The sequence below is a fragment of the Panthera pardus genome, unplaced genomic scaffold, assembly GCF_024362965.1.
Source record: "Panthera pardus isolate Hobbes unplaced genomic scaffold, ASM2436296v1 HiC_scaffold_12, whole genome shotgun sequence".
Taxonomy (NCBI): Eukaryota; Metazoa; Chordata; class Mammalia; order Carnivora; family Felidae; genus Panthera; species Panthera pardus.
Window position 1 is genome coordinate 96,618,252 of NW_026526677.1, and position 121,896 is coordinate 96,740,147.

The following is a 121,896-nucleotide window of genomic DNA, read 5'->3' on the forward strand; positions in this document are numbered from 1 at the left end:
TTTGTGTATGGTGTAAGAAGAATGGTCCAGGTTCATTTTTCTGCATGTCACTGTCCAGTTTTCCCAGCACCACTTGCTGAAAAGACTGTCTTTATTCCATTGGATATTCTTTCCTGCTCTTCAAAGATTGTTGGCCATATGTTTGTGGGTCCATTTCTGGGTTCTCTATTCTGTTCCATTGATCCGAGTGTCTGTTCTTGTGCCAGTACCATACTGTCTTGATGATTACAGCTTTGTAATACAGCTTGAAGTCCGACCTCATGCTTTTCTCCTTCACATTTTAGACTTCAGCTATACGTACTTTCCATGCATCATATTCTCTCATCTCCTGGGCTCTGCCCCTGCTCATCATTCTAACACATTTTTATTCTTTTTCTTCTCCATTCCCTCTCTCCACTTCTCCTACTCTTTTTTTCTAATTAACACCTATTAATCTTTGATGAAGGGAGGGTGTGTAGATAGAAAAATAGAGGGAGGCCTAGGATGAAGTCCTGGATAACTCATTTATAAAAGCAGAAAACCAGGAGAAGGATGTTTAAAAAAAAAATGAGAACTGGCCAAAGAGGAAACCCAGGAGAATATAGCATCACAGAAAGTAAGCAAGGAAATGTCAAAATTTAGAGACCAACAGAACAGAGTCCATAAATAGACCCATGCGTATACTGTCAATTGATTTTGACAAAAGAAATAAGGTAACTGAAGGAGAAAAAAAACCTCTTTTCAACAAAGGGGGCTGGAACAACCACATATCCATTAGAAAGGAAGAACTTTAACTTTGACCTCACACCACATATAAATATTAAAATAAATCGTGGACCAAAATGTAAGCATTAAACTACAAAACTTCTAGATGAAAACAAGGAATATAATCTTTTGAGATTCTGGAGTGGGCAAATAATTCTTAGGACACAAAAGCATGAATCATAAGAAAACATTTCATAAAATGAGCTTCATCAAAATTAAAACTTCTTGAACTCCATTAAGAAAATGAAAAGACAGTGGGGCACCTGGGTAGCTCAGTCTGTTAAGCATCTGATTTCAGCTCAGATCATGATCTCATGGTTTGTGAGTTCGAGCCCCACATTGGGCTCTGTGCTGCCAGCTTGGAGCCTGGAGCCTGCTTTGGATTCTGTGTCTCCCTTTCTCTCTGCCCCTTCCTCCCTCTCTCTCTCTCTCTCTCTCTCTCTCTCTCTCTCTGTCTCTGTCTCTCTCTGTCTCTCTCTCTCAAAAATAAACAAATATTTTAAAAATTAAAAAAAAAAGAAAATGAAAACACAAGCCCACATAAAGTGGGGAAAAAAACATATGATACATATATGCAACCCAGGATTTATCTGGAATGTAGAGAACGCTTGCATCTCAATAAGACAACCAGCCCATAAAAAATAAGCAAAAGATTTGAACACTTTATTAAAAAGATATGCAGTTTGTTAATGAGAACACAAGATATTCAGTATCATTAGTCATCAGGGAAATGCAAGCTATAACCACAAGATGTCAGAAAACATCTATTAGACTAAAATTAAAAAGACTGACAATGACAAGCATGGGTGAGGTGTGGACTAACTAGAACTCTCATCATTGCTACTAAGAATGTAAAATGGTACATCCACTTTGGAAACAGGTTGATATTTCTTATAAATTTAAACATATACTTTATGATCCAGCAGTTCCATTCTAAGCATTGATCTAAGTGAAACGAAAACATATGTCCACACCAAGATGAATGTTTATAGCAGCTTTATTTATAAAAGCTCCAGACCAGAAACATACCAAATGTCTATCAACAGGTAGATGGATAAACAAATTGTAGCTTGTCTATACAATTTCCATACTACTCACTAATAAAAAGGAATGAATCACTGATAGATGCAATAACAGATAAATCTCAAAAACTGCCGAGCAAAATAAGTCAAAAGAAGAATACATCATATATGATTCCATTAATCTGAAACTCTAAGAAAAATCTAAATATATAGTGACAGCATGTCCGTTGTTGTCTAGGGTCAGGATGATTGTGGGGTTAGATTGGAAGGGGAATCAAGGTACCTTTTGGGGTGATGGAGAGGTTCTAGATGTTGTGGTAGTGATGGGTACAGAGATGTATATACACTTAATATGTGTACATTTTATTGGAAATTATTGTGGGGTTAGATTGGAAGGGGAATCAAGGTACCTTTTGGGGTGATGGAGAGGTTCTAGATGTTGTGGTAGTGATGGGTACAGAGATGATTATACACTTAATATGTGTACATTTTATTGGAAATTATACATCAGCAAACTTGATTTTCAAAAATTGTTTCAATTGCTACTGAGACTTTAGGTAAGTCAAGAACAAAGAAGGGACTTTGGACATGGCAATATTAGAAGTCATGGGTGACTGCATTAAGAATACTTTCAATTATGGAGGGGTGAAGACCAAAACCTGATTGAAATGGATTTATTTTAATATTGTTTCTTTTTATTAAGCTTTTAAGTATAGTTAACATACAGTGTTATATTGGTTTCAGGTGTACAATATAGTCATTCAACAACTGTACATTTCTCAGTGCTCCTCATGATAAATGTACTATTTAATCCCATCACCTAGTTCACCCATTCCCCCCCCTCCCCCCCCCCCCCAGTAACCATCAGTTCTCTATAGTTAAGTCTGTTTCTTGGTTTGTCTCTTCTTTCTCCTTTGCTTGTTTTGTTTCTTACATTCCACATATGCATGAAATCATATGGTATTTGTCTTTCCTGATTGACTTATTTCACTTAACATTATACTCTCCAGGTCCATGTTGTTTCAAATGGCAAAATTTCATTCTTTTTTATGACTGAGTAATATTCCATTGTATATGTGTACCACATCTTCTTTATCCATTCATCTGTGAATGGACACTTGGACTGCTGCCATAATTCAGCTATTCTAAATAATGCTGCCAAAAACATAGGGGTGCACATATCCCTTTGAAATAGTTTTTTGGTATTCTTTGGGTAAATATGCAGTAGTGCAATTACTAGATTGTAGGGTAGTTCTGTTTTTAACTTTTTGAGGAAACTCCATACAGTTTTCTAGAGTGGCTGCACCAGTTTGAATTACAACCAACAATGCACAAGAGTTCCTTTTTCTCCACATCCTTACCAGCACTTATTTCTTGTGTTTATATTGCCATTCTGACAGGTGTGAGGTGATATCTCATTGTACTTTCTTTTTTTAATGTTTATTTAGAGAGAGATCGCACGCAAGTGGGGAGGGACAGAGGTTGGTACAGAGGATCCAAAGCAGGCTCTGTGCTGACAGCAGTGAGCCCAATGTGGGGCTCAAACTCACCAACCGCAAGACCATGACCTGAGCTGAAGTTGTATGCTCAACCAATTGAGCCACCCAGGTGCCCTGATCTCATTGTACTTTTGATTTTAAATTCCTTGATAGTTGAGCATCTTTTAATGTGTCTGTTGGCCATCTGTAGGTCTTCTTTGGAGAAATGTCTGTTCATGTCTTCTGACCATTTTTAATTGGATTATTTGTTTTTTGAGTGTTGCATAAATTCCCTATATATTTTGGATACTAAGCCTTTATCAGACATGTCATTTGCAAATATCTTCTCCCTTTCATTAGGTTGCCTTTCAAGTTTGTTTCCTTTGGTGTGCAGCTTTTTACTTTGATGTAATCCCAATAGTTTGTTTTTGCTTTTATTTTTCTTGCCTCAGAGACATATATAGAAAAATGTTGCTAAAGCTGATGGCAGAGAAATTACTGCTTATGTTCTTTTCCAGGATTTTTGTAGTTTCAGGTTTCACATTAATCCATTTTGAGCTTATTTTGGGGTTTGGTGTAAGAAAGTGGTCCAGTTTCATTCCTTTGCATGTCGCTGTCCAGTTTTCCCAGCACCATTTGCTGAAGAGACTTTTTCACATTGCATATTCTTGCCTCCTTTGTTGTAGATTAATTGACCACATAATTGTGGGTTTATTTCTGGTCTTTCTGTTCTGTTCTATTGATCTAGGTGTCTATTTTTATGCCAGTACCATACTGTTTTGATTACAACAGCTTTGTAATATAATTTGAAGTCTGGGATTGTGATACCTCCAATTTGGTTTTAATTTTTCAAGATTGCTTTGACTATTCAAGGTCTTTTGTGGTTCCATACAAATTTTAGGATTATTTGTTCCAGTTCTGTGAAAAATGCTGTTGGTATTTTGATAGAGATTGCATTAATCCTGTAGATTACTTTGGGTAGTATGGACAGTTTAACAGTGTTTTTTCTCTCAACCATGAGCACGGAATATTTTTCCATTTTTTTGTGTTGTCTCAATTTCTTTCATCTTTATAGTTGTCAGAGTACAGGTCTTTCACCTCTTAAGCTTAGTCCTAAGTATTTTACTGCTTTTGGAACAATTGCAAATGGGATTGTTTTCTTAATTTCACTTTCCCCTGCTTCATTATTAGTTACAGGAAATCAGTAGATTTCTATACATTGATTTTGTGTCTTGCAACTTTACTAGAACTGACAAGTAAATTCAATAGTTTTTTGGTGGAGTCTTTAGGGTTTTTTATATATGGTATCATGTGAAAGTTTTACTTCTTCCTTATCAACTTGGATGCCTTTTCTCTCTTTTTGTTGTCTTATTGCAGTGGCTAGCACTTCCAGCACTATGTTGAATAAAAGTAGGGAGAATGCACATCCCTGTCTTGTTCCTAACCTTAGAGGAAAAGCTCTCAGTTTTTCCCCATGGTTAGATGTGAGTTTTTCATTTAAGGCCTTTATTATGTTGAGGTATGTTCCCTCTAGACCTACTTTGTTGAGGGTTTTTATCATGAATGGATGTTGTATTTTATCAAATCCTTTTTCTACAACTACCAAAAGGATCATATGGTTTTTATCCTTTCTCTTATTGATGTGATGTAGGACGTTGATGGATTTGTGAATATTGAACCACCCTTGCATGCTGGAAATAAATCCCACTTGATTGTGGTGAGTGACTTTTTTAAATGTATTGTCGGATTCAGTTTTTTAGTATTTTGTTGAGGGTTTTTGCATCTGTGTTCATCAGAGATATTGGCTTGTAGTTGTCTCTGTGGGTGTGAGTGTGGTGTCTTTATCTGGTTTTGGTAGCAGGGTATTGGCCTATAGAATGTATTTGGAAGTGTTTTTTTCCTCTTCTACTTTTTGGAATAGTTTGAGAAGAATAGATGTTGATTCTTCTTTAAATATTTGGTAGAATTTGCCTATGAAGCCACCTGGTCCTGGACTTTTGTTTGTTGGGAGTTTTTTGATTACTGATTCCATTTTATTGCTTGTAATTGGTCTGTTCAAATTTTCTATTTCTTCCTGTTTTAGTAGGCTGTGTTCTAGGAGTTTACCCGTTTCTTCTAGGTTGTCCAGTTTGTTGGCATATAGTTTTTTATAATATTCTCTTACGATTGTTTGTATTTCTTTATTAATTATTACCTTTCTCATTTGTGATATTATTTGGGTCTTTTTTATTTTGATGCATCTGGCTAGAGATTTATCCATTTTGTTGATCTTTTCAAAGAACCAGCTCCTGTTTCATGGATCTGTTGTATTTTTATTTTCTATATCCTTTATTTCAGCTCTAATCTTTTATTATTTCCTTCCTTCTACTGGTTTTGGGCTTTGTTATTTTTCTACCTCCTTTTGGTGTAAGGTTAGGTTATTGGAGATTTTTCTTCTTGAGGTAGGACTATGTTACTATAAAATTCCTATAGAACAGCTTTTTCTGCATCCCAGAGATTTTGGACTATTGTCTTTTCATTTGTCTCTATGTATTTTTTGATTCCACTCTGATTTCTTGGTTGGCCCATTCATTGTTTAGTAGCATATTATTTAACATACATGTATTTGTGCTCTTTGCAGATTTTTTCTTGTGGTTGATTTCTAGTTTTATACCATTGTGATCAGAAAAGATGCATGGTATGACTTCAGTCTTTTCAAATTTGTGGAGACTTGTCTTGTGGTCTGACCTATGATCTCTTCTGGAGAGTGTAGGTTGGGTTTTTTTTTTTTTTTAATGTTTATTTTTGAGAGAGCAAGTGCACAGGAGGGGCAGAGAGAGAAGGAGACAGAATCCCAAGCAGGCCCCACGCTGCCAGTGCAGAGCCCGGTGCAGGGCTCAAACCCACAAAGTCACAAGCTCATGACCTGAGCTGAAACCAAGAGTAGGATGCTTACCTGACTGAAACACACAGGTGCCCCTAAATTTTTATAATGTCTATTTTTGAGAGGGAGAGAGAGTGTGCGTGCGTGTTGGGAAAGGGCAGAGAGAGAGAGGGAGACAGAGGATCTGAAGTGGACTCTGTGCTAATAGCAGAGAGCCCAACGTGGGGGCCATGAGATCATGGCCTGAGCCAAAGTGGGACCCTTAACCAACTGAGCCACCCAGGTGCCCCCATCCCTTCACTCTCAACCTGCCTGTGTCTTTAGGTCTGAAATTATAGATGGGTCTTGCTTTTTTATCCATCCCATCATCATATGTCTTGATTAGAGCATTTAGTCCATTTACAGAAAAATGGGCATTTTAAATAACATAATGTTGCGATTCTGGAAAGCAGATTCTCTTCACTCTCAGGATTTGTTGTTGCTCTTTGTCTAGGGTTTTTCTGAACTAAATGTGTGGTCTGTAGTGTCTTGTGTGGCTGAAGTCTCTGCTTGATTAGCTTAGTGGTGAGCCAATGATTGGACACAGATTTTCTTAGATGTCTAGAATCATTAAGTCTTCCAGTCTTTGCAAAAGGGCCGTGTGTGTGTATTGGCCATGCCTTCAACATTCAGCCAGGCATTTACAACTCTGTTTTCCCTTTAACCTTGAGGCTCTACTCAAACAGAATGTAGCCAGAAGGGAGGACTTAGGACCTTTTTAGCTCTTTCCTGAGCACGTGAATGGCACTGGCCTTGCATACAACCTTATGCATCTGCATGGACTTCTACATTCCCAGGAATAAGTCAAAGCATGTCAAAGCTCCATAGAGATATCTTATTCCTCAGTTTTTTCTTTTAACCCAGAGCTTTTTGGTTATCCTATTGTGTTTTGTTGTTTTTTTTGTTTTTGTGTTTTTTTTTTTTAACAACCGGCTCCTTTCTGCTACTTCCAGTGGTTGCCAGGCTACTTGATTTTAGCTATGATTGTGGGCTGTTGGTTTTCATGGCCAGCATAGGTGTTGGATGGGAATAGGGCAAGTTAAAATGTCAAAAGTCTCATTGTTCTTGCCATTTCCTCTTGAAATGTTTCCGAATTGCTTAAATCTTTGATTGTTTTTCAGAGTTGATGACAAGTTTTGCCAGTGTCCTCATTGCTTTTATAGAGTTTTCAGAGGTCCTTACTCTGTCATTTTCACTGATATCACCCATATCTTCTTAAACTTAGATTTTTAAACTGAAAATATATTGTCAAGTGCATTTTAAGAGGCCTATTTATAAACAACATTGATGTAGATCTTCTAATAGCCAAATATTTTATTGTGTAATGAGATGTTGAGAAAAGAAAGGCAATGAGGGAATGATGAATTTAATTTATATCCTAATTCTATAAGTGCTCTGACTAGGAGGTGTGTGTAAATATCAGCTTGGAAGAGGCTAATGTATTAAATAAAGTAGAAATAAATAGCCATATTCTTCACGATTCATTAAGAAAAAATTGGGAATGTTATTAGGAATTAAGGTGGCCTCTGGCTATGTTAAACATAGAAGAATATGTTGCTCTGGAAAATTCAACCTCCCTAGCTTCCTTTTATTTTCCAACAAATCGCTTCACAATTTAGAACAAAAGCTCTCATACATTGTCTCTTTAACATTAAATTCCCAAAAGCGTAGTCTTGAAAAAAATGTGTACTGGGTCATACCATCATCTGGCTAGTAGACAATGAAACGCAGAACTGCAATGTCTACCCTCTAAAGCAACAATCAGTTCTGAGCCTTTGGCTGCCATGACATGCTTGATAGATGATTCTCTCAGGTGGGAAACACTCTGAAGGGCACATTCATATTTTGACAAACATCTCCCAAATTTGGAAGTCATGCGCTGTGATAATTTGTAATCATCAGAACAGTTTAACTGCCCATCTGTAATGGTGGCTCTTTGTGATATATTGCAGAGATGAACTTGGGCTGTAGGGCAGGACAGTTCTCAGCATTCTGGCTATAATGCCATTCTGTTATGTCCCAGAATTCATAGCTATGTATATATTTATAATTTCAGCATATTGGGCTCAGAAACTTCAAGAAGACATCTACTGAAAAACACACTCTCACCTAGAAGACAATCTGGAAATATTTGGTAGGTTTTAGCTTATTTAGATATATGAAAGCCACAGCAAATATAGTTTTGTTATTGAGACTAAAATTTGGTTTTGTATTTACTATTCAAGAACTAAGACAAGTTTCTGGTGAAGCATGACCCTTAGTATAAGCAGATGTGGAAGGGGGAATTCTTGTTTTCCATGCTTGAGCAGCAAGAACAGTAATAGAAGTTCCTGTCGATGGTTTTCATTTCTGTTCCTTTTAAAGCGTAATTAGAATGACTGGTCTATCATGTAGGTTACAGTATTTGCTAGTAAACAACTTATTCATATGTTCCTTCTGAAATGATAAGAGTGATGAAAATGCATGAGACTTTTCTGGAATGAATCATTCAAGCATCATTTTTGATGATGAGAACTGAATCAGAAAAGTGAATACTTATACAAGTTAAATACATTTAAATGAAAGGACGTATTTCCCTATTGGGGGATGATGTCCTACTATTATCCATGGATGAGAATTACTGCTGCAAATGAGTGGTCCCCAAATTCACTGGGGTGGGCAGAAAATGTTAAACTTGTATTTATATTAATATTTTTAGCTAACAAGGGAAACAAGTTAGACATTACTAATAAGGAAAATTAGGTAACACTGATACTCCTACTTGATTTGTAAGTCAAACACTTACCTGTGATATATTGAAGCTGAGTATTTTGAGGAAAGAAAATTATATATGCCATAATTGATATGGAACAGCAAATGCCAAAGGATAGCCAAGACATTCTGATAGAAGCTATCAGGGAACAAGAAGTCCTGTCCCCTTGACGGTCCTAGGTGGACTAAGAATCAAACTGACAAAAAAAAAAAAAAAGATTAACCAGAGAAAATCTAATTTAATAGCAACACATGGGGAACCTACCCAGACCTGGAAATTCCAGAGACAGGCAAAATGAGGTATATAGGTCATCCTGAACTAAGGAGAAAAGGGTAGGGGTCTGGGATTTCAGAGGAAAGGATTGCACTTCACAAGATAGGGCAGTTTGGTAATTAGATGTTTGCCCTGCCATATAGATGGCTCACTCAGATAAAATTCATCTCTGCTAATCACCCTTGTTCTGGAGAAGACTGCCAATTTAGACTCATGTAGTCAAGGGAGGAGCAAAGATTTCTCTTGAGCCCACAGGGTCTTGATTGGCCTGAAAGGTTATTCTGAGGGAAAGGCAAAGTGGTTCATCTTCGGACAGCCTGCCTCGGGCCTGTTACCTCCTCTGAAACTTCCCTGAAGTTGCACACTTTAAAATTTGAGCTGGTAGCAGATACACCTAGGTAAAAGCCACATCAGTGTAACCAACCCAGAAAATCATAAAGAGGCTACACTGAAAATGGTAGAAAGGGTGGAGGTGCGGGAACCAAACCAGTCTGCGAGACTGACCACAGATGGAAGGGACACCACGAGCATGGGGCAGACCCCACACCAGGCACCGCAGCCACAGGGGTACCTGCACTGGAAAGACAAGTCCTCCCTCGGCTGTAAAAACCAGAGGGACTTAACTTCATGAATGTTTAACATAAGTGGGGCTTAATATCAGGAACTTTAAAAAATCAATGGGCTCGACTCAGAGAGCTGGAGAGCAATAGGAAACTGAGTCTCCACCCTTAGAGAGACTGCGTAATAACCCTGCCCAAGTACTGCACAGAAGCAGCAGTTTGAAAGGAGCCTGAGGCATATGAGACGGAGGCATATTCACTGATCTCAGAACTTGTGGTGGAAGTGGGGGGATCTTGAGGAGACTTCTTCAAGAACAAAAGAGCTGACAGGGTCTTTTCTCTCCCCTGCCCCCCAGTCTAGATACATTGACACCTACGGGAACCAGTGCGGAATGCTCAGCACCTACCTTGCTAACAGCTTGCCTTGCCCCTTGCATTCTGCTGTACTGCCTCCCTCCACAGGAGTTCCTCCAAAGTGGATCCACAAGGGTCTCATTGCACAAACAGCCTCAACAGGGGCCAATACCACTCCAAAGTGACTCTTGCCCTGGGGAAAGGAGAAGATAACCACACACAGCAGTTCAAGGGCAGCCCCAGCAGGGTGCTGTGGGCAGACATCCAATCTGACTGCCCCACCAACCAACAGAAACCTCATAGGGGCAGCACAAAGAGAGTCTAGCAGTTCCGGGTCACTGCAGCCCCAGCAGAAGGCTGGAGTAGACATCTCTCACTGCTGACCCTGCCCACCAACGAAAGCCTCTTGGGGACAACATAGGGAGAGCCCTGTGGTTCAGCATAACCACGGTTCCAGCAAATGGGCTAAGGCAAGGATCCAGCTGACCCAACTCAAGCCCAGACTGGCTCCTTAACAGCACAGGGACCAAACCCCGATGACCATGGGCAAAGAGGGCCATTGCAGCCAACTGGACTGAAGGCACATGTGGCTCAACCGCAGCAGTGGGGCACAGGCAACACACGTAGGAGACCCCTCTGAAGCACCAGGTTCTAGTGAAGAGAAAACCAAAAACCCAGGGAGAAGAATCTTGAAATTAAAAATACACTAGAGTAAATAAATAGTAGACCGGAGGAAGCAGAAGAACAGAGAAGCAAGCTAGAAGACAGTAATGGAGAGCAACCAACCTGAACAGGAAAAAGAAAGAAAAAATGAGAATAGGCCAAGAGAACTCAGCAACACCATCAAGTGTAACAACATTCACATTTAGGGATCCCAGAAGGAGAAGAGAGAAAAAAGGGGGCAATAACTTTCAATAAGTATCTGAAAACTTCCCTAATCTGGGGAAGGAATTGGAAATCTAGATTCAGGAGGCACAGAGAGCCACCAAATACCAACCCAAGGAGATCCTCCCCAAGACAATTAAAATGGCAAAAAAGTAGTGATAATTTTAAAAGCAGCAAGGGAAAAAACAATTACATACAAGGGAAATATCGGGGTACCTGCGTGGCTCAGTTGGTGGAGCATCCGACTCTTCATCTCAGGGTTGTTAGTTCAAGCCCCTCATTGAGCATGGAGCCTACTTACACACACACAGGAAACTCCATAAAGCTGTCAGATTTTTCAGCAGAAACTTTGCAGGTCAGAAGGGAGTGGCAGGATATATTCAAAGTGCTGAAAGAAAAAACCTGCAGCCAAGAATACTCTAGCTAGCAAAACTATCATTCAGAATAGAAGGAGAGATAAAGAGTGTCTCAAGTAAAAGCTAAAAGGAGTTCTTGACTGCTAAATCAGCCCTACAGGAAACACTAAAGGGAATTCTTTGAGTGGAAAGGCAGGCCATAATCCTTTTCTTAGGAAAGGAAAAGATTTCTCAGGTACATGCAAACATAATAGAAGTAGATCAGTCCCTTATAAAACCAGTACAGGGGTTAAAGCACAAAAACAGTAAAATCAATTAGATCTATTTAAAAAGTCAATAAAGGGATTCACAAAGAATGTAAAGTATGACATACATAAAGCATGCAGGGGATAAGGGGAGTAAAAACGTAGTGCTTTTAGAATGGGTTCAAACTTAAACAACCATCAACCTAACATGCATAGGATGTTATATACAAACCTAATGGTAACCACAGTTCAAAAACCTATAATAGATGTGCTTGGATTCTTTTGTTTTTTTGCAGATCAAAGGCATCAAAGAAAGGCATCAAACCACCGCCAGATAGCAAGAGGAGGAAAGAACAGAGAAGAACTGCAAAACAACCATAAAACAACAAAATGGCAATAAGTACATACCTATCAATGATTACTTTGACTGTAAATGGGCTAATTAATCAAAAGACATAGGGTGACTGAATGGATAAAAAAGGCCCATCTATATGCTGTCTATGAGACTCCTTTCAGATCTAAACACACAGATTAAAAGAGATGGAAAAGAATTTATGATGCAGATGGAAGTGAAAAGAAAACTGGGGTAGCAATACTTAGATAAAATAGACTTTAAAACAAAGACTGTAACAAGAGACAAAGAAGGACACTATATAATAAGAGGGACAATCCAACAAGAAAATGTAACAATTGTAAATATTTATGCACCCAACATGAGAGTACCCAAATACATAAGGCAACTATTAACAAAATAGTAATACAATAATATTAGAGGACTCTAACACCCTACTTACATCAATGGACAGATCATCCAGACAGGAAAATCAACAAGGAATCAGTAGCTCTTAATGATTGGACCAGGTGGATCTAACAGATATATTCAGAACATTCCATCCTAAAACAGTGGAATACACATTCTTTTCAAGTGCACATGGGACATTCTCCAGAATAGATCACATGTTAGGCCATAAGTCTCCCCAAATTTAAGAAGACTAAAGTCATACAGTGCGTCTTTTCCAGCTACAGTGGTATCAAACCAGAAATCATCACAAGAGAAAACCTGGAAAGAACACAAATATATGGAGGTTAAATAACATGTTACTAAGAAATCAAAAATGCATGGAGACAAGTGAAAATGAAAACACAACAGTCCAAAATCTTTGGGATGCAGCAGAAAGAGGGAAGATTATAGCAATTCAGGCCTACCCTCAAGAAGCAAGAAAAATCTCAAGCAACCTAACCTCAGACCTAAAAGGAGCTAGAAGAACAAAGTCTAAGGCCAGTGGAAAGAAGGAAATAAAGATTAGAGCAGAAATGAAATAGACTTAAACAATAGAACAGATCAACAAAACCAGGAGCTTTTTCTTTGAAAAGATCAACAAAATTGATAAACCTTTAGACAGTTTCATTAAAAAAAAAAAAACCAAAAAGGACTCATATTCAGAAATGAAAGAACTATCAACACCACAGAAATACAAAGGATTTTAGTTATTATGAAAAAGTGTATGCCAAATTGGACAACCTAGAAGAAATGGATAAATTCCTAGAAACATAGCCTCTCAAAACTAAATCAGGCATAGGAAATTTACTAGTTACGGACAATGATTGAATCAGTAAACAAAAAGCTCCCAAAAGTTTGGCACCATATATCTTCTCAGGTGAATTCTACCAAACATTTAAAGAAGAGTTAATATCTATTCTTCTTAAACTATTCCAAAAAATAGAAGAGGAAGGATAACTTCTAAATTCATTCTATAAGGCCAGCATTATTCTGATACCAAAACCAGATAAAGACACCACAAGAAAAGAACTATAGGCCAATATCTCTGATGAACATAAATACAAAAACTCTCAACCAACTATTAGCAAACCAAATCCCACAGCCAAAAACTAAACCACGATCAAGTGGGATTTAAAAAATTCACCACGATCAAGTGGGATTTATTCCAGAGATGGAATGTGGTCCATTATTCACAATTCAATGTGATATATCACATCAACAAGAGAAAAGATAAAAGCCATGTGATTGTTTCAATATATGTAGAAGAAGCATTTGACAAAGTACAACATCCATTAAAAAATTCAAAGGTTTAGAGGGAATATACCTCAACATAATAAAGGCCATCTGTGGAAAACCCAAAGCTAGCATCCTACTCACTAGTGTGAGTTTTCCCTCTAAGAAAGAAGGATGTCCATTCACCACTTTTATTCAACATAGTACTGGAAGTCCTAGCCACAGGAATCAGACAAGAGAATAAAAGGAATCAAAATCAGTATAGAAGTAAAACTTTCACTAGAATTTTCTATATATAGTATAATGTCTTCTGCAACTAAAGAATCCAACAACAACCTGCTAGAACTGATAATTCGGTCAGGTCACAGGATACAAAAATCAATATACAGAAATCTGTTGCATTTCTGTACACTAATAAGCAGAAGAAAAATTAAAATGGTCCTATTTACTGTTGCACCAAAAGTAGAATACATAGTAAACTTAACCAAAGAGGTGAAAGACCTGTACTCTGAAAACTATAAAATATTTATGAAACAAATTGAAGACAATACAAACAAAAGGAAATACGTTCAGTGCTCATGAATGAGAATCTTGTTTAAATGTCCATGATACCCATAGCAATGTACAGATTTAATACAATCCCTATCAAAATACCAAAAGCATTTTCCATAGAACTAGAACAAATAATCCTCAAATTTGTACAGAACCACAAAAGACCCTGAATAGCCAAAGCAATCTTGAAAAAGAGAAACAAAACTGGAGGTATCACAATTCCAAATTTCAAGATACACTACAAAGCTACAGTACTCGAAACAGTATGGTACTTACACAAAAATAGATACATAGATCAATGGAACAGAATAGCCCCTAAATCCACAATTATATGGTCAATTAATCTACAACAAAGACAAGAATGTATAATGGGAAAAGTCTCTTCAACAAATGATATTGGGAAAACTGGACAGCTACATATGGAAGAATGGAACTGGACCTCTTTATTATAACCATACACAAAAACCCAAGATGAATTAAGGATCGAAATGTGAGACCTGAAACCATAAATATCCTAGAAGAGAGCATAGGCAGTAATTTCTCTGCTGTAGTCTATAACAACATTTTTCTAGATAGGTCTCCTGAGGCAAGGGAAACCAAAGCAAAAATAAATTATTGGGATTACATTAAAAAAAAAAAAAGAACAAAAAAAAAAAAACTTCTGCACAGCAAAGGAAATAATCAACAAAACTAAAAGGCAACCCATTGAAAGGCAGAAGATACTTGCAAGTGACATATCCCTTAAAGAGTTGGTATCCAAAATATATAAAAGAGCTGATACAACTCAACACCCAAAAAACAACTAATCCAATTCAAAAATGTCCAAAATGGGCAGAAGACATGAAGAGACATTTCTCCAAAGAAGACATCCAGATGCCCACAGACATATGAAAAGATGCTCAAAATCAATCATCAGGGAAATACAAATCAAAACCACAATGAGATATCACCTCCCACCTGTAAAAATGGCTAAAATCAACAATACAAGAAACACCAAGTGTTGGCAAGGATATGGAGAAAAAATAACCCTCTTGTACTATCGGTGGGAATACAACTGGTGCAGCCACTGTGGATAACAGGATGAAGATTATTCAAAACAATTAAAAATAGTAGCAGAATTACTGGATTATATGATAATTCTGAGTACCCACAGAAAACTAAAACACTAAATTGAAAAGATGTATGCATCCCTATGTTTAATGCAACATTATTTACAAGAGCCAAGATATAGAAGCAATCCAAGGGTCCATCCATAGATAAGTGGATAAAGAAGATGTGGTATATATACAGTGGAATATTACTCTGCCATAAAAAAGAATGAGACCTTGCCATTTGCAACATGGATGGATCTAGAGGGTATAATTCTAAGTGAAGTCAGAGAAAGATCCTATGATTTCACTGATGTGTGGAATTTCAGAAACAGAAGGGAAAAAACAAAAAACAAAAAGCATACTCTTAACTGTGGAGAACAAATGGATGGTTACCAGAGGGGAGATGAGGGAGTGAAATAGGTGATAGGGATTAAGAGTACACTTCTCATGACGAGCACTGAGTAATGTATAGAATTTTTGAATCGTATTGTACACTTGAAATATTATGTTACTTACATTTAGATTAAAAAATTAAAGATACAACTTAAAAAAATGAGCTGGTAAGTGGTTTCATCTCATTGAGTTAGTCTCTTGGTCCTGACAATAAGCCAAACCCATTTCATGAGGCAGTAAAGCAAGTATATTCTGGTTCAAGTAATTAGGTATTAAATACAAGGCATTTCTATTTTCTATATATGAGGTACTGTGGTGATTTCTCTGAAGTTTGCATCAAGTCCTTTATACTTAATTCACAGGGCTTCAGGACAAAGGGTGGCTTTAGTTTTCAAATGATTTGAAGTCAGGTGGGAGGAAAAAAATGGTAACTTGGAGAGTTGTAGCCAGACATTGGAGGATATTAGAATAAATCAGGATCTAGTCCAGTTTACAATGAGTAGCATTAAAATCTAATATCTACAAAGATGTGTTAATTGAAGTATTTATTTTCTCTAACTGCCCCCTCCCTTTTCTTTTACACAAAAGATAGCCAAGTTAACACTAGTTTGTTTGCAAAATAAGTCTGGTTTAAAACAAACAAACAAGGGCACTTGGCTCAGTCAGTAGACACAATGACTTTTTTTTTTCTTTTTTTTTGGTAAGTTTATTTATTTGAGGGGCAGGGAGAGGAAGAGGGAGAATCCCAAGCAGGCTCCATGCTTGGTACAGAGCCTGATGCGGCAGCTGATCTCACTACTGCAAGATCATGACCTGAGCCAGTATCAAGAGTCAGGTGCTTAACTGACTGAGCCATCCAGACACCCTGAGCGTACGACTCTTGATCTCAAGGTTATGTGTTTCTATGCCCAATATGGGGCTCAGATTTCTTAAAAATAAAATCTTAACAATAACAACCTAGGTCTGAATGTCAACGTAAACGTAGCAAGAATAGTGGTTGGCCATACAGACTTTTTAAACCTGCTTTGGAACTTTTCATAAGGAATCTCTAGACTGAACTTTTAAAATAATCTCATTGCTAGAAACCAAGCCAAATACTTCCCATCAGAATTTGCCTACAGTACCTGTGGATTTGGGTGAATTCATGTCTTAGAGGACCCTCAAATATCTTGAGGTTTTTGCACCTGCCAGGAGGGGACCTTTATTCAACCAGTTAAACTGCTAGAGACTCTGTAACGAAAGGTGCCAGGCTAATATGTCCAAGGGGCCCATTGGCTCCATAAATCTTAGTTTTTTAAAGCTGTCTGGTGATATATAAATCTATGCATGTCTCTCTTAAATATGATATGCCAGTCAAAGCCTTCTTTCCAATAATGTCCTGTCATAAGAAGAATATACTCTTACTGAATTTATGCAGATAAATATATTGCTATAAAAATATAGGAGTACTTACTTGAGAGTCTGAAGTTTTGAGAGTTCAGTTAGGGAGAAAAGATGTTTCTCTTTGAACACTCTTTGAAAAGAGTGTTCAAAGGTGTTTACCAGTTATAAGTCAGCAGATAGCTTAAGAGAAACAGTTCACTTAAATCTGGAGAAAAAGATTGCTGGGAAGATGGCAGAGTAGGAGGACCTGAAGCTCACCTTGTTCCATGGATACAAGTACATAACACCCACATTAGTGTATATAACGCAGAAAATGACATGAATACTAGGAGAACAAACTCCACCACTAAATATAGAGACACCATATTTAAGCAGGAACAAAGGGCAGAGTCATGGTAGAAAGCTAAAAGGACCATGGGCCATCTATGGGAGGGAGGGACTCATGGGTGCAGAGAGTGGAGAGAAACTGTTACACTGGGGGAGCCCACAATGAGAAGACAAGTTGCCATAACATTTGGCTTTTGAAAACCAGAGAGGCTGAATTTCCTCAATTCTTACAACCAACATGACTTAAGACCTGAGATTTTAAAAATAAGCAGGGTGTTCTGGAAGAGCCCAGAGGGTGATAGGAACCTGAGTCCCCACCCTTGAAAAGATAATACAACAAACAAGCTTGGAGATATAGCATAGAAGCAGTTTTGAAAATGCCTGGGATATTCAGGGGGGAGTGCACTCATTTTGGAGCATGTCCCAGAGGAGCAGAGATTCCTGAGAGAATTCACCAGGAACAAAGGAGCTGGTAGACTCTCTCCCTTGACCACCAGCATAAACATGCTGCCAACTATGGGAACCAGAGCAGTGTTGACAGTTACTATACCTAAGTTGCTTACACCAAGGCCTGCACCCTGCAATTTGGCAGATCTGCCCTTTCCAGTCACATTTGCCTCAGTTCCAGCACTGTGGGTCCCCTCCCCCAGGACACTGGTACAATCCTTGCCAACACCCCATGCATTGTGTGGGGCCTCGATCCTGACCTGACAGCAGGCCCTGCAGAAGTTGGAGGTATACCTTGTGAAAATTGCATGCCACACCCATGCACGCTTTGTAGATTTGCCCAGGCTGGCCCTAGCCCTGGCTGTGGTAATAGGCCTCATTTCACAAGCAGGACTGGCACACACCTTGATAAAATTATATACTACACCCTTGCTGGGAACCAACCATAGCCCACAACAGGCAAAGAGCACTTCTGCAAATTAGCAGACTGAAGGGAAAAGGCCAGGACATAACAGCAGGGCACAAACACAAATAGCAGACAACCTCTGAAGTGCCAAATTCTCAGGAACAGGGGCACTGCACTGCAGGGCACTGCAGGACCTCTTTTTCATAAAGCCTTTATTTCAAGAGCAGGAAAAGTAGCAGGCTTTCCTAAGAGAAACAGACACAGAGTTAGACAAGAGGAGGAGACAGAGGACTATGTCCCAAATGAAAGAACACGACCAAATCACCAGAGGCAAAATGGACAAAAGTAATAGGCCTGATAGGGAATTTAAAGTAATGATCATAACGATACTCACTGGACTTGAGAATATAAGATATCAGGAACTCTTAAAAGAGATTTAAAAAAAAAAAAAAAGTACTGGGGAGACTTGTCGGCTCAGTCACTTAAGTGTCTGACTTCTGCTCGGGTCATGATCTTGCAGTTTATAACTTTGAGCCCTGAGTTGGGCTATGTGCTGACAGAGCCTAGAGCCTGCTTCATATTCGGTGTCTCCCTCTCTCTCTGCCCCTCCTGTTTGTCCTCTCTCTCTCTCTCAAAAATAAACATTAAAAAAATTTTTTTTAAATCAATCAGAGGTGAAGAACACAATAAATTAAAACACAATAGATTGAATAAATAGCAGGGTAGAGGAAGCAGGGGAATGAATTAGCACCCTGGAGGACAGAGTAATGGAAAGTAATAAAGCTGAGCAGGTGAGAGGGGAAAAATTATGCAAATTGAGAACAGACTTAGGGAACTCTGTGACTCCATCAAGTGTAATGACATTCACATTATAGGGATCCCAGAAGGAGGAGAGAGAAAAGGGAAAGGGGTCAGAAAATTTAATTGAAATGATAGCTGAAATCTTCCTTAATCCAGGGAAGCAAACGAGATCCAAGAGGCACAGAGATCGCCCAACAAAATCAACCTAAAGAGGTCTACACCAACACGCATAGTAATTAAAATGGCAAAAAGTAGTGATAGAGATAATTAAAACAAATTTTTTTAATGTTTATGTTTGAGAGAAACAGTACAAGTGGGGGAGGGGCAGAGAGAAAGAGACACAGAATATGAAGTAGGCTCCAGGCTCTGAGCTGTCAGCAGCACAGAGCCTGATGCAGGTCTGGAACTCACGAACTGTAAGATCATGACTTGAGCCAAATTTGGACACTTAACTGACTGAGCCACCCCAGCTCCCTGATATAAAGAGAGAATCTTGAAAGCAGCAAGAGAAAAGATGACTGTTACATATAAGGGGAAGCCCCTAAGGCTGTGAGCAGACTTTTCAGCAGAACATTTGCAGGCCAGAAGGGAGTGGCATGATATATTCAAATTGTTGAAATAAAAAACAAAACAAAAAACAAACCTTTAGACAAGAATACCCAATAACGCTATCATTCAGAATGGAGGGAGAAATAAAGAGTTACTCAAATAAAAATAAAGGAGTTCATGATCACTAAACCAGCCCTACAAGAAAGGTTAAAGGGGACTCGTGGAATGGACAGGAAAGACCACAAATGAAAACAAGAAAAGTAGGAAACACAAAAGCAGTAAAAATAAGTATATGTATAGAAATCAGTCAAGGGACTCACAAAATAAAAGGATGTAAAGTATGGTACCATATACCTAAAATGTGGGGTTGGCAGTGGAGAGAAAGAATGGATTCAGACTTAAGCAACCAACTAAATATAGACTGCTATATGCAGATGTTACAGACAAGCCTAATGGTGGCCAAAAAAATCAAAAAACCAATAATAGATATGTCAAGAATAAAGACAAAGATTTCCAAATACATCACTAAGGACAGCCAACACACCATGAGAGAGGAGAGCAAGAAAAGAAAGGATCATAGGAAAACTATAGAAACCACAAAACAAGAAAATGGCAATACATACATACATATTATATATGTAATATATGTATGTATGGGCATATATAATTACCGTGAATATAAATCCACTAAATGCATCAAAAGACATCCAGTGATGGAATGGATTAAAAAAACAAGTTCCATATATATTCTGCCACCAAGAGACTCATTTCAGACTGAAGACCCCTCGAGACTGAAAGTGAGGGGATAGAGAAACATCTAGCATGCAAATGAATGTCAAAAGAAAGCTGAGGCAGCAATACTTGTATTGAACAAAATAGACTAACACCAAGACTATAACAAGAGATAAAGAAGGACACTATGTAATAATAAAGGGGACAATTGAACAAGATCTAACAGTTGTAAATATTTATTCACCCAGACCTGGAAGCACCCAAATACATAAACCAGTAACATAAAGGAACTAATCAATAGTAACATGATAATGGAAGGGAACTTGAACACCCCATGTACAGATATCCAAGCAGAAAAATCAACAAGGAAACAGAGGCTTTGAATGACACACTGGATCAGATGGACTTAATGGGTACATTCAGAATTTTCATACTAAAAGAGTGGCATACACATTCTTCTCAAGAACACACGGAATATTCTCCAGAATTGAGCACATGTTAGGCCACAAAACAAGTCTCAACAAATTCAAGAACACTGAAGTCCTGCCATGCAACTTTTCCAACCACAGTGGTATGAAACTAGAAATCAACCACAAGAAAAAATCTGGAAAGAGCACAAATACAGGGAAGTTAAGTAACATGTTGTGAAACAATGAATGGGTCAACCAAGAAATCAAAGAAGAAATAAAAAATTACATGCAAATGAAAATGAAAACGAAACACAATAGTCCAAAATCTTTGGGATGCTGCAAAGGTGGTTCTAAGAAGGACATTTATAGTAATATAGGCCTACCTCAAGTGTTACAGCAAATACTCGGTGCCCAGGAAAGACAAGCCACAAGCACTCAGGGAATCAGAAAAGACTGTTTATTGTGCACTGGTGCTGGCCCAGCAGAGTCACCTCCAAAGGCTGAACACCAAACTGTGGCATCAGCTTCCTTTCATGGCTGGGATGGTAGGGAGTTGAGAGACAAAAGGAAAAGGGGAGGGGGCCCTTATCAGTGGCGCTCTGGGCAGTTGGTGGATGCAGGAGGCAAACAAGTTTACCGAAGCCAAAAGTATGCAAGGGGAGTATCCAGCCTCAGGGCATCTGGCTGGCCCCTTTTATCTTGTTTCTATTAGCTTTTCTCCTCACAAGAAGCAAGAAAAATCTCAAACCACCTAACCTTACATCTAAAGGAGCTAGAAAAAGAACAAACAAAACCCAAGACCAGCAGAAGGAAGGAAATAATAAAGATTGGAGCAGAAATAAATGATATAGAAGCTAGAAAAAAAAACAATAACAACAGATTAATGAAACCAGGATTAACACCACAGAAATAAAAACAATTATTAGAGAATATTATGAAAATTATATGCCAACAAACTGGACAACCTAGAAGAAATGGATAAATTCCTAGAAATATACAACCTACCAAAACTGAATCAGAAATAGAAAATTTGACCAGACTGATTATCAGCAATGAAGCTGAATCTGTAAAAAACAAAAAACAAACAACAAACAAACAAAAAACAACAACTCTCAACAAACAAAAGTCTAGGACCAGATGGTTTCACAGGCAAATTCAACCAAACATTAAAGAAGAGTTAATACTTATTCTCAAACTATTCCAAAAAAAAAAAAAAAAAAAATAGAAGGGGAAGGAACACTTCCAAATTCATTTTATCAGTCCAGTAACACCCTGATACCAAAACCAGATACCAAAACCGACACCACACCTATACCCACACACAAAGACAGCTACAGGCCAATATCTCTGATGAACGTAGATGCAAAAATCCTCAACACAATACTAGCAAACTGAATCCAAGAATACATTAAAAAAAAAAAAATCACCACAATCACATGGGATTTTATTTCCTGTATGTAAGAGTGGTTCAATATTTACAAGTCAATCAATATATATCACGTCAATAAGAGAAAGGATAAAAACCATACGATCCTTTTAGTAGATGTAGAAAAAGCATTTGACAAAGAACAGCATTCATTCATGAAAAATACCCTCAACAAAGTAGGCCTAGAAGCAACGTACTTCAACATAATAAAGGCCTTATATGAAAGACCCGTAACAAGCATCATACTCAATGAGGAAAAACTGATAGCTTTTCCTCTAAGGTTAGGAACAAGACAGGGATGTCCACTCTCCCTACTTTTATTCAGCATGGTACTGGAAGTCCTAGCCACAGCAACGACACAACAAAAAACAAAGGCATTCAAATTGGTAAGGAAGGAAGAAGTAAAACTTTCACCACTTGCAGATGATATGATACTATATATATAGAAAACCCTAAGACCCCGTAAAAAACTATTAGAATTGATAAATGAATTCAATAAAGTTGCAGGATACAAAACTCAATGTATAGAGAAATCTGTTGCATTCCTATACACTAATAATGAAGCAGCCAAAATTAAGAAAACAGTCCCATTTGCAGTTGTTCCCAAAACAATGAAATACCTAGGAATAAACTTAAAGAGGTGAAAGACCTGTACTCTGAAAAATATAAACATTTATGAAACAAATTGAAGACAATACAGACAAATGGAAACAGATCCCATGCTCATGAATTGGGAAAACAAATATTGTTAAGGTGTCTATACTGGTCAAAGCGATCTACAGACTTGGTGCAATTCCTGTCAAAATACCAACACCATTTTTCACAGACCTGGAACAAATAATCACAGACCTGGAACAAATAATCCTAAAACTTATATGGAGCCAGAAAAGACCCGAATAGTCAAAGTGATCTTGAAAAATTAAAACAAAACTGGAGGTATCACCATTCAAGACTTCAAGCTATATTACAAAGTTGTAGTAATCAAAACAGTATGGTGTTGGCACAAAAATATAGAACAGAATAGAAAGCCCAGAAATAAACTCATTATATAGTCAGTCTTCGACCAAAGAGGTAAAAATATGCAATGGGAAAAAGTCTCTTCAGCATATGGTGTTGGAAAAACTGGACAGCAACATGCAAAGGAATGAAACTGGACCACTTTCTTACACCATACACAAAACTAAACAAAATGGATTAAGGACCTCAATGTTAGACCTGAAAAAATGAAATTCCTAGAAGAGAGTACAGGCAGTAATTTCTCTGATATTGGTCTAAGCAACACTTTCCTAGATATGTTTCCTGAGGCAAAGGAAACAAGAGCAAAAATAAACTATCGGGACTACATCAAAGTAAACACCTTCTGCACAGCAAAGAGAACAAAACTGAAAGGCAACCTACTGAATGGGAGAAGATATTTGCAATAACATATCTGATAAAGGCTTAGTATCCAAAATATATAGGGAATTCATTCATACAACACCCAAAAAACAAATATCCAATTAAAAATGGGCAGAAGACACGAACAGACATTTTTCCAAAGACGACCTACAGATGGCCTACAGACATACGAAAAGATGCTCAATATCACTCATCAACAGGGAAATGCAAATCAGAAGTACAATGATCTATCACCTCACACCTGTAAGAATGGCAAAATAAACACAAGAAACAAGTATCGGTAAGGATGTGGTGAAAAAAGGAACTCTTGTGCATCGTTGGTGGTAATGCAAACTGGTGCAGCCACTGTGGAAAACAGTAGGATGGTGCCTCAAAAAGTTAAAAATAGAGCTACCTTATGATCCAGTACATTGCATTACTGGATATTTACCCAAAGAATACAAAAACACTAATTCCAAGGGATATGTGCACCTTTATGTGTATTGCAACTTTGCAATAGCCCAGTTATGGAAGCAGCCCTGGTGTCCATCAATAGCTGAATGGATAAAGAAGATGTGGAATATATAAACAATGGAATATTATTCAGCCAGAAGAATGAAATCCTGCCACTTGCATGGATGGATCTGGAGAGTATCTAAAGCAAAATAAGCAAATAGGTCAAAATAAGTAAATAACCAAAATAAGCAAATAAGTAAAATAAGTCAGAGAAAGAGAAATACCGTATGATCACTCATATGTGGAATTTGACAAACGAATGAACAAATGGGAAAAAAACACCAAAAAACCTAAAAAATATATATATATATTAGGGGCAACTGGGTGTCTCAGTAGGTTAAGTGTCCAACTTTGTCTCAGGTCATGATCTCGCAGTTCGTGAGTTCAAGCCCCGCGTTGGGCTCTGTGCTGACAGCTCAGAGCCTGGAGCATGCTTCGGATTCTGTGTCTCCTTTTCTTTCTGCCCCTCCCTGCTTATGCTCTATTTCTCTCTCTCTCAATAATAAATAGACATTAAAAAATAACTAAAATATTACATTTTTTTAAAATTTAAATTTATTAACATACAACATAGTATTCTCAGGAATAGAACCCAATGATTCATCACTTACATAGAACACCCAGTGCTCATCCCAACAAGTGCCCTCCAATGCCCATTACCCATTTAGCCCATTATTGCACCCACCTCCCCGCTAGCAACCCCCAGTTTGTTTTTTGTATTTATCTCATATGGTTTCCCTCCCTGATTTTATCTTATTTTTCCTTTTCTTCCCCTATGTTCATCTGTTTTGTTTCTTAAATTCCACATGAGTGAAATCATATGATATTGGTCTTTCTCTGACGGACTTATTTTGCTTGGCATAAGACACTCTAGTTCCATCCTTGTTGCAAATAGCAAGATTTCATTCTTTTTGACTGCCGAATAGTATTCCATTGTATATATATGCCACGTCTTCCTTATCTATTCATCAGTCAATATGGAAAGATTTGGGTTCTTTCTGTAATTTGGCGATTGTTGATAGCGCTGCCCCTTTGAATCAGCATCTTTGTATCTTTGGATAAATGCCTACTACTGCAATTGCTGGGTCATAGGGTAGTTCTGTTTTTAATTTTTTGAGGACCCTCCATACTGTTTTCCAGAGAAGCTACACTAGTTTGCATTCCCACCAACAGTGCAAAAGGTTTCCTCTTCCTCCAAATCCTCACCAACATCTGTTGTTTCCTGAGTTGTTAATTTTAGCCATTCTGACAGGTGTGAGGTATTTCATTGTAGTTTAAAAAAAATTTTTTAATGTTTATTTATTTTTCAGAGACAGAGTGTGAGCGGGGGAGGAGCGGTGGGGGGACACAGAATCTGAAGCAGGCTCTGGGCTCTAAGCTGTCAGCACAGAGCCCGATGCAGGGCTCGAACCCACAAACTGCAAGATCATGACCTGAGCCCAAGTCGGACACTTAACTGACTGAGCGACCCAGTCATTGTGGTTTTGACTTGCATTTCCCTGATGAGGAGTGATGTCTTTTCATGTGTTTGTTAGCCATCAGGATGTCTTCTTTGGAGAAATGTCTCTTCGTGTCTTCTGCCCATTTTTAATCGGATTATTTGTTTTTTTGGGTGTTGATAAGTTCTTTATAGATTTTAGATGCTAACCCTTTATCCAATATATCGTTTGCAAATATCTTCTCCCATTCTGTCAGTTGCCTTTAGTTTTGTTGATTGTTTACTTCACTGTGCAGAAGCTTTTTATCTTGATAAGATCCCAATAGTTCATTTTTACTTTTGTTTCCCTTGTCTCCTGAGACATGTCTAGTAAGAAGTTGCTGAAGCTGAGGTCAAAGAGGTCATTGCCTATCTTCTCTAGGATTTTGATGATTTCCTGTCTCACATTTTGAGTTTATTTTTGTGTAGTGTATAAGAAAGTTGTCCATTTTCATTCTCTTGCATGTTGCTGTCCAGTTTTCCTAGTACTATTTCCTGAAAAGACGCTTTTTTCCATTGGATACTCTTTCCTGCTTTGTCGAAAATTAGTTGGCCATATATTTGTGGGTCCATTTCTGGGTTCCCTATTCTGTTCCATTGATCTATGTGTCCTTTTTTGTTCCTGTACCATACTGTCTTGATTATAGCTTTGTAATACAGCTTAAAATCTGGAATTGTGATGTGTTCAGCCTTGGTTTTCTTTTTCAACATTACTTTGGCTATTCGAGGTCTTTTCTGGTTCTACACAAATTTTAGGATTGTTTGTTCCAGCTCTGTGAAGAAAGCTGGTGTTATTTTGATAGGGATTGCATTGAATGTGTAGAGTTCTCAAAAAGAAAACAGAGGACCCAAATGGATAAAACCACGAATGAAAGAATAGAGATCGCAGCCAACAGCACAGAAATAAAAACAATTATAAGAGAATACTATGAATAATTACCTGCCAACAAACAGGATAATCTAGAAGAAATGGACAAATTCCTAGGCACTCACACACTACCAGTACTCAAACAGGAAGAAATGTTTGAGAGACAGCGAGAGAGTGTGAACAGGGGAGGGGCAGAGACACAGGGAGACAGAGAATCTGAAGCAGGCTCAAACCCGTGAACTGTGAGATTATAACCTGAACCAAAGTCTGACGTTCAACCAACTGAGCCAACCAGGGACCCCTAGCTATTTTACTCGTAAGACTCAGTTTTCTTACGTAATCAAAGTTCTGATAAATATAGCAAATTATTATGGCAAACAGAATCATTGTCTTTTAGGCAGATAAAAAGGTAAAGAAAAACTTGTTTATGGTTTCTTAAGAGCAGACAGACAGTAGTTCAAGAAAACTTTGTATTTTAACAAAGAGAAAACCAAAACTTTGTGTCAGTGTGCTTTAGATATTAAAATACATTTATTTAAATTTACTCTAATCTTAGTCAATACTGACCACACACAAAATTTCTTCCCAAACATTCATGCTATATAAATCATTTCAATTTTTTTTAATATTCAGATTTTGTCCTAAATTTTCCCTCTTTCAATAACCAGTCTCCCTTTAGGACAAAATTTTCTTTTCCTAACAAATACATATTTTTATTCTTCAGACTTGCTCTCAAAAAGCAAACAAAGAACATCTTACTTTCCAGAATTGTTTCCCTTATTATTTGTAGTAGTCTCAGTTACATTTTTTAGAATTCATTTTTTTAATGTTTATTTATTAATTTTTGAGAGAGAGAGTACGAGCTGTGGAAGGGCAGAGAGAGAGAGGGAAACAGAATTAGAAGCAGGCTCCAGGCTCTGAGCTCTCAGCACAGAGCCCGATGTGGGGCTCGAACTCACAAATGGTGAGATCATGACCTGAGCTGAAGTTGGACACTTAACTGACTAAGCCACCCAGGCACCCCAATTTTTTAGAATTCTTAATGCTTAGAAACTTTAATCTCTAGTGGAAACTAAATAGTAAGCAATTGTGAATGGTTACACCAGAACTCTTTACACTGGCAAATTTATGAATATATTTCACAGTTTTTTGAAATATTTTTTTCATCTTTCAGTAAAGTGTATGTTTACTAACAGACCCAATTTAGATCCTCTATAGCTTTAGATTCTCTATAGTAAGAGAAAAGTAGATACAATAATGCAACGTTAAGTACTGAACATGATTCCTTATTTAGAAAGGACCTCCATGATCTATGAAATTTACTCATCATCTAACTTAGCAAAACTTTAAAATCTAAGGTTACCAAAGGCTATCTAAAAGTTTATACAAAGATTTTTATTTGATTTACATCTATTTAATTCTCTTGGTTTTTTAAATTTTTTAAAATTGAAGTTAGTTAACATAGAGTGTTGTCTTGGCTTCAGGAATAAGGGGTCATATGTAAGAAATCAATCACTGGGTTCTACTCCTGAAGTTTTTAGCTTTAATACCAAATATTTCCCCAAATCACATACAACTGAGAAACATTTGGGTTAGTTTCTATCCTTCGGGGTTTTAGAATGCGCAATCCTTACAAGTGCTTGCCTTTAAACCAACTGAATAAAGCTCGTTTACAAATTTTAGCAATACCATCTGGAGGTAGAGAAAATCTCATCTGTAACATCCACGGACACACAAAAATATAAGATGCAAACAAAACCTTAATTTCGTTTTTACTGATATTTATGAAGAGGACATTACAGGTGCAATTTTTAAATACTTCCCTCTTTTTCTTCAGCCTCAGGAGACTGTGGGCTGTGTTTGCATTCCAAAGACATAAGATTTATCATTTCAATGGACAAAGAAGGTAAAAAAAAAAGAATTTCTAGAGTTTCAGGGTAATTGTTATTTGAAATTTACTTTTCAGAAGTAATTTTCGAAAGCCATAGTGTAATGGTTAGCACTTTGGACTCTGAAATTTACTTTTAAGTACAATTTTGTTCCCATATCCTGATGTTTTACAACATTTATAAACATTCTGAGAGGAATATTCAAGGTTTGGAGGTTGGTAGGGATCGGTGGGCTCTAACTTGTTTCTAGAGCTGTAGTTCTAGTTTTATAGATATTTGTAAAATAAAGACAGCTGTTCCTAACTCCCCAGTGACTGGCTTATAGCCTGAATATGAAAGGATTGGTCCCTCTTTTAAACTAAACTTGCCTCTTTTATTATCGGGAAGAAATTTAAAATAGGAGCCAAGTGATTTATGCCTTTATGAAGTCTGTATAAAGCATTTTAACAAAAGCTTTTTTTTTTCTGGGTACATAACTTAATTCTGGTTTCTATTAGCTGCTGAATATTGGTCTTTTGCACATCATCTATAGGAGGGCTTCAGAGGAATTTTGGTCATTTGTTTCCTCTGCAAAGGGAAGGTTGTAAAAATAATCAAATACTTTTTCTAGTTACTCTCTAAATTCGGTAGGATCTTTTGAAAGTAGAGGCTTTATAGAATTTAAAAGCTCTGCTGCTGTCTAGGGATGCAAATTCTTTTGCAGTGTGTGGGGGTGGGGTGGGGTGGGTAGGATACATTCCTACCCATTCTTGTAAGGAATGTTGTCTAGAAATGCCTAAGGTTGACAGAGCCTGATAACAGAGCCCTGGAAGGTCCAGCACTTTAACTTCATTTCCTGGCTTTCAGCAGTTAACACGTGCAACCTAGTACTTTGAACCTAGATATTAGGCCAGAGTGATCTCCGTTAATCTAGTAGGGAAAGGGAAGTTAAAACAGGCAGATGAGACCAGATTTTAAGGGGAATTTACATTGGATGGAGATGTTTCTTTCTGTCTTAGATCTAATTTGTTCTTTTATCTGGCCAAGAGAGTCCCCAAGGCTAGCTGTTACACTAAGACAATGGAGAACTCTTTATTTTATTTAAAAAAAAAATTTTGGGGGGGCCCCTGGGTGGCTCAGTCGGTTAAGCCTCTGACTTTGGCTCAGGTCATGATCCCGCGGTCCGTGAGTTCGAGCCCCGCGTTGGGCTCTGTGCTGACAGCTCAGAGCCTGGAGCCTGCCTCAGATTCTGTGTGTTTCCCTCTCTGTCTGACCCTCCCCCATTCATGCTCTGTCCCTCTCTGTCTCAAAAATAAATAAACGTTAAAAAAAAAAAAATTAAAAAAAATTTTTTTAACGTTTATTTATTTTTGAGACAGAGAGAGACAGAGCATGAACGGGGGAGGGTCAGAGAGAGGGAGACACAGAATCCGAAACAGGCTCCAGGCTCCGAGCTGTCAGCACAGAGCCCGACGCGGGGCTCGAACTCACGGACCGCAAGATCATGACCTGAGCCGAAGTTGGCCGCTCAACCGACTGAGCCACCCAGGCGCCCCATGAGAACTCTTTATTTTAAATATAGCCAGTTTAGGGGTGCCTAGGTGGCTCAGTCAGTTGAGCATCGACTCTTGATTTTAGCTCAGGTCATGATCCCAGGGTCGTGGGATCAAGCCCCATATCCAGCTCCATACTTAACATGGAGCCTGTTTAAGATTCTCTCTCTCTCTCACCCTTTTCATGCACTCTCATGCTCTAAAATAAAAAATAAAGCCAAATTAAAGGATTCATCATCTGATCATTGATACGTAGGATCTGTTAATAGCAACTCAAGCCAATAAGCCTTTTAATGGCTTAACCAAAGAAGCAAGAGGCATCCAGACAAGGCATAAATGATGCAGCCCTGTGATCCAAAAGTTTACTCCTGAAATTAGCCTAAGAAAGCCAAGAACTTTGTTGCACCGGCTATAAGGATGACGTAGTAAAAATGAGGTCTCTGGTCTCCCTTGAAAACGTAAGACACCTCTAGTCACAGACTGGAGGGTATTCAGTTTTATTCAGACCCACTAACTTGTGACACAGGCAGCTGCTTCTGCAGTGGAAGTTTCCTTGCACTAACAAGCAATGAAGGCTGAGATGACAAAGGTTCCTATAGGCTGACACCTCTCATGGTAAACATCCCTGAGAGTTGGCACAACCAGACAGGGAGACAGACTCTGATCCATAGTCTATATGAGCACCAAGGTGCTCCCCAGTAATTGCAGCGGTGGAGACCAAAGAGAATATTGTCATTGTCAAAAAGCCAAGCTCTCGGGTCATAGATCTTTTGCTTTCATCTTGTTCTAACAGCTTTATTTAAACTGTCGGGCTCTCGGAGCCACAGCAGGGATGTGCAGCAGGGTTGAGGACCGTGTGTTCTTTCACAATGTATCCCATTGCACACATGTTTTTTTCATGTTGGCAGGTGACCTAGAGTCACTCTAACCCCTTTTGTGACCAACTTTCTCCATCACTGGGGTCTTCTTGAGGTGGTGAGCACTCTTACAGTTGTTAAGTGTTTGACCCGTGCCTACCAAGATGTCCCCTTAGCAACAGATGCAAACAACCTGAGACACAGAGGAAACAAGACCATCTCCAGGAAGACATGAATCGGTAACCAAAGGGCACTCTACCAAATTTAACCAAAGAGTTACTAAGCCCAAGGAACTAGTTCCACAAATATTTTCTCCTGCTAATCTAAATATGGAAAGAGAAAAAGGACTCTCAACACTCGTGCTCTATCAGACTCTGCAGACAGAGATGGTGGGAGGATAACGTGGTAAAAAAAAAAACAAACCTTAGCTTCTGCTGGCTGTGGGTCCGATTTCCCAAGGACCTCTCAGCTGCAACAGTGTTGGGTGAGTGGCATCCAGCAAGTTCAAGTGTTCTGCTGACTATGCCAGCTGTCAGGGGCCAAGAATTCCTGCCTCCCTCAGAGGGCCTTCTAGCTGGACTAAGCAATTGACACGAAACAGATTCACAGGGGAAAGCCAAAGTAAATAGCATACATATGGTGAATTCACACAGACATGAAAATTCCAAAGACAGTCAAGCAAAGTTAGGTCATCCTGAACTAAAGAGGAGGAGGTAGGGGCATGGGACCTCAGGGGAAAGGAATCTAATTCTCAGGGTGTTAAAAAGAGCCACTGCTCTGCCATTCAGATGGGTCACTCAGATAAAATTTATCTCTGCTAATAACACTTATTTAGAGGAAACCTGCCAATTTAGATTCTTCTGTGTGGTTAAAGGCAAAAGTTTCTCTTGAGCCTAGAAGGTCTCAATTGCCTACAGCTCGAAATAACCTTCGTGCCAAAGTGGTTCCTCTTGGGGTGGCCTGCCTTCAGCCCCTACAAAATAGAAGAAGCTTTCCTTCTAAGTATCAAGATTATAAAGCCACAGTAATTAAGACTATGTGGTTTTAAGGCAGGGATAAAGAAATAGACCAATAGATCAAATGGAGCTCATAGAAAGCAAACATCACCAAAAAATTGTTTTAGAAGGTGGAGGTGGGTCAGTGAAGTATCCCCCAACCTGAGAAGTCACCTTAAGACTGAAAAACCAAGCAAGCTACTCCATACCACTTACAGAGTTTTATTCAGGGTAAGTTACTGACAGGTGGGTTCAGGCAGATGGACAATCCAGGCGGTACGCAAATATTCTCTGCCCAGCCCAGACCTGAATCCCCAGCATTTATGGAGCGTGGGGCACGGTGGTCTGTGCACCAGTCAGCTCTACCAGTTACCAAAAGTGAAGCCTTCTGTGCGCCACTTTAGGGAAGATCAGAACAAGCCTTCTCCCATTCTGATTACGGCATTCACGAACCTCCACGGGGCCTGGAACACGTAACCCCAAGGGAAATTCTCTCATTGGCATGAACAAGATGGAGGGCCAACGATGGGGTCGGTGTTATCGGCACTCCCACACCCCACTCATGACATCTTTATGGCCATGCAATCTTTTGCGTACCGTCCTTCCATGAGCCAAATACTGGGAGGTCACTCGCATCCTTATGCCACAGCAGCAGTAGAAACAGCAACAGATTAACCAGTAGCACCCCTGGGTTTTCACCATTCATCATTCTTGAGAAGTAAGGACAACGTTCACTCTAGCTACTTCTTGCTAAAAAGGGACGTAGATCAGCATTTGAGGAATGAAACTGCCTTGTATCCCATTACAGATAGTCCCTAGTGCAAAGTTGAGACCCCATCCTTCGTGGACCCATTATTTTGGCACTCCCATGTATAGTCTTAGCGTCTTATTCCACATTTCATCATGAGCTTGATTAGGTCGTTTCAGTTAAACAGTGGCCTCGTTTCAGGAGGTGGTCCTGCCAGTGAGCTGTCAAAGTCAGGCCTATTCACATGAAAAGATGTTCAACGTCGCTCCTTATCAGGGAAATACAAATCAAAACCACACTCAGATACCACCTCACGCCAGTCAGAGTGGCCAAAATGAAGAAATCAGGAGACTATAGATGCTGGAGAGGATGTGGAGAAACAGGAACCCTCTTGCACTGTTGGTGGGAATGCAAATTGGTGCAGCCGCTCTGGAAAGCAGTGTGGAGGTTCCTCAGAAAATTAAAAATAGATCTACCCTATGACCCAGCAATAGCACTGCTAGGAATTTACCCAAGGGATACAGGAGTACTGATGCATAGGGGCACTTGTACCCCAATGTTTATAGCAGCACTCTCAACAATAGCCAGATTATGGAAAGAGCCTAAATGTCCATCAACGGATGAATGGATAAAGAAATTGTGGTTTGTATACACAATGGAATACTACGTGGCAATGAGAAAAAATGAAATATGGCCTTTTGTAGCAACGTGGATGGAACTGGAGAGTGTGATGCTAAGTGAAATAAGCCTTACAGAGAAAGACAGATACCATATGGTTTCACTCTTATGTGGATCCTGAGAAACGTAACAGAAACCCATGGGGGAGGGGAAGGAAAAAAAAAAAAGAAAAAAGATTAGAGTGGGAGAGAGCCAAAGCATAAGAGACTGTTAAAAACTGAGAACAAACTGAGGGTTGATGGGGGGTGGGAGGGAGGGCAGGGTGGGTGATGGGGTGGGTGATGGGTATTGAGGAGGGCACCTTTTGGGATGAGCACTGGGTGTTGTATGGAAACCAATTTGACAGTAAATTTCATATATTAAAAAAAAAAAAAACAAAGTCAGACCTATTGTGTGCAAGCAATCAGGTAAAAAGTTAGCTAGCTATGCAAGGGATCCAGAAGAACTCAGGATCCAGCCTGGTTTTATGAGTAAACAATGAACATACAAGGATAATTACTCAGAATCTAACTATAAAGGTGTGTTGCTGAAATAATTTTTTCACTCTATAATCACCCTCACTTCTAGTTGTTTGTAAAACAAGTCCAGTTTTAACATACTTGGCCTATGTATATAAGGGCAGCAAGAACATTGACTGGTGGTTCAGGTTCTTCTAAATCTCATAAGAAATTTGGGAAACACAAAGCAAAGCCACACCGAGATATCACCTCACGCCGGTCAGAGTGGCTAAAATGAACAAATCAGGAGACTACAGATGCTGGAGAGGATGTGGAGAAACGGGAACCCTCTTGCACTGCTGGTGGGAATGCAAACTGGTGCAGCCGCTCTGGAAAGCAGTGTGGAGGTTCCTCAGAAAATTAAAACTAGATCTACCCTATGACCCAGCAGTAGCACTGCTGGGAATTTGCCCAAGGGATACAGGAGTGCTGATGCATAGGGGCACTTGTACCCAATGTTTATAGCAGCACTTTCAACAATAGCCACATTATGGAAAGAGCCTAAATGTCCACCAAGTGATGAATGGATAAAGAAGATGTGGTTTATATGTACAATGGAATACTACTTGGCAATGAGAAAGAATGAAATCCTGCCATTTGCAGCAACATGGATGGAACTGGAGGGTATTATGCTAAGTGGAATAAGTCAGAGAAAGACGGATATCATAAGTTTTCACTCATATGTGGATCTTGAGAAACTTAACAGAAGACCGTGGGGGAAGGGAAGAGAAAAAAGAAAAGTTACAAACCGAGAGGGAGGGAGGCAAACCATAAGAGACTCTTAAATACAGAGAACAAACTGAGGGTTGATGGGGGGTGGGGGACAGGGGAAAGTGGGTGATGAACATTAAGGAGGGCACTTGTTGGGATGAGCACTGGGTGTTGTATGGAAGCCAATTTGACAATAAATTATATTTTAAAAATTCGTAAGAAATTTCAAATCGAGCCTCTGACAGCCTTTCAAGGCCAAGAGCCAAGCCAAACACCTGCCATCAGACATGCCTTCAATACCTATAGATACGGGTTACTTCCTCTCCCTAAAATATTCTGAGGTCCCTGAGCCTGCCAGGACCTGGCCTTCCTTACTTATCTGGAAAGCCTCCTGGGAACTCTGTAAACAAGGGACTAGGGTGATTTTTTTTTCCCAAGGGGCTTCATTGCCTCCGTAAAAATCAACCTTAGTTCCTTCAAGCCATCTGGTCATATCTGAGCTGATGCATCTCTCTCAAATAGGACATTCCAGTCAAACCTGGGTAATATAACCAATGCTTCCAATGGTGTCCTATTATAAGAACACGTTCTTATTGAACTTATGCAAATAACCAGAATTTATTTCCCATTTAGCCATTGCCACAAACCCCAGCCAAACACTCCTGGATATGAACTTATATCCAGTTCACAACTCATATCTGGCATTAATACCCCCAAGGCCTATGCTTGATTTACTACCATTTTGCCTTTAAGAGAGCTTCTTTCTGGCTAGCACCGCAATCCCATTGGCTTCCTTTCTTAACCAAGTTTTTTTTTTTTTTTTAATGTTTATTCATTTGAGAGAGAAAGAGAATCCCAAGTAGGCTCTGCACCACCAACACAGAGCCTGATGTGGGGCTCGAATTCACAATCTGCAAGATTATAACCTGAGCTGAAACCAAGAGTGGGATGCTTAACTGACTGAGCCACCCAGGCACCCCTCTTAACCAAGGTTTATAAAGGTCTTGCCGTCTGTGCTAGGTGGTGAATAAAAGGTCTCCAGTAGCCCAATAAACAGAAGCTTGTAAATCCTTTGCCATTTTAGGGATTGGGAAGGCTTATATTTTATCAGTGACTGCCCTGGCATCACTTTTATCTTACCCACCCATATGACACCCAGGATCTTTACCTATTGACCCAATCCTTGGACAGTGTTGTATATACCTCCCATCCTCATGGCTGAGCACGCCTGTAATGATACAGCTGCTTGAGACAGGGAGGAGAAGTTACAAGTTAACATAACATCACCTATACCATCCTGTGACAAATTGTGGGACTATGGAGATACCATGGGGCGGAGCCTGGAAGGTCCATTTTTTTCCCATTCCACATAAAGGTGAATTGATCTTGGGATTCAAGTCCTAATGGAATGCTGAAAAAGGCATTACATAGATAGATCCAGTACAAAATGACCCAGTCTTAGTGGATGCTGTGGTGTTTTTCTAACAATAAGGCCATATTAGTTGGCTTGGACGGGTGGAGTAAATTTGTGGCATTTCCTATAATCTGTTGTCATTCACCAGGCCCCAGCAGATTTCTTTATAGAATGAACCAGACTACTGAAGAGCTTTCAACAGGCCCAATTACCCCTGCCTTTTCTAATTCTCTCATGGTGGTAATCTTGTTATGCGTGCCAATCTGTAGGTAGAGACTAGTTGGTCTGACCTTGATAGTTTGTCCCCCTATACCGACAATAGCCTTTGTTTCTCCCTGAAATGTTGAGTGGTCTCCATAGATAAGTGCACGTTCAGCTCTGGGGCCTAATAGAGCCAGTACAGTTCATTTGTTATTGTGAGACCAATAAATGTTTAATTCCACATAGAGCCTCAGGAGGCCCCTTATTGGACACCCTAGAGGGCAAAGTTGGCCTAATCCCTAGCTTCTAGGGGTAGGGGTATCCACCCCCGAAATCCTCTGTTAGAGGAGGGGCACTCAATGACACACCAGGCTTTTTTGAGCCTTCTTTCAATAGAGAAAAAGGTTTTCCTTTGGACAAGGTCTTCCAGTCTTAGCAAGGCTGAACTGGGTTGTTGGTCTAGATTTTCCTTGGGGCCCCAGAGGACATTAAGGCTTGCCACAATGCTTACATGACACCTTGATGGGCCCCCTTTCCACCATTTTATTGTTGGCAGGATTCTTTCTTTTTCCCTGTTCTCCAACCTATTTCCCTTATGATGGATTCTTTCAGTTCTACTTAGGCCAGCCACCATAGGGGCCACTGTACCAACGGGCCAGTTAGCCATGGGGGCAAGGCCAGATACTCAAGTCCTGAACCATGCCCCCAGGGCTGACTGAGATTGGGTCTTTCCTACCAGAGGAAAACAATTCTTTGTCTGGGCTTGTACAATGTTGGGTGTAAATGGCAGGTTTCATCCCCGGTTCATGCACAATATTGTGTAGTTCTTCCACAGACGTCCAGCATAATGGAGGGGAGGGAACATCCCTTCCTTGGGTCAGGTTATCTTCATGCCAGCATTTATCTAATCAATCAAATTAGCTAAGCACCAGTGATTCTCACCCGTGCCTGCATCACACTGTCTCCACCACAAGGCAGGTAGAATAGCGACTGAGGCCATCCCCAACATCCCAAACCTATCCAACACAATCCCATCTCCCCCAGTCTCAACAACCAAGCTGCCACCCCCACCTGGGCCCCCACCCCCACTTAAAGCAGCTGGTTAGCTTCACCAACTCGCGGCAGAACATTCCCTTTGTTGTCTAAAGGCAACGCTTCCCTCGTCTGTCCAAGTGCTCTCCTTACAACTCCCAGGCTGCGGGGACTCACAACACACAGATCAAGGCCAGACTACACCCGGGAGAGCTTGTTCAGTCCCCTTCTCCATTTCCTTTCCCCTACTCTTTAGGAGAAAGTAACAGTCCCCCGGGTGTCCTAGATGTTCCGGGGGCATCCTCTACTTACACCCTGGTTTCAAACACTCCAGGGACCTGGCTGTCTCCCCACGTAGCGGTGGCCAGCCAGCGTGGAACTCAAGCAGACTGTGGCCTCTCCCCCAGTTGGCCCCTCTACCTGTGCTTGTTCCCATTTGACTCTCTTTCCTGACCCACCAACTTCTAGAAGGTGGAAGAGGACCAGGAAAGTATCCTCTAGCTTGAGAAGGCACTTTAAGACCGAAGAACGGAGCAAGCAACTCCATACCACTTCTGCAGTATTATGCAGGGCAACTTACTGTCAGGGGAGTCAGAAGGGCAATGACCCAGATGATAGGCAGCCATCCTCCACAGCTCTCCTCTGCCCTGACCTTCCTTAATCCCAGCTTTACGGCGCAGGCGAATGGTGGTGAGGTCACAGGGTGGTTATCCAAATGGGCACCACCTGTGCACCAGAGGGTCTATGCTCATTACCTAAAGTGGGGCCTTCTGTGTGCCACGGCAGGGAAGGTCAGAACAAGCCTTCTCCCATTCCAGTCAGGGCACTCATTCACCTCCTTGGGGCCTGGGACATGTAGTCTCGAGGGGGGGTCATCTCAGGGACGTGAACAAGATGGAGGGCCAAGGATGGAGCGTTGTCAGCCCCCCCTATAGTTGGAGAAAGGATAATTCTATAAATGGTGCTCGGGCTATTTGTCACCAAATGGAAAGAAAAAAGTGAACTTCTCCCAATCTCACACAAAAAATAAACCCTAGTAGATTAAAGCCTTAAATACACAACTTGAAATTTTGAAACTTTTAGAAGAGCTTTATGAAATGGAGGTAAGAAAGATTTATTTTAAAGTTTATTTATTTTGAGAGTGGGGGGAGGGGGAGGAGGGGCAGAGAGAGTGAGAGAGAGAACCCCAAGCAGGCTTTGTGCTGTTAGCTGATGCCACCAACTGTGAGATCATGGCCTGAGCCAAAATCAAGAGTAGGGCACTTAACTGCCTGAGCCACTCAAGTGCCCCAAATACAGATTTCTTAAAATACAGATGCCTCTAACCATTGATTGACAAATGAATTATATTAAAATTAATGTATATTCCCTGCAAAAATAGGTCAAGTAAATATAGGGTAAAAACAGTTCACAAACTGGGAGAAGATACTTTCAACCTATGTAATCATAAAGATTACAGTCCAGAATATAAAAGAAATGTATGAATAAAATGACAATGTGTCGGAAAAATGAGCAAAAGACACCAACAGATGGCACAGAAGAAGAAACACAACTGAGTCATAAACTTATGTGAAGATACTTAACCTTAACAGTAATCAAGAAAATTTAAATTAAAGACACAAGACATTGTTTCACACTCAACAGATTGGCAAAATTAAAGAAGGCTTTACAAGACCTCCTGGGCGAGGAGTCCAATCAATGGCAACTCCAACGCGTTGTCATTAAGGGAACAGGTGGACACAATCACTGTGGGAAACTGTTGGCATCATGTTGTAAAGCTGAACATCCCCTATGAGCCGGCACATCCACTCCCGGATACATACCTTGAGAAACAAAAAAGTACATGGTAGCACCGTTTGTAGTGGTAGTAATAATAATCATAACCATAATGGTAATAATAGAAACCTGAATGCCATGAAATTGTCCTTTTATAATAGAAAGGTACGTGAGTTGTGGGTTATTCCTCTAATGAACGCTGTGCAGAAGAACGAACAGGAGTGACACCTGTTAGCATGGACTGTTCTCACAATGATGATGTTGAGGGAAAAGGCAAGTCAGTAAACACGTACAGTTTGATCCATTGTATGCATAATGTGAACTCAAGAAAAAGGAAGTACTACGTTATTTGGGGATACAAACCACCACTACGTAGTGGTAAAAATATAAGGATGGAAGAATGAATGATTAAAAAGATAATAGTTAATGCAGAGGAGGGTTAAGTGCATAGGTTTAACTTATTTATTTTTGAGAAACAGAGACAAAGCGTGAGCGGGGGAGGGGCAGAGAGAGAAGGAGACACCGAATCTGAAGTAGCCTCCAGGCTCTGAGCAAGCGGTCAGCACGGAGCCTGATGCAGGGCTCGAACCCACAAACTGAGATCATGACCTCAGCTGAAGTCGGAAGCTCAACCGACTGAGCCACCCAGGAGCCCCTATTATAACTCTTTGTCTTTATTCACTCATATATATATATATATATATATATGAATAATCTTTATCTTTATTCACTCATATATATATATTTATTCACTCATACATATATATATTATGAATAATCTTTATTCACTCATATATATATATTTATTCACTCATATATATATTATATATATTATATATATATTCACTCATATATATATTTATTCACTCATATATATATTTTTTTCACTCATATATATATGATGAGATATATGATATATATCACATATATCATGATATATATCATACATAATAATATATGATTATTATACATATTATATATATATTTCACAACAAATATATATACAATATATTTCACAACAAAAAATTTAAACATTTACAATTCTGCAAAGTGCATATTTGGGCATTATTTACAAACATGCATCTCAAAGCTTTTTCATAAATCAGAAGCCACCTTCAAAAGCAAGAATAACATTAACTGTAGAGAATCTTCTTCATTTGCTGGTATTTGCCTGATGATTCTAGAATTCCTGGATAAGTACCTAAAATTTTCAAAAATAATGAAGCTTATTCTATCACTTTGCTTCCAGTCAGATATTACTACGTAATAATTATTTAAAGCCTCATCCTTTAAACATTTATGTGTGCTTTATAGTATGTGTACGCGTAAACTAGCACTGAGATCTCATTTGTCCACCAAAACAATACTAAATTGAGGAGGCATGCCCCCCAAACGCCTCACTGGTTGGGCAATTAAAACATTTAGAGACCACGGCTCAGGAAACAGGCAGTGTTTCTTTCACTGGAGGCAGCTAAGGGTCTCCTGCGCACCTGTTTCAAATGCCACCTCCTGGACATAACCTCCGGGATTCTGATTCAGTTAGTATGAAGAGAGACCCCGGCACATGTAGTTTGAATCCGCACTGCGGGCTTTTCTAATGGAAGCGGCTCTCCCGCCACAATTCTGCTATACGTTGACACAACAGGCAAGCCACATCTTTAGAGAGCTGTGTCCCCAGACTGTGCAGAACTGCTTTTACCGAACTGAACCTCGGCGTGATGCCACTGACTTGCACGGAGGGGCTCCGTAAGCAAGAAATGGCCCCTTTCACCTCGTGCCAGTACCTGGAATGAAGCTGTAATTGACGGGATAAGGCGTGTAGAGGGAGATCGCGGAGCCTAGTACAGAGTGTGTTTTCAATAAATGGTGGCTGCTGCTTGTTATAATTCTGTTTTATGTATTAATTCTTCTGATGAGAGCACTTAGGGAGTGCAAGTTCTTTTAGTCTAGAAGAATTGCGCTATTCTTTATAGCACAGCAATTTGGCAGTGTGGTTCTTAGTTCAATTTATTTTGATACTCGGTTTAAATGGCTGTCAGAGCTGACAAAATGTACCTCCCGCAGATATGTAGATCTCAACAGAGGAAGTGAATCATTGGTTGGACTTAATGATTATACCTATTTTTTTCTGCCTCATTTACCAGTTATTCTAAGCAGTTTGGTTTTTCTTTTTTTAAAATAGACACTCAATTAAGTGACTTTTGCATTGTTTTCTAGGGAGCTTGGAACCAAATTAGTGACTCGTATCACCTAGGTAGACTTTCATCGTGTGCAAAAAAGCATCTCATTTTTCATACTGTTTTATATTCTAACCCTTTTTTTCTCACCTACTTCTTTTTTTAAAGTTTACTTATTTTCAGAGAGAGAGAGAGAGCGAGAGAGCATGTGCGCATGAGCAGGGGAGGGGCAGAGAGAGAGGGAGAAAGAGAGGATCCCAAGCAGGCTCCACACTGTCACCACAGAGCCCAGCTCGGGACTTGAACCCATGAGCAGCGAGATTATGACCTGAGCCGAAGCTGGATGCTCGATCTACTGAGCCACCCAGGTGCCCCTCACCAACTTCTAAATAATGCTACTTTTGGGTTATTTCGTTGGAAGAGGAAGAGAGGAAAGAGAGCGTGAGGGGGAACGTGGCTGAGAGCAGACATGAGCAGACAGGAGGGACCCAAGTGTCTGTCAAACTCCAGCTCGTACATGCCCCTGTTGCGATAATCAGAAATCGGGGTCAGATATCCCATCCCTGTTATAGTCCCCCATGGGTGTTTCACTCTCTGATGGATATTTATCCGCAAATTCTCTATTCATCACATAAATGTTACCAAATTAATAACCACTGTTGTGGAGAATTACCTGTTATTTTTGCTTATAAAGTGGTCTCCATTGCTTCGTAAAAGCTTTCGAGACGCATCTTTTCAATTGGGGAAAGTGTCCAAGTGTTCAAAGAGGAGCAGTCCTTACCCCATTTCTCTTGGATTCTTCTTGCGAACTTAGAAAAACTAATTTTAATTAATCTTTAAATTTTCACTGCTTGAATTTTCGTAGGCTAAACTAATTGTTACCATTCCAACTAGTCTTAAGAGAACTTGGTGAGGATCACGGTTTTGAAAAGAAGTTTCTATTTTTACTTGCTGGTTCAGAGCACATTGTCATCTTCCATTTCTACCTGCTGGTAACATTTAGCCAAAAATATCCAAGAACAGTAATAATGGGTCTGAAATGACTGTGTTTACCTAATTTTTAATAAATGAAAGCTACCCATTTTCTTTTTATCAATGCTTCACTGTTTTTAATGGCTTTTAATTTCTCACGCTTTTTTTGGAAAGCTTGCATGCTTAATCATTTTCCTTTTTAAATTTTTTTTTTTTTTTTAATTTTAGAGAGAGCGTGCCCGTGAATGGAGCAGGGGCACAGGGTGAGAGAATCCCAAGCAGGCTTCATGCTCCGCACAGAACCCATCACGGGGGCTTGATCCCATGACCCTGGGACCATGACCGGAACCAAAATCAAGAGTCAGACCCCCAACTGATTGAGTCACCCAGGCGCCCCAATCATTTTCCTTTTTAAATAGTACTTCAGCATTCAGAAACACCAGCAAGCTTTTTGGGAGAATATTCCCCAAAGAGATATCTGCATGAGTGCTTTTACAGTAAGTGGCCTAGTATTTTTAAGATGTTAACAACTTCACTGATTTGGTCCCCCCTCAGGTTGCAGTTAAAATTAGCCGGGGGAAAAAATGACTCATACACTTTACAGGGCAGACGAGTAGTATTGGAGAATGGTGGACGAGTAAAACGGGTTTTGAGGTAATTAATGGTATGAGCCGTCCCTGACAATGAAAAGGCGTGTTATGCTACAAGAAGAAATGTATTCTTATACCCTCTTAATAATCGGTAAGGTCAGGAAGGAAAGAGAACTAGTAAAAGCCAGTTTTACTGGCGTTCACATAAAGGCAATTCTCTACCAGCTTCTCTCAGGCACGTCCACCATACAAGGTTAATTGATGACCTTGATGGTAAAGATTAGAAAAAACCCTACTGTGTGCTCACTGTATGCAAAGCCGCATGTGAAGTGACTCAGACTGGTCACTTCACTAAACACTCTGAACAATCACAGGGGATAATTGTATTATCCCTATTTTCTAGAATCTATAGGTTCTCAGAAAGATTAAATGAGTTGCCTAAGATCTTCTCGTACTCGACACAGCTGGCCACTCGGTCCCACTTCAAATACCCCCTTTCCTGGCTACAGTCATACTTCCTCTTGACTTTTCCTCGGCGTCTTCTGGGCTATTCCTCAGTTTCCTCTGGTAATTTCCTCCCTCCCTTCCTCCCCTCGAAATGTTGATCCTGTAGATTCTCAGGCCCCTTGAGATTGAGGCTCTTTTATTCTCTCTCCATTCTGTCTGAAATTTAAAATGCCATCTAAATGTATATGATTCCTATATCTGTTTCATCACCACCCCAGACTAGTCTGACGAGTTCCTGTCATAGATCTTACTGCCTACTCGACACCTTTACTTGGATCTCTTACAGACAGCTCACGCGCATCATGTACAAAACTCAACACTTGATTTCTCCCTGAGACTATTTCTCACGAGGTTTCTCCGTCTCGGTGAATGACATCATCATCCACCCAGCTGTACACGCCAGAAGCCTTTTTTTATTTCTATCTTCCTCCCGCCTTCAAATCCAACATATGACCTCGTGTCATGGCCTGTGCCTCTAAAATGGAGCTCAACGCCCTCCATTTCTTTTCACATCCTTGGTCCTTAGGCTTTTGCCAACACTCCAGCCCCGCACTAATACTCTTATACGTCCTGCTCCCTCCTCTCTCCAAATCCATTCTCCATATAGTATTTGGAATTTTTTTTAAGGCAGGGAGGGGCACAGGGAGAGAGAGAGAGAGAGAGAGAGAGAGAGAGAATCTCAAGCAGGCTCCACACCCAACGCCAAGACTGATGCAGGCTTACGACTGTGAGACTAAGCCAAAATCAAGAGTCGAACACTCGAGTGAGCCACCCAGGCATGGTCTTTGGAATTATTTTTAAAATGTAAAGGGGGGGAAGTGGTGATAAATAGGCAGAGCCGGAGGATTTTTAGGATTAGAGGATTTTCTATACGATACTCTAGCGGTGGGTACATGCTTCAAATCTGCCCCTTGTCAAAGCCCATCGGATGTACAGCACCAAGATCGAGCCCTAATGTGAACTATGGATTCCGGGTGACGTGTTACCGTAGGGTCATGGATTGTAACAAACGAACCACTCTGGTGGGGGGCACTGATAGTGGGGAGGCTGGGCAAGTGTGTGGGCAGGGGGTATTTGGGAAATCTGTGCACCTGCCACTCAGTTTTGCTGTGAACCTAAAACCGCTCTAAAAATATTATTTAAAGGATAAATTGGATGATACCACTCTCCCTGCTTACAATCTTCTAGTGGCTTACAACTTGCCTCCGAAATAAAATCCAGATGCCTTTTTGTGGCTGCCAAGACCCCTACCTTTCTCTCCAACCCCAGCTATGCCAGCCTCGAACCTTCCACCCACGCTGGCGTCTCCTCTCTGTGAACAAACCCCTCTCGTGTCTTGGAGTTTGCCTTTCCTCCAGCCTCTCTCTGCAATGCCTCTTGGGACATCCCCTCCTTCATCCTTCCTTGTTTCCTCCTTTTTTCTCAAATCTCAACTGAAGATTGATGCTGTCTCAGAGGGCTTTCCTGACCCCTGTATCGAAATGAGAGCTCCGCCCCCATGTTTTCTTGTAACCTCCTATCCGTTTTCTTCACAGGACTTTCCTCCATTGCAAATTCTATCTTCATCCGTTTGCCTGTTTATTATTGCTCTGTCCCACTGAACTGTAAATTCCATTGAGGGCAGGGACTGGATCTGTTTTCAGTTACCACCGTAGACCTGAGGTCTTGTACGAAGTAGGCAAGCGGTAAATATTTGACGAACCAACGAACGCGTGAATGTACATCTGGCTAGTAAGCGGTGCAGGCAGGATTCAAACCCAGAATCTGACTCTGGAATCTGTGTTGTGACCTCTAATGCTATGAGTAAAAGTAATTCGTCTTTGGTGGAATTGTAGTGTGAAGTTAATTTTAGTATAAAATCTAAAATTCTTTTAAAATGCAATAATCCATATGCTAACCCTTCCGTGACAAGAGAGTCATGCTTGATTGGCCTGTGCCCTGCAAATAAACAGTGAGGCTGGATAACATCAAGGCCATATTTGGCGTTTTGCTTATTACTGAGATGCCCAGACAAGGTCCCCTGCAATGATTCTATCAACTCTATTAAGTTTTCTGTGAAAGCACATCAAATGACTTTGGGAAAGTTACTTAACCGGTTTCGACCGTTCGTTCTTCACCTACAAGATGGGGAAAGAGCTACTTCACGGGATCATTTAGGTGGACTGAAGGAAATCAGAGATGAAAAGTCCTCACGGTGGGGTTAGTCTACGGCGGGCAGGTAGTAAATGTAGGTCTCTCTCTCTCTCTTTTTTAAAGTCTTAATTCTTCAGTTGACTGAAAAACTCTAATCATTAGGGCTAACTAACCAGGGATCCTTTTTAAAACTATTTCTAAGTTCCGACATGGTTCAGAGTTGCTGGAGTAACATGCCAAGTCCTCAGAAACTAATGATACAGGGAGAGGTAGGAAGGAGGCTTGCCCACGCAGGGGACCTTTGATATCTGCAGGCAGGTTCCGGGTCCGGACAGACCGCATTCTAAATCCATACTGAGTTCAGAGTCTATGTCACCGGCAGCTCCAGCCCCAGTTTGAAGTCCGTACCATTCCAAGAATTTGTGTTTGTTTCCTGAGTTTACATTTCCCCGCCATGTACATTTCCCAAGGCACAGCTTTGAGGAATGTACGAGAAAAATAGGGAAACTTACCTGTTCTTTTCTCAGTTACCTTTTCAAGAGAAGTTTGATTCGGCTCATTGATTCTGCCTTGAACAACAACACCACAAAGTGAGACAAACACTGGTATTTAGGGATGGGAAATTTTCCTTCTTTCTTTCTTTTCTATCGTCTCACAGGACTTTGCTCTCCAGGATTTGCCAAGTCCTCTATTTCATGTGCTTAATGAAAGTCTTGGGTCCCACTTCTCTTGAGATCGATTTGAGAGGATCATAATGCTTTCCTAACAAAAAATGTCAGAATTTCTTTTCTGCCTCTCAGGCTTTGGATGTTATCGTGACAAAACTGGACAAGCTGGCGGAGGAAGCCACAGAATTTTTAGAGAATCTGGAAGTGTTAAAAAATGGAATTGAATGGATTTAAAAATTTTTAATGTGTAATTGAAGTATAGTTGACATGTACTATGAAATCAGTTTCGGGTGTAAAACATAGTGACTCAACAATTCTACATCTCATGAAATGCTCCCTACAGGTAGTGCATTACAGTATCATTGGCTACATTCCCTATGCTGTACTTTTCATCCTCGCAATGTATTTATTTTATAACTGCAAGTTTGTACCTCTTAACCCCCTTCACCTATTTTGCCCATCCCCCCGCCCCCTCCCCCGCCTTGGCAACCACCAGTTTGTTCTCTACACTTATGAGTCTGTTTCTCTGTTGTTGTAGTTGTTGCTGTTTGGTCCTGCGTTTTGCTTTTCAGATTCCACACAGCAGGGAGATCGGATGATACCTGTCTTTTTCTGCCTGACTGATTTCACTTAGCATAATATCCTCTAGGTCCATCCAGGTTGTTGCAAATGGCAGGGTCTTGTTCTTTTAATGGCTGAGTAACATTCCACCACATATATATCACTCTTCCTTATCCATTCATCTATGGACGGACACTTGGGCTGCCTCCATATCTTGGCTGTTGTAAATAATGCTGCCATACAGATAGGGGTGCGACATATCTTTCCAAATTGGTGCTTCCGTTTTCCTCAGGGACATACCTAGAACTGAAATGACCTAATCGTATGGTACTTCTATTTGTAGTTTTCTTGAGGACATTTTATACTGCTTTCCACGGTGGCACAATAGATTCCTAGTGCCTTCTGACTCCAGGACAATTAAATAGACCACTTGCTAAATACTCTTTTTGGAGGAGAAAAACTTAGAGCTAAGTACTACAGATTTTAAGATTTATCATAAAGGTATTATTTCCTTATAAGTCACTCTGAGGCTTTAGCCTGCTGGACATACACGCCCACTGTAAAATTAATGAAGCCTCACCTGCCTTTGTTGACTGGAACTTGGTCAAAGGGAATGGCCAGGGAAATAGTTTTATAACATCCTAGGGCAAAATTATTGGTGCTTCTGATGTCTCTTCTGGATTGGCTTTACGATTTGTTTACTTACCGTTCAAGGTAATCAGTTCCATTTTTTAATTTCTAAAATCAGGTAAGTTTATTCCAAGGGTAATTGTATCGAGACACTTTGTACTTTTCTTCACATCAGTTTAGTGTCCGCGAGGAACATTTTATTACAGTCAAACTCTCTTCTTCAGGGCAATCCTGTCTTTTACATTTCATTTTTTGGTTCTGGGCTCCATTCGATTTTTACTCACAGAATTAAATCTGAGGGAGTCATCGTTCTGCTTTTTATAGTGTTTCTAAGTATCTCAGAAAGACAAGATCATTCTCTCCTACCTTTTAATAAAATCTACTGAGGGGTTTTAGTAAAAGTGAACGTTCCTTTTTTGACATTTTTGGAAAGGGAAGAAATACTTTCGATGCCACCTGCTCAGTCTGGCTCCCTCCGGCTCCCAGGAGAAGTCAGGGCCAGCCCCGGCCCCCATGTGCTCACTGCCTCCTTCACTGGCGCTTTGTTAACGCACCAGAAGGAAACGTTTCCTGTCTTGACTTCACAAGGCTGAAAGGTTCTGCTAGTCTCGTTTTTCCAACCTGGGTGCCTGTACACCCTTCTGGTGAGAGGGAAAACCCCAGAATGGGATTGGAATAGACAATGCAGGGACCGGTGAAAATGCATCCATTGACAATTGTTTGCACCGATAAAACAGCCCCAGGAGGACTTTGTCAGTGATCAGTGACTCCGGTTCAGGTTTTGGGGTGGCATTTAAAGAACCCACTTCTAAGATTAGCCTCGAAGAGAAGGAATTTTGTTGTTTTTGTTGTTTCTGTAACAGAGCACCGCAGAATGATACTTTTTGGTAGAAGACTTAGAATTTGCACCCACACATCTTGTGACATTTTATTATAAAATTAAAAAAAATCACCATCCAATTTTAAGCTCGATAGTTGCATCCTCCCATCAAAATATAGAAAACTCAAAAGCAGAGGAAATAGAAATAGCACTGATATGGCTGTGACACACTGATGTAGCTGTGAGGTCCTTCGGTTTCTATGAGTCGTGGGTGCCTCTTTGGAGGGCTACCAGGAAAGTTGAGTTTTGATGAATCTGTGTTTCTCGAGTATAATGCCTAGAAATACAACGAGGTCTTCACATGTTATGACTGTTGGAAACTGCTTTTCCTAAAATAAAAAGTATTTAGGCTAAAATTAACCAACTCAGGAAACAAGAGATGTTGGCAGGGATGCAGAGAAAAAGGATCCCTTTTGCACTGCTGGTGGGAATGCAAACTGGTGCAGCCACTCTGGAAAACAGTATGGAGGTTCCTCAAAAAATTAAAAATAGAACTGCCCTACGATCCAGCAATTGCACTACTAGGTGTTTATCCAAAGGATACAAGAGTGCTGATTCGAAGGGGCACATGCACTCCAATGTTTATAGCACTACCAACAGTAGCCAAACTGTGGAAAGAGCCCAAATCTTTCCATATCAACTGATGAATGGATAAAGAAGATGTGGTGTGTATATACACACGCATACACACACACACACACACGGTGGAATATTGGCGATCAAAAAGAATGAAAACTTGCCATTTGTAACAATGTGGATGGAACTAGAATGTATTATGCTAAGCGAACTAAGTCAATCAGAGAAAAATAAGTATCATGTGATTTCAGTCACATGTGGAATTTAAGAAACAAAACAGATGAACATAGGAGAAAGGAAGGAAAAATAAGACAAAAACAGAGAGGGAGGCAAAACTATAAGAGACTCTTAAATACAGAGAACAAACTGAGGGTTGCCAGCAGGGTGCTGGGTGAGGGGGATGGGCTAAATGGGTGATGGGCATTAAGGAGGGCACTTGTTGGGATGAACACTGGGTGTTCTACGTAAGTGATGAATCACGGAATTCTACTTCTGAAACAATTATTACACTATATGTTAACTAACTTGGATTTAAATAAAGTTAAAAAAATATTAAAAACAAAACAGAAATATTTAGACTTGTATGATGATGTGTTTCCCTATGATTTAGGCAGCCTGGGCTTTCCGGACAATTTGCTTAAATAGCGTGCATTTAAACTGATCACAATCGTTGAGTAAATGGTTCACTGTGGTCCACAGGTAGGATTCCCCTCCCTCTGTTGACTTGGTTCTTGGATTCCACTTACCTACTGAAATTAATTGCTTATGAGGAGGACCCGGATAAAAGTGCGATTTGAAAATGCTAACACGTGGGAGATGTGAACAAATTCCCAGTGGCCGAACATCTCTAGACTCTGCTAATCTTGAATTACTATTCAGAATACTCTTACAGCTCTTCTCTGCTTCATTTTATGCCTTGAATATTCTGATACAACACCTAGGTGCTTTCACATTATGTGTTCAATCATTTGGTCCTTGTCGAATTAGTTTGCCAAATTGCTTTCTGATCGGGACTCTTCAGGAGAGCAGACTCCCTCTTTGGTGTGCACGCAGGTATTCCTTAATAGCATTTTGCTCTCATCAATACGGAGACGCATGGAGAGGATGATTGAATATCCACTTGTAACGCCTTGATTTGAATGGTCCACGTAGATATGAACCAGGTCAGCCAGTTGCAGTAAGCATGTTATGGCAGGTAAGACAAAAATACTGGGAACCATGCATTTTCTGCCTTTGGTTAACATATAATTAATAGCATATTTCTATGTGAGTATAGTCTTTCCATCAAAAACTTCCACAAGTTCTGGACAGATCCAATGGAAAGATTTTTTTTCAAGGCCTTGAGTAAAGAAATATGGTCTCCTTTTTGATAAAAACAGATATCTGCCCAACTGGAATAGGGTACTATCTGTGGAATTTTGTACCCTAAACTATCCCATGAAGAAATTCAAGAGTTAGAGGGGAAATTTCAAGACTTCTGTGTCCAGGTTCTTTGTTTCTAAAGGGCTTCAAAGACATAAAAGGTTGCTATCATTCTAATCGTCTCATTACAAGTTGGAAATGATGAGCTAAACCTACAGGCATGAGAACACATGTGTGGGTGGGTAGGGTTTTTTCTTCAGTTAGTACTTTAGGCTGATAATTTGTGCCATACAACTTCGAGTTAACGCTCTTCCTCCGATTTCTCTGTCAAAACACAGCATGATTTAGGACTGAACGCTATTAAATATACGTAGAAAAGCATCGAAAGGTATGGAAGATGCTGTATGAGTGTAAGGTACTGAGATTTCATCTGATGGGAGAATATCTTAGTTTCAAAACTCTTTCGCAGTCAATGCAATACAACAGTAGATTAAACAGTAGCTAACCCAGAGGCTACACGCAAACAGAAACAACAAAATGTACAGTGAACGTTCTTCCTTCATTTGCTTCCTTAGCAAATAGAATTTGATTGCCAAGTTCTTCACAGAACGATGAGTCTTTTGTGTTTTATTTCTATCTATAGACACAGAGATCTGTCCCTCTGCCATGGAGATGTTGTCTTACAGGAGGATCGTATTTCAGCAAACATAATTAAACCATCACAAACAGAGCCTTCCATTAGTCAGACCAGAGTTATTGCTGTTGTGCCTCAGACGCATATGAAAGTATTTCACATTCCGCTGGGGGAAAAGAAAGACCACTAAATATTTCATGGGTTTTTCCTGATCAGATTGTTTATTTCTCAACATTTTAAAGAGATACTTAATTTTTCCCGACAGCTATTTTCGTCAACGCGTTAGAGAAATAGATATTAAGGGCAAAATTTGCATGGGATGACAAAAGCTGGTATTTTCCTGGAATGATGCTTACTGTGTGCATTAAAATAAATCTCACACTGTTCTCCAGAAAATGTCCTTGGCATTTGGTGTGTTCTCTAAAGCTATATTCTGGTAATGTTCTGCATCTAAGGTTCCGGGCAGGGGGAGAAATCATGTTTCGATTGGTGTGGTTCAATATACATTTGGGTTTCATGCAAAAAATAAAAAGACACTAGAGGGCGCTATTTGATTTTCTTTTTCACTGTGTTGTGCCGCACTGCCAGTGCATAGGGGCGCTGAAAAATGCCCTGTTCTCCTAACCAGGGCCAAATTGCAATGAAATATAGGGTAAAGAAGTAGCTGAGTTCCAGGAGAGAGGCTAGGAGCTTCACAATGGGGTAGAGGCTAAATTCAGAATTAGTAAATAAGTAATTCTTTATTACCTCAAACCTACATGATTATCCCCTTTTGATAATTCCTTTGGTCAAATTTTATTAGGGGGCACCTGGGTAGCTCAGTTGGTTAAGCGTCCGACTTCGGCTCAGGTCATGATCTCACAGCTCGCGAGTTCGAGCCCCGCGTCGGGCTCTGTGCGACAGCTCGCAGACCGGAGCCTGCTTCGGGTTCTGTGTCTCCCTCTCTCTCTGCCCCTCCCCTGCTCGTGTGCTCTCTCATAATGAATAAATGTTAAAAAAAATTTTTTTAAAAAAGAAATTTTATTAGATTTCAAGCTCTCACTAAATGTCAAATGGTTCTAAAAATAGAATATTAGACAATGTAAAACAATTAATGCTCTCAAGTTTTGCCACCAGGATTTTGAGTAGTGCACACATCTACTACTGGTTAAGAAACTAATTATAGAATTCCCAATTGTCAGAAATGCCAGACCCCACGATGTTGTTCTTTTTGATATCAGACAAATACCAGGTTAATAAGATTCCCAATTAGCTTCCTTTTTAACCTTTGCTAAGCAAGTGCTCTTTTTTCCTCCCCTTCCTTGAGGCAAATCTTTTTGAGTGGCAGGAAAAGGCAATGTTCTGGAGTCAATCTAAATATATACTGCCGTATGATTTACATTTGTATGGTGTCATTTTCTAACACAAGAATATTTGAAAAGAAGCTTCATAGTCTCCTTTTACAGAGAGGAAAGTTGAGGCATCACCCTGTCGAATGATTCGTTTCAAGCAGAGAATTAGTAGAAGCATCAGGATCACCATCCAGTTCTGCCTTCCTGACGGTCTTGGGTTTTAGTTCTGTAAAACTATCTCCCTTTAACACAGACAGGAATGACTGACTCAAAGATAACATGACAGCTGTCACCCTGGATTTCCAGTTCTTCTGTCCTCCAGGCTCACCGGAAGCTCATCCTTCCCTGCTCTCAGTTAGTTTCCAGCCGTGCAACACGCTGGACATTTCACCGCGGACGACGAAATGGGAACAGAAGTGATCTGGTGTCCTTTCCAGGGTGTGAGTCTCCACATTCTCCCCCCCACTTGCCTCGGTGAACCCCAAAGCTTTGTGTTGATAATGAAAACAAAAGCATCAAAAGATAATGAAATCTCAAGAGACAACAAGTGTTGGCGAGAACGTGGAGAAAAGAGAGCCTTGGTGGGAATGAGATCAGGGCAGCCACCGTGGAAAACAGTATGGCGGTTCCTCAAAAAAGCGAATACTAGAACGAGCATACAATCCAGCAATGCCACTTCTGGGTACTTACGCAGAGGAAACAGCAACACCAGTTGGGAAAGATATCTGCACCCCTATGTTCATCGCAGCATTCCTCACAATAGCCAACATATGGAAAAAACTTGAGTCTATCAGTGGACAGATGGATAAAGAATGAGTGATACACACACACACACACACAGTATTTTTTAGCCACAAAATAAAGAGGGAAATCCTGTCATTTGCAACAACATGGATGGACCTGGAGGGCATTATGCTAAGTGAAATAAATCAAAGTCAAATACCGCATAATCTCACTTATACATAGATTCATTATTTTGAGAGAGAGAGAGAGCACGCACATGTGAGTTGGGGAGGGGCAGAGAGAGAGGGAGACAGAGAATCCCAAGCAGGCTCCAGGCTCTGAGCTGTCAGCACAGAGCCGGACGCGGGGCTTGAACCCACAAACTGTGAGACCATGACCCGAGCCAAAATCAAGAGTCAGACAACCAACTGGACCACCTAGAATTTAAAAAAAAAAAAAAAAAAAAAAAAAAACAGCAAAGAAAGAAAGAAAAAAGAGCTCACAGATACACAGAATTGCCAGAGGTGGTGGGGGGGGGGGGGTCAGTGGCAAAATGAGTGAAGGTGGTCAGAATGTACAAATGTCCAGTTATCAAATAAGTCCTGGGCATGTAATGGACAGCATAGTGACCATAGTTCATAATACTGCGTTGTATATTTGAAAGTCAGTAAGAGTTACTTACAAGAACTTAAAAGGTCTCATCACAAGAAAAAATATTGGTAACTGTGGGAGGTAATAGACGTTAACGAGTCTTCCTGTGGTGATCATTTCATAGTATATACAAATAGCAACGCCTACTGTATACCTGAAACTCATATAATGTTATGTGTCAATTATATCCCCCAATTTTTTGAAGTGTGGTTCTGAAGCAGGAACAGAAAAATAAATCAATGGAAGAAAATCAAGAGCTCATAAACAGAACCACAGAGACTGAAACTTGCTATACAGTAAAGGCAGTACCACAGTTCTATGGGGAAAGGATAAATTGTTCAATAGCTTCTGTTGAGGAAAAAAAAAGAAATAGTGAAGTCTCCATCAACCTGTCCCAGGGTGAGAGTGAGGACTGGAGCCCACAGGCACAGGCAAGAAAGAAACCTTGGTGTGTGAGCCACTGAGATTCTGGGGTGTTCTGCGATGGTACCACGACCTAACTTATCCTAATGATGAGACAAGCTAAGGACGTCAACCAAGTGAGAAAACCAAAGGCCAGAATAAAAGTGTAGGAAGAACAGGTTTAAAGAACTAAAAAGAAACCTAAACAAACAAACAAAAAACCAACCCAAACCCAACAAACTATAGTCTTCAATTTGGACATTTGGAAATTTCTCATGACTTCCATAAGAAAATCAATAAAGGGAAGTTATTAAATATTGAAACACTTCCTCTTTTTTTTTTTTTTTTTTTTTTTTTTGGTTAAGATTTATCTCAGGAAATCAAGTAAAAGAATGAATGAGACATTCTTACGTTCAACTTGGGATCTGATTGTGAACATCCAAACCTTCAACTGTGTAAATGACAAGGTTCTTCATGTGAAGACAGAACACGCATGTAACATCAGTTTCTCTCTTGGTGAGGAAGGGGCATTGTGTCTCACTTACGATAGGCGGCTGGGTCCCTTAACCCACCTCGATGCTCAGCGTCTTCCCGGAAGATCTCAAGACGTCCAAGTCGAAGCAGGTGCACATTTTCCCCCAGCAATACCAGCTGTCCTCTTAGCCACATGGCATGTGTAACTGGCAAGACAAGCTAGAATTTGTGGACCCTCCCAGAGGGCTGGGAGGTCAAAGCACCTCAGCACAGACTGCGTCTACACCCCAGCTTCCTCAGCCCAGGGACAGTTGCCTGTTGCATGCAAGACAACGCTAATCATATCCACACCCATGGTCAAGGACACTAGGATTTATGCTCAGCTTTTCAGAGTTCCCAGAAAAATATAAAAATACCATCAGCTTCAATCCAAAACAACTTCAAAATAAACTTGAAGTGGGTTTTACTTTGTTTTTAACCTTAAAAAGGAGAGGCGGCCCACGGATATATTTAGCAGTCCCCCATTTGGCAGTTAATTACAGCAAATGCGAGTTTGTGTACCACATACAAGAGGACACTACCTGCTTCTCTTCCACGCTGCCCGGTAACGTCCTGCGGATGCTCTGTAAGTCCACACGAATGGCCACGTAACAAAATCCCATTAAAGCTCTAGCCAGCAGTTATCTACCCGGTCCAATCGCTGCTGATTTTTGAAATCAGAGCGTGCTATTTGGTGTGCAAAGCCTAATATCAGCAAAAATTCCTTCAGTCACTAAGTAATGAGAATACTTGAACACAAAGTTTATTTAAGCATAAAATACATTAAAAATGATTTGGTTGATTTGTAAAAGAGAAGGGTCCGGGTGCGGGATGGAGACAGGGTTCCCCGGGTCTGCAAACAATCTGCCGAGCTGCCATGGCAAGATTGAGGGACACGGGGGGAGGGAAGGAGGAGCTCATCATAAACAGAAGTGAGCAACACGTACGTATCAGAGGTCAGACACTTCCAAACATCAGAAAGATTCCTTAGACCCAAACCTTCCAGTCATTGCTTCTCAATATTGTTCCAACAGGCCCTTTCTCTGTGAAAAACTATGATCCAGAAATAGCACTGGCTTGACAGATTTCTCTGGTTAGATTTCTGGTCAGACTTCTCTAACCAGGATTTTTTTTTTTTTTTCCTTTACTGGTTTTTCACGTGAACCGAAGTTTCTAGTGACAACTGTTTGGAAATTTTAGGCAAGTTACGTGCTCTTTCCACAACTGGCTTTTAGAAGCCCTGTTGTGGGCTTTGCAAGTGGAGCTTGGAATTTCACTCATTTCTGGGACTCACACTGTTCGAGGCAGGTGGTTACACTTTGAGAATTGCTGGACATTTTCAAATAGGTTTTGACTTAAGGGTACACACCTTTTATCCTACAGGGAGTTGAAGTAAATTACAGTACGTTATATAGCAACCTTGAGTTAATTATGAGGTCATGCCTGATTTATAGACAAAATGCCATAGTGAAATCTGGGTCATGATGAGAAGCAGCGTCCAAACTTGAAGTTCAGTGGAAGAATTGGATGCTGTGAACAGAGAGGAACATAGTAAGTCCTGTGAAGGAAAATACCTGTTGGACAGGAATCAGAAACACTTTGTGGTACTCAACCAAATAAATGAGCCCACTTTCTTCATGGCCAAGGACTCACTTTATCCAAATGGTGCTGACTGAGGCAGGAAAGCAGCAGAATTAACTCAACCTTTAGAAGAGTCCTGCTAACCTCAGGGAGACCATGGGCTAAGGTTTGTTGGATCAAACATCCCAGTCCCAACCACAGCCCAGGTACACTTGGTGACCTGATTGAGCACCAATATTTGGTCCTTAAACAGTTGGATATCTTATTTTTAAAAAAATCACCTTCATCTTTTAGATGAAAGAACAAGGCTCAAAGGTTAAATCTCTCTCTCTCTCTCTCTCTCTATCTCTATCTCTATCTCTCTATCTCTATCTCTATCTCTATCTCTATCTCTATCTATCTCTATCTCTATCTATCTCTATCTGTCTCCAAGATGCTGCTACAATTCCTTGGTGCTGTCTCCATCTTCCCATCTTAATTTCTGGAATTTAGGTCACTTGCTGGGGGGACCTCACAGATGAATGTCTCCTACACAGGGGAAAGAGCTCCCTGTGCTCCCAGCCACCTGCCCTGAACGGGAGGCTGCATTTACCTCGGCAGCTCTTGCCGTCCTCCTGAAGGGTTCCCGTCACACAGCTGCACAGAGGCCCGTCTACCCGGCTCGTGCAAATCTGCTCACACCCTCCATTGTCCTCGCACCAGTCCAGCCCTGAAAAAGAGCAGCTGGTTAAGTCAACTTCAGACAGGTCAAGTCTGGAACTCCTATCTCAGGGTGAGACTTTAGACAGAGGAGAGGAAGAAGAAAAGCCCAATGCTGTCGTGGCATTTTAGGAGTCCGTGAGAAGACTTCTTTACGGAAGCGGCCCATCTTCTCCACCCGGTGTCCTCAACTTCCTCATTCGCCAGATTCACATTGCAGTTGAAACACACCCAAGAGTTGGGCCGGGCCTTCAAATCCCATTGTTTTAATCATTTATAATGTGTTTTGAGGGGACATACATACTTTTTCTCCTAATAGGTCCCACTGAAATGATCTGCTCTTTACGTTCCTTGGTATAATCTGTGGCAATCCTGGAATTTTGGGGGCAATTCTGAAAGACAGAACACCAGAGGGAAAATTTCACACAATTAAGCTGATAACTTATTCTTCACCATGTTTCCACCTCCGAAAGAGGCAGTGGTCCCAGCCTCGAGCACTATCGCTGCTCAGATTAATTAGAACGAATGCATTCTTGATCATGGAGCCCACTGGGACTCTGGGCTTTATGTTGAGCAGAATTAAATATATTCCTCGCACAAGAATTAGATTCAAAGATGCTCCCTTCCCAGGAACGGGGATTGTTGGATCACATCGGGCAATAAGGTATGCAGCAGCATCTGTAAGTAGCTCTGACCATAATTCATGGTGTGATTCTGCAAACATCGGGGAGAAGCTGGAATATTAAAGGTTAGGGAGCTGATACCAGTGCAATAAAATCTCAGGTGCGGATGTAAGCCTGACATGGGAGAGATGACTGGTCTGTCACCACCTTCCAACAGCCTCTCCAGAAGCCTCTCCAGAGCCACCGGCTGGCGTGGATCTGGATGAATTGCAGGAAAGTCACCGTCTGAAGAACGTCTGGCAGAAAATTCCTGAACCCAGGGGTCTGCCTCTACAGTGTAGTGGAGCTGGGTCCCACTGTTCCTGTCAGATTCAGGTGGCCTGGCTCCTTGAGAGTCTGGTGTGGTGGCTCTTGAACAGGGCCAATTTTGCCCCCTCCTTCCCCCAGGGGATGTTTGGCAGTGTTGGGGGGGCATTTTTGGGGTGTGGCAGCTGGGGAGGAGGTGCTATTTGCGTCTAGTGGGCAGAGGCCAGGGGTGCTGCTGAACATCCTACGGTGCACAGAACCGTCCCTACGACCAAGAACAATTTGGTCCAAAAGGTCAGTAATGCCGAGGTCTGAGAAACCCTGGTCTTGTGCTCTATGCCCACGACAGAGATTTCAGACAGAGAAGGAGAGTAAATGGACAGCATTCTACCGCATCCTCTCTCTTACGGTCTCACCAAAGACGAGCCATTGGGGAGGCTTCCCATCTGGGGACGCTTCCAATTCAGCCACTTCCAGGTGCTGTGAGTCCCAAAGAACTCTCAGGAGCCACACAGATCCTGGCGTCCACGATCCCCACGTTGGGAAAAGCGGGGCAGCGAGAAATAGGGCCAGGCAGTTCATTTTCACGCTCTCACTTACTATCTTACAGGAGTACTTTTCTGAATCGCACAGTGACACTGCACAGTGAAGGTGAACTTCATCATAATCCCCGATGAACTTGAAGACGGTGACGTGAAAGCGACAGGTTAGGGAGACACCGTTCTCCTCGATGCCGATGGTGTTATCTTTAATGTTCTGACACCTGTTCAGAGGAAAATGGGATCTTCGCTTCACACGTTTGCTTCTATTTCATATAAAACCATCTTAATAGGTAAAAACGTCTTTGCCTTTGACAGTGACCTCTGGACTGTGTGGGTGTCACATTTACTCCCACTTGATTTTCACGGTTTGCTTTAAAGGCATCAGATAACACCTCAAACTAGTATCCTAAGCGCATAAAAGCAAAATGACTGCAGGAACTGCCCCCGACTTTCCTATACCTCAGTTTCTATTCTGCCCCTCATAGTGTCGTGCTTTACTGCCCGACCGACATAGTGTCGTGATATCAACTCAACACACGCACACGATTAGTCCTTGCTACAGCTGTACTTTCTCTGGTTATCCATCTGGGGAGGGTCCCCTGATCAAAACCCTCTTGGGTCATCTTCCCACATATTCAAATCAGTGGGAGCTGGAGAAGAGGGAAGACCAGTCCAGGATGACCTAAAGCTCCCTTGGCTGCAGGTGCGCCTCTTCTCTCCCTCTGCCTCCACCCCTTGTGGTATTGGGCCACCGGCCTCCCTCAGGCACACAGACCTGCCTCCGCTACCTAAGAGCTCCCCAAATGCATCACAGCCTCTTAGGGCCCACGGTCTTTCCACGTGAAGTCTCCCCAGTCGGGGAGTCTTCCCATGCCTACTCCCGCTCTTTCCCCAACACCAGTCTATAGCTCCCCCCTTCTCTACAAATAACCCCTCGCACTGCCCTGACCGGGCAAGAACAGGTGGCTTTTCCTGGATTCCTGGAGCGCAAAAAATCAGGTTGTGATCCTCACTGTGTCTCTAACACACTGCAGGGCACGTGGGAAGTATCTAAACATCTCTGTAAAGGAACAAACGAGGGAATGAATGGATTGTGCCGCCATCACTAATGCTGGCCACTAGGAGCCAAGAAGTTATCTAAAAATGATAAAGATAAAAAGGGTGACTCTTTTTTTTTTTTTTAATCGCTCCTTCCCTGAGCCCACAGGATTAAACAGCTTAGTGATAAGGAAAATGAAAAACTGAAGTTATCCTTCAGCACCCCCACACCTATTAGGTTTTATAATTAGTCTTCAAGGCAATAATCTCTTAAATGCTTTGAAATGAAAACTTACTTGCCATACTTTTCCTTGTCACTGTTATTCATTTGAATAATCTAAATTGGTTCAAAGTTTCTAAAATGTTCACAGCACTCCAACCTTCACCCAGGCCTTCCGTCTTAGCCAGACCTGGGACTCGTGAGTCACTGGGGGTGCCATTGCCACCCTCTGCAGAGCCACGGAGGAAGAGCTGACCCCCCAAAATTCTGAAGTGAACCCATTTTGCTGCTCATGCTTTTGCCCAGATGAGTTCACTGGAAAAACAATTAACCACATCCGTCCAAGAAAGGTCAGAAGGACTCATGAGTTAAAATTCCCTCATATGACAAAATCAAACAACAGTTTCATCTGAAGGCCCTTGCTCAGACCCTGGGGCAGGCCCAGTTTTATGAACATGCTCACTCGCTCATTCTCTCTCCTCTCTGGGTCAAGTGTATTAAACACTATCTTAAAACTGCCAAACACTGGGGTGCCTGGGTGGCTCGGTTGGTCAAGTGTTGGATTTTGGCTCAGATCACGATCTCATAGTTCATGAGTTCCAGCTCCTCGTTGAGCCCTGTGCTGATGGTGCAGAGCCTACTTGGGATTCTCTCTCTCCCCCTCTCTCTCTGCCCATCCCCCAACTCATGCTGTCTGAAAATAAATTTTAAAAACTTAAAAAATAAAATAAAATAAAACTGCCAACCACTGTGTCCTTCAAAGGAGGCACAGACCCTACAACCAGGCTTGCAACACTACAGGACTGAGCTCTTTCCCTTAGGGAAACGACTATGATGGGAAGGAGAGAAATCCACGCTGTGAGTTACCCAGTAGTCACCAAGGCCCTCCCTTTGCCTCCAAGGAGGCTAAGAACCAGCTCAGGAAGACAAATCCCTCAGTGACCCCTGCCACAAGCCCCATCTGACCACTTAGGGTGGTGGTGTGTCCTGATACTTGGAAGGATTCTTCTTCTGCCCCTGGTAAGTTGAGTGGCCTTGGGTGAGCTGTGTACCTAACATCTCTGAACCTGTTTAATCTGCAAAAATAGTGGTTATTCGTGGTTTGCCCAGAACCACACCTTCTTTTGGGAAAACTATTCCTTTTCAACCCTAAAACTAATTATAGTATCTATAATGCTCCCTGACCACGCCAGGGTAGGTGTAGGCCCAGGCTGGGGATAGGATTCAGGACACGCTACCCCTCAAATCTGGCACCTTGGCATACTTAATATTTTAAGGTGAAGGAGTTTGAGAAAAGCAGAAGCAGAAAGGTCACTCTGACCTTTCCCTGACTCTTTGCCCCTGAAACAGGTCACAGAGCCCTCATGTGAGAGGTGCCCCCCCAACACCTGCAGGAAAGGAACATCCTTATCTCCAAAGACAGAGGGACAGCAAGAAGAATCCTAACAGGCTTTGCTAAGCTCCTCCCGTTTACCACACTGACCTCATACCCTTTGACCTCTCATACTTGTCCGTGACCGTCTACTCTTCACCTAACCTAGCAAAAAATACTCAGGTTCAACCACTTCTTGAGATCCTCGTTTCCTCATGAAGGCTTTCAGTATCACAGAAAACTGGTATTAAATACGTCTGTATGCTTTTCTCCTGTTAGTCTTTGCCTGATTTTCATACCCAGCTATAATTACCGTTGCTTGACATAACCCGTATGTGTTTTTAAAAAAGAAAAATTGGGGTGCCTGGGTGGCTCAGTTGGTTAAATGTCCTACTTCGGCTCAGGTCATGATCTCTCAGTTCGTGGGTCGGAGTCCCATGTCAGGCCCTGTGCTGACAGCTCGGAGCCTGGAGCCTGCTTCGGATTCTGTGTCTCCCTCTCTCTGCACCCCCCCCCCCAAACCACTGTTTTCACTCTGTCTTTCTCTTTCCCTCTCAAAAATAAAATATAAAAAAAAATTTTAATGAATAAATAAAAAGGAAAAATAACTATTATTGGTCTATAGTCTTTTCTTCTTCTTTATTCATTCAATAAATTTTGTTCCATATGTGTCAGGGCACACAGTAGGTGCTGGGCATATAGCAGTGAATAAAACGAAAGTCATCGATTTTATAAACGATTCTAGTGTATTCTGTGCTTCTGTTTCTTCTCTTCTACGGTTCTAGCTCTTTTTATATTCTGATGGATGTCCTGTTCGCCAGACTGTAGTTATGGCATTCCTTCTTTGGCAGGTGATCCCCATTTCTCTCAGACTGCAATTCAAATAGGCAGGACAGGATCCCCTCTCTGATCACCGTGAGAATAAAGCATTCTGTAGTGACTGCCACGGGCCTTGGGGACCCACCACTACGTTGCCGTGTGACTTGAAGCAAGTGGCTTGGTCTCCCGAAGCCTCAGCCTGCTAGGGTAGAAAGTGAGGCTTACGATGTCTACCTCACAGGTTTGTTCAGAGAATTAGAGTTCCTGGATGCACAGCACAAATACCCCTTCCCATTCTCTTCTCTAAAACCTTCTCTACAAACTGGTACTGGCGAATATTACCCTAAAAGCTCTCGGACGGTCCTCTGAGAGGAGGCCACTCACCCCCCTTCAATGATGAAGTAGCGGAGTTTGTCATTGCTGTCTCGGGACGGGGTGGCATAGCACTTGTTCAGCGTCAGGATCAAATGTGTGGCGTCAGCGCCGACCACAAAGACCCCGACGTACAGCACATCTCGAGTTGTCAACACCACTTCACCCTGGCGGTAAGGATGTTTGTAGGAGGCATTTTTGTAGAGCGCCATCTTGGTGGTGAAGCTGCCTTCTTGGGTTGGAACTGTGAGGTTAATGACACTGAAAGGGAAATAAGCATGCAGTGAGGAGGAATGCCAAACAATCATATTTATGCAGTTACTACCGGTTGCAAGCTGAAAATGCAGAGGGAAGGCAAAGCAGACGACAGAAAAGTCTAAGTCCAAAATGGTACCCGGAAGCCACGTGTGGCAATTAAAATTAAATTAAATTAAAAATTCAATTCCTCAGCACCCCTAGCCACATTTCAATTGCTCAATTTCCATATACAGCTATTTTATTGGATAGTACAGATACAGTACATTTCCATCACTGTAGAAAGTTCTGTTACACAGTGCTGGTCCAAGGCATTTAGGTGAAGAAAATAGGAACTATTTCTTCCCCAGTGCTTCAAAGACAAATGCTAGCAATTTTGATTATGCTAACCTCAACTGTCAAGGAAAAGACAGAGCAATGTGCACAGCCCGTGAGATGCTTTACCTTAGCATAGGCTTTATAACAGAATCTAAAGAGATCTTGATATCCAGCTCGTAAGCACACGAAAATTCCACATTGATCGTCCGGTCCCTAGTGATGATGTTGCCAGTGTTGTTGGCACTTTCGATCCAGATTGTGTTTTTATACATGATATGAGTGCCATTGGACTGCAAAGGAAGGTCAGAAATCATTAAAGAGGGGAGTGAATAAGTGGCTTGCATTTCAAATCCACAGCCCCGAAAGTAGAGAAATGGCTTCATTCCATACATAATCCAGAGGCTGGTATAAGTCAGTAGTGAGCTGGCTTCAGCATTTACTAACAACAACAACAACAAAAAAGGTCGCATTAGATGTCAACGGCACCCTTCAGGCTGATAACCTTGAGTGTCCACAGAGGGTGAATTCATGTACCCTGAATTCTAACTACAACCGGCCCCAGTTATCTGTGGGAACCCAAGCTGGGGACAGCATGAAGTATTGCTATCCCAGGGTCATATAAATCTTCTTCAAGTCCTAATTCAAAATCTCTCCTCCACCGGATCTTCTACCGGACCTTCCCACAAGGACCAAGAGGAACAAATGCAAGTTTCACCTGCTCACTCCTTTTGAGTTAATGAATGCAGATATATATATATATATATATATATTTTTTTTTTTTTTAAAGACAGCAGGAAGGAACAGGAGGAAGAGAATCAAGATGGTTTGCCAAATATAAGTAGGACAATCTGACACTGAAAGGTGGGACTTTGCTGTATTTCTGCAGCCAGCTGTTTTTTTTTAAATATATGAAATTTATTGTCAAATTGGTTTCCATACAACGCCCAGTGCTCATCCCAAAAGATGCCCTCTTCAATACCCATCTCCCACCCCCCATCAGCCCTCAGTTTGTTCTCATTTTTTAAGAGTCTCTTATGCTTTGGCTCTCTCCCACTCTAACCTCTTTTTTTTTTTTTTCCTTTCCCTCCCCCATGGGTTCCTGTTAAGTTTCTCAGGATCCACATAAGAGTGAAAACATATGGTATTTGTCTTTCTCTGTATGGCTTATTTCACTTAGCATCACACTCTCCAGTTCCGTCCACGTTGCTACAAAGGGCCATATTTCGTTCTTTCTCATTGCCACATAGTACTCCATTGTGTATATAAACCACAATTTCTTTAACCATTCATCCGTTGATGGACATTTAGGCTCTTTCCATCATTTGGCTATTGTTGAGAGTGTGCAGCCAATTGTTAAATGATGTCTGGGACACCCTTACCCCCCAAACAGCTGAACCCAGCTGTATTTACCCAGAAGAACAAGAGAAGCAGGAGCGAGGTAACAAAAATTTGTCAATGTGCTAGGCAAAGGACAACAGCAGATAGTGTCAATCAAGGACAGGAGTCTGTCACTTATCATGATCTTTCAGTTCAACGAACTATTAGCACCAATTATTCTCCTTGATGTCTTTTTTTTTTCAATTTTTTAATGTTTATTTATTTATTTTGAGAGAGAGAGAGAGAGAGAGGGAGAGAGAGAGACTCTCAAGCAGGCTCCCTACTGTGAGCGCAGACCCCGACGTGGGGCTCGAACTCACAAACCACAAGATCACAGCTTGAGCTGAAACCAAGAATCGGTGCTTGACTGACGGAGCCACCCGGGTGCCCCTATTCTCCTTGATGTCTTTCATTTCACATATGCCTTGTGCTGTTTTCCGGGGAGGATCTTTCTAAGCAGACCCCCCCGGGAGGTTGGCTTTGAGGACAACCCACGTGCAAAACACCCAGAGCTGTCCCCACCTCGGCCCGATGTTCTTTCCGGCCCCGGGTTTCTCACCTGTACGATGTTGCCACAGTTCCCTTTGGTGTTGTTGATCTGAAAGGAGATAAAGTCTTCCCCCTCGATGTGGGAGCACCGTCTGTCATTGATCCTCACACCCTCCCTCTCAAAGCCGAGCTGGAAGAGTTTGCACTTAGATATGGACACTTCCATCTGGGCCGCCTTGCAGGTTACCTCTGCATCAATAATGTCATGTGAGTCTGTGGGGACAGTTATCACGAAAGGCCAGTCAGTGGGGGCCGGTGGCGCTGCAGGGTGGGGGCGAGGCGTCCCATCACCGTTTGCTTTGGAAGAGGCTAATATCCTCACGCAAACGCTGGGGCACTTCTAATTAAGCTTTGATCCAACCAAATGCACGTTTGCATGCATTCAAGGCAAAAACCGGGGCGTTGTTAAGCTTTTATTTTATTTTATTTTATTTTATTTTATTTTATTTTATTTTATTTTATTTTATTTTTATTTTTTTAAAGATGGAAACGCTAGCAGATTGTGTTTTGTCTTTTCTTCCCAGACCCAGGGCTCCGCCCCACTCTGGTGGGAGCTACTTTCCCCGGGGAGCTCACTGTGGACCCCGGCTAACGGGCGCACCCCCAGGTGGGAGCAGCCCTGGGCAGCCCACCCCGAGGCCCCCCGCGGGTTCCCAGGCGAGTGTCAGGAGCTCTTGCTTTCTGACACGATAATGCACCAACTGACATTTTCTCCGAGTACATAAACACGGGCTAATGAGCACTATAGAAACACAGGGACACGTTTGATCTGCTCGGGTGGAGCCCTTGAACGGCACCCTCCGAGGGAGTCTTCTGGTCAATGACGATGTTACGGTCAGCGCGTGCCTCCCGAGTGACCCGGTTCGGGCCGGGGCGGGGAGCCGGGGGTGCAACGCAGCCCCCCTTCAGGCCGACCTCACGGGTGCGCCCGGCGGGGACAAGGCCTTTCCTACCTTCCGGGGGACCGCGGCTCGGAGCAGGGCCTGGGGTCCTGGTTATGTACTGTTGGCATCAGAGACCGCCCTTGTGTCTTCAGAACCAATTAATCTGCCTTTAGGGCCCCTGGCGCTCTCGCTCTGAGGCTCACATGTTTCGCCAAACTACGCTACTTTCCCGCGAGTCTAGAGGATCAATTCGGATCTCTGTGATGTTGAACACGGCCACAGTGGAAGTGGCTGATTCTATTCATGTACACATCTGGGCGTTACCATTTATCGAAGAAAAGGATGTCGCTATGAGGAGATGAACATTAGCCTGCTTTGAAGATGTCAGATGGCTTCCTCGTCCTGCTTCGATCGATGCTCCTTGTGAAACCTCCGCTATGTGGGTCTCTAGCTAGCACGGGACGCGTGGGCTCCACCCCAGCTGCCCTGCGGTGCAGCCACCAGGCCTCCCCCGTGGGGGTCTGTCCGCACGGGGAGGGGGCAGGTGTCACTCACTGTTTCCATAGGGGGGCGGCTCGATGCAGCCACACAGCTCTCCTCCGTTTTCCAGCTCACAGGTCCGGTTGGGACAGTCTGCCCCCACACAGGGATCTTCAACCACTCCTGCTAAAAAGGAAAACAAACAGAAACACGCACGACTTGATTTTCACACCCACGCTTGCTAGCACGTGGCTATACTCTGGACTTGCCATTGTCAGGGAATCGGTGGTGGTCAGAGGGCAGCTGGGAATCAACAGACAGAGCCACCTTCCAGAAAACGATGACAACAGCTAGCGGCGGGGCCCCTGCTCTGGGCTCGGCACCGGGCTTCACGCTTTGGTTGCATTATCTCCTCCAACCCTCACACATGCTCTGCGACCTGAGTAGCCCTCGTTTCGCAGCTGAAACTTGCCCAAGGTCCACACACTGGAAGGTAAGTGGCGAGGATGGAGGGCAGAGACACTGAGAACTGCCAAGATACGGCACGATTAATGTTCTCACCACACTGTTCTACCATTACACGCATTTGTCTCTTTGTACTTAAACAGAGTAGGGTCCAATCATTTATCTCCATATTCCCCGCACCCAGATGCCTCACAGTTGAGTGTTCAATAAATATCTGTCAGGAATGAAAATTTTAGGGGCGCCTGGGTGGCTCAGTCGGTTGAGCGTCCGACTTCGGCTCAGGTCATGATCTCGCGGTCTGTGGGTTCGAGCCCTGCGTCGGGCTCCGTGCCGACGGCTTGGAGCCTGGAGCCTGCTTCGGATTCTGTCTCCCTCGCTCTCTGCCCCTCACCCGCTCATGCTCGCTCGCTCTCTCTCTCTCTCTCTCTCTGTCTCTCTCTCTCTCTCTGTCAAATATAAATAAACATTTAAAAAAAAAGAAAGAACGAAAATCTTAGGGCCAGTAAAATCCCAGAGAGGTCCTTCAGATAGGACTTCCTGGTCTGTTCTGATTCACGTTCTCCTTTTCCCATAAATGTCTATGTACTTAATTTTATAAAAATAGACAAACCGAAACCTACATACAACTCGCCAGCAATGACTTAGATTAATTCTACTATTTTGCCAACAACAGTAAAACTGTAAGGAAAAAACAAACGTATGTGGAGTGCCATCACCATCATATTGTAAATAATTATTTCCATAGCCGATGAGTCCACAGACCACCTGTAAGACCGTCAACTCAAACTTCTCAGTTTGAGAAACACTAATTGAGAGCATCTTCTTTTGGATGCTCATTTCTTTATTTCAAGAAGCTCTCCCCCTGTCAGATATAGAAATCCTCCTATTCCTCATGGCACGGAAAGGTGAGTGCTTCAAGAAACAACTGTTCAATCCCAGCGTGAGCCAAGTTAGCTTCAAGAATTTAAAAGCAAAGCAAAGCCCCCGTGTGTCTCGGATGCCTCCCCTGACCCAGCTGACGTTCACCTCTGCTAATGGCTTAGTATCACCCTGTCTTAATCCCCAGAAGCATAACTAAAGGGGAACCGTCAGCATAATGTAAATACATTTCTTTTTTAATGGCTTCCTTTTATAAAGATCCCTTTATGTGATGAGTGCGTGGACCTAGACAGGGCTAAGCCCACAGCAGCGGGTCAACAAACGTTATGGGTAATTAACACAACTTGAAAACAACCCCAGAGAATAATGGAAAGCGTGGAGGTGATAGCCTACAAATACGGTGGCCCTTATACCAGCTGGCAAATAAGACACGCCCTTACACAGAGGGAGGTTTTTAAAGTTTTAAAACAGTTCATTTCATTTACAGTGTGGCTTATTAACAGGGCAAAATATTAAAGTCATCAAAAACAACTTATGTTGGTTTCCAACAGAGACTAGTAGTTTGCCTGTTAAGAGTTTCTCAAGTCACCGGATACATATTTGAATCTACCTCATTGTGCTTAGGTTCTGAATTAAGCGCATCCCTACACTGGGTCGGGCGTCGTCTGCAAATTTACTGAAACGCGCGCAGTCTTGCGATGTGCCGTTTTCACGGTGGTACCGGGTTAATGGTGCGTGTCAAGGAACATGCACACGTCCTGTTGGCCACAATATCGTCCTGCATTAATGGGACAGGTGACCATTTATGTATATGGACACATACACGTATATGACACATTTATAGGTATTTATATACAGATTTGCTCCATCTCTTTGATTCACATAGTAAGAAGATGGACAAACAGTATAATGGACGTAAATCTCAAAATAGTTTTCTTACTACAGAAAAAACACAAGAATCTATAGAATCTTCATTTTGGGGCACCCGGGTGGCTCAGTCGGTGAAGTGTTCGACTTCGGTCTTAGGTCACGATCTCATGGCTCGTGGATTCGAGCCCCACATAGGGCTTGGGATCCTCTGTCTCCTCTCTCTCTTCCCCTCCTGCATATACTCCCTCTCAAAAATAAACATTAAAGCAATTGTATAGATCTTCTTTTATCACCTAATTTAATATACGTACAATCCTTTCATAAATCCAACCGCAGCTTCCTTTCAAGCCAGGCACAGTCAACTCGATCCCAACTCAGCTCACCGCTTGCCACAAGCCTTCCCTTTCTGAGCTAGGCTCTGACCCGTGGTAAAGGAGCCGGGGAAGAGCTGAATTTGAGGTCTGATGTCAATCAAGATGCCATCCTGTGTCCCTGTACCTCATAAGTCACTAAACTGGTGCTCCTCCAACCCAGAGAACCTCATCCGCCCAAGCCGGTGTCCCAAATTCCAGAGCTGGACAGGAACCGCAGGCGGGTGAGGCTCCCCCGAAATGCCCCCCATACAATCTCTGCAGTAGCTCTCAACTCCTCGACCCTGGGGGCAGGCCTGTGGCTAAAGGTGGGGCCGGCGGTGTCGGCCAGCAAAGCTGTGCTTTTAACTCAGAAAAGAATCCGCAGGAATAAAATAATTCTCTTACAGCAATTCTCCTTCTCAATCCACTCAGTGCTGAGGATCCCGAAGGAGCGACAGGACTCCCCGTAGGCGGCCAGGGAGCCACACAGCTGGAACTTCTTGTGGTTGTAGCAGCCGTCCAGGTAGCAGGACTCGTAGAAGGGGAGGGGGTCGAGGAGCCCGTAGCACGGCTGGAAGAAGCCCTTCATGTCCGTGAGCTTCAGGCAGTAGCCGTCGCCCTGCATCATCTGGATGTGCACGTTGTCACACATGGCCGCGTACTGCGAGAACTGCAGCTCATTACAGCTGGGGGCGACAAGTCTGGTCAGATAACGGGATGCCAAAACCACCGCCCGAGATCCCCGGTGGAAGGGAGGACCCCATCTGTTACCTCTTCTGCTAACCCAGAAGTGAGGCAAGCGCACGGATTCCAATGCTAATTGGCTATGTAATCTTACCTAAGTCAGGTAGGACTGGTCTCAGTCTCTCCAGCCCAGAAAACGACACAGTAGTTTCTACTGTTTTGGTTTTTTTTTTTTTTTTTTTGAGAGAGAGAGAGAGAGAAACAGATTATGAATGGGAGGGGGGCAGAGAGAGAGGGAGACACAGAATCTGAAGCAGATTCCAGGCTCTGAGCTGTCAGCACAGAGCCCGACACGAGGCTCGAACTCACGGACTGCGAGAGAATGATCTGAACCGAAGTCGGATGCTTAACCGACTGAGACACCCGGGTGCCCCAGTAGTTTCTCCTGTTGGTATCACTGGCAGAAGTGAGAGTAAACTAAAATAGTGGGTGGGTGAGCCAGAGTGTCAGTCGAAAGGCAGATACTCATATAACTGTTAACCTTTGATACAACTGATACAATAACTGTGAACAGGCATTGATAAAATAACCAATTATAACTATAAGAATGAGAGTTACCATTATTATTAATCAATAATAATAATGATAGTTGGTAGAACAGTTGTCTAGAAGCCTTGGAGACCACTTCCAGTATAGCTAGCAGAGACCAAAAGCAAACCTTCACAAGAAAATTGGTATCCAGCTGAAATACTTTATAAAGGAAGAAGAGGAAGGAAGGGAGGGAGGAAGGAAGGAAGGAAGGAAGGAAGGAAGGAAGGAAGAAAAGGAAGGAAGGAAGGAAGGAAGGAAGGAAGGAAGGAAGGAAGGAAGGAAGGGGGTAGGGAGGGAGGAGCTCAAACAGAATCAGTTCCTCAGGAGGAGATTCTGGACTTCGCCACTCACAGGGCCCCTCACATAACTTATTCTGCTCTAGCTTCCATTTCGCCTAGAAAAGGAGGAGATTGGACTAGGTTTCCCTGAGGTTTTCTTCCAGCTCCCGGTCCCATAATTCAGGATAGTCTTATTTATGAGGTAGTATCGAGTTTACATCTGCATCATTTCCCCATCTTGGTATTTAGCTGATGTTCGGTAGGTTGAAGTATAAGACATTGAGCCATTATACAAGGAAAGAAATACCATGAAAAAGAAGCCTATCTATAGATCCAGCAATGTATTAACATGACGCAGCAGCTCAGAGGTGACCTGAATTACGCACCTTTGGAATAGCTTGTTTAGTTCATTCTGTCTCAGCCGGCAAGAGAGGCGTCTCATAAGAACCTTGGCGACTTCTGTTTTTAAAAAGGCTTTCCTGATCTCCACCAACCTCTACCTGCACTACCTCAACCCAGCCTTCCGGTGAGAATCACAGGTACACAATTAGGCCCAGCCCTGGGGAGCAAGGGGTAGGTGGCCCTTCTTCTGGCCCAATTCCCAGCAGGTGGGCGCTGGCCAAGGCCTCAGTGTTCTAATCCTGGGCACTCTCTTCTCTTTGGCCAGGGGCTGGATGCCATGCCAATTCAGAATCAGATCATGCAAGCCCAATTCCTTCCTCTGCTGTTCAAGAAATGACCAAGGCCTCTGATGTACCTATTTGTCTTCTGGAAACTCCAAAGACCTGGGGGGCTCGACCCTTTGCAGGAGGGGAGTGGTGATGCTATGGAAAGTGCATTCCTCATCAATACCTGTCACGGGTGCGGGAGGATTTGGGCCACTGAGCCTAGCAATGAGAACTCTCACCTCTTCTGCATGCCATTGGTTTTCCAGCTCTGGGCCAGCACCACGCTGCTCACCACTGGCTTCCCCCTCAAGGTCACATAATCGTCGGTTAAGTCCCCGTTGAAGTTGCCACAGAGGCCACAGACTTTGTTCTGCAGCCTGTCGCTGATGCTGATTTTTATGACATTGAAACCATTGTAGTAGATCCGGATGTCGGGGCTGGTGTCAATCACCAGGAACCCCTCGCTGCTGTAGATTTTGGTTGCCAGTCCAGTTACAAATGGAACATTCACTTGTGTGCCATTCACCTATTGGGGGGGAAAAGAAAGAGATTACCTTTACAGCAGGGGTTGGCAAACTGTTACTATAAAGGGCCACTGCAAAAATGTTTCAGGCTTTGTGGGCTGTATGATCTCTACTGCTTCTCGACTCTGCCCTCACGGCATGAAAACAGCCACAGATGATATATAATTAAATGAACGAGGCTATGTTCCAGTAACGCTTTATTTAAAAAAAACAACAACAGGCAGCAAGTGGATTTGGTCGAATTCTGTAGTTTGCTGACCACTGCCCTAGAGTGTAAGTGCATTTGCTTATCTTACTGTCCACAGTTCCCCCCAAAGAAGCAAAATCCAGAGGCAGAAAGATGAAAAAAACATTAGAAGGGTATAGTTCTCTACAAATGGCTGGATTGCTGGATTTTGTATGAAACTTTCCCCAGCATAAACCAATTACTGAAATGAAATCCCAATCCTGTGCTAAGGGGTGTCTAAAATGGTTAAAAATGAATTTGGGGATCACTGCCATGTTTCTTATTTTCTTGTGTATAACGTCCAGACTGGAGGTCCCCCTCCCTCCTCAAAGGTCCTATAGGCAAGATATTTTCTGCATTCATCATTTTCCTACTTTCTAACAGTTTCTTTTCTTAGCCCTTAGGACAGAACATAATATGCTTTTCCTGTACTTACAATATCAATCGAGTTTTTTTTTCCCCCCAGGTTATTAGTACCTTTCGTTTCTTAAAAAAAAAAAAAGTTTCAAAAATATGATTCTTTACTATTTTGGCCAGCTTGGAGTATTTTATTCAGCAATAATGTCAGTTCTGCTCTCTCAGGTGGTCACTTTACTTTCTAGCTCCCGTATTCCGGAGCAATGCAGTTGTGTCTACGTGGGCCAATTTGCAAGAGGAATTGGAGTGTCAAAAACAGTAGCAGCTTTCACTGAAGTCAAAACCCACGATTAAAATCCAGACTCTTCCTTTTAAGCTTGCAAAATACCCCCGTCTTTTGCCTAATGCTGGACACCAAGCTATTTGATGACTCTTCAAATAAAGACACACTCAATGCACGATTACCAGAGCCAAGCGGCAGAACAGCAGACATACAACAACACTCGATTCTGAAAAATGGTAATGTGCACGTCCTGGCTTTCCACCTGCCCCTCTCTAGCTGGAATCACAGCACTGGGGACTGGTTCCGTCTTTCAGGTCTGCCTGCTGGTAACCAGCCTGGTTAGCTGAGAGACTGGGGGTCGCTGTCAATCGTTCATCAGAGTAGATTATTCTGAAATGGAAGGGGCAGAGGAATCCAGGCCCAGAAGCCCTATCAGTTATGGGGGTGGGTGCTTTGTTTATATGCAAGCCTAAGATTCACTCGAAACCGCGCAGCCAGGCTAAGAGAAAACCCCCCATACCCAGCCTCCCATTTTCTTTCACTTTGCTTTGTCATCATGGAGCCCGCTGATAGAGGGGGATGCTCCATCAGGTTTCTAGTGCGACAGGTGTTTTTACAGGAAAATGCTGGCCTTCTCCAGTCTTATAGAAAGGATAGCAGAGTTGAAAGAGCTTGTCTTGGTACAGTTGATCAGAGCCAAGAACGCTTTTAAAGGCCTTGAAACAAACGAGATGCTTTTTTGGGAAATTAATCCAGAGTAAGAGCAGACTCAGCTACCATTTTGTCACCTGAGCCTCTATTAGCACCCACGCTGTCATTACTGCCCTGAGACCTTGTCCTTTTCTGCGAGGCCCTCGGAATGGTGAGCAAAGGGCTAAACCAGGCCCGTTCTAGTGCCTGCAGAATCTTTCTACTTTCATTCCTTAAAATCTGGCCATCTGTGTATGGCACCTAGGGGGCAACAACCCATGATCCCCAAACTTGGTTATCTGGGAAAACCGGCAGGTCCCTTAGCCACGGCTTGTTCCGGGCGACGTTTCTCAAGAACCAACGTCAGGCTCGTCACCTTGACAGTGTTCCGGTCGTTGATGAGAATCTGCTCTTCGTTGATGTAGAATAGACGGGCGAGATGATGGTGAGGTTGGGCGCCGACCACTGTCGAAGTTGATGATGAGCTGGAAGGAGGAGATGTCGGGCAGCTTCTGGCAGATGGTGGAGAGCACGAAGGCGCAGTTGGCGGGGAAGCGCAGGAAGGCGCCGTCGAAGGTGCGGAAGACGCCGCCTCCGGCCGCCAGGCAGTAGGACGTCTTGGTGCTGAAGCAGCCGCGCACGCCGTTGCGCAGTGCGCACTCCTCGTCCGACTTGCACTGGCGCGGGGTCGCACTGGATCAGGTTGCGCCGGAAGCAGCGGCAGCGCCGCGTGCAGTCGCTGTTCCAGAACAGCTGCTTGGGCTGGAAGAGAGGAGCCGCGGGCATTAATCCCGGCCGCGGGCAGGGCTGGGGACCCCAAGGCCTCTCCGTCCGGACCCTTTTTCCGGGCGGGCTAGCCTACCTCTAACGGGGCTGGCATTCCCAGGAGGGAGCAGGCGGCGGGCTGTTGCCGTGCAAATACGACATCAGTTCCACGGAACTCAGATGCCAGACAATAGGCAATCGGGTCTTTATTGGTTTCGATCAGAACTCGGGAATCTTACGGCTGGATGTAGTGTTAATCACAGCCAACCTGGGAGTGTGCAGTAGGTGAAGAGGAAGGATATTGGTAGAAAATTATCCCGGCGAGTACCGGCTCCACTTGAGGATGAAATTAAAAATTTGCTCAAGAATGATAAAACCGGCCTTTCATATCTTACATAGGTTAAAAGAAAGTTATAACCAATTCCTAGATGAATCATTTCATATTTCGCTGAAGTCACCGCTCCAAACTTTTCCTGATACTACCTACTTCTAAATTACTTCTGTTTGCAACTACCTCCATTCCTACGTGCCCCCGAAGTGAGATGTAGAACAGAGGTGTCTGGTTTCCATCCCAGCCCTCCACCCTACAGGGGCCACCCTGAGGAGCATTACCACCTCCAGAGGTCCCTTTGCTCAGCTTAAATTGGAGATAATAAAGTCTTGCAGGCAGCTGTGAAGATAAATTAAATAAGACGTGTAAAGCACGTTTCCTGGCATAGAGTAGGCACTGTTAATAAATAGTAGCCGCTGATATTCCTGGAAAAGAGTCACTCATTCTCTTTTGAGAAGGTGAGAAATTATACAGTTATAGCAAATACCTCTAACAAAGTACATCCTCAATGGTGGTGGCTATTCTTTCTATTTTCCCCAAACAAGCAATAATCTGTAGACACAATTCCACTCGGAGCCTGTGCTCTTGAACATGCACTTGTTCTAGATTGAGAACTCCAAGGAGTTCGGTTGGAAATTTGGTCATGATTGTCCAGGTGGGGCGTAGTCTCAACAAGCAGACTGTGTCATCCAGATGGAAGCACCGATTCAATTTACCAGAACAGAACAGTGCTTTCCGGAAACGCTGTTTTAATGGCACAAGAAGGCCTCTGCTCCGCTCTGGTCACCGCTTTCCCGCTTTATCTAGACTTATCAAAGTCCCGGCTGTCCCATGCAGATATGACTCTGATTCAAAGGCAAACGGAGAACAAGATCTTGCAGGACAACTTCCTCAGTGCAGTGCACTTCAAGATGCCATTGCCGATTCTTTCATTCTCAAAGTGAAGTCGTTCCCGGAACCAACTCTTTCCTCCTCCCAGACCTGTAAAATATTCTGGTGCCAGCAGCCTTGCAAATGGCTTCATTCCTCTTATCAGATTGCAGAATAATGAGTGGATGGTCTGCCGCTCTCTGATAAGAAGTCAGACGTTACATGGGTGGAAAGAGAAAAATAACCTGCATCTGTGGATATGATAAAGGGTAAATAACTCATCCCACAGGAGAACTTGATCACGAAACTAGCTTCACCGTGAAGTCACTGGGCCCCTCGCGGCTTTCTTTACCTTAATTAGACCTGCAATGACAGCTGGGTGATTACTCTACATGCTAATGGCTAGCTGTGTTATCCCTTTATTCCAAAGAAATTTGTTGTATACACAACGCCCCGAGCTTGTCTGAATCGTGCAAGTAGATGTGGGTTATTTGTTCGGTGAGTTTGCTGCTTCCCAGATATAAGCAGTTGTCAAAACCCACTGACTGTCTGATGAAAATCAGATAATAATGTTTATGGTACTAATACGCTGAGAGCCGTACCTGCCTTTCCTGAGAGTTCCAAGGGCTTTTATATGCATTCATAACACGCCTGGATTTTTTTATTTACAAAATGCTACTTGAGGAATAAAAACAACAAAAACAACAGCAGCTACCAATTACTGAACTACTAGGTGCCAGACACTAGGCGAGGCGTGTGTGTAGATGGTTTATACAACAAGCTAGTGAGCTGGTGTTATTAGCCACGTTTCATAGACAGGGCTCCTGACGCTCAGGGAAATGACGCAGTGTCTCAGGGGTGCGTCGGCGAGGCTCAAACCCAGGTCCCGTTCCATAGTGCCACAGACCCTCGGGATCCCTGCTGAGAGCACCTGATGCCGCCGGTGGATGGAAACATTTCAGTAAGTCTCTGGATCCGGAGCAGAGACTGTAAGGGTGCTTTTTCACCTTTGAGCCTGGTTATCGCTCCTCTGAGACTGTCAGGAAAAGAATGTCTGTCTTACTTTTGTCTCATGTGTTCTGCCTTTTCCTCTCAAATAATTGGTGTTTCTAAACCCACCTCCCCCGAGAAGTCTTCTGCTGGATTCGTTCTAATCCTCTACTCCACTTCTGTCTTTCGACTAGAACAGCGAAGCAGACTTCCACCCAACGCGGAACTGAAGTAACTTCCTCATTCATTCTCTTTTATTGACCCTCAAAATAAAATCAGCTGTTGTTCTCGAACAAGCCACTGCATTTTACAAAAAGGGAGACTTTCTTTGTTTTTTGCCTTATTTATTTCCAGTCCAGACATTTCAATTAGATTTTTTCTAATGCTGCGTTTCTTTTCATTTAAAATTGATTAGTTCTGTAGGGTATTATTTCACTTGTTGATAGTTATTCTGTAACTGTTCTCGTGTTCTTTTTCTTTTTTAATTATTTTTTTTAACGTTTATTTATTTTGAGAGACAGAGCGCGAGCGGGGGAGGGTCAGAGAGAGAGGGAGACACAGAATCCGAAGCGGCTCCAACTCATGGATTATGAGATCGTGACCTGAGCTGAAGTCAGATGCTTAACCGACTGAGCCACCCAGGTGCCCCTAAAAAAATGTATTTATTCTTAGAAAAAGAGAGAGACAGAGCATGTGGGGGAGAGCAGCAGAGGGGGAGAGAGAATCTTTTTTTTTTAATTTTTTTTTAACGTTTATTTATTTTTGAGACAGAGAGAGCATGAATGGGGGAGGGGCAGAGAGAGAGGGAGACACAAAAGCGGAAGCAGGCTCCAGGCTCTGAGCCATCAGCCCAGAGCCCGACGCGGGGCTCGAACTCACGGACTGTGAGATCGTGACCTGAGCTGAAGTCGGATGCTTAACCGACTGAGCCACCCAGGCGCCCTGGGGGGAGAGGGAATCTTAAGCAGGTTCCACGCTCCGTTGGAGCCTGACGAAGGCCTTGATCCCACGACCCTTCATGACCTGACCTGAAATCAAGTCAGATGCTTCAATGACTGAGCCACCCAAGCGCCTCTTTTTTTTTAAAGCGCATGTTTTTCTCTCCTTAAAAGACTTGTAAGATCCGTAAGGCAGGGAACATGCTTTCTCACCCCCAGCAGCACTCCAGAACAATGATCTCCAAATAGCAGATACTCGACACTTGCCCTTGTTCCCTGTCAACTCACCAATACAAGATGTTCGTGTCGTTACAGAGACTGGGCTTGAGGCGGAACCACAGACCAAATACCTTCCCCAGGAAGGGCCTTTTCTAGCTTTGTATCGTGGCACATAAGAAGCATTGGAAAGCACAAAAAGAAAGCGATTCGGATCTATCGTATAATGTTTTACTGAGCGGCCTCTACAAAGGGCATCTTCATCGGCTCTATGCGGAAGCCCCCACGGAGAGGGGCGCAGGGCAGCATGTGGGGGGCAGAGCATTAAGCAGTCCAGACAGAACTCTCCGGAGAGGGCACCGAGTGACGAGTGGCACACGAGGAGATGGTAGCCTTCGGCGCTTTCATGGAGCTTCAAGAGCCCGGAGAAGGAAGGCCGTTCCTCTTGGCCTCCAGCGCCATATTTTCCAGTAAAAATGTCCTCAGACCAAGACAGCTACAAATGTCAGATTCATAGCCACGGTATTTCCAAACCATAGCGCGTCAGAAGCTCTCAAACCGAGATTTACAGGAGAGGCAGTCAGAAGAGCTCGACAGGCAAGGTGGGAGAGAGCCGCCCAGGCTAGCGAAGGGCGTGGGTGAGCAGCGCGGGAGGCCTTGCCGATGCCAAGACGGAGGCCTTGCCGATGCCAAGGACGGAGGCCGAAGGGGGGGAGGCCCAGATGGGCGTTTCCTCATCAGGTTCTCAGCCTGCCTGACCCCTCCTCGACCCCCTCTGCCCTGCCCCGCCTCCCCCTCCTCGTAACGAAGTGGGGACGCTGGCAACCGGGCGTCCGCAGGGCGGCTGACAGCGGGGCCAGGGGCCCAGGCCCGCGCAGGGCGGGCCGCCTACCTCGTAGTACTTGCCGTCCGCGTAGCAGCCGCAGCTGTGGGGCAGGATGCAGCTCTTGCCGTTGAGGACGTAGCCGGCGTCGCACTGGCAGCCCTCCACGCAGTAGTGGTTGCAGTCGCTCTTGAGGCGCGATGGCGGCGCAGCGCGGCTGGCAGAACGCTCACGCAGCTCTCGTAATGGCTGTTGGGGGGGCAGTGACGGCTGGAACGGAACGCGCGTCAGGCCTCGCACGCCCGACGGGACGGTGCTCAGAGTTTCCTTCCGGCCCGCCGTTTAGGCCCTCAGGGAGGCGGAGGCCCTGGCCCGGAGGAGCCCTGCCGCGAACCCCCCCCCCCCCGCCCCCGAACCCCCCCCCCCCCCCCCCCCCCCCCGTTCTGGAAAGCCCCCCTCTGACTCCTCGCGCTTCCTTCCGTCATGGGACCGCAGGGCAGGTGAGGCTACTGGGGTTTCCTCACATCTTTGTCCCTGCTCGCGCTGGCTTCTTGAGGGCCGCCGTAACCCTGCCACCTTAACCCCGCCTCCCATCGTGCACCTCGACTTCAGTCAGGCACCCCTGCTGGCCCCCCCGGGCACCTGGCACTCGTGCCTGCTTTTAGACCTCGCTCCTGTTGGGCTCCCGTATTCGTGCCCTCCTCATCCTCTTGGCCTACCCCAACCCCCCACTCTTCCAGCCCTCCGTGGAGCCCCCTCTTACTGGTAAAGCCAATGGCAACCCACCTGCACCCCAGAACTTCCACAGAATCTTTTCTAAGCTGGAGTGTGTAAACGGCGGCCCTCCCCGGACACCCCCCCGGATTTCTGAGGAGGCAAGTGTGTGCACATGCGTGGTGGTCACTATGTTCTACCGTTTTCAAATGCATATGGCTGCTCTTATGGAAGACAGTCAGGGTCCTGGTGACCAGTGGGACTCCGGAGCCAGCCGTAGGAGACCGAGCAGTCACATAGCCTCTGGCGCCCCAGCTCCTTACCTGTAAAATGCAGGTACTTACAGCACCTACTTCATGGCTGGGTGGGAGCAATTATGTGGGTCTGTGTGCCTGGAACAGTGCTGAGCACGGACGTGTTCGATGTTAGCCGATCAATCAAGATAGGTTCGCTTAAAAGTTTTGTAGAGGCTATTGTTTTAATCAATGCATATGAAAAGCACAAGGACTATTATGTCAGAACTTCTTCTCTGTACCATATACAGTATATCTTTAGGGCACATTTGTTTTTTAAATTGTCTGACGGTAAAGGGGCACCTGGGTGGCTCAGTCGGTTGAGCATCCGACTCTGGATTTCGGCCCACGTCATGATCCCAGGATTGTGGGATTGAGGCCCGCGCTGGGCTCCATGCTGAGCATGGAGTCTGCTTAAGATTCTTTCTTCTCTCTCTGCCCTTCTCTCTCCCTCTTTCTCAAATAAAAAAAAAATTTTTTTTAAATTATCAAATGGTAAAAATAGACTTTTTGGTGCACGGTTCTATGGATTTTAACAGATGTATACTTCATGTGTCCAAAACCACAAAAACATTAAATTTAGGGGCGCCTGGGTGGCTCAGTTGGTTAAGTGTCCGACTCCGGCTCAGGTCTTGATCTCACAGCTCGTGGGTTCAAGCCCCGCATCAGGCTCTGTGCTGATGCCTCGGAGCCTGCAGCCTGCTTCAGATTCTGTGTCTCCTTCTCTCTCTCTGCCCCCCCACCCCCCGCTCATGCTCTGTCTCTCTCAAAAATAAATATTAAAAACAATTTTTTAAATAAAAACATTAATTTAAAAGATAGTACCTACATGTGGTAGACAATGCAAGCCATACATGTAAAAGTGCAACAGAAAAGCAACCTCTGGTAACAAATTGCAGCTGAATCTTCCAGAAATCTTCTAAGCATGTACAAACACACGTGTGTGCGTGTGTGTGTGTGTGTGCATGCACGTGCATGCGTGTATTCCATCTCCACTGTCTTCACACGAATGGGAGCATAGTATCCATATTTTCCTGCTCATTGCTTTTTCATGGCGACTTTCCTTCCATTACCCTTGAATTATTGGTTTTGCCCTGCTACATGGTGTGTATTTTCCGTTTATGATGATGCTGCAGTGAACATCCTTGGACGTTTATCTTTGACCTCCTGAGTAAATGAATCTGTACAGTAAATTCCTGGAAGCGGAATTACTGGGTCAAAGGGTATGTACATTTAAATTTTTGATAGATGCATTCAAATTGCCCTCTAAAAAGAGCCTGTGCCGATTTGCCCTGCTACCGAGGCTATACGAGGGGGTTTATTTTCTCACAACCTCACTGATTGTTTAGCACCAAGCCTTCTGATCCTTGGAAATACCAAAGGTTAAATGTCATATATAAATATGATATATACATATTTCCATCCCATGTGTAAATGGAATTACTGACCGGAATATATGGAGAACGCTTAAAACTCAACACAACAACAAAAACCCAATTCAAAAATGGATAAAGGGCTTGAATAGACATTTTTCCAAAGACGATGACATATGAATGGCCAATATACGCTCAACATCACTAATCACCAGGGAAATAAATACTAAAACTACAGTGAAAGGTATACCTGCCATCTCACACCCATTAGGGATGACTACTATTTTAAAAACCCCAGAAAACCCATTGTTGGCAAAGATGTGAAAAGATAACACGTGCAATTTGGCGGGAATGTACAGCTGCCGTGGGAAACAATATGGGAAACAATATGCCGTGGGAAACAAAAAGAATTATCATATGACCCAGCAATGCCACTTCTAGACACATGCTCACAAATTTTGAAAGATTCTCCAAGAGCTGTTTATACACGTATGTTCACAGCGGCATTTTTCACAATAGCTAAAACACGCCAGTAATCCCAGAGTCGCTGGTTGGATTAATGGATAAGCAAAATGTGGTGTATGCACGCAATGGGATATTATTCACCCTTGAAAAGGAGGGAAACTCTGCAGTATACCACAACATGAATGAGTCCTGAGGACGTTATGCTAAGGGAAAGAAGCCGCCCACAAGAAGGCAGATGCTGTATGATTCCACTTACAGGAGCTATCCAAGGTCTTCAAGTTCATAGTGACAGAAAACAGAACAGTTGGTTGCCAGGGGCTGGGGTGGGTGGGGAACTGGCGAGTTAGTGTTTCATGGGTATAAAGGTTCAGTTTTGCGAGATAAAAAGAGTTCTGGAGAGGGATGGTGGTGGTGGTTTCACAGTAATGTGAATACAACAATGTGAGTACTTAATGCCATTGAACTGTATGCTTAAAGATGGTTAGCATAGTAAATTTTATGTTCTGTGTATTCTACAGCAGTAAAAACTTGAAAAAAAATGACTATGCCCTTACTTAGTTTGCATTCTTTATGAGGCTGATTATCTTTACATTTGCTTATAATCCTTTCGTATGTCTTCTTCTGTGAACTGCCTTTTCGTGTCTTCTGCACATTTTGTGTTGTTGAACTTTTTTTTCTTATTAAATTGTAAAAGCTTTTTAAAAATTAAAAATATGGGCATGCAAGCTGGTGCAGCCACTCTGGAAAACAGTATGAGGTTCCTCAAAAAACTAAAAATTGAACTACCCTATGACCCAGCAATTGCACTACTAGGCATTTCTTCACGGGATACAGGTGTGCTATTTCGAAGGGACACGTGCACCCCCATGTTTATAGCAGCACTATCGACAATAGCCAAAGTATGGAAAGAGCCCAAATGTCCATCGATGGATGAATGGATAAAGAAGATGTGGGATATATACACAATGGAGTATTACTCGGCAATCCAAAAGAATGAAATCTTGCCATTTGCAACTACATGGATGGAACTGGAGGGTATTATGTGAAGTGAAATTAGTCAGAGAAAGACAAAAATCCTATGACTTCACTCATATGAGGACTTTAAGAGACAAAACAGATGAACATAAGGAAAGGGAAACAAAAATAATATAAAAACAGGGAGGGGGACAAAACAGAAGAGGCTCATAAATATGGAGAACAAACTGAGGGTTACCAGAGGGGTTGTGGGAGGGGAGATGGGCTAAATGGGTTAAGGGCAGTAAGGAATCTACTCCTGAAATCACTGTTGCACTATATGCTAATTTGGATGTAAATTTAAAAAAAGAAAAAAATGAAATGAAAATGAAATAAATAACTAAAAACCAAGAGGGAGACAAGAGGTTGTAACATATCCTGAGGTCACTATGCCTACATACGTAATGCCCTTAAAGTCTAAGGCAATGAACACAATCAAAAATAAAATCTGAAAAAAAAATTAAAAATAGACTTTTGTCTGTCATGTGTTACAAAATGTTTACCGTTTGTCTTTTAAATTGCTTCTTCTTCTTCTTTTTCTTTTTTTCTTTTTGGACCTGTATTTGATTATGCTCTTTGCCATAGAGAAATTTAAAATTTTAAAGTTGTCAAATCTACGAGGTTTTTCTTACGGCTTTGAGTGTTTTGCTGAGGAAGGCCCTCTCTACTGCAAGATTAACAAAAACAAAAACGAAAACGCCTTTGTCTTCTCCGAGTACGTTTATAACTTACGTTTTTATGTTTGATCTTGGTTCTGTCTGGATCTTATTTTGGAGTGAGGAGTGAAAGGAGGCTTTCGCTATTTCCCCTCTTCTATTTTGTCCTTTGTCCTTTTCCTGTCTATTGAAGAATAAATACATTCCCCCTCCCCCCCCCCCCCAGTAATTTGAAATGCCAGTTTTACTGAATGTTAATTTCTCTTTAGAGTTTGGGCCTATTTCCGGATTTTCTCATCTTCCCACTGGTTGATCTGGCTGTTCATGCGCCAGTGCTAACTTGGTTTTGTTACCGAAGCTCTACAATACATTTTAATATCCGAGAAGATCCACTACTGATTTAGCCTACTGTTGTTCCAAGGATGCTGATCCTATTTTCCCGACTAGACTCTGAACTATTTTGTCCTTCTGAGTCTTCCATGAGGTCCAAAACAGTGCTGAGATCAGGGTAGGTGGTTAATAAAACATTTGATTCTTGAAAGCAACCTTTAAAAGTTCCTCATGTGGATCGTCTCCACCCAAACGACGTACCGAGAGCTGTGGGGGATGATGTCTCTGCCCCTGGATTTCTACTGTGGTCGTGAATGTGACTCTTGTTGTGGGCAGGGCACTGATTTATTTAGCCTTTGTGTCCCAGGTGGGCAGGATATATGGATCCCCCGTAAAAGCAATGTAGTAGAATACAGTGGACAAGGGCGGGGGGATTGGACTGACTGGTTTGAGCCCCGGTTCTGGCACTAACTAGCAGGGTCACCTGGGCAGGTTACCTACGCTCTCTAAACCTCTGTTTCCTCCTCTGTAAAAATGCAGATAGCGTTCCCTCATCAACTAGTTGTTAAGATAAAACGAGGCGTAATTTACAAAGCTCCTAGTTCAGTGCCTGGTACATCGGTGACAGCTTCTGCTATTAATTGAATAGCAGTTGAATAAATTCAACAAGAATTTATTGGATCTGCAGAAAAATGTGGGAGAGAACCCTTCATTACCAGACTTTGGACCCAGGACTCTGAATAAAAGGGAAAATGAAAATGACACTCAGCTTGACTGAGCGTTCACCAGGTGTCAAGCAGGGGCACACGGATCACAAGACATCATCACACTCAATTCTCAGCGGCCCCCGCAGACCTGATCCTGTACAGAGGTCCTCCTGTACACCTGCTGCAGCACCAGGGGGGGCTCCAGTCCCTGGGGCCCCTGGCCTGCCCAGGGTTGGAGGGGCGGCACTGCCCAGAGGAAAGACCACTGCCTGCAGCCACTTTCCTTGGGAAAGTTCCTGCGTTTCTCTGAGCTTCACTTTCCTCCTCCAGAAAATGGGACTATTAATAGCACCTGCTTTACAGGGTTGCTGGGAGGAGAATATGAGTGAGGACTCATATGGCACCTAGAATAGTGCCTGGCACCCAGTCAGAGACAAGTCACTGTTATGCATATAATTTTCTTCTCCTCCTGCTTACTGTAGACTCACCAACTACACAGCTAATTTAAGCCTCCCATTAAGGGGCTGAAGGAATGATGGACTCAGCTGAGTGAATGTTAAGGAGGGGTTAGTAATTAAGACAACTGACCTCCCTCTCCCCCCTCTAAACCTATTTGTTCAACTTGCGTGAAGTTTTCCACTTCATTTACAGATGTGGTAATTGAGTAATAAATTATCCCATTGATAGGGATAGCCAAAATCATTGAAAAACAACAGCATTCTACCTTGTCACCAACAAGGGGTAAGTTTAACAGACAATTCCGGTTTAACCCTTTTTCCCCCGAAAACACGAGTTCTCATATCTCAACATGCGGGTGTTGAATTGGATTAATTCTTGGGGGTGGGGGACAGGGGACTGTGAACCCTGCCCTCACTGCTCAGAGGTTAACATCAAGTCAGATATGGTTACTAACAACCCTATTCACGACAGGCTTTCTGTGTTCACCAATCTCAGATTGAATGGCTGAGTTAAGACTCTGTCTCCTGCAGCTTTTCTCTGCTTCTGAAATTCAAAATGGAAAACTCAGCTGCCTCCAACTGTGCCCGCCCCCCCATCCCCACCCACATACCTCCTTTAAAGCATGATTTTTTTCTCTTATTTTAGCATTTCTTTTTCCTAGTCGCTACCACCATCCATCTTAACAGAAGCTGTCTTTCGGATCTTTGCCCCTGTCCTGAAGTGCCAAGGTAGGGGAAAGTCAAACCCTCTTAATGAGGGTTGGCCATAATGTATCCAGCCTAAGCCCTGCTGGCAGGCAACTGGTCTGGGCAGGGATGGGGCCCAAGGACAGGGGTGAAGCAGGACAGACTCTGCTCTGAGTGCCTTGGATAGAGCTCCCCATTATTATATATAAAGGAGGCAATCAAAGTCTATGCAGAACTTTGAGGAGGGGAGAGGAAAGGGTTGCTGGTGGAGAGGGAGAAGAACAAGAAGAAATGGTCTTTATATACTAAAGAGTCTACCTTTTCAAAACCATTTCCCCATCCTACATCCTGCACATTTTTAGCCCTATGGGTTCAAGCTTGATAGACATGGGGTCACAGGTGAGGGGCGGGGGGAGGGTACTTTCTTCCTCATGGATAAGGAAAGGGCTTACTAACTCAATTCCTTTTCCTTCCCATGGAGGAAATCGAGACCCGTAATTTAAGGTGAGAGTCCCTGACATTAGCCTCCTCCAAAAACAGTTCTTGCCTATGATTTCCCTGCATATTGCAGCCAGAAGCAATGCTTTGTGGCAAATACTATGCCCTGGACGCCCGTCCCAGCCATCCTAGTGAGTGGTACGGTCACCATGGCATGGCCACAGGAAAAGGGGAAACTCCCTATAGCAGGTCTCAAGAGGAAGCAGGCAGTCTCTTTCCCAAAGGAGTTTCCTGATCCTACACCATTTCTAGGCCCCTGAGGCCAAAGCCTGGTTTTCTGATTTAGGTGAGGGCAAGCTCTCGAGCTCCCCCATGCTGACCCCAATGAATCCAGGGCAGCTCTGGGGACTTATCCAGACCCTGACTTTTTTATAGGCGCATTTATTTCACTGAAGTCACCAGAGGCCAATTAGCCTGGACAGTCACTCCTGCTGACATCCTCCCCACAATCTCTCTCTCAGGGACTGAGCCTGGATGAAATGGTACTGGCATCTTTTCCCTCCCTCTCCCTACTTCCTCCCTTCCTTCCCCCAAGTTCAACATCCAATCCTGGGGAATATAAACTAGCCGTGTGAGCATCACACTACAGCACTGCTTCTGGGTTTTCATCCAACTCTCCCCTTTTTCAGGATGGAAAGGGGGTTTATTCTCTGGGACCCCCACTGGATCACTTATTTAGAGAGCTGAGCGTTCAGTATCCATTTGTAGCCTTTTCATACGGTCAGGCCTAAAAGAAATTTGCTATAGCTAATGAGATAGAGATGGGAAAATGAACCAAGGCAGACTAGCCAACCCCCTAGCGGTCTCTCCTCCCAATCTTTTCCTATTATGATGTGCTAAATGCGGGCAAATTATTCCGGTACATAGCACACCAGCCTCGTGGATATGAGTTGAGAGCAAGAGCTTTGGTGTTAGAAGGTCGAATCCTGACTTTGCCGCGCAGACCATATGACCTGAGGCAAGTTATCTAACTCCTCTGAGTCTCTGTTTCTCCCTGACTAATTGGGTTATTGAGGAGAATAAACGAGATAATGTTGATAAAGTGTTTAGCACTAGGCTTGGCTCAGAGCAAGCCATTAGTGTAACACCACCACCACTTGGCATGCATGAAGTGTGTTATGCTTACAATTACCTAATTTGATCCTCTGGATATTTCTGTAGCATAAAGGGTATAGGCAGCAGGCGTTATCACAGCATTATCAGGGGGACACTAAGAACCGGGGAGGAAAAGCAACTTGCTCCAAGGTCACACCAACCCTTGAGGAAAGAGCAAGGGGCTCTAATTCTTTTTCTCGCGCTTTTAACCTTCTGCTGTTTCATGAACGCAAAGACTGATAGGTGACATATATGAGCCAAACTGAATGGCACAGAGAAAGCATGTAAATTACCAGCACAGGGAGGGGCCTCTGAGGTCCTAGGACAAACTTACCTACTAACTCTTCCCCCATCGGTCCTTTCTTAAAATTTCACTGTGCCCTCGCTGAGCCCAAAGGCCATACGCGGTGCTCTGCGCTCTACGTACGTGATCTTAGTCCAACCTCAGAGCCACGCATGAAATAGGTGGTATTGTCCCCATTTTATGGATAAGGAAATGGAGGCTCTGGGAGGTTACATATCTCGTTTCAGATGTCAAACTGAGTTCCACGTGCCTCTCCTTAGACTGCTCAGTGGATTTCTACGGGGGCTGGGATCCCGGCCTGCCCACATGCCACCGAGACGCAAGGGGAGAGGGAGAGGGAAGGACTCACAGCAGGACGTGTAATTCCGCCAGCCGGTCACGGCGATCCCCTGCGTCTGGCAGGTGCTGGCGTAGTTCTGCAGCCAGCTGCAGGCCGTCTGTACCGCGCCGCCATCGATGCAGGAGTCAAACAGGCAGTTCTTATAGAAGAAGGTGGGGTTGACTTTGCTGTGACACTTGGTGAAGCCGGCGTTCTGGTTGGGGATCAGGCTGCAGAGCTGTTGCACCTTGGAGAACGCTTCCACTTTGGCACACGAAGGGCAGCGGTCCCCGCAGCCAACCTGGCAGAAAGTGTCCCGCTTCACCCAGCTCTGCCCAAACTCGTTGACACTGGAAGCAAGCAGACCCATGGGCATCTCCAGATCGTCGTCAGGGTTGCTGTTATAGCGGCCGCACAGGCCGTACGTGGCGTTCTGCATGCTCCGGGGGACCGTGACGGACAGGAAGGTCTTCCAGTCATATACCACCTTCAGGCCAAACTCGGTTTCCACCACCACGTGGAAGCCAAAGGAAAAGATATTTATTTTCCCTTGTCCCAGCTTCAGGGGCAGATATAAGCGTTCATTGTTGACCTACAGGAGAGAGAGGGTGGCAGTGGAGAAATACAGTCGGCCCCGGGAACACCCACCTCTCCTAACGATCAGTCTTTAGAGCGGCAGCCCCAGAGGGGGGTCTGAGCCGGGTGAATGCAATCTTGGCGTGCAGTGTCGTTTGTATCAGTCAACTATTATTATTAGGATTTGAACAGACTTAAATGACTATCCTTTGTACACTAATACACCTATTTATTTCGGTGCCTTCTGTTTACATAGCATTATTTCCCCCAGGAGTTCAAACTGTTTTCTCAAGGTAATGAGAGGGTAATAAGAATTCAATTAAAGTTTAGACGAAAACACCAAAATCTAGAACGCCAGTGTCTCTATTTCCAGCTCTGCTGTGAATTTGTTTTAGGTAAGCCCCAGTTTATTAATCCCTTTGAGATTTTTTTTTTTTCCCCTGAAGAATGACTTGACTTTGCTGGTCTCTCTACCTAGGATGCCATTCTTCACCCGTCAGCCTCCCTCTCTCCTCCCAGACCCTGCTCAGATGTCGCCTGTTCTGTAAAGCAAGGCTGTCTGAGCCTGTGGCGAGAATTAATCACTCTCTCATCTGGGCAACCAGAAGGTTATTTATATTCGTATTCTTCTTCACCTTTGGCCAAGATCAAGCACATGTATGCTGCTGTTGGGGCAGCACACATCACAGTCGGCCTTATATTCTGGTTAGTTGTCTACGTTCCTGTCTCGCCTACAAGATCATGAGCAACTTGAGGGCAGGAACCACACTTTATTGATCTTTATATCCATCTTCCCCTCGTTACCTGCCGGGTGCCCCGCGCAATGCCTCATGCTGAGAGGGCCCTTGAGACATGTTTCCTCCCTTATATTTTTAATTCGCGAAAGGAAATCCCTTAACATACACTGCTCTGCCTTTGCACTGCCCCTTTCTGGATTCAGATGAGCTGAATCCTGTAGCCCTTGGCTGGCTGGGTGCGTGATGAAAAATAGAGATTACTGTGAGGGCCGAGAGGAGAGCTGGTCTTCTTCTTGAGAGACGCAGGTGGCCATTCCTCTGGGAGTGTTCTAAGATGGCTCTCTGACCAGATTCTGACCTTAATCTCTCCCCTATCTGACACTCCCCCATTCCCATTGCTACTGCTTTGGTTCAGACCCTCACCACCTTCACCTTGACTACTGAATACTCCCCTTACTGGTCCCCCTGCTCTGGTATTGCCCCTTTCCTCCATTCACTCATTACTGCCACACTCCACCATTTTTTAATGGCGTCAAAAGCCATTAATCCAACACTTCAAACCCTTTCCATGGCTTGAGTAAAATGTCGAATACACTCAACACGTCCACCTCAGACCACGTCCTTGCTGAGCTCTCTTCCCCTGGTGCTTACCTCACTTTCCTAAGAATCCCCATGTCAGACTCTGCCTCTAAGGAACCTGACCCAGCCCAGAAATGACATCCTTCCTCTTGTCCTCCCTCTCTGTGGGGCAGTGTTCACCCTTCACCTTGTAACCCAACTGTCTCCTCTTCTACGAATATTTGTCCAGGCAGAATTCATTCATTCATTTGTCACTGCTGTGTTTCAGCCACTGTGCTAGATGCTGGAATAAAGCCCAGGGCCCTTCCCCTGGTTGCTCACAGGCACGTGGCGGAGATAAGTACCTAAACAGATACTAATAACATCATCCAATAAAAGCAATGATAAAGATAAATAGATGCACAGGCACCAGACTCAGCCTGGGGACAGAATCGGGCATGCCTGCGGAAGACGATGATGTGCACACCTGGTCCTAAAGGAGGACAGTCAGGGAGGAATGAGATGAATACCAGGTGTGGTGGGAAATGAAGACAGGGAGGTGGGGGTGCTGGGCCTGGATCATGGAAGGCCTTGGGTGCAATGTCACACATGGCAGAGGCCATGAGATCACGCCTGACAAAGACCCATTCATTTTGCAGGAGAGAAGTCATTCTGTCTTCTCTTCCCATTCAGTGACCCTAATAAGAGACCTTCAGCAGAACGAGGAGGCCAGAAGTCAGAAGGCACAGTTCAACAGCAAATGGGAGATCTGGAAGCAGAGGTGGCTCTCTCCAGGAAACTGGAGAGGGAGGGACGAGAGAGACTGAGTAGAAGCTGGGGGTGATCCGGGTCAAGGTTTGCTCTAGAATGAACATGTTTATGGGTTGAAGAGAAGGACCTAGCGCAGGAGGGGGAGGTGATGACAGACAGGTAGACCCCTGAGAGGGCAAGACAGAGAGGGACAGGGGGAGGGGAGAGGATGCCCCCTTCTCTGAACCTGGAAGAGAGGGGGTGAATAGCACGGCACGACAGGTCATTTCAGAGGCCGAGTGCAGGAGGGAGTGGTGCCTGGGGAACACAACTGTCTGAACCAGGAGGCCCAGAGGTGGCGATGTGGGCTCGGTGTAAACACAGAACACAGGTGTGGAAGGTCACTGAGGGAAGCGGAGGCCGATGGGACTCCCACGTGCCTTGAAGACCCACACTGGTAAACAATGCTGTGCCCCCCCCCCCCAAAGGCTCACCTTTGGGGTGAGCAAAACTTGATTTCCCTCCTGAGTTTCCTTGCGTTCTGTATTCTTGGCCACAGGGTGCCAAGCAGGAGGTGATACTTTGGGGGAGGCAATGTAATCGGATTCAAACCATAGGGCTTGCAAATTCCGTCACTGCCCAGGAGCACCCAGAGAAAGGAACCCCCTTCAACTCAGCCGGGCAGGCACGGATTCTGTCTGCCTCCGAAGCCCCATGAATGCCACCCCCATTGCCAACTTCACTGTCCCCTCTCTCTCTCTGGGTGACTAATGGAGGGAGAGAGGAAGCAGACGGAGAGGAGAGAGACACAGGAAGGGAGAGGTTGGGATGGAAGCAGAGCCTGATGGGTGGGCAGGGAGCCGCAGAGGAAAAAGAGAACAGGGCTTGGGGGTGAGGTCAGGACATGTGTTTCAAACAGTCAAGCATCAGGAATAAGACCACATACCAGATCTTTGGCAGAGAACTTTCTTTTACACAACTGGCCCCAATTTGTTTCTATGGCCTCTTCGGCTGTCCTGAGGTCCCCTCCTACTGCGCACTTTGCTACCCCTCGGATCTTCACTGATGTTTTCCTTTCCTAGAATACTTCTATCTCATTCTCAGCCTGGTTAACATACTCCTTCAAGGCTCAGCTCTGGGTTACCTCTTCCAGAAAGCCTTCCCTGAAGCCTCCCAGGCTGGCGTAGGCAACCCGTGTGCTCACGACTCTCCACACAACACATTTTTGGAGCACTTCACCTTACGTCGACATAACCTGCTAGTGCATCTTTCTTTGCTACTAGACTCTGAGTTCTCTTGGGACAGAACTCAGAATTTGATTCATTCTCTACCCCTAGAGTTTGGCACAGAATAGGCATCGATAAAATCCACGAAACTAAACTGAGCCAGGGGGATGCTCAAAACCTCACCCTTCACTGGTGGCCACAGGATTGCCAGTAAGAGATAAAGACACTGGCTGTGAGGGTCCTTGTCCTGGACCATGAAGAACCTGGCTGTGCTGAAGCCTGGGGGCACACGGCAGGGGAGAGGCCGTCTCTGTTGAGCTCTAGCTGTGGATGGCTGAGACGTGGGCTGCTGTATTGCCCCCAGGAGTGGCTCACCTTCTGTTGCCCACCCCCATAACCCCAGCTGGGATACAGATAGCATATTTATTTCTAGCGTCTCTTATCTTAGTGGATTTCCCTGCATCCTTTGATACCGTTTTTTGCAAGGAAATGTCAGAGTCATAGAGGGACCCTGTGTCCCAAGGAATCACTTCCATGTCACCTCCATCTCTGAGAGCACCAGCAGTGACCCGGGGCTCTATGCTGTGTTTTGCCCAACACTTCACTGCACACTGTCATTGTGATGGCCATTATTCTTTTCTCAGGGAGAGATGGTGACTAATAATAACATCATGGGAAAAACAAATGCAAATCATTGAACAAGCAGATCCCGTAATGCATATTAATAATTCAAAGTAAATACTAAATCTATCCCTCAGGCCCCCAAAGAAAAGAACCTTCAAGCATCCTGAATTTGATCTTCATGTCAGAGATGTGAAAGCTACATACTCTGAGTTCATAGCTTGGACATTCGGGGTATCTGGGTGACTTAGAAAGACGGGCCCTGCTGGGCTCCTCCTACCCTGCCCCTCCACCCCTTTAATCGATTCCTCCTTGATGCCCATTACTAATTACCCCTGGTTGTGGGCTGAATTGTGTCCCCCCTCCCCCCCACCTCCCCCTTCAAAAGATAGGCTGAAGTCTTAATCCCCGGTACCTGTGAATGTGACCTTATTTGGAAATAGGGTCTTTGCAGATGTAATCATGTCAAGATGCGGTTGTACTAGATCAGGGTGGGATCTAAACCCAATGAGTGGTGTCCTCAAAGGGGGAGAGAGACTTGGCACAAAGAAACAAGGTGCAGAGAGAGAAGGCCACGTGAAGACGAGGCAGAGAGGGTAGTTATGGTGCCACAGGCCAAGGATCGCCTATAACTGCCAGTAGCTAGGAGCTGATTTTGGATTCTTAGCCTCCAAAACTGTGAGAGGATAACTTTCTGTTGCTTAGAGCCACCTAGTCTGTGATACTTTGTGATGGCAGCCCCAGGAAATGAATATTCCCTTCCCTCTCTATCTCTTTATGGGGGAAGAAACGAGCTGTGTGGTTCCCATGGCTCTTGCCTTTAGCCGTGACCATATCCCATGAGACCAGGGCAGGACATGGGCCTGGAAGGTGAGCTGCCCCATTAGGGCCTTGGTTCTAGAGCAGGAAGCAAGGGAGAGAGACTCCCAGTGAGAGCAAGGAATCAGCTACCATGAACAAGAGAAGGGGCGGCACACACACACAAAAAAGAGTAAGTGTTCATGAGGCTCCAATGGTGTACGTGTGAAAATAACTGGGTCAGAAAACAGCATGCAAGTCTCAGGAGTCCATATACCTAAATGCTGAAGAGCATGTGACACAAGGCAGAAAAATGCAATTTCATAATACACTGGTTGGGACAACCTACGAGCAAGTTCTATTTTAAAAGAAGAAAATAACCCTACGAGGTAGAACGGTAGAAGAATGTCGAACGTCAAGGAGATAAGGAACCGCCTGAAAATGTTCAAATCTAAGGGTAGAAGTTGATCAGATGAGGAGAAAAGGACAACTAGGATGCAAACCGCATGGACAGAATGACTGATAGGCTTGTTTTGACACATATGATGACGACACGGAGGAGAGGGCTATTACTGCACCGGATGGCTTCATCTACCCGGACCTCCGCTGGAAACCTCACGTGGCTAAAGGCGAGGCATCTGATGTATTCCTACCTCACCTCCGTGGCCATTTAATCTCACAGATTGATGAAGAAGTGACCGGCAGCAAAATAAAAGTCCTAGGATCCTTAGAAGAGAAGGGTGACGCCATCTCGTTCATCTACTTGACGAACGTGTGGAGCCGTGACTGGGTGCTGTGTGCTCATTTAACATAAAGACGGATTCGGCAGGGCTCCTGCCCCCCGAGAAGGGCCCACGACTAGTACTGAGCGAGTTAGACATGAACATCCCCCCAAATCACAATATGATTCATGCCATCATGGATACAGGAGCCGACTGTTCTGGGAAGCACAGAGGAAAGCAATTGGGGGGTTGGGTATAATATCCAAGGAAGGGAAGAAACATGGGCGCAGTGAGACCCCTGCCTTAGATGCTAAGAAGGCACATTTTCAGATAAATGTGAAAGGGCAGGCAATTAGGAAGCTCAGAAGCCTCTCTTCGTCAGAGAAGGAGGTTAGGGCGATTCTAAGGAAGGAACGAGATCTGGAACGTTGCTCAGGGAACTCTCCAGTAACAGCTCAGAATTTTAGAAGAGCATGTATACAAGATGGAAAGGAGTCCCCTTAGAGATAAATGATGCCACAGATCAGCGAGGATGATGGTAAAAGGTGCACACCCCATACCAGCTCCTCCGAAACGCTGAAGTGACGCTGCCGGTGGCTTGTTAGTGCTCCCAGTTGTGCCCAGAGCAGGAGCTGGGAGGAGGAGTGGCTGGGTGTGTCGCCGGGTGGTGTCCTCAGGCTGGGTGATGAGCACTCGGAGCTCCTCAACCCCCACCTGCCCCGTCCTCATCAAGGGAGTGGAGGGCAGAGAGAGGGAACGGACACCCAAGTGAACAGGGTGATTGTAGGAGAGCCCCTGATGGGCTCCGACCGTGTGCAAGACTCCTGAATCCCCGGATCCTAGGGGGGCTGGGGGGGGGGGCAGGCAACGGGGAGACTAGAAGAGGTGGAAGGAGGCCAGAGCAGGGAAATATCATCCTGATCTCAACAAAGGGGAGGAGGTGGATTGGGCAGGCTTAGCGCTTACAGACGCCTAACCTGTGCTAGGCATGTGTCCTCCTTTGCAGATGGAGTGACTGCCCAAGGACACACAGCCCTAGCCAAGCTGGGATTCGAATCGAGGTCTGTGCTGTCTCCAGTACACTGTGCTACATTATGAAGGATACCATTTCTGTTCCTAACTTGGTGCCCGTGACTTGGGCAGAATATTTTTCGCTCTGAGGCTCAGTGCCCTCATCTGCAAGATAAAACGACAGAAAATCTCCAGGGCCCCTCTCTGCTCGGACATCCTATGCTTCTCGGATTCTAGGCCAGCCTGATTTCAGCCGCGCGGCCTGGCCCACAGACCCAGGACCCCCATTCTCACATCCCCTTTCCTGGTGTCCGGCCTGTGACTACTCACCAGCACAGTGTGCTTGTAGGCCCTGTGAATCACAATGCTGTAGCCAAACACAGTCACGTCCACCTGCTTGACCCACAGGGCCAGCGACGGGTCCCGGTCCTCGTTCTTGGCTGTGACGACGAACGTGGGGAAGGCGTCTGAGCTCGGCCTGTTTCCCGTGGTGCACAGGATGAGTGGGCAGCTGGTCTGGAAGTCAAAGGGGTAGCCGTCGAAGGTCAAGTAGTGGCCGTAGCCCGAGACGATGCAGGAGGCGTCGGTGCGGGGCTGGCAGTAGTACAGGCCGCCCTCCTCCATGCAGAACTCATCATCCCTGCATGGGACGCTCTCACAGTGGACGCTGTTGTCCGAGCCGTTGCAATAGCAGAAGATCTGGCAGTCCAGGTCCACCCAGAAGGTCTCGTTGGTGGCAAGCTGGTGCCCCTCAAAGTTGCAGCCGCACTCGCTCCGGGTGACGCACTGGCTGCCTCGCAGGGCGTAGCCCTCGTCACACTGACACGCCTCAGAGCAGGTGTCCACACAGATGGGGCCCAGCGCCAGGGTCTCACACGTCTCTGTACATGTCACGCACTCCTCGAAATGGCTGTTCTCCGGGCATTCCAGAGCTGAGGGTGGCCAAGGAGGAGACAGGAAAGGGACAGAGGTCAGGGAGAGTGTGTGCGCGCTCACTGGATGCATGTGAGTGTGTGCACGCTGCACGTGCACTCTTACTTGCACGGCACAGTGAGCTCGATGAGTGCCGTGTGCTCTGGACTACTGTCATCCTCATCTGGGGTGACCAAAGGCTCAGTGAACGCCTCGTGCTCCTGCGCTCCCGGTGCGCTCAGCGCTCCACGTAGAAGATTCTGAGACGTTGAGCCTCAGCGAGCAGTCACTACATGCCAGGCACCGTTGTCGACTGTCTGGTGTGACTTTGCTCGACAACCTGGGAGGGTAAGCAAAGCCTCATCATCCCTATCTTACAGACAACAAACTCAAGTTCAGTGACTTAACTTAATCCAGCCCGTAAGTACCAGAGAGATTCGAATCCAGATCTCCCAATGCCAAGTCCCCTGACTCAAGGACTCTGGAGACTCAGAGACGGCGTCCTGGAAAGAATCAGCACTTTGGGGACCATAGAGACCTGTGGATACCATCTCTGAGGACAATACTTACCTAGTACAGTCATTCTGAGGATTAATGACCTAATATATGAAGTCTATAGTACAGTCTCCTTAAATAGTATGCCCTTCCCCTCTTCACCCTTCCTTCTATTAGGATACACTTTATGTAGGCATTTTTACTCTACAGATTGACTCTGTCTTTGTCTGTCGTTTCTCTGCTCCTCATGCCCTCTGGCCTCTTCTACCTCCTCTGCCCTTGGTCACCCCGTCTTTTGCTCACATTCTCTCCCCTGCCTGGATGGACCTCACAAAGCCAGATCCTACCCATCTGTCAAGATTCGTTTCAAACCGCACCTCTGTCCGGAAGCCTTCCCTGATAGATCAAGTCTCTGAGTCACAAAGTACAGCACACGAAATGCTAACTGCACGTGCTGCTTACCATCATGGAGTTCTGGGCAACCTTTCCATGTCTTTTTATTATTTTAGTCTGTCAGAATTCGACCTGGCCCGGGCATGGATGAATCCAGAGCCAGAAGAAATCTACCTACACGTCTGTGTAGTCTAAAGGTCTGTGGAGGTCCCCATCACCACCTGGAAGAACAGGATCTTGCCTTTTTAAAACGTTCTTTAGCTTTTATGCATGCTATCCCTCCTTAATCGTGTTTTACAATCCAAGGACAGAGGGGACACGACAGAGAAATAAATTGCACGGCAATGAAATCTCTGCCCACAAGTACCAACTCCACAGTTCTGCACTATGTACTGAAAGCCAATCCTTTTCCTCTGGGCTAAAGGACCATCTCCACTCCCGTTGACTACAATACCATACGGTTTTGGAGTTGAAGGCTAGTTCAGCACCGATTAAATATGTCTGTATGGAGGGATTTTCACATTTGTCTCTAAATTATGAATGTTATAACATTGACTGCAGGTTTATGGTGATAGCAAATAACATGACTTATTTAAATGGCTCTCACTTTATGACTTATTGTGTTGTCTGAATTTGTCTGAAAGTCTGGAACATACAGACGTGAAGTAATAAAACTTCCCCTGGCCCCTGAAATGCCTCTGTGAAATTATTTAATTGGGCAGCCTGGCTCCGCCGACAAGAAGGCTGGTTAAAAATATCTGAACACAGAAGCAGTGGTTGTCTCTTCCTAGGTCCAAAGAAGATCGTGTTCCTGATTTGCAGCTGTTGCCTGGTCCGATCCCCAGGATTAATGACCCTACGAGATCCTGACCAGATTAACCCCTTAGTACCCAAGTCTTCGTTAATCAAACGTGCATACTCCCATCCTTCTTGCCAGACCCATGTACACAAGGTCTGGCTGAGGCACGCTGGGGGATGTCTCAAGCATGAGCCCTGACCCTCCACCCGAGGAAAGCATGTTCTCCTGGGCTGCTTCTGTCCACATGTCTCTCTCTAAAAAAGGCATTTAAAAGAACTTCCTCCAGCTTGGCAGAAAGTAAGAACGTGACAGAGGCGTGCCAAAAGGACATAGGAGGCAACTCGAAGGGCTCCCACAGCCCAAACCTGGAATAATTTTAACACCAAGATCGTTAACGAGTGTAATAGGAAATATAAATAATTGAAAAAATAGGAATCTATGTGTCCATACTGATAAGATAGATAATTGACATTTAGGCTGCTATGTGTCCATCCATAGCTGAATGGATAAAGAAGTGGTGTGTATATATCTATATCAGTATCTACATCTATATCTATATCTACATCTCTTTCGATATATATCTGTATATATATAAGCATAGATAGATAGATAGATAGATACACACAATGGAATATTATTCAACCATAAAAAATAATGAAATCTTGCCATTTGCAATGACATGGATGGGTCTACAGGGTGTAATACTGAGTGAAATAAGTCAGTCAGAGAAAAGCAAATACCATATGATCTCACTCATTTGTAGAGTTTAAGAAATAAAACAAATATGGGCACCTGGGTAGTTCAGTTGGCTAAGTGTCTGACTCTTGATTTTGGCTCAGGTCATGATCTTACAGTTCATGAGTTCGAGCCCTGCACCAAGCTCCAGGCTAACAGTGTGGAGCCTTCTTGGGATTCTCTCTTTCTCCCTCTGTCTGCCTTTCCCCCATTTGCTCTCTCTCTCTCTCTCTCTCTCTCTCTCAAAATAAATAAATAAAAACTTAAAAAAAGAAACAAAACAAATGAACAAAGAAAAAAAGACAAACCAAAAAGAAACAGACTATTGAATATAGAGAACAAATTGGTGGTTGCCAAAGGATGGGTGGAGGGAGGGGTGACATAGATCAAGGGAATTAGAAGTATTCTTATAGTGATGAGCACTGAGAATTGCATAGAGTTGTTGAATCGTACTGTACACCTGAAACTAGTATAAGAGTGAATGTTAGTTATACTTTGATTAAAAAAAAAGGTGACTGAGATAGATAAGTGAATGGATGGATGGATGGATATAAATAGATGGCAGGCAGACACACAGAAGAGACGGAAGACTGTTACTTATAGTGGACTGACATCTATTGTTTGGTCAAAGTGGACAGAGGGCTGGAGCTGGAAACCATCAGCTTGTAATCGTCACGCTAAAGACTGATACAAGCAAAGGTCATCAATGGGCACTAAATGGAGGAAGGGGATTTTGATATCAGCCTACAGTTAGCATTTTGCCCCATTTGCTTTATCAATCTCTCACGCTCATTCTCTCTCTCTCTCTCTCTCTCTCTGCAGGATGTTTGCACCATCTTATTAAAGTATCTTCCCACGGGTTGCTCATTAGTTGCAAGAGAAAAAAACACTGTGCCTGCAGAGTGGAGACATTTGACACCTGACCAGGGGACCAATGTGCCCATCGCCACTGAGAGGAGGCTGGATGGACACGGCCCCTACATGTGATGTGATACCGTGAGAAAAACACACATCACCTCTGCCAGAGTGTGAGAGGGGACGCACAGCAGAACCTAATCATGAGGAAACATCAGACCCAAACGGAGAGCCATTCTATTTTCAAAGGTGGGAGGTTGTCGTCTTTAAAAATGACAATAAAAGAGAAAAAGTCAAGGAACTGTTCCAGATTGAGGGTAACCAAAGAGACGTGACAGCTCTAAACACAACATGTATCCTAGCCTAGATCCATATTGGGGGGAGGGGGATGCCATAAAGGACATTATGAGTCAATTGACAAAATTGAAATATAGATATTAAATGATTATATCAGTGTTGAATGTCCTAAGGGCAGTGAGTATACTGCGGTTCTGTAAATGACAGTCATTATTCTAAGGAAATACACACTGAAGTATTTAGGGGGGCCAAGGGGTATGATGTATGTAACTTACTTGCAAATGCAGAGAGAGCGTGTGAGAGAGAATGATAAGGCAATGGGGCAAAATGCTAACTGTAGGTTAATCTGGGTAATGGGCACACAGATATTCTTGTAACTTTTCTGCAACTGTGAAATTATTTCAAAACAAAAAGTTTTGAGAAATAAACAAACTTAGAAAGAGATATAGTGGAAATGGGAGAAACAGATGTAGACGATGGAATCTTAATGGTGGCATCGGTTTGGGTTTAGGGCTGATCTTTTTGGTGGGAAAGGCATGGGTGCTGAAGTCCAGGTGGGGTTAATTGTTGGTCCAGGCTTGGGTCCTGCCCTCTCAGCCACTCCTTCTCCTGCCTTTCTACATCACTATTCCCACCGGCCTCCCCCATCGCCTAAGGGGCTATACGTCAGGTCTTCTCAGCAATTATTCTAATTACTGCTAATACTGGCACTGCCCTGCTGAGAGGGGTCAGATACTCTGGGCACAAAGTGAAAAAACCAACATGGGACTCTTCATGGCCATTGTCAGGCTTGCCCCAGGGAGCGGTGCTAATCTCTGCTCCGCGAAAGGCACCCTGACCGATCACTTTCTGTTGAAAGAACGGAGCCCTCCTTTGCCAAGAAAGAAGACACCGATGGAGCCATCACAAAGACTCCCAGTCTTTGATATGACGTGTATCCTCCACTAGATAAAACCAGGAGTCAACGGGATGGCTAATCCTTCTACAGTGAAGAGATATTGTGTGATTAGAAACAGAAATAAAGGTGAGGAACAGTTTGGTTGGGGGTGATGGGCCTTCCAAAGGACACATCAGATGAGGAGGCTACACACCAGAGTCAGACTGCCCCGGAGCTCAATTCCCCCACCTCCCCGGGGACCTCCCGCATCAGGTGGCCCCGACTTACGGCAGAAGTCATAGGTCCGCCAGGGGCCCACTTCCACGTCGGCGTTCTTGCACGCGCTTGCGTACCGGGCCACGGAGTCACAGAGCTCCGACTCATTGCCTCCGCTCTGGCACAGACGGAAGAGGCAGGTGCGGTAGTAGGCGGTGACGTTGACCACTCCATGGCACTCGAGGAAGGAGCTGTTGGAGGGGTCATTGATGATGCCACACCTGGAGCGGCTCCGATAAAATTTGAGCAGCTCCGAATCATTGTTGCAGGCCTTCAGCAGGTCCCCACACTCCCCGTTGCAGATCTCCTCGAAGGTCGTCCAGCTTTCCAGGAACACCGCCAGGTTGTCCGTGCACTTGCCGTTGGGGAGACAGAACTCATCGCTGGCGTTTGCGTTGAAGAAGCCACACAACCCGCCGGTGCAATTGAAGTAGGTGGTGGAGAGCCGGATGTACAGCAGTCCGATGTCTGTGTATTGGACCGTCACAACACCCCTCGACTCTACTGTCGTGCTGTTTTTGTTGCGATAAATTTCCAGCTTCCCCGAAGGATGGAAAAATGGTAATTCTACCTCCTGGCCATTCAGCTGAAAAAAAAATCAAATCACTCTCATCACTTCCAGATGCGCTCAGAGTACCCACTGTTTCCTAGGCTATGAAATAGAGACACGGTTCTGCCCGGCGACTCACCCTTTGAGAAAATGTCAAGAAGCTGACAGTCTATGGGCACCACACAGACAGACGCAAACTGTTTTCTCATGGGCACCTCTGTTTCTTTCTTTCTACTCCTCCGATTCAACACATTTGTTGTTTCTCTGCGTATACATGCGACCCTAGGCTAGCCCCAAACAACAGTGAAATGTGAGTAGACGTGGTCTTGATATACATGTGGCTTTCTCCTTCTGCGTGATGGCTCCTTTTCACTGGTGGCGCCCCTTCTTCCCCACCGTTCTGGCCCCTTCCTTTCCTTCAGATTTGTTCCTGTGCCCTAGCCCCTCGGAGGCATATAGTTATCTAGCTGTCCATCCACCTTATCTACCTTTTACTATTCTTTTAATAAATTAATCTCTGCCAGTGTGTCAATGGGAATGAAAACAGCTTTTTCAGTCTGCGGAGGTGTGTTTCCTCTTCTTGCACAGCACAGCACCACGCTGACTTCTGTCTTCCAAATTAGACTTCATGTTGGGCTAGGAGCAGGGAGGCCTGCCCTCCCGTCATGCCAGCTCTGCCACCACTCAGCTGTGAGCTCCCCATCCCTCGCTTAGCCCCTGGGGTCTTCATGTGCAAACAAACAGTTGTACTAGATGATTCCTAACGGTCTTTCTTCAGCTAATGATGTGGATGCCTAACGACGAATATTTTAGACCGGGTCAGAGGGGCAGGAAGTGCGATGGCAGGTACCCTTTGCCTGACCTCAATGGGTTCCCATCTACAGGGAGGAGAGTCGGTATAGTACAAGGTAAAAAGCACAGACTTTGAAGCCAGCCTGCCTGGGCTCACATATCACTCTATGGCTGTGTGTCCCTGAGGAAGTTACTTAACCTCTCTGCGCCTCGTTTTTCTCATATGTAAAAGGTAAATGAGGATGAAAACATATCCCCCATAGGTTAGGTGTGACAACTGCTTAGACTAGCGCTTGGCACACGGTAAGCGTCCGGTAAGCATCGGCTGTTACGGAGACCTAGTCCTGCTTTAGCTGTATCTAATTTGAGAGACTCCAGCCTCACTCCATTTCACCCCCGGGGAGGCTGATTCGGTGCCGAACGTTAGGCAGCGCTCCCACTTCGGAGCCGTTGCCTTCCTGGAATCCACTCATGGTCAGAGCCAGAAAGGCATACCCGAAGAGTTCCTTCGCTTGGTGAGACGCATCAGAAAAGCCCCAAGGGCAGCCGGAGTCTTACCTTGACTTCCGAAGCCCCAACTCCTCCGATCTTGACCTCCTGGTCAGCCACCAGGATGCGAACGCCTCGCAGCCAAGCAGGCCCCGCATCGGGCTTCTTCTTGTTGATATCAATTTCCAGATACTCGGGCCGCTCGGGGCAGGTCTTGAGGAGGGTGTAGGAGAATTCGGTGGGGAAGGCGTAGGCCGCGCCGTCGAAGGTGTGCAGCACCTGGCTCTGGCCGAGCAGGCACACGGTCTCGCGCTTGGGGAAGCAGCCCTGGTAGCCGTCCTCCACGGCGCACACCTCCTCGCTGCGGCACGTCTTGTTGAAGCAGTAGACGTCCCCGCCCTCCTCGCACAGGCACTGCACCGTGCAGTTGGCCGTGGCCCAGAAGAACTCCCCCATGGTGTAGTAGTGACCGTCGAAGTCGCAGCCGCACTTGTGCAGCGGGACGCACTGGCTGGTGCTGAGGACAAAGCCTTCGTTGCACTCGCAGCCCTCGGTGCAGGGCGTGGCGCAGTTCTGGGAGGCCGTCAGGTCAGAGCAGGTGTCCGGGCAGCTGCTGGTGCACACGGAGTAGTGGCTGAAGCTCGGGCACCGCACCGTGGACACTGACGTAGGGGAGAGGAGAGAGCGTGACAACAGATGAAGGCCCCGGGGTGGTGACCGCGGGGAGCCACCACACACGGGAGCCCCACGGGGAAGGGCGCTCATCGGGCGAGAGACTTTGCGACTGCACCCGCAGAAATCAGCTCGCTGCTTTGCGACAGCCACGGGGCAACGTGATCGGATCATGAACTTTCGACTTTTCGAATCGCGATCATCTTGACTGAATTACACTTCAAGTGGCGATCCTAACTGGACTACACTGATTACTCAACATCGATTTATTTATTTTTTATTTATTTTTTTAATTTTTTTAATTTTTATTTTTTCAACGTTTTTTATTTATTTTTGGGACAGAGAGAGACAGAGCATGAACGGGGGAGGGTCAGAGAGAGAGGGAGACACAGAATCGGAAACAGGCTCCAGGCTCCGAGCCATCAGCCCAGAGCCTGACGCGGGGCTCGAACTCACGGACCGCGAGATCGTGACCTGGCTGAAGTCGGACGCTTAACCGACTGCGCCACCCAGGCGCCCCTCAACATCGATTTATTACTGGAGGATCTACAACCACTCAGATGCTCTAAGATCTTCGGCTGATGGACACAGAAGTCAATCTGACCTTAAACAGCATAGCCTATTCTTAAGAGGAAATAAATCCAACTTGCAGGAGAAAAGAAAAGATGAAAAGGTGGGAGGGGCCATTTGAAAACATGACATTTCTTACAGGGAGGCACTCAAAATACCTAAGTGAAGGCTATAAAAGACGATGAGCGAAGACTATGAAAATGAGTACTCTAGGATCTTAAAAATAAGAAAGAACCTTGGTTATGGGAAAGAATTTGTGTGTCTGCACTGCCAGGAGACTGGGTTGGAGCTAGAGGTCTCCTCAAGGCCCTTCTTGCCTCAGAAGCCTCTGGTTCTCATTTTAAGAACGTGGGAGTCTACATAAATGCTTGAGTCGGGTCGAATCCAAGAGGCAGGGGCTCAAGGGACTGCTAAACTAGCTGTCTGAATTAACTGAAATTCATAGCGTTAACATGAGAGAGAGGGGGTGGGCAATGTGGAAGATGGGACCACTAGGGGAAAAAGTAGCCATTACAGGCAATTTGCTTAGGTAATTTGGATGTTCTTAGATTATACAAGGATCAAAAAAAAAATCCATAATCAATCTCAACTTGAGTATGCTCCTGGCATACTTAGAGGCTGGTCAGTCACACAACAAGCAATAAGAAAACACTGTCTCTTCGTAGTTGGATCAATTCTCTGAGAATTGAACCTGATACACGATTTTGTGAATCCAACATGTACTGAGGGGGAAGAAAAATCTCCCTTTGGTCTCGGAACTGAAAGAAACTTTGAAACCTTCTCATCTGCATGGGAATCTAAAATGCACGGACATAATGTTCTGTATACCCATGTGGAAAAACCAAGGGCCAGGAGAGAAACAGAATTCCAAGAAGCTGAGTTGTTTTTACTTGTTTGCTTGCTTGCTTGTTTTAAAAGTTTATATAATTACGAAAAGAGAGGTTTAAGTGGGATAGAAGGAGAAAAACGAGACGACTAAGTCGTACAAAATGCTTCATGCAAAAATGTAACTCAAAAGAAGCTGAATTTCCCCACGCTGTTAGGGCTTTCTCCTAACCACCTAGCGCTTCTGAAAAAGGGCCTTCTTTCCTGATGTTCTGTGCTCCCTGGCTGCAGCCCTTTTCCCACTGGCACCAGTGGGTCAGCAAAAACATGGCAGAGCAAGAGACACAGAACCTAGAGGGACGGAAGGCGGAGAAGAGTCAAAGAACAGATGCTGTTGGTTCCACTTGGGAGGTGAATTTCCCCCAAAGCTGGTTATGATTACTCAGACCAGTGTCTGTGTTTGCTCAATGGCCACAAACACAGCCACCTTCGCTCTGAACACCCACCTCCCTTCTTAACTCAGGGATAGCCATCCCTGGGACAGGGCCTTCCTCCCGTCAAGCATTTCCTGCCACTCACTCCCTGTTTCTGGACCATTTGTGCTCAAATGGTTTTCTTGTTTTCTGGCTATGGTATTGGGTGGGCAGGAAAAGTAAAGACCCTTTTTGCTGTTCATTCTTCATAACGTGTGGCTATGTTAACCTCACCCTCACTCTTGGGCAATTTGTCTTAACAAGGAGAGTTTTGAGGAGCCCGGAAACCCTCTCCCCGGCCCCCTGCGCGAGCACGCCCTTCCATTTCGATGGGATGCCAGCTTACCACACCCAGTCTGGACCCGCCAGTCTCCGATTGGAATGCCGAGGGCCTGGCACACGAGCGCGTAGGCCTGGATGGCTTGACAGAGGAGTGTCCCATTGTCCCTCACGCTGCACAGGTCATACACACAGCTGTGCACAAAGGCTGTGGGGTCCACGACGGTGCCACACTCCCACAGGGGGCCGTCCGTCTTGTTGAGGAAGCCGCAGTAGTCCGAACCAAAGAAGAGGGCTTCCGTGGCTGTGTCACACAGAGTGCAGTTGTCCACGCAGCCCGAGTCGCACTTCCAGTCGGCATGGTAGACCCGCCAGCTCTCTCCGAGATCCAGGACAGACATGGCCGGCCTGCCGTCAGGGCGGAGGAAGTCGTCCAGTGGGTTTTTATTGTAGTTCCCACAGAGCCCACACGTGGAGTTTATGTAGGAGCCTGGGATGGAAATGGAGGCGTAGTGCTGGCCATCAAACGTCACTAAGAGCCCAAAATCCGTTTCCACGGCAGTTGACATGCCACTCTGGTAGATTTTCACCGCCCCCAAGTCTAAGGTGACTGGCAAGGAAGTCACTAGGTCATTAACCTGCCAACAACAGTAACAATAAAAGGCAGGTGAGCAGGTGCCAGGGCAATGGGTCCCGCGGAGGTCGGGAAAAGGAGGCCAAAGCACTCTCCAGAGAGAATGCCCCCCCCCCCCCCCGATGGCCTAGGCTCCGGTAAGCTTGACTTCTGTTAAGACAGAGGCCTGGGGGAAGCCACAAAAGCCGGGTGGCGTGGGCCAGCCAAGCACTGTGCATTTGAGACATGACAGGCATTACCACTACTGCCCTAGACTCCTCTGGGGACCAGGTTGTTGTCAACCCTTCCTGGCTGGCTCTAGGGCTGGCTTCAAGTCTCTTGGTGAAAGACTAGTGATGCTGTTTTCCTTTTCATTCGTCTAAATTCATTCTTTAAGTCTCCACTGAAGTCACATCTTTTCCATGACCTCGTCACTGCCTATAGCACTCCCTGATCCCTCCTCCCAGCTGAAATGTGTGCCATGCTGCCCTGGTATTATTCTCTGAGTGCATCACCCTGTCACGTCCTGATACCAGGACTATGTCATGTAATCATTCAGCAACACGAGCAAACGTGAATGCCTACTGTGTACCAAGCACTGTGTTAGGTGCTAAGGAATAAAGAATAAAGAAAATAATTGTCCCCACCCCTCATGGAGGTCCCGGTCTACTGAGGAAGAGAGACACAAATAGATATTTATAATACCCTGTTGTAAATATGCATTAATGGATCATACAATGGGAGGATAGCAAGTGACCACTATATCCAGCCTGGGGGGGGGGGGCACACAAGACTTTTTGCAGGCAGTAAGTCTACCCTGGGTCTTTGAAGATGAACAGAAGTAGACAAAGGAAGACCGGGCTCAGGGAATTCTAGGACAAGAGAGTAAAGGCGGGTGGTTAGGAACAGCTAGGTGAATACGGGGTTGCCCATCGGGCGGGGCGGCCAGAAACGAAGCTGGAGACATGAGCAAGGTCCACGGTCCATTTAGTCAACACATGGCAATTTAGGCCTCTCTGTGTGCCATGCACTGTTCTAAGAGCTGGGGATTCGCTTTGAGTGAAATGGACACAAATCTCTGCTCCACGGAACTTATATTTTAGTTGAGGAGACCGAAACCAAACAAAATAAACAAGTAAAATATATAGGTATGCCAGGTTGAGCAATTATGCAGAAAAATAGAGCAGGGAATGGGGATCACAAGTGCCGGGGAAGAGGGTTTTTAACTTGAAATAGGATGGTCAGGGAAGGGGATATTTGAGATGAGGAAGCAAGCCAGGAGCTTATCTGGGGTGACAGTGGATCACGCAGAGGTGACAGCCAGGCCCAAAGGTGGCGTGTGCCTGGGTGCTCCCGGCACGACTGGAGCAGAGACAGCAAGGAGAGGGCAGTGGCAGATGATGCCAGAGAGATAAGGGCAGCCAGAACAGGTAGACCTTTGTCGGCTATTGTAAAGCCTTTGGCCTTGACTCCGAGCAAGATGGAGAGCCAAGAGTGTGTCTAGGGCAAAGGATGGACGTGATCTGACTTCCATCTTAAAAGAATTCCTCTGGCTTTCGTGTTGGGTGCAGACCCTGGAGGGCCTTATAAGCCATGTTTTAAACAAAACAAATTCCATAAAAGCAAAAACAACTTGGATTTCTATGCTGCAGAGAAAGCCCCAAAAGGTTTTAAGTAAGGGAATGACATAGTCAGATTTGCATTTCAGAAAGCCCACTCTGGCCAGCAGGTCAAGATTAGAAGCAGAGAAACCAGACAGGAAACTGATGCAAAAATCCAGGGGCGATGGAGCATGAGGGCCTAAACTACATACAGACGTGAGAGAGTGGGACAAGCTCATGGAGTCTGCTCAGTAGGACCTCGTGGGTTTTTTTGCAGCGGGGAGCAAGAAATGGGGAACAGTCAAGGGCGAGTCTCAAGCATCTGGCTCACGTGACTGGGTGGCTTGAGAAGCCTCCAACAAAGAGAGCTCATTTTCTTCTTTTTCACATTTAACACGCACAGCACCTGGAGACATCACGTTTATAGTCTGGGATGGGAAGGTTATCCTAGGTCAGTCCTAGGTGGTACACACTGTGAGTGCACAGTCAATACATTGGAACTATATCGATTTTGGGCACACGGGAAGGAAAAGGGTCTTTACGGCCACCATTGTAGCTACTTCCTCAGTCTTCTAGGAAGTGAGGCAGTAGCCAATCTAAGCATCTCTCCAAGATTTACCATCGCAGATGTCTTGTGCCATGGCCTGCCTCTAATGGGAGGGGGGGGGACCAAAAAAATAGGCTTGAGAAATAAGCTATCCTACAGAGAGCTACAAGTAGAGAGAAAAACCTAGGAATTGATCGATCTATCCTTATCTCCTAGGTAGCAGTTTAGCCGACAAGGGTGAGAAAAGCCATGTTATAAGGAAGGTCAGCTAGCAAGAGCCCTGGATGACCATTATGTACTGTCCATGCTGAGACGGAGAATGAACTCTTCCCCAAGGTTAGTATAACTGTAAGTTCCAGGTATGCCCACTGACCAATGCTGGCAATGGCCAATGTCACCTGCAGCCATATAAGCTCTGAGCCTCAACTTCCTCAATGGCCTCCTCCACTCTCTCTCAAGCTCCTGCTAACAAAGGGCAGTCTTCTGTGTCTCGAAGCAAAAGCCATGGGGTGAACCGTCTCTGGATATTACAACAGTCCCCCCCCAACCCAGTTCCTCTGCATCAGATCTTGTTCCACTTAGACTGACATAAGCCCTAGGCTGACCACGGGCACCACCATTTCCCAGTTTCTACCCTTCTTCCTGGTGTAAGTGTTCATTGCAACCCCATTCATTCCCAACCCCATTCATTCCCAACAGAAAACATGTCTCCGTTTAAACCACCGATTAGAGAGATACTGCGTTTGTCCCCCACAGTGCTCTGAGAAGGAGCTCTTGGGTGATTTCTTCTTTCATCCCGCCGGCCTCAACTCTTGACTAGCCAAGGGTAACTGGACCTCTTCTCATCACTTCCCTTCTTCTCCCTGTCTTCTAGCCACTTTCCTCTCCGATACTGTCTCTCCTAGGATGTGGGTACTGGATGGGAGGGCGGGGTGAGGAGAGAGAACTAGAATCGTAGAAGCATAGGTCTTAGAACTAAAAGGGATTTGGGTGGCAGTGGAAATGTGGGAAACAGCATGTATTAGGTGCCCACTGTGTGCCAGGCTGTGTACTAGATGTCACACACGGCTGTTCTATTTCATCCCCAGGACAAACTCAGAAGGACCTTATCATCTTCCCCTTTTGCAGATGAGGAAATTGAGGTTCAGGGCTTGCACGGCTGGGAGGTGACAGGGCCTGACTCTCATGAGCTGGGCTGCAAAGCCACTGCTTTCTGCTGCTTTTATCCCAGCGTTAAGGAGAGGTAGCCATACTGCGGCCATAGAGCCCTGCCTCCTAGACACTATCACCCCATTTTACAGATGGAAAAAAAGAAGCCCAAAGCACACTCAGCCGGCAGTGGTCACACAGGGATTGTGCAGATCTGACCCCAGAGTCTGAGTTCTTCCTCCCCATATGCTATTTGGCCTTGAAGCCCTTTTCAATGGGGCACCCTAAACTACCTGAGTTTATTTGGGGGAGAAATATGAAAACGGAGAAGTATTAGCTAGAAGGAGGCATTTATTATATTATGGATGTTAGTTGGCTGTCTTTAGCCCCCATTAGCATATGCAATCCTAAATTGTTTGCTTTGTTATTTGAAAACAATCCAAAGGGGGGAAATCCATATACAGGAACCAGTCCCCAGCATATGGAGAAAGGGGATCTGTATGTTGCAAGAACAGATCTTGCTGGCCATTCCGGCCAGGCCGAGTGTGTCTGGAGAAGTCAGCTGCCTCACAGGCATTTCAAAGCCTCCTTCTCGCTTCCTATCCCTCTCCCTGCCTGTCCCCATTTGACCCTGGGTGGGGGCTCCACTGTCCGTGGAGTCACCCCCCCCCCCCCCCAGCAGAGCAGGTGTATCCAGAGACACTGGGAAGCCGTTTGGCCAAAGGAAAAGGAAGCCATTGTTAGCTCACAGTTGGGAGTCACATAACCTTTTCTTTCTGAAACATTTACATTCACGTCCACATCTCCCTGTCGCTACAGAAAATTGAGGAATCCGTGCCCTATGCCTGGACGATGGAAAAGAGCCACACAAAATTAGCAGAGCTGCTGGGCCTGAAAGAAATGGCAATGCTCCTTTCCTTCTGAAAAAAAAAAAAAAAAAAAGTCTGACTGTGAGTGAAAAAGATTTTTAATCAAAATGGAAAATAGAAATAAAGCATAAAGCTTTCTTCCTCAAGTACAGATATCATACACATCCATCCCCACAATACAGGCAAGCAGGAGAAAGCTGGGGAACATTTTTCTGGCTTGAAATAGTAGCATCTATCTACAAGAATAAGTATTGTGCTCAACAGCACAATAGAAATTTAAAAGGGAGAAACGTCAAACTTCCGTACCCCCAACTCTGACCTTGATTTCATATGCAGAACTGTCCCTAGAGAGACTGGCCAAATAACAGGCAAATTGACATTTCGGCCACAGTAAAACCTCACTTTTCTAATTACGACCATGATAAGCTGCACAGACCTAGGCCAGGCAGAGCCAGAAAAAGTGGAATTAGTTCCTCGGTCCTGCCTTTTGTTGGACATGCTGTGCCAATTAAAACTACAACACATATTAAAAAAAAAAAAAAGAAAAGAAAGAAAGAAAGAAATCCCCGCATTGGCATCAGTGCTGGTTTGTAATCTCCGTAATGACCTCCATGCATGGGGATTAAGGATCGCACGGGGTTGCGCAATCAACCCCTCGTGGTCTTGGTTATTATTGCTTGAATAAATACACGGTTGCAACAAGGTTTTCATTAACATTATGAAAATTGGGGCCTCCACAAATTGAGTAATTGCCAGTGGCTTCTTGCTCTCCCTCCTTTGCGGATGTGCCTGCCTGAAATCCAGGTGGGCAGTGACAGGAATCATTTGCATATGCTAAACGGACGGGCAGATATCCACTTTCCCCTCTCTTATTCCAGGCAGGAGTGGGAACCTGTTGGAGGGTCGGGCAAAGCCTTCTCAGAACCTTCCCACCGGCGTCGTCAAAGAGCTCAGCAAGCCTGCTCCCAGGGGGGGCCCTCACCAGCGGTGCCTCTGGAAACACCAATCAATTTGGAGCTTTTTCCAACAACGCAGCAGTAGATTTTGGGCAAACAGAATAGGGGGGGTGGGGGAGGGTTGTTAATGAAAGGCCGTACTGAGTTATGGATGTATACTCTGTGTTGGCACACCATCTCCAGGGCATGACCATGTGGCTGCTGCTATTGCAAGCCAGGTCCCTGAGAAACTCAGCCTACCTCTCTTCCCAGTTACTTCTGAGCTTGGACATGTGGGCATGTATGCACGTATGTGACAGCGCGCGCGCGCGTGTGTGTGTGTGTGTGTGTGTGTACCGTGTTTAGGAGGTAACTAGGAATTTCAGTGTACTTTAAGTTATATAGTAGAAAGAAATATCAAGGAGAGAGCTGAGGTTGGCTCTTGTACAAATAAAATTTAGCCGAGTTAAAAAAATGTTACAAGCTATTTGCAAGGAAAGCAGAGCCCTGAATCTCTTCCGTACAAACATCACACAGCAGAACCAGCAGATCTGAGGAAGTCTTCCCCCGGCTCAAGATTCTCCAGCTTCTCCAGCTTCCCAGGAGGGCTGGAGAGGGTCTCACCTTGACTTTTCCATAGCTGCCTTTGGGGATGAGAATCTTGTAGCCATTCACCTCCACAGAGAGCTCCTTCACCCAGGAGACGGCTGAGCCCCCACGGTGTTCGTTTTTGGCCTCCACGCTGAAGAAGGGGAGGCTGGAAGTCTGCAAACACTGTCGGGCCAACAGGTAGGCACAGGAGCCTTGGAAGTGGAAGAGGAAGCCATCAAAAGTGTGGTAGTGTGGCTCCCCAAACACCACACACGTGCTGGTCTCCACGGGGCTGCAGTAGAAGAATTTGCCTTTGGGTTCGCACACTTCGTAGGGGCTACAGGAGGCCTCCTGGCAGTAGATCTCATTGTTGAAATCTAGACAGCGGCATTTGATGGTACAGTTCAGGTCATCCCAAAACACCTCCCCTCGCCGAAGGAACTGTCCTGGGGAAGAATGACATTAGAGCCAACATTTATTGAGCATTTACCCTCCCGGCCAGGCGCTGGGCTGAATGCTTTTCCTGCATTATACCATGGAATCCACACAAGAGCCCTATTTGGCAGGTATTATCGACCTCACTCGATGAAAGAGGAAACTGAGGCTAAGGGGAGGTTGAGTCACCAATTCAGCCCAGAGCGCTCAGCCCCTCAGGAGCGAAGCCAGGGTTCTAAGCCGAGGCTGTGGGAATCCAGTCTACCTCTTGGCATCACCGTCTCCACGGCTAGAGAGCACACTCTCATTCAAGGGAAGACACGTCATCTTAATCCACGGCAAAGGCTGTGACGCACGGGAGTCATACCCTTCCTTCCAGGAAGAAGAAGAAGGGTACTCCAGAAACAGGCCCAGCTTTCCCTGGAAACTCAGCAACACAGATTCCTCCCGTGCTAACTTGTTCGCTCATCCGTTCATTCAGCAAACATTTGCTGAGGGCCCGGTATGTGCCGGAAGGGATCAATAAGCATGAATCAGGAGGCAGACACACAAGTTTAAATCCCAGGCTCCCTGGGAGGGTTCTGGAAAGGGCTGAACTCTAGCTTCAAGGGCTCATAAATCGTGCAAACACTGCTTAGGCAGAACGTACATGATACAAGTTGCCTTCTCTCTCACCCTAGGTAGGCCCTGTCCTTATCCACCGGCAGAACTTCTAGACAGAATCCAGGTTAGGAGGAGAGTGAGGTTGGGGGAGGGATGTCCTTTATGGGATGCACTAATTTTAATATGTGCTACTGTTTATTTGGCAGACAATCAGGCTTTGGAACAATTCCCAGGGGCGCCCGGGGGGCTCAGTCGGTTAAGCGCCCGACTTCGGTCATGATCTCACGGTTTGTGGGTTTGAGTCCCGCGTCGGGCTCTGTGCTGAAAGCTCGGAGCCTGGAGCCTGCTTCGGATCCTTTGTCTCCCTCTCTCTCTGCCCCTCCCCTGCCCACGCTCTGTGTCTCTCTCTCAAAAATAAATAAACATTTAAAAAATCAAAAAAATAATAAAAAATAAAACCAGTTTCCTAAATCAAAGATCTCCCCCCACCAAAAACTCAAACTTTGCCAGTAATTAATATCAACCCTCAACTGAAAAGGAAGCGTCTCTGGGCTGGGGCCCGCGATCTTGTCCTCGGCTGGGTCAGAGCCAAGAGACCGAGAAAATGGTCACAAACCCTGCAACCAACTTCCAAGACCACTGGCTTACTTCTATCTGCCTCAGTGTTCTAACCTGCAAAGGGCGGGGGGCAGTGCTATTTTCTCATCCCTGTCCCATGGGGAACAGCGATGCCACAACAAGTCCACATACACAAGTCGATAGAGGTGGAAGCATTTGTAAATTGAAACATGTCTGAAAAGGAAAGCACCAGAGACACAACATGAAGAAATGTAAATGATGTCCTACATCGGGAGTTGACTGTTTGAAACTGTAGTTTGGAAAGATTGGTCAGGTTCGTCTCTAGAACTGAGTGCTCAGTGAACAGCATAGGCTGCAAGACGACCCCAAGCAGAGAGCATGGGCGCATCCAGAACAGTCTTTTCTGTATCCGTGCAGCAGGAACGACGATGTCTCCACAGGCAATTATGTTTCATACCTGCTGAGCATAGAGCCCAAATGTGGGATAATAGATTTATTCACATTCCCAGCAGGTCATATGCATCAACCCCGAAGACAGGCCCCGAACCTCAATGCTCTTTGGCACCGGTCCAGGCTGCATATATTTTAACAGCCTCCGCTAAGTATGATTTCCAGTCTCTGCTTTCAGGCTTCCAATAAATGAGAGGAAAATGCCTTTGAATAGAGGAGGATTGGACCAAAAGGTAGACTCTCTGAGATAATTCTGTTTGCAAAGCGATGATATAATAAACCAGCTCTATGCAAATCTCCCCCTGCTATCACCCAGGCCAAACCCGATTCTCATTAGATTGATATATGTCTAGTGGCACATAAAAATGCACAGCAGTCTGTATAAGGATATTGAATTTGCCCTGTATGTGAAACCCAAACCCATAACTCAGGAGGAAAAGAATGAAGTCAAAGTGGAGACTTTGTACACGGCTGGCATCCGACCAACTCCACAGCTCTGCAAGCCAATGTTTTCCATTATCACGGCATTTCATTCCCAGGGCTCAGGCGAGAGGCTGTCACTGGGCACTCAGGTTGCACGGCCACAGCCAGTCGGCTCTGTGATGCTTGGACACAGGGGCAGAGGCACTGGGTGCGTCTAGTCCGGGCCGTCAAGGGGAGACAGAGAACATGGCATTGGTCTTGTATCTCTCACAAGACCTTAAGTGGAGCTGTATTTACACTCTGTATGGGAGCAGGGCACGATCTCTGCAAGACTGGTGAGCTCAAGAGCTAGATTCTTTCCCAGCCGGTTTCATACCGGCTTAGCTCCAAATCATTTATTTGCTAATTTTGGAATGTGGAGGACTTCATAGAGTCTACAGAGACAAGGATGCCCAGGCATGTAAATGCCCATCTTTACAAATGACCTTTCGTTCGAGCCAAGTCAGGAGGTTTGATAAGCCTGGCCGCAGTGCAGGGAATGGGGAAGGAGGCGTGGGCATCTCAGGCCAGGTGGATATGGTTTTTCTGTCTATTACACAAATGGAAGCTGAGTCAAGAGAGAACTCGGAGGCCTCCCAGGGCTGCTGAGACATGTAGGTCCCCAGACCATGCTTCCTATCGGAGGAGGACAAGAGACCTCCTGAAACCTTCATCCCAAGCCAAAACTTTCTTAAACATCTGCATTTCCCCCCAGTGTCTTCCTCTGTGCTTCCACAGCCCCCCTACCCTCTCGTCCATTACAATGTGGCCTAGACTGTGTCATCACTGTCCCCCTGGCTGTCTCCTCTATCACAGCAGTGTCATGAAAGCCAGAGTTCCTTCATGCCCAGCACCTGATGGAGTGGAGCCCCCTGTTGGGGCTTTCTAATGTTCTTTGGAAAGAAGCAATGAACGGCTGGCTGGCTGGCTGGCTGGCTAAACGGATAGATGGGCAGATGGTTGGGTGGACGGACAGATAGACAGGTGGATGATGTCCTGATCCTAGTTGCAGGAGTCTCCACTCCAGAAGCAGAAATACGAACAGAAATACGGCTTTCTGACTACTTTCACACACATAAGAAGCAGGAATCTATAAGCCAGGATGTTCTTGTGAGAGTCCCAGGCTGTTGTGCACATCCAAAGAGGTTTTGGATAGTTCAGAAAAGGCCCCAAACTTTGGATGCCACCATAAAGGAAGAGAGGCTCAGCTACAGCTTGTTCAACACAGACCTAAAGCCAGCTTTGATTCTCCCCAAACTCCTGTATGTTTTGCCGCTGCAGACACGAGTTTAGGAGACGCTACCCTGAAGACGATGACACTTCCCCCCCTTTCTTTCTAATCACACTAGGGAGTGCTGATTTACTCCCGTGGAGATGTGGCAACGCTCTGATCTCTCCCACTCCTGCAGATCTACAGGGTGCAGATGGCAAAGCAGGAGTGAAGAGGAGAAGAAAAATGGAAAGGGGGGGATGGCAGCAACAACAACAAGAATAATGTTAAGCAGGAGGGCTCCCTTCTGTCCCTCTGGCTGAGCAATCGCTCAAGAGCCACGTCCACTTCTGCGGAGTTATTTCGAAGGGGAAGCTGTGTTCACACCCCAGGCAAGGACTTCGAAAACCGCTGTGGAGCAAATGCAGGGTTTCAGCTCCCGGTGTGATGAATGTGCATGCTAAAATTACCTTGATCTCCATTACCCAGCTGAGAGATGTCAAGAGTAAGGCATCGGGAACGAGCCCGCCCCCGTGGCTTAAAAGCCTGCCTGTCAATCCACACCAAGCAAACCCTGCTTTGCCATATGGAGAAGAGGAAAAGCCTTTACCTCTGGAGGTGCAGCCATTGGCTGGGTCAATTTCCTTCCCGTCAACTTTGAATGCCCAGCGGCCTGGAACATTGACGTTCGTGGTCTCTTGGATATTCACAATATCAGGGGTTCTTGACCCCGGGAGGCTGAAGAAATTGGTGAGGTTTCCACCATTAAATCCTGCCTAGAGCACAAAAGGAAGGCGAGACTTGAACACAAACACCACCCTTGTGGGTTAACTGGCCGTCGTACCTTATTTTCAGATTCCAGCACATCGAAATCAGGAGACCCCTTTTCCTGGAGTTCCCGGGGCCACCACTGCAGGTGAGAAAGGCCTGCCTAGCTCATGCCACACCCACGTCAAGGTACCACAGATGGGCAAGATTAGCCTCTCGGTCCACCTGCAAAATCAGACACGCTTCTCTAGCTCAAAACGGTTGGCAGGGTTCCCTCCAGCATGCTGAGCAGCCTAAGCAAGGAGAAGAGTACTTCGGAAACAGGGTGGACATGAAATGGAGAGCCACATACCTGTGCCATCACTCCCCCAAGGCCGGTCAGGGGGTCACCGCCGCTCGCTGTCCCAGTGGTCCAATTGATTTCATAATAATTGAAGAGCGTGAATGTATAGGATCCGTCAGACACCAGGACAGCCTGGAAGGTGTTCACCTACAGGATGGCCGTGGGTGGTCTCATGACTTCCCTTCCCAGAAGCTCCTCTCCCCAGCCCCCTCTACCCTGCACCTTCCCTGCCCCCCGGCAGCTCAGAGCTGCTCCAGTGCCAGCCCTCACACTCTGCCTCCTCTCTGACTTTGTTCTCGCCCCCAGTCGGGAAAGCAAGACATGTGGGAGCATGCACCTGAAAAGAGAGATTGCCTGAGGAGAACCTAGGGGCTGACTCAGCACCCCCTTTTACAGCTCTGATTCAAACCAGAGAAGTCAGAGGCCCCGCTCGGCTTGTGATAATGCGTGAGCACCTATAGATGGCAGCATGAGAATAAACTATAGGAAGTGGTCCAGGCAGGGGAAGGGCCACAAGCACCTGTTCCCTGAGCAGGTTGGATGGGGCGTCGGCAGGCGGGGAGGAGGGCCATCAAATGCCCATCAGTGTTGACTAAGGGCCAACGTCTGCGCTGTGCTCTCTTGCGTCCTGGAAAACACCCGCTAATCTTGGTGAGCTGTCTCCCCTCTTTAAAATGGAAGTGGGAATGTGGTTTTTAAAAAGCACTTTCTGGGGAGAAATTGCTCTTCTAATTGAGCATGTATGTATCACTTTATATCTGCAGAAATCTCAGCACCCGCCTGTACCTCAGACCAATGCTAAGGGGGGCAATTTTTTGGCCCTTTCTCATCTGAGAGCTTAAAAACCGAGGGCTGAGGGAGATGAATTGCTGGACATTTTGCAAGGATCTAGCGACAGAAGATGGGATTCGAGCCGGAGCCCCCAGTCTCTCTCTCAGTGCACTGTCATTACACGCGGTCTTCATTTTCACCTTTTTAGGATAGAGATGTTATATAAATTCAAACAAGCCTCGCGAACAGTTTCCAGAAACAAGCCGTAGCCAACTCTGTCCTTTACTGTCTCCCTTGGTTAATCCCTACCCCTCGACACGGGTTTTCAGGAAATGCAAATAAAAGGAGGGCTAAAAGAGAGGAGGCTGACCTTTTCCATTCAAGCCTCACACTTTCCCCAGCTGCCTGATACCATCCCGGCTAACGTTCTGTCAGACACAGAGGAAGACCCAAATTCTTATCCTGTGTAATCAGACTGGGGTGGAGGATCTTGGAAGCCCCAAATCTCCCATCCTAGACAGTCTCGGGGAGGGAGACAAGGTGCAAGTAAAGAAAAGCCCTTTTTGTAAATGCGGATTCTCTCCTCCAGCTCGGTGCCTGCCATAGCCGATGGCGCTCATGATAGGGTCGGGCAGGTATATGCCTCTACTCTTTGGCCCCGCTCAACAAAAGAGGTAAGTGGGGCACCGAGATGCCCGAGGAGTCAGCTCGAGATTTTGCTCTAAGATCACTGCAGGGTCAGGTTCTGGAGACAGGCATCAAGTCAAGGTCACAGGAGGTCTGAAGAGCAACCCTCCTCCAGACTGGGATTCTCCTTCAAGGAGGGTATCCCTTCTCCTGAAATAAAGTTGGAAATATCTCTGGTGCAAGCAGGTCTTGAGAACAACCCAGAAGTCACCCCAAAGCCAACCAAGCACCCTAACCACCCCACAAGGGCTGGCTCACCCTCGCGCACGTTCTGCCTCGCTCTCACACACCCTACGCGTACGTATCTCCTCAACATTTGCTCTTAGGCTCCTCCCGATCTGTTTTTGGTGAAACCGTGTTTTTTTCCATTCTTGAAAAGCCCTTTTATTTTGCAGAGGACTTTCAGTGATGCCTGGAGGAGGAGGCAGCTGGAGGGGAGAGTCCAGGAATTGGAGTGAGGGCATGTTAACTTGAAACTTGCTTGGCCTCCCGTGAGGTTCAAATCTCCTCGCTTGTCACTAGGGCAGCTCACTTAACTTCTTGGGCCTATGGCCCCACCTTTCAGGTGGAATGAGTTTTGCTTACTACACAACATCCCTGTGGGGGCTAAATGAAATGCACAACTAGCCTATCACAGCACTGGGCTCACAGTAAGCTCTTAATAACCATTAGTTTTCCCTCCTGAAAGTAGAGATGTCCTCTTCTCTCTTCCTTGCTATCAGGCTTCCAATGAATGGCAACTTCCACCTCTAAGAGACTTCTCACGCCATTTGCTTATTTGGCCCAGTGATGTGTGTTCCTACAGAGGAGGGGAAACCTGGGGTGACGACAGATGGAAGAGGAGTCAATTTAAAAGATAGAGATGGATGCTTGGAAGGCTTGTACCATCTTTTCTCCAAGGAGCCCAAAGCACTTAGCTGTTGCCTCATTCATCCTCATCGAAAGAGTTCTTACCTAGCCCCCAAATTTCCTCCAAAGTACGAACCAGAAAGTATCTAAATTATCTTGCCATTTTTATGGCCAATGGAAGTTTTTTTGGAAAAAATGGTGGTCAGCATTTGATGGGCATTTCTTCTCTTTTTTCCCCCCCACTGACGCTACAATTTATCGATCACTAGCATCCTGCATTTTAACGTTGTAAGGTATGAGGCTTGAAGGACATAAAACATCACTCCAGGAGTTGTTAGCAATCCATAACATGACAGAGGGAAATGTATGCTGCTTGAGAGGTTATTTCTAGCCAACGCATCCACTGTTTAAACTTGCGTCTTTCTGTTCTCCAGAACCTCTTAGCGGTAAAGTGCATTCTCATGCTCTGGGGTCAGAAGGTTCTAAAACACAATGTGCTCAATGCAGGCAGCCGTGAATGGCTGGCCCAGCACTTTTCCACCTCTGCCTCTAACTCAGTAGTTTCTATTCCATCCCTAAACAACTGACTCATTGCCAAGGAAATTGGAAAACAGATGGAATTGGAAATAATGCTAAGAAAGCAGAGGGCAGAGTTTTGAATGTCTTTGCTTACTGGAAATTATACAGTTGGAGATACGTCTGCTACTTCAAAAATCTCCACTGCCAAAGTCACCCAAATGAGCTGCAGACTTTTGTGAAAACTGTGTTCTGTCCCTTTATATAGAAAGTTGATTATCTCTACGATAATTCCAGTGATAATCTTCCTTATTTGACTTTTATTTGACTGCTCATTTGGGATTTCAGAGCAGATGTTGAAACTTTATTCATGAAACGCTTTAACTGCCCACTTCAATTAGCATCAAATATGAATAATTCCAGACCTGGTCACAATAAAAAAAAAAAAAGGTCATAACATAATAAAATGAACCAGGTAGGTCATTTGTACCCAAATCCAGCCCCCTATTTTCCACTTCCTACCAGGCTTTGTAAAAAAAAAAAAAAAAAAAAAAAAAAAAAAAAAAAAAAAAGCAATAAATAAATAAATAAAATAAAATAAAATAAAATAAAATAAAAAAGGAGGGGGAAGGAAATCAGCTGATAGAGAGAGGCATTTGTGCCCCTGGCAAGAAAAAAAGACCTTTGGGTTCCTGACGGGCCCCTAAGCATGTGGCCTGGATAGGGTCACAGGACCTCAATCACTCTCCTGCAAAATAGGAATGCTACCTTCTGCCAGAAAATTATGGAGAGGCTCTTTTTAGATATTCGTAATGATAAGTGATGGAGATGACACATGCGAGATATCATTACAGCTGACTGGACTGCTCAGGTATGATATCTCCCTCTGTTTCCTGGAAAGTGGGTGGCAAGACTCATTAGTTTAACTCAGGAAACTGACACTCCTCAGCTCTAACAATTAGACTCCGTCATAGCAGTGAAGACGGACAAGAATTAGATGTCAGGATAGGAAGTGGAAAACAGAAAATTTGAATTATTACAGGTGTGGTACTGCTCCCTCCATAAAACGTGACTTCCTCCCATGTCACAATGAAAACCCAAGTGGCAGAGAAGGTTGCCATGTCTTTGAAGTACTTCCTGATGTCCTTGGTGGCTCTTTTCAAGATGACAGGGTCCATGGTCTCTCTGTAATAGATCTCGCCCCGGATTCCATTGTGCACATCTGCCCAAAAGGGAGCAATGAAGGCCCTCCCATCCGTCAGGGGAAAGGATTCTGGCGTGAACTGGCTCACTAGCACATTGAAGGAAACTACTCCGTTGTTATTGACCTGAAAAAATAAGACAGGTTGGCCAGAATGGATCTGCAAATGTGACGTCAGAGTCACAAACCAGTAGAGACATTGGCCTAATCATATGAATGAAAACAACTTTTAAACCACTGAGTTGGAACCCCCAAACACCAGCTTCCAGCACTCAATGAGGAGGTTCATTTACTCCCAGACAAACTCATTGGTTTTCTTTCACTTCCAATTTGTGGTCAGCTTCATTTCTTATTAATAATCAGTCTTGTTTTCATGTTTTTTATCCTATCTCTGTTTACACTTATAAAATGCTACCGGTGTGTGTGTGTGTGTGTGTGTGTGTGTGTGTGCGCGCGCGCGCACGTGCATTGGGCCAGGCAAGAGGTAATGTGGACCATAAAGAAGATCCAGCATGACAGATGCAAAATAGTTAGAAAAACAACAACAACAACGACAAAACCATGGAAGCAACAAGTTAAATTAAAAAATTGTTGAGCTGTATATTACACCTTGATTCCTAGTAGAAGAGAGTCAGTAAAAGCTAAATCAAATACTCCATTATTGAACTCAGATCTCAGGATCAACCATACCCTGTTCTGAATGAGGCATTTAAAGGACTGCTATTGATTCAATTGACTTCACAACCACTCTGTACCCACATCAAGGACGAGGTTACAACCTACAGATGCCCAATTCCATGATAGCTCTTGCAGTCTGATGGCGTCTTTGTATAATCGCTGCATAAAAATGGAGATGTGAAATCTATACGTTGTATATGTAAATGACTATCTTATGGTGATTTCTTCATGACTTGCAAAAGGCTTAGTAAGCTTATTAAATTACTGAGCCTACTGCAAATCAGAGCCAATATGCACACTCCATTGATGCAGGACCTGTACACAATTCAGCCTCTGCCTGTGCCTGCAGCTCTGTGAGATTGATTTAACCTGTGGCTTGTACAACGGCTTCGACAGCAGAAATGTCTGGGAGGGGAACACTTGCCACACCTCCAGAAAACCTGGAGATCACTTGCCTATACATTTAATTGTTGGTTGCATCCTCTTAATCAGTAATATTATGGACATTAACAGTGACCCAGATCCCAGCGGTAAGTTATCAGTGCCTGGGCCAAGGGTGCATCAATCTGTTTGGGGAGCCACAGTGTATGGTTTGGAAGGGAAGCGGAGATCCAGCTACAAGGATGTTAAGAGCCTCTTGGGTGCGCGAGAGAGCCAACAACCCAGAGGAGAAGCTCGAAAAAGATTGCACGACTCAAAGTACTGGAAACCCAGGGAACATTTTACCCCCAAATAAGTCTACCCCAAATTAAGGACCCTCCTTTTGCAAGGGCAAGAATTGTTCAGACTCCATGATACAATAGAGGAGAAAGAGGAGCTCAATGAAACTCATGTTTTCTAGAGGTCTGGGAGACTAAGGCTTCCAGAATGGAAGTCCTGTACACGCCTCTCATCTCCAAAACCAGCTCAACACATTCTGAAATTTACAATCGGCTGTTACAGACTAAGGAGGCGCTGCTGTAAGTGGACCCCCAAAGGCATCTCAGGATGCCAGAGCAAGGTATTGGCTAGGAAATAACAGCTGTCATTAAGACTCACAGACTAGCGGAGGGAGGTGGTATTGACTCACATGTGTTTTGCTTATACTCTGTAGTGAAGATCAGAGGTTCTCAGACTTTTGTGGGCCTCAGAATCACCTGGAGGGCTCATTAAAACTCAGATTACCAGGCTCCCTTCCCAGCTTCTGATTCAGCAGTTTGGGGGGGGGGGGGGCGCGTGCCCTGAAATGTGGCATTTCTAACAAGCGCCAAAGTGATGTGGATGCTGCAGGTTCAAGGACCACTGGTTTGACAGTGGAGGAGGGAGCCACTTTCTGATAGGTGTCAGTCCTTAGAGATACATCAAAGTGTGGGCAATACAGAGGTCCCAGGTGCAGAGATGGCCAGAGACAGAGGCATTGGAGTTTCAGTTCTTCCTTCAGGGCAAGACACAGAATAGAATAGAATAGAATAGAATAGAATAGAATAGAATAGAATAGAATAGAATAGAATAGAATAGAATAGAATAGAATGTGATAGAATCTACATACACCTCACCCCATGCTTTAAGGCCAAAGATAGAGACAGGTTCAGTTTCTCTGAACCTTCTCAGTGTGCCACCATTCACTAGCAAGAAACTCAAAGACCTAAAAAAAAAATAATAACCTGAGAACACAGGTGCCCAGGAGAACTCTGACACAAACGGTACCATTTCTTCATGCAGGTTTGAAAATGGGACCCCATGGCATATCTCAGACCCAACAAAGACGGCCAGTTCTGCAAACAACTTACATATAATAGTTGATTATCCCTCTACGATGCTCTGGCTCTGTTCCAAATTGGTAGGAAGCTAAAGAACAGCAGATGCCTAAACTTTTCACACCCCCAGAAGGGAAAGAAAAATGATATTGCTCCTATTGTGCTTCATTGTATCTTTTTATCTTGTCGCGTAGCAGAAATAATGTTCATGGCATCGGGGCCTCTGCTTCACTTCTGTGTTTAATCACCCACAAAAGCAATTTATTGCCCTGTATACTCCTCTACTATGAACATTAGCCATTAAATATACCTTTGACTTTCTTAATCATAAAACCTATCAGCTCATGAAATCTCAGAACTTGTCGTTCCAGCTGGCAATAAATCTTCCATTCCTGGAACCCTGGATGAAGGTGTTTAAAATGTTTTCCTTAATGATAAACAAAGAGCAGAGCCCGGCTCTCCTCCACTTACATAGACGGTGCGGTAAGGAACGCCAAAGAAGAAAACGGGGATGGCCAGCTTAATCTCGGATGAGCTTCCGTCGTCTACTTTCGGGGTTTTTGTGTCATTCTGCCAGAATGGATACATGAGCTCCCTGGGCTGAGCTGTCGAGAGAGATGGTGGTAAGCTAGATGGCAGGGCCCTCTTCGCTTGGCAAGCTGCTTCCCTCCCACCCACTAAAGCCAGCTTCTTTCAGTGAGCCTTACAAACTAAATGCAAGTCAGACTGCCTTTTCGTTTATCCTGAACCTAAGCTGTACACAATGCATTATCTTCTGCCTCTGGAAAGGAAAGTATGGGAGCAATGCCATTTCTCCTTAGGAGAAATCACTTCATGCTTTGTTTCTGTGCTTCCATACGTTCTGGAGAGAGCAACGGTTAAAACT

General features: G+C 44.5%; 1 protein-coding gene and 1 long non-coding RNA gene across 2 annotated transcripts; one reads left to right on the top strand and one right to left on the bottom strand.

The window, feature by feature from the left end:
• Positions 1-7,860: 7,860 nt before the first annotated feature.
• LOC109278495 (uncharacterized) lies at positions 7,861-13,014 on the top strand. Its single transcript, XR_002085688.2, has 2 exons — positions 7,861-8,280; positions 11,868-13,014. It is a non-coding gene; the product is annotated as an uncharacterized LOC109278495 (long non-coding RNA).
• Positions 13,015-54,720: 41,706 nt separating this feature from the next.
• Positions 54,721-121,689, bottom strand: TECTA (tectorin alpha). Its single transcript, XM_053900358.1, is given in 27 exon segments — positions 54,721-55,510; positions 56,154-56,270; positions 56,565-56,652; positions 57,790-57,952; positions 61,565-61,813; positions 62,252-62,415; positions 64,062-64,264; positions 65,491-65,601; positions 68,388-68,668; positions 70,443-70,729; positions 72,660-72,709; positions 72,712-72,750; positions 72,753-72,969; positions 72,971-73,045; positions 77,286-77,414; positions 77,416-77,439; positions 77,441-77,486; positions 86,156-86,721; positions 93,459-94,060; positions 98,780-99,353; positions 100,668-101,260; positions 103,485-104,055; positions 109,756-110,168; positions 114,072-114,237; positions 114,582-114,719; positions 118,436-118,723; positions 121,482-121,689. Coding segments are annotated over 27 exon segments (6,372 nt in total). The 5' UTR covers positions 121,599-121,689; the 3' UTR covers positions 54,721-55,409.
• Positions 121,690-121,896: the final 207 nt, after the last annotated feature.